At 42.0% G+C, this 107713-nt stretch overlaps 2 protein-coding genes across 5 annotated transcripts; both read left to right on the top strand.

The window, feature by feature from the left end:
* The first annotated feature begins 3187 nt into the window (after positions 1 to 3187).
* znf609b (zinc finger protein 609b) lies at positions 3188 to 72344 on the top strand. 3 transcript variants are annotated; one of them, XM_076078761.1, is made up of 9 exons: positions 3188 to 3624; positions 25116 to 26002; positions 51095 to 51320; positions 60917 to 61004; positions 62987 to 65459; positions 65593 to 65959; positions 67077 to 67445; positions 67664 to 67742; positions 68905 to 72344. In XM_076078761.1, exons 2-8 carry the CDS (start codon positions 25244 to 25246, stop codon positions 67735 to 67737), a joined length of 4356 nt encoding a protein of 1451 aa, XP_075934876.1. In that variant the 5' UTR covers positions 3188 to 3624; positions 25116 to 25243; the 3' UTR covers positions 67738 to 67742; positions 68905 to 72344. The 3 variants fall into 3 exon arrangements, with proteins under 3 accessions (XP_075934876.1, XP_075934877.1, XP_075934875.1); XM_076078760.1 differs by having other exon boundaries at positions 3189 to 3624; positions 65590 to 65959; XM_076078762.1 differs by lacking the exon at positions 67664 to 67742 and having other exon boundaries at positions 65590 to 65959.
* Positions 72345 to 74323: 1979 nt separating this feature from the next.
* On the top strand, positions 74324 to 101550 carry gramd2aa (GRAM domain containing 2Aa). Of its 2 annotated transcripts, XM_076078833.1 has the most exons (12): positions 77641 to 77832; positions 83609 to 83704; positions 89967 to 90024; positions 91630 to 91702; positions 92826 to 92929; positions 93565 to 93663; positions 95776 to 95847; positions 95938 to 95994; positions 97226 to 97403; positions 98972 to 99065; positions 99856 to 99960; positions 100444 to 101550. In XM_076078833.1, exons 2-12 carry the CDS (start codon positions 83619 to 83621, stop codon positions 100445 to 100447), a joined length of 930 nt encoding a protein of 309 aa, XP_075934948.1. In that variant the 5' UTR covers positions 77641 to 77832; positions 83609 to 83618; the 3' UTR covers positions 100448 to 101550. The 2 variants fall into 2 exon arrangements, with proteins under 2 accessions (XP_075934947.1, XP_075934948.1); XM_076078832.1 differs by lacking the exons at positions 77641 to 77832; positions 100444 to 101550 and adding an exon at positions 74324 to 74626 and having other exon boundaries at positions 99856 to 99964.
* The last annotated feature ends 6163 nt before the right edge of the window (positions 101551 to 107713 follow it).

Here is a 107713-nt window from a genome sequence, read left to right as displayed (position 1 = left end):
TAAATGTATCCATTATTACTTTATTGGCTTTACTGTTCATTGTTGATTAATTCTCTCCCCTTGGTCGATCTCATGTTCACGAAGAATTATTCCTGCTAAGCGTAATGCGTGTGGTTGTCTGCATGACTCCCATCCATTAAGCACTAATGGTAGAAGACCTTCGCTGCTGTTTGCATGGCTGTAACCATACAATAAAAACCCCACAGGGGAGAGAAACAAACATACGACTCCTCTCCCTCTCCATCTGAATATCCTGTAACGAGACTGTGGCTGTCGTTCACTCGTTCACTTATTCTCTTCCAATATAAAAGACACTCATGGATTACTTTTTTCTTGCAATGGTGAAATTTAAATACGGACACTCAAATAAAATGTTGGAGGATCCCTGATGTTATTAAGGGACAATGTTTACCATGTTTACCATCTTAAGTTAGCACTTTAGCATGCTAACATTTGATAATTAGCAGTAAACACAAAGTACAGCTGAATCCGATGGGAATGTTATTTGTTTTACAGGTATTTTATCATAAATCTAAGTATTGAACAAATAAAGAAAATGGACCTGATGGTGACGCTAGATGTAAAGATAAGTTAATACGATTTACTCTGAGGAGGGCATCAATGTTTGCACCAAATTTCATGGCCATCCATCCAATAGTTGATATATTTCACACACAAAAAAAAAAAAATGAAACAAACAAGTCAACATAATGGTGGTGCAGAGGAAAAGTCTGGGGATCACCAAAGTAATTGAGGTTCATCCACTGGGGATAATGATTGGCTGCACCAAATGTCATGGTAAACAATTTAATAATTGTTGAGATGATTCACTCAAAATCAAAAATGTGAACCTTGGTGCTAGAGGGCAAGTCAGTGGATCAGGAATTATCCTCTGGGGACCATGCACGTCTGTACACAATAATGGGACATTTCAGTCTGGACCAAAGTGGTGGACCGATCGACCGACTCATCATCGGACTGATGGACGGCCGTCCCTAAAGACATGCCTCTAGAAAACACAAGCAGATGTAATGCAGAAGAAAAATCTAATGCTCTGTGCCATATCAGTCTGGAGAATGGAAATGTATTGGGTCATGGTAAAAACATATTTTTTTTTATCTGTGAAATCTATTAATACTGCTTCAGTACTACATCATATTCTATGATTTGTCCTCGAATTAGTTTATTTGATATAGTATCACTTTATTCTACTGTATATGTTACTGGCGTTCATGAATGTGACACAGATCTTTAATCCAAACATGTGCCAAAGAGCAAGTCTCTCTCACATGGGTTTCAGGGCTTTACAGCTTCTTTTATAGAGTAATGGAAAGATGATCACACGAATCAAGCCAGCCCCTCTGTGATTCCACATGGCTGGCTGATTAGCCCCTTTTTTTTTTCACTGATGGAAAACACATGGCGTCCACACAGCTTGTACATTTCAGCTTGTACATTTCTTTTTTTTTTAAGTTGGTGCGACGCTCAGCAACGAGAGCACTTGGGTTTTTGGAGCCTCGGCATTGAAGGGCAGTCATCATCAGAAATCTGTCCCCCCTCCAGTCCCCCACTTGCCTCTGACTGTTATTTAGCTCTCCAATGGAGGCCGGCTGTTCCCTGGGGGAAGGCATGAGTGTGCCTGCCAGCAGGAATGCATTGGAGGCAATAGAGGAAGATGGAGGATGGTGAGTAGCTGCTGCTGCTGCTTTTCCCCCTCTGTGTGAAAATGAGTCCATTAATTCAGCCCCCCCCCCCCCCCCCCCCCCACCCACCCACCACCACCACCACCACCCCTCCCCCTCCAGCCCTCCCTGTGCCTGTTGTCTCTGTTTGCTAGCGAGATGATTCCTTCTGTCATGTCAAAGGCAACATTATCATATTCTTGTTGCCTGGGAAACCGGCGCTGAGAGAGACAACGACTTAAAGCCTTCGTGGTGTTTGAAGCTCGTGAACATGAAAGGTTATCCGTGGAGCGGCGAGAGTCGGAATCCTAACATAAATGAAAGGGTCTGGTTGTTGGAAGCTTTTTATTTTTATTTTTTCCGGCTCACTGTTCTCAGAGATATTCCCTCTCAGTTCAGGGAAATTAGAACACGGCTTATATAGTCGCAGAGCTAACATGTTCAATTTGCCCTGAAGTGTGAAGATCAAGTTTTAACCTAGAAGCATTGTTTTCTTTTTGTGGAATCAAGAGTTTTAAAAGTGTTGACATTCAACAAGATGCACATTTGATGCGGTTGGAAGGAAGCGAAACCAGCAATTATTTACAGATGATATCAACAAAGAATGTTTCCTTCAGTGTGTTCGTGATTACATTCAGTCTCTAAACAAAATGCATTTACAGCGTGTAACAGATTATGTTTCATTAAGTGTTTACCACTTTCTAATAACACACCATTCATACATGGTTTCTACTGTAAACACCTTTATTAATGTTTATTAATGATCTATTAGGGGCTTTTTTTGATCGGTTACATTAAGGCCGAATAATAAGAACAATGTTTGGGTTGCCAGGTTTTGACCTTTGGCTGGTGTTTATCATCCTTGCCTTCATTGAGTATCTTTTACTTGATTACTTTATAAGTGCCATTTTCAATGCAGGACTTTTATTTGTAACATAGTATTTTTTCCAGTGTGGTATTAGTACTTTTACTAAGTAAGTAAAAGATCAGGAATTCAACATTGTTTGTACTAATGTAATTCATTGTATTTACTCAAATACTTTACATATATTTGGGCATACTTTACTTGAGTATTCCTGTGTTATGCTGCTTTCTACTCCACTTCATTTATTTGACATTTATAGTTACTTGATCTTGATCGTACACACATACGTTAGTTTTAGAAACAGAATAATATAATATTCTATAATAACATAACACGGTGCATAACGAGTAGGGGTACTTTTGATACGTTAAGTACATTTTCCTGAAAATACTTTTGTAGGCTACTTTATACTTAAGTGGCATTTTAAATAAAATACTTTTTTTTACTTGAAATGGAGTATTTTTACTTATTCCACTACTGCAGTTGGACTAGCTGGTGGATATTCCTCTCTGACAACAGACAAATTAAATCACAGTCCACTCAGAGTGGGTGATCCAGTTCCACGTCTTAACCCCCGGTGCTCTGTGGAGTGTGGTGACAGTTCAATCCGACTGGAGCTGCTCCTCCTCCTGGGTTTCCTCCCCGCTCCCACTGCCGCTGGTTGGCTACATTGTATCAGTTCCCACACGAAGAACCACCACGACACTCATCCACAAAACGGTGAATACGGAGGAATTAACCTGGATGGTAAACCGTTCGCTGTGGGATTAATATCCAAGAAGGTCGCGGGAGGAGACTGGACTTGAGACGGAACCGATAAAAAAATAAAATGCCCTCCGGACTGTGGTTGTTTTCGATGAGGACGGTATCGCGAAGTGTGATGGCAGAAGTCCAGTGAATTGCTGGCCTCCTCTCTTGTGTTGGATGTCTTGGGGAGTGCGCTGCCACTGGTTTCTAGTGCTTAAGGTTTCTCTAGAGGTTTTATTCAAATTTACACTCTGATTTGTTCATTTTTTTATGGAGTGCACGCCACCATGGGCAGACCAGGGTTTGGAATAGGAGTGGCTAGCTAAGTCGGTAAGTTACTACATTTCTCTCTCTCTCTCTCTCTCTCTCTCTCTCTCATTGTTGATAGTGCTACGATTCGTTAGCCACTTAACGTTAGCCTTGCGTGCAAAGCGAGCTGACTAGCTTTACACCATGTAGCCTACACACAGCATGCAGCAGCAGCAAAGCTAGCCAAGCCTCACTCTGAGCTCATTGTTTCACTCTGCCAGCTAGCGCACTAGTCAGATTAGCTCGTTACACTAAGCTAAGTTAGCCTCGTTAGCGTGTCTGAAGTTCAACTAACGTTTAATCATGTAAAACTGCTAGCTAAGTAACGCCAAAGCACCTACGAGCTATAGCTAATGCAGTTTAACTCGCGTGAGTGACGTTAGTAACGGTCAGCTAGAGGGGAGTAACGTTAGTAGCGGTCAGCTCGAGGAGAGTAACGTTAGTAATTGTCAGCTCAAGGGGAGTAACGTTAGTAACGGTCAGCTCGAGGGGAGTAACGTTTAGTAACTGTCAGCTCGAGGGGAGTAACGTTAGTAACGGTCAGCTCGAGGGGAGTAACGTTTAGTAACTGTCAGCTCGAGGGGAGTAACGTTAGTAACGGTCAGCTCGAGGGGAGTAACGTCTATTAGTTGTTAGAAAACACGTGCCTGCCTGCATTTAACGGCTATAATTTTCGCGGAAAAAGTTGAATGTTAGGCAGCCAACATCTGAGGAAACATTAGTTGGACAGAGTTAAAGCTGCGGATTCCACCAGTGTAGTGTCTCAATGTTTCCCAAGCTGGGGCACCGGGGACCCCTGGTCATCCGTTAGGGGCGGGGGTTGATCTCAAGATAAACACACAATTAAACGGGTTTGTTTCACTCTTTCCGTTCTAACACAATGTGAGAATATGTGTGAAACTAATTATTTGATCCTCCCATTTCATCTCCGCTACAGTTTGTTACACTTAATGACACAAGTTCGTATTTTCCAAGGTGACAAGATCTCATTAAAATGGTGGATTGTGGTTTTAGTAAATTTGGAAAGCCTTCTCTCCAGATTATTTTTGTTGGCTCGTGTTATTGGGGCTGTCCCATCTCCATGAAGTGAGTCATTCAATTAAAGAGCAATTATCTTTTTTTACAAGACCACTAAGGGCTAACCCAGTGGTCTCCATAGAGTATGACAGTACAACATTAAAGTATGGCAATGTGGTCTGCAGCACAATATTCTCATCAAATGGCTCCAACCTGCAGGATTTTTACAATTGCTCTCAATGGTTCTAACTACAAAACAGGAAGGAGACGTTTCTTCAAAACGGTTGCCTTTTTAATCAAAGCGGTATTTATCTCAAGTTAATTAGCCGTATTTACATATGCAAAAAACCAGGTTTGTGGTGAACAAAGCTGAGATTTGGTTTTAATTGCAAGTTAGCTCTCTCATTCTTCCCATTGCGCCAGTGCCAAAAGCTAATCAAATAGGACTGGTTGTTCCCGTACGTTATTTATGTTTAAAGCGCACCTTAATAACCTATCCCAGTGTTGCTAATTCTTCTCCGATGAAAGTAGCTAGCAGCACTAGCTCCCAAAAGTCACAAAATCTGGCGTGAAAGTTGCCTAGTTGGCAGGCTGTACCTCCAAAGCCACTCCCACTAAATTATCATTATGATTGTAAACTACGAAAATTGCCATTATTAGTACTCACAGCTGTCAAGCTAGCAGCTTGTGGAAGATTTGGGCCAAATGAAATGATTGGACAGTTCTGCGATAGCTGGAATACAGTATTCTTAAAGTCCTCAATCTAGACTAAATATATGGACATCTAGTCTAAGGGAGTGTTTACCATTACCTCACAGGGACATATTTGAGAGAGGCTCAGTAGTGTCTGTAAATAAATACATTTGCCAGCCCAATCTCGGCCGATACATCGGTCAATAGTTTATTGGAGATATCTCGGTTTCGGTGAATATGTTGGCCGATAAGTAACAAGAAGTTGCAGTACAGAAATGCCACATTAGTTTTAAGCTTCACCACAGAGCCCTGACAATTTTATATTTAAACCTTCTCACAAGTCTTAAAAATAAAAAAATTGCTGTCTGTTATGTGTTAATGTAAAAAAAAAAAACTATCACAACCTCAAAAATCCAGTATTAGTCGGGTGTACCATCCAACTAACGATTAGCAAATTTAGTCCACAATCGAAGGTGAGAGCTGCCATGATATGTGGTCTCAATGTAATCGGTGGTTTGTTTGTTCAATAAGTGGGTTGCGGAAATGTTGAGTCGCCTGCTTTCAGTGCTGTTTGTTGATAAATGATCTTGACAAATGATAGTTGAAAGGAAACTTTGAGTATTTTGGCAGTGAAACATTTGAACTTGTTCCTAAAGGGCCTTGAAACATTTCTGGCTAATGCTGCGGTTAATGTTAAACACCAGTTTGGCAGCTTAGTTGTCAGGGTGTGGTAATATCTCCGAGCTGGTGGCACTGATAAAGGAAAGCCTTAACATACTGTAAATATGAGATAGTAACCCTCCTAAACACAACCGTAGTAATAACTGTACCGTTAATCCCCTTTGTCATGCAATAAACACTGCTGAGTCAGTATTTTGAATAATCTTAGTGTAGTTTGTTAATACTTAACGCTTTATCTCAGAGGTCGGTTGGTTACACGTATAGCTTTGTTATGCTGTAGCAGCCATTGTTTCCAGACCTGGTAGTTATTAATGATTTCAGGCGTCTTACAGGAAGTAATGTCAACACGGTAGACAAAATGATCACACAGAACCTCAACAACACTAAATTAACTGTGTGGGTCTCTCACAATAATAAAGTGTTTCAGTATTTGGGACATTTCACCATTTTACTCCACCAGCCACAAAAGGCTGTTTTGTTCCAGGGACCATAGAGACAATCACCTTTACTAGAGCTACTGTAATAGGTCAGCTGTGCCCATAAATGATTCAAGGCTTTCACTTAGCCTGTAAGGGTGTTTGGTCAGTGCTGATTCATTACTGACTCTTTTTCTATTGATTTTATACATTTTGAGGGTGTTTTTTACGTTGAGGCTTATAATTACGTATCCTTATTGTGTACTCGTCACAAGGAAATCAATATAAGCAATAGTAATAAAAGACTGTCAAGTCCAGATCATTTTTTACCTAAAACTGAAATTGTGTAGCCGGTAAAATATCAATTGGCACACTGGTGTTCCTGTTCATAATCACAGCACTTCTTCAGAGCAAACATTTGTATTTTTCTATCTTTTCTTCCATAGCAGCTCACTGTGAAGACAGAGCTGTTCCCTTTCCAGTCGACTACCTTTTCAAAAGCGGTTCTTCTCTATTCGATCGCCTATTTTTTCTAGCAGTAATTTGTTTTAATCATTGTAACGGGTGTTAAGAGCCTTGAACATGAGAGCAACGCCACTTGAGGAAACTACTATTTCCTCATTCACCAGTTAGATTTTTGTGATAACTGAGCTGCTTGTGTTTACTGGAAGGAAGTGTTGAGTCTCATGGATCTGCAGAAATGGTGATTCAGTGAAGTTCAGTGTTAATTTTGACCAGCCTTTCACCCTTTTTGAAAAATCTGTTCCACATCAGGATGGATATCAAAGAAACGGCGTGGAAGAAGAGAATTTAACAGTGTTTGTTTAGAGGTCCAGGGCATCAGATTAGTCCAGGACAAGGGGATTATGTTGGCTTTGTAAGGCCCCCATCATCTCATGGCCTCACACCAGCTGATGGCAAAGTAAAACAGGATTTAGCCCATATCCTTACTACATAGCTAGTATCCTTACATAGCTGGTATTTTGAAGGCTTTCAGACACGTCAAAAGCACCTGAGTGAAGCCATTTACTTTGGGTGAATGTATACCCCCATATGCACTTATATCGCACGCTAAATGAGAAGCGAATGCATTCCTTAATACCCTTTAGTGCAGCGGTGAGTCCATATTAAGCCTCATAATGTAGTTGGTGTCATTAGGTACTGGAGCACCTTTTCTAGGTTAAATCATTATACAGCGTTTCCCCCAAGGTTGGGATTTATTTGAAGACGCTCTCCCTAAGTGACGGGGGTTGGGCTGGTTTGAGTGCTGGTCGGTAGCTCTGCAGAAGAACATCGTCACATGACCTGACTTCCAGATGGTAGTCATTGATTGTAAATGTCTTATCAATGCAATTTTACATGGCAGACTTTTTTTTTTACTGCATTCAACATAAGGCCATTCAAAAGAAGAATTAATGCACAAAACATGTTTTTTAAAAATGTTTAGCCTTTAGAGCGTGTCAATACGCAGTAGAGCTGCAACGATTCGTCAACTAGTCGCTCAACATAATTGATAATCTATACTTTTTTGTGTAAAACAAATCCAATGTGAAAATGTGCTACCTTTATGACGGTAGCCATTAATAGAGAATCCAATGCAATATTAAAAATGTCCTACATTTGCATTTGACACACTTGGCCTAAAGTAGGCTTGCATTACAATCTGTTAAGCATTGTAGATGTACGTTTTAACAGTTGAATCGATTTGCCTCAAAGCTTTCCTGTCACGGGTTAAGTGTTTCGTATTGTGCTCCATAGTGTTTGGTGTAAAACCAGTTGTGAGAAGTGAAGCGAAGCGAAGCGTGTGGTTTACTTGAGAGTGCGATGGGTGAGAGTGAACCTAGTATCTGAAATGGATCTGTGTTTCTATAGTCAATATTGATCCACCCATTGTGTGAACTGTCGTGTTATGTGAGAACCTAGCCTCCTTTTTTCTTTTTTTCTTTTTCTTCTTGCTCGGTGCTACTATTTGTAAAGTCGACTAAATGTGACATTTGTCATTTGAACTGTAATGTCGTATCACGGGTCAAAGAATATGCAACTCCGCTTTAGTTTTTATAGCACTGAGTGGATTTCTCATTCGGAATTGCCAATTACAGCCGAAAAGAGCACACACTGAATGCTTGTTGCACAGTGGCTGCTCTGCCAAAGACTGGTGATCCATCTTTTCCTGGGACGCGAGCCCAGGTTACACTCAACTCTCTCCCCCCCCCCCCACACACACAAGCTATAAAGATATTGTCAGCTTTTGTGGCGCAGCACGGTCTTGAGTGCTGCAGAAATGCCGTCTCATTTGCCTTCGGTTTGAAGCATCGTCCTCGGTGTTCTTAGAGAGAAAAGCCAGAGAAACACAACGAGTCAATCCGAGCTCATTTCGACGGGTTTGATTCTATTGTCGCGCTGTTGTAACAACCGAGCCCTGTCAAATTGCATTAGTATGTTCAACACACAGTTGCTTTCAGCACGGTTTTCATTCATCCACTCATAAGCAACATGACCTCATTAATCACTCTCGCCTCACTTGTTCCCGACACTCGTGATCTTTTCACTTGAAGTTGCAATTTTCCATCTTACAATGGCTGATTTATACACCAGACACTAGACACTGATGTGAAACTGTTGATATTTTCCATTCTACACTTGAAGACCTAATGTGTTGACAGAAAAGCAGTTACGTCTGGCGTCCTCCCTGCTGCGTTGAGCTCGATATTAGCTGTCCTTTTTATGAAGATACCATTTCGAGTTCATCTTATTGTAGAGCAAGAAAGGTCTGTGAAGACGTTATGTGTGGGAATTCCTCAGATCAATACTCGAGCGCGGTGGCAGTGGGTGGTTCTGACAATCCGTCGCCTCTCTCGGCTGACACGCCGGTACATCCCTCGTGCTTTCGACGAGTAGATGAGGGAACATCCACGAAGGACAAAATTGGGGCGGTCTAAACAGATGATCAAGTGGAACTTGGATACAAATATACTTTGTGAAAAAAGCAGTAATTATTTTTGTTATCGCTAACGGAGTTCTACTATCCTGTTTCACCTCACTGCCCGAGCACACACACTGTAACGGACACGTTATACCCGTTTTAGTTGGAAACACATTCCCACCAAAGCAGCTTCGGTTTATAGAGCTCTGAAGTGTTGTAATCTCTGGCCCACAGTGATCATGTCCACTCTCCTTTTTTACTGAGCATGGATAAGAAATTCACTGGCATTACAGGCGTCGGTTGTTTGATTCTCCAGAACATATAAATATCATGGGCATAGTTTATGAGGCCATATACTTTCAGTTGTTCAATAGTAAAAACACTACGAATGAAACTAGTACTGGTTCTGTTTTCTGCTTTAAATTTTTATTGATCGACTTCAAAACTGGTCCGAGTCTGCGTTACCACTTTAAAGAATTCCCCATTAAATCCACTCATTTTGAGCGAAACCCTTAGTTTTGGCGTGCAGTCACATGAGGGCCCTCAAGGTTTGACAGTCACAGTTGGCCGGTTGCCCTCGGCAACCACATTTGGACCAGTGTCAACCATTTTGTGTCGTCTGGTTTCTGTTTTTAGTAACGAACACACTGGTTCCTCTGTCCTTGGCATGAAATCCTTTCAGAGTGCCGCTGTTGTGCTTTGTTGGAAATGTCTAAAAACACAAACCCAGAAGATATTTTCTGACTTTGAGAGAGTTAAACCCAAACAAAATGAAAGAGGAGTTGAAACGATTAGTCAATCAAATCAGACCCAGGATACAAACTACAGATCCGATCAGTCATTGTCTGCAGCTCTTCATTTTTCAATTAATCTGACACGGTCATGGTACCGGACTCCCCTATTTTTTGACACAAAATGTGTCGTCCTCTGAAGGAAAATCAATAGATAGATCACACGTAAACATGTCAATCTAAAGAGTAGAGATCCTAAAACAGCCAGTGCACAGCTATGGATCCTCACACACCGAGTGGTCGAGTTGAATCCTCCGGTCAGACTGCTTTTCCGCTCTTTGTATGTGTTTTGAAGTATTCTGAAACATATTTTTGCGCGTCCATGACACAGTGTGCTAACTGGCCGCATGCGACTGGCACACGCCGCTTTGAGCCTTCGCCGGCCATGTTTTTTCTATTCATTCCTGTCGCTACTCGATGGATAAGGAACGGCTGATTTGTGAGGTTTTGAACACTAAAAACCTGGAGGGGGGATCGCCGGGAGATCACCGTAACGTTTCTTTTCCGGTAGATACCACACGGTTATTGTGGGGACAAAATGAGCCGTACAGACGCTACAGAGTGAGTTTAAGTAAATGCGAGAAAGCAGGTAAATGAGTAGTGAAAACGTTTCAATTCAGAATCAATACCTCGTCTGATCGGCCTTTTATAGAGACCACCAATTACACTATTTTAAGAACGGTCGGTAGTCGATTGATCGGTAGATCGGTTGATCGGTAGACTTACTGTTTATCCGCAGGCGGTTGACATTGTTTTCTTCTGGTTTCCGTGCCACGATGCTTTGTTTGCAGTGTGGACATTTGTCTAAACAGTCAGAGAAGCAATCTTGTGGCTTCAGCGTAAGTGGATTGGACCGTCCTGACTGGTTTGGAAAAATATTGGTGGCAAACGTTTCACTCAACAGCTTAAGGCAGATTTCTGCCTCCGTGTTGAGATGTTGTGGCAACACAGGCTTCATGACGACCACATGAATTGTAATTAGACCGCTTTGTCTGCTTCGTGTTTCCATTGCTAGTATTTGTTCATAGGGGAAGACAACATGGAGCAGGCTCAACAAAAACTAAACCGCTCGATAATCCTCTTCAGCAATGTTGGACTAATGTGTGTTTTGTGATCTTGGACGGCCATTTTTCCAGAAGGCCTCTTCTAATCACGACCGGCTCTTTCTTTAACTAAGGGAATAAATGAAGGTAAACTCCAATTACTTTGAGTGTGTAATAAATGAACAACACATCTATCTAGTGAGGTGGCGGTGTCACGACAATCAACGGGTTCCATCTCGCGCCAAACTATAAATCAGTTCCCACACCGAAGGAATCTACTGCAGGAGCAGTGAAACAAGTCGACAGAGAAGCATAAATTCACTTTTAGTGTTATTAGTAGTAAAGAGAAATATTGAGATCCTCCGAGCTGCGAATATATCAGACTTAATATGGATATGCACTGCTGAGGAAGAGCACTTGTGCTGTTGTGAATGCCTGTCTTGGGTTTTTACTTGTCGCGTACTGTTGTCTGCCAAAGAACATAGATTACACAGCAACATAAAAGGGAGAATATGAGGTCTGCCGGTCTACTTGTTTGCTTTGCATTTTAATTCGGCAGACGCTATAAAAGAAGATTGACGACGTCGGAGAGAAGGAAAGCAGACATGTGGAAGAGGAGAGGTAGATGGATAACTGAAGGAAGTGGAGATTATTTACAATCTGAGGAAAAGGCAAGCAAGCGTGTGCTCTTTTTTTTTTTTTTTTTCTTCTTTTTTTTTAGTTTTCAGGTTGACTGAGCTTTGACCTAGCTGACTTGCATTTTTGGAGGTGGATACACATGTGACCTCGTCGTTAAACAGGTGACCCATGAACGGATCGTGGTGGCAGCAAATATGTAAACGTGGCCGTCAGACGTCTGAATAAGGCAAACGTATTTAAACGGAACATTAGGTGGTGTTGTTTTTAGCATGATTACGTTGTCTTTCTCTCCACAAAACCCCATTTTGCTATTTTGCGGCATGGAATCTATGGATGTTTACAACAGCAGTGGAGTTCCAGGAGTTTAAATCCAGTTTGCTCTGTGTCTAAAAAAAGCCGAAAAGAGGTTAAGCAAACATCCTGCTCCAACAAGCAATTATACATTAAAGGAAAGCATCATAATACACAAGTCTGGTTTTATCTCCATACTGGGTGCAACCACTGATATCAGTGACAATGCAACATGCCGCTCCTCCCCTGCCTTGCAAACCGTTTCCAGCATTTTGATAAGCCGCCCGTGATTGAGTGTGTTCACTCACTGTCAGATGTTACTGCCCACTTTTGTGGTTTTATGAGCCAGACGTCGGCTGCGAGATGAAGCTGCACGAGGCCGAAGGAAGAAGGCCCATTTAATGCGATGCTATGTGCATAAAAAAGCTAAGCTGCAGCGATTGACTCTACACTGTCAAAAACCTCCACAGCAATTCTGATCAATCGTGAATCAGGAGCTCATTCCTGATACCCGTCAATGTTTTGAATGTGACGCTCTCGGGGACATATCGCTGTTTCATTGATTCTGGAAAGCTTCCACGTGAGAGTGACGCCGCTGTCCGAAGCTGTTAAGCAGCTGCTGCAGGAGAGGCAGGCCGTTATGGGAGGTTAATGGTTGCCCATGCCCTCTGTAGTTAGACATTCACATGGCAGCAACTGTCCACGGCACAAACAGTCGTGCAGTATATGAGTCACTCAGCAGTGGCCTGTTGTCCTCTCACAGTGAGGCCGGTGTTCCCCGCGGTGCTAGTTTTGCTGCTTTATTACAGATTTCTGCAGATCAGTCAGGAGGTAAGTGGAGGATTCAGTTTGGATTAAACTAGTTTAACAAGTCGTACGTAGATACTAGTGGTGTGACGGACCACGGTGGATCCGTGATCCGTACGGGTGGCCCCTCATGGGATTAATTACACAGTTTAAGGTTAACTATCACAATGTGGAATCAAGTTTTACTGACGATCGTTATTCGCCAATATTCAGGACGTCGTTTATGCTTTTCTAGTCGCCAATCTCTGATAACGTTACACTGTAAACAACCAATCCGTGTTTAAATTGACAGGAGAACAAAGGTTCCCTTCAGTTACATTATGATGCGTTCAGGCTCTGTAAAAATGAGTATTGGGCAAAGGTAAATTCTAACGTTGTCATGATGTGTTCACATGTGATCTCGTAAAATGTAGTGTTGGTGAGAAACCAACAAACAAACCAGTTGTTTGGAGATGTTTTCACAACAACATATAAATAGATAATAGAGATGAATTATGAGCTGTTTACACTAAACAGACTATAATACATCATTAAAACTAGTAATGAAAAGAATAGTTTTAATCCATAAAAATACAATCTTTGATTTCCTTATCATTGGAATATGAAGAAAAAAACATTAGAAATTACTCTAACAAAGTAAAAGGATACCATTTAGAATTTTTTGATGGTTTACAGACTTCAGAGCGGTTGAAATGATTTTTGGGATGGTGGCAAGAAATATAAACAGTCTGGAGCCTTGTAGGCTAGCTGCTATAAGCAAACAACAATATGGATCAGCAGTGATCGGCAATTAGTATCGGCGCCAAAAAAGATCTGTGAGCCGAACCGTGAGTTTTATGACCCGTTGCTCCACTAGTAGATACCGTACATAAGGCGGAATGTCTTGTTTGCAGATGGTTATTTCAGCAATAACTTGCTGGAATCCGGCCTGGCAGGCTGCCTGTGCAGGAATGCATGTTATAAACAATACTTTATCTTATTCTATTACACACACACACCCATAAAGACACACACACGCCCCCAGCAGTGTTATACAAGGGACTGTCTGCTCTTTAGCCTCAGGGCTTGTCCTCTCACACCTCTTCCTTCTCTCTCTCATTTGTCAGTATTTCAGTAGAAAAACAAGCTTACTTTACCCAACACATTTATTCAACTCCTTCTGTGTTTACATTTTGTAATCAGGAGAAAAACCTCACTGTGACGTTGATGGACTGCTGGCACTTAAGATTGTAACAATGCACAGTTAGTACAGTCTGTAGTAGTGTCTGTCACCAGTACGTGCATGTCCTGGCTGAAGTTATCTGCTGCATCTTGAACGTTGGTTGTATCCACAATGAAATGAGGATTAAATCCGATTTTAGCTGCTTTCTTGCTAACACCCTTTCTTTCTTGTGCACCATCTTTGATTCTCTTTATACAAAGGTCCCGCCCACTATTTTCCAACCATAAAGCAAATGCTTGATTCATGTGTTGGGTGAAAGGAGAGACAGAGAGAGAAACATCACGCCTGCACTCACAAATAAACTACATTTGGTAATGTTGTAGCCTGTGTCTGTAACTGTCGGTAAATGGCGACGCTGTTATGGCATCGAGGTGTAAATTATGTTCAGTTCATGCGACCGCTTCAGACAACAAAATGTTTATAGCGGGTGTTTGGCATATGGCTGCACTGTAAATCGCCCGTTGTGACATTACATTACACGTTGATTTTCTCCTTGTTATGTGTAGACCTGAATTTAGCATCTCGGGAAGAAAATGTGATGCACAACACTCATCGTCCATCTTAAAATCAAGTGTTTGAGCCTTTTATTTTTCAAATGTTACTTGTGTGGTGGTATCTTTATCTTTAGTAGCTCCCCACTGCGGTCAAATTACCATGTAAGTTCCTTTTGTCAGATTTCTGTCAGAAATGGACCCTTTAATGAGGTGTTTTTTGTTAGTGATGCAAAATCTGGCACATAGTGACTTATTGCTGATTCAGGAGGAAGCGTGCGTCGTTGGTTAAGCTCTGCGCCGTCTTCGCATTAGTTAATAGTCCGGATTCGAAGCCTGACTTCAGTAGAGCTAACTGGAAGCAGTCGGGCGTTACCGTCACGCTGGTCATCCTCTAATGAGAAAGGGCTTGAGCCCGTCGAGCTGACCGATGACCTCAACTCCCAACATCGCCTCTGATTCCTGAGTCTGATTAAATCAAGTGTCCTTAACACTTAAAGCCAGATGAGCCAAAGTCTGGGTTGTTTATCTGGAACAGTTCAGTGAGGTGCGGAAGAGGAACTGCCCATTAAACAGAAATGATCATCATCATCATCATCGAGTGCATGAGTACGAGTGTAAATGAGAGGCTAAGTGTCTGTGGGGCTACTAGGAAATATAAAGTATGGACTAAACATATTGCTAAATGTGTGATTATAATATTTAAGTAGCGCTGTTGGTGATTTTTATCATTCGGCCCAACAGCCCTGTTGAGAAATCACTTTGATATTTCTGCAGAAGTGTTTCCAGTATTGAGTTCCTGGAGTAGTTGAGTATAAAGTTAATTATGTCCACTAATCACTGCTGTTCTTATTTACCAATTCTAAACCGTTAAAAGAAAAATCACAGATAAATGTAAGATGCAACAGCGTCCACACATAAACACCTCCAGAGAACATCACCTCTCCTACAGCTGCTAGTGAGCTCATCGTTTGTTCCTAAAGTAACTATTTAGTTTGATTAATTTCACTTGTGATCATGTTGTGCTTAACTTCCTGCTTATTTGCATATAATACAAAAGGTTGTTCCTGCCAGCTGGTGTATTTGGAGCAAGCAACCAGAAATTAATTGAATGAAACAGATCAAAAATAATAAAACCCTTTTTAATTGCTGTATTTATATTACAGTCACAGCAGACACTAAACAGTAAATCACTCAGAAAGTTCAGCCACTTCATGTTCGTTTACTACTGCTTTTGTTTTGGATTTGTCTACTTGGACTTTTAAAGCTTCTTGTCGTGCTGCTGCCAGATCTTTTGAGGTCTTTTGTAACAAGATGTCAGAATCTTGCCAGCTGGTCTTACCGTGTGGATATCTGCTCGTCACGTGTTAACACTATTTTTTTTCCCGGCAAAGTAAGATCTGTAGTCAAGACCCGTCGCTGAGGTTGAAACACCTTTTGCAGCGATGTGGGAACACACCCTGAGGTTGTATTCATACCGAATCAGAATATCTGTCTGTGGAGGGGGACGTAGTCGTCAACGCTGAAGTAAACACGCACAAAAAAAAAAGACTCAAATTGTGTGTACGCACAAAGACAGAAGTGTGCGTTCTTTTCGTCAGACTGATGAAGCTGATTTGGTTTTATGAATCGCAATCATTGTGGAACACCTCAAATAACACGCCTGCACGAATACATCGTCAACTGCGGGCTGTTGGGCTGAAGGTGGCCGGTTGGAAACATTTCTAACGTACAGATTTCCACCTAAAGTCTCTCCTCTGAGACGTTAAACATGCACTCAGCGATCCTACTTTACAGTTGATCATAAACAAGTGTGCCAAAGCAGATGCTTGCATGCTGTCATTATATCGACTGGCATGGAGACAGTGTCTCAATTATAGGATGAAGTGAGCGGAGATAATGAGACGTGTTTTGATAATCTTAGTGCCTTGCTTTCTGTAATTCAGAAATCATGGCGGAGTGCGATGGCTGAGCATGTTAATGGAGCTTCTCTTGTGTCTGCCGGAGGAAAAAAAATCAATCTGGCACCTTGTCAAGGTTTTTAAGATCTGGGTTTCCTTCCACTCTGGCCTCTGCATCAGCGGTGGCCACAGACGAGCCACAATTAGATTATTTATCTGTACTCAATTTAAACCGGTCACAACTGTTACGGCATGGCGAAAGGATAGCGTTGGAAGTGTCATATACTTGTCTATGTTTTCCTTCCTATAAAGATTGGGGAATTATGTTTACACCATGCTGGAATTGAGTTATTTCTGATAGTATTTCACAGAGAACGAACACTCGTGCGTCTTTACTTCATAGCTGGCATGAATGAGGATGAGGTCATTTACTGAGGCAAGCTTTTCAACCATCAAATGTCAATAGATGCACTTAATTAAGCGTTGAATCGTCTGAACCAAATGTTTGCTTACTTCTAAAACTGATGTTTAGCTCTATTTGATTGCAGTTCACACACAGCTGACTTCATCCGTCAGCTACTTTAAACCTTGAGAGCACGTCTTTGATCGTGATATCAAAAGATTAAACGACAGAACAAAGTGAGCGTAAGCCGTCGAGCTACAAACATCGCTGGGACTCGAGTTAAATGCTCATTTTGAAGGAAGTTTACCTCACAAATAAAAGATGCTAATAGTTAGTTAGCCTACTTATCTGTACTTATCTGGTGCTAGTCATTATCTAAAAAACATTTCTCCACTATTAGACATTTCACTTCAAGATGTCAGCTGTCTCCAGCCCACACCGTTTCTTCATTTATGCACTTGTCTGTCTGCATTATTATTTTTACACAACTACTAAGATTTGTATTTAATTTTTCTCTAGCGTGGAAACTGAACTATGAATTTCACTGATTCCCTTATGCAATAAGTCGCATGCATCCGTCCGTGAGTGAGTGTGAGTCCCTGATTCTGTCCACGGCTAATGTTGCGTTCTGCTGCAGCGAACTGCATAATATTTTGGGTGCCCAGTTATAGCTGCATGCTCAGGGATGCTTTCGTGGTTGCGGTGACTCACATTTCTTTCAAAAACACCTTTTATTGCCCGTTTTTACTGCCATCGACTGCTTGCTGACTCCTCACTCACTACTCTTAACCGGCCCCTGGCCAGTAGGGCCCGCTAGTGATAAAACAGCTGAGTGCATCCAAAGACACAGTAGGGGGGAAACTGTTGGCAAACAGCTACCAGAACTACCAGTGCACACATACTTCTATAATGTCTATAGTGTCTATAATTTCGCTTTTGGCAAGATTGTATGAAATGTCTTGGAGGACAACCCTGAGCCGATTGCCTGCATACATCGCTGCTTGTTTTTGAGTCTGAATGAAGTGTGTTTACAAAGCCTTAGAGGCCATTTGTGTCCAGCTGGGGGGGGGGGGGGGGGTTAGTCAATTGTGGTTGTTTTTATTCAATCGCACAGTACAGCAGCGGTCGTTGCAGACACACCTGGCAGAGATCTTCCTGGTTTATGGAGCTGTTACATTGCTGCTAGATTGCCCAGTTGGAAGGCAAACTGGTTTCATGACCGCAGTGAAAATGTTGTTTTTGAAAGGCGAAACTCCAACAAATGTGGATTGAAGCATAATGTTCGGTTAGATTTTTCCAATATATTTGGACTTTTTGCTGAGATAATTACAATGAGGTCAGCGTTTCTCGCTGTATGTGTACGAGAGGGAGAAGGTGCAATATTGCAGGCAATTCTTTCTGTAAGTTATCAATGATAATAATTAGAATATTTGGCCGTCTCTCTCTTCAGGTCATTTTGTATATTGTTTTTCTCAAAGCCAGTAGGGGAATTTCAATATTGCCCGTTGCTATTATGAAGCAATTTTCAATCAAATCCACCAAACGTTAGTCGGACTGGAAGTATTTGACAATAGATTAGCTTTCGTATGTTCGGTGTTGTATTGGATGCCCCAGCAGAAGGTCCCTTGAATTGTTTTTGAGATTGTAGTTTTCTTCCTTATCTTTCCATGTTAGTGCACAAATCAGGCTACATGTGTAGGAATTTAAACCATATCTCTGTTTTGCCCTTTTAGTTCACAGTGAGCCGTCGTCTTTCTATCTTGCTCTTTGTAAACTATGTAACATGCCTGCTCAGACATGGAGAGGAGTACGTTGGCAGTAATGTCAAGAAGAAGCCAGTTTTCTGATGCCTCTATCTCTCATCTGCGATCGCTCACTTTGAATGTCAGCATAGCTGATGCTTCGTGTAGCGCGTGCATTTAATGTCAGACGACACGGCAAACAGGTAGAATTTATGAGCTGTGTTTAGATCAAATGACCTGAAAACACAAGTCGCTTGAACATGTAAACTCTGATACGCTAATGTATCACCTCAGTGTGGATGTGGTCTTGATGTGACAGTGGAAGAAGCATGCAGGATACTGATAATAGCAGGGGATGAGTCACTTTATAATAAAAAGACAAAGAGATAAATCACTGTAGTTATGTTGCTCCACTAAAAACTACCGTGGGGAATGATGCACTTCTAGGCTGCGTGCTGTGAGAGTCTGGACTTTAAAGCATAATCAGCTGGAGAACAATCTGCATATTTTGCACTTGTTTGGTGACTGTGGATTTGAGTCATACAGCTGCAGTCCAATAGATGCAGAAAGCTGCTGCAGTCGGGGATAAAAAATAAAAATAAACCCCACCCTCTGGCAATAATACCGTTATAAATACCAACCAAAGTGACCTCATTTAAGTTCTAATTTAGGTTGAGTACAACAAAGTAGGGCTGCGCTATGTGGTCAAAATTGTCTATCGCTAGATCAGTAATTTCTTATCTCTAATAATATATATATATATATCACAATATAGCATGTTTTGTGGTAATACAATAAAATGATTTGTATATACTTCTGTGAATTAAATACATTAAATACAAATGAAAAGAGTAGTTTCTCATATATATATATTTATTTCTTATTTATATTGAATTATCGCCCCAACCTTCATCTAAAGATGAAAATACATGTTTTCATAAAACATGGGACCACAAACTAAATCATCTATGTGATGCCTTCAGATGGGCTTCAGTGAGGTCGCACTTCCTCTTGCTCTTCCTGTCGTTGACATGTTTACTGATAAAGATACCGGCTGACCCCACAGACTCCTGATTCCCATCACCTGGACTGGCTCGGTACATTTCTATTTTGGTAATCAGCTCAAGCACGCAATCCAATTACATGGAGGTCACTGCGGGGCTCTCTGGACCGGGGCCCTGCCTTTTTAAATGACCTGCAGAGTGAAGACTGTGTGCAATTCAAGTTTGTAACAACCCTTTGCCTTCTGTCCTCGTGACTTAAACAAAAACTAATCTACACATGTTTAATGTTGGCGAGTACGTACAGATCTCGTTATGGCTCTCACTGTTGTGACTGATTATGGCCAGTTTTGTAGTGCTAAATGAATCATTTAAAATGCATATTACCTTCCCTTTTAATAGGAAGTGAAGCAAAAATATCCGATCCTGTTCTCACAGAAAGAACCATCTTGATTGGGAATTTCTCAATAAGTCTACAGAGTTGGCATACTGGCTTGTTTGGATGTGGGTCGGACGCAACTAACTATTTTAATTAATAATCTATTGTTCAGTCTAAAGAAAAGATGTATTTCGAAAATAAGATAAAGAGCCCAACAATATGTCTTTAAAAGTGCTTATTTAAGCCAACAAACCCAAACACTCAATTTATGAAAGTGACATTAAATTAGGGCTGCACAATTAATCGAATTTTAATCGCGATCACGATTTTGGCTGCCACGATTAAATGAGCATGGTCGTCAGCGATATTGACGTTTAAAATGCGCGCTCTGCTACATATCAAATCAAGCGCACGAGATGGGAGGTGTCATGCGCGCACCCTGCAGACTCCGCTATTAGTAGAAGAGTAGAGACAGACAACAGAACAGAGAGCAGACGGTCACGGGTGTCGTGTGAAAGGTAAATCAAATGTCAGGAGCAGAAGGCGAGGAGCTAGCCCCTCGACAAGGATCATCATCCGTTGTCTGGAAGTTTTTTGGATTTAGGCCAAGTGATGTTAACCAAGAACAAATCATATGACAGAGTGCGTTAGAGTTGTGTCTGCGCCGCATAGCAATACAACTACCTTGTTCAGCCACCTGAAAAATCACCACAAACCACAGTACGACGAATGCATTCAGGCCAAAGCTAACGTTACCTCACTGAATCTCCGTCCATGTCCAACGTCAACCCAGAAACCCACAACAGCGACCCTGCACAGCGCAACAGCGTATCCATCCACCTCCCAAAGACACGCTGGAATAACGGATGCAATCGCATTTCATTTGGCCAAAGACATGTGTCCAATAAATACTGTGAGCAACACACGTATTTATTCTTAGTTAGCCCTTTATTTTGGGTAAAAATGTTATTGATATTTTGCTTCAGGTGAATAAGAACCGTATAAGTTTTATTTAGATGTAAAGACGTGTACATTAGGAATGTAGCACAACATGGAAGTGAAAGCAGTGCTCTGTTGATTTAATTTTGGGTAAAAAGTGTTGATACTATTTTATATATATTTTCCTTCTACGAGATGCACTGTGATAAGGACCAGTCTGATGCAAAGATTTGTACATTAGCCAGAATGTAGCACAACAATGGAAGTGGAAGCAGTGTTCTTGTTCATTTAAACGTGACAGTGCAATAAAAAGATGTTGTCCCTAAAATTAATGAAAAATCGTGATAAATAATCGTGATCGCAATATTGATCAAAAACAATCGCGATTATGATTTTGGCCATAATCGTGCAGCCCTACATTAAATACACAAACCGTTTGGTTTATTGTTTGTTAATGGCTGGGTGTCGGCCCAGCCTCAGAGCTCCTGTATATGCAGCTCACTGTTCAACCAGTCAGCGCATGTTTGATCCACAGAGCCACAGCTATGCGGGGCGTGTAGAGGAGGTTCAGGTGTTCAGGTGTTAAAACCGCCTTTGTGGTCTACGACAAACCCAGACTCTCCTCTGCTTCTCTGCAAGACAATCTAAAGCAACTTCGGAGAAGAATCTTTCAGCCCCTTAATGAGAGTTGGAGTATTGGGAGCGGAGATGAGACCATAATTATCATTACCGCATACTGAAAACATCATAGCATTGTGTGTTATGATTTTCAATTTTAGCAGGAACAACAGCGAACAAAGTCCTGGCTCCACTAACACACATTTATTGTGACGAAAGCATTGCTCACATCTCTATTTCCCCACAAAAAATTGTTTTAAAATGGAATAAAACTATCATTTCTGTCAGTACAGTAGCTACGTTTTAAAACGGATTTTCCTCTTACTTAATTATTGTGATGCGATCATGCACAGATAATTGTTCTGGCCCAGATAATCACACTGTGAAATCGTCATATCGACACAAGCCTAATTTGGGGCAACGTCTCAACCATGCCTGCGCTGAGAAGCTGCTTCTTTTTTTTTTATCTGTGTAATTTAAACTATAAATACCTGTTCTGCATTCTGACATACAGGACATGAAAAGTATGCAAGTTATTCTTGCTGTAGAAAAAAAAAAAAAGAAGGTTCCATGTCGGGTTTTATTTTTTTAGAATCGGCTGCACACAAACGCCGATGTTTTAGCATTTTTAAAAGATAGAAGAAAGTCACAGTAGGAGTCTCTTGTCATAGTCCCTCCTGCACTTGTTGTTTGCCACCTTTTCTTTGCAAACCCTCTAGATACACACCAGTCTGTCACATACAGTCAGCCAAATGTCTTGATATGTCCGGTGACAGACAAACATCATACTTTTAGTTTTTAGTGCAGACTCCATCACGCCAGGTCTGATTCACTGTGTGCTCCACAGCAAATCGACCAGGAATAAAATCACCTCTCTCCAGTCTTTTTCCTGCACTTCCACTGCAGCTTATGTGGCCCCTGTGATAGATTGCTGAATGAAACTGGATCTGTGAAAAAAAAAAAAAAAAAAAAGGACAAGCACTCTGGGAGTTGCATGCCTTTCGCTCAACAGGGCACTCACTGGGACATTTCCTCTGCGGGGCTTTTTCAAAAGGGCCTGCGCTGCAGTTCCAGCTAAGGGCAGTACAGTAGGTCAACCGCCGATAGAGTTACAACCTCTCTTTTGTGGAGGTGTTGGACAAATTAGACCTCGCGACTGTTTACCCAGTCAAACAGGGACAGCTGCGTCGCTCCACCCTCCGAAAACCTGCCACTGACTGTTGTTCCTCTGGGGAGCCATCTGTGAGGAATACGCAGAGAGCACGGTGTTCAAATGATTGTTCAAACAGTTTCACCTCCGTCACTGCTGGGGGGGGGTGATACGAATGGACCCGTAACCGAATCAACAGGAGCTGTGTGCGTTACGTTATCCAGCTGCCATTTTTGGCCTGTTGCTCTAATGAGAGCTGAGTAATGGTAGATGGTGCAAAATGACTGCTTTAGAGACTGCAACAGTCGGATCCAGTTGTTGTATTTCACGTCTCTTTATTTCCTGAGGAAGATGAAACTCGTCTCGTATGCAGTGTCAAAGCTGGACAGATGGGTGTATATAATATTTCGTCGAGCTCTTCCATAATAGAGAGCTTAATTTAATTGTACTTCCGACAGTAATGAAGCGTAAAATACGCTGATACCCCCCATACAATCTCTTTGGATGCGGTCATAGTTATCGGAGAAGCTTCAGGATTTGACTTGATAAGCTCATCAAGATGAGCTGTATTTAGTCCGGGCTAATAGTCTGAGGATGTGCAGTGAATTTGTCATAATTTCGCGGTTTAAATTCTGTGCAGGTCTGCTGTGTAACAAATAATGTGGGGTTTCAATAAGCAAGTGGAGCTCTCAATAATTTGAAGATTGTGCTCGTTTCTCATGTTTCATCAATTCCCCAGTTCACGTATTTAATTAAGAGAACACACTGAGGAGAAGTGTGAGGGAATGGCTATTATTTTGAAACCAGTTACATCTCAGCACGATTCAGTTCACCAATTAAACCCAGATATCCACTCTACTACACCAGAAATAAGAACACATGAACATCATTTCTTTACGATCCCTCCGCGGTGAGCTGTGAAGCTTTATATTCTACAAAGCACAAAGAGAACCATCAGAACCAATGCGTGTTTGAGGCCATATTGATCTCATCCCCCGTACCACCACTCCAGAGCCTTTTGTGCTCCTGCTTCCTCATCCGTCATGTTCTCGATCGCACGGGGAGATGACAACTGCAGAAGTGAGAGTTAATTATTTACCAACATGCAGTGAGCTCTCGGGAGGGGCTGTAAGCAAAGGATTTACAGACAAATAGACTCTTTCTGGTACCGGTATCAACACCATCAGCACTAGTGCAGTAACAGCTTCTCAGGGGTTAAACCATACGATGCAATCATACCTTTTTTTTCCAGAACATATTGGAGTATAAACGGTTGTATTTGTACAGGAAGCCATTTAAAAAAACATGTCATTATAGCACTTCTGGTGCACAACCAGCTATGGTTTGACATGTTACATTTTAAGAATCTCCTCATTTTTCCTCACAGAAGATTTGTGCTGTTCCAAATAGCATTGGTTGTAATTGTAGTATTTAAAATGGGCAAACTAATTGGCCGACGCTGAAGGCGAGTACTTAAGAGCAGTAATGGTCCTGGTGTAGCTGCCAAGGCCAACTGTATTGCTATAGCATGTGTTATTCACAAGGCAAACTCAACAGGCTTTACATTAGTAATCCTTTTCATAATTTCTGTGACTAAAACACATATTAAAGGTGTTAAGGAGATTTATTTTCACAGTCACTAACGATGAACAAACAAGTTGATGCTCACATTTTTCCTGTTCAACCCTTTTTAGTCAATCGCTGTCGTATTATACAAAGAACAGTTTGTAAATATTAAGATAAAAACAAAAAGGACCTACAGTCTTCTAAACCCTGAACCCCAATCTGAGAACAAATCCATGGAGATAACATTTTTAGATCCATGTTGATCAAAATTGTGATCTGACCTGGAAGCAATTTGCTGAATCACATGGAACACGGTGACCTTTTGGCTGTATTATGTAAGCAAATACAACAAACCGATGTTCTCCCGAGCCACACACTGGTTCATTCATGTTTTTAAGCTCCTCTGCTAACGCGAGATTAGCATTGTGTGCTCGGGCTGAAAAGGCACGGCTCCATAAACCATGTGTGAGGCCGGCTACTCCTTATTTATCAGCGGTGACACTATCAGCGGTGCCCTGTGAACAGAGAGCCAGTCACTCAGAACCGTGGGGCCACCTCGGCTGTCAAAGCAGGATTCGAGCTACATTTCCCACGGTTGCCATGGCGACTGTGGGGAGTGATTATGAGGAGAGGGTTTTTCGGGAGCAGTGCTGTCACACCAGTGGGTGTCACACCAGTGGGTATCGCCATCGTGGATTGTGCCGTCACATCAAAGACGATCAAGCGATTTTAGAGCAGTCGTACTGTTATTTCTATGTATTATCAGACTAATTCAAATCCTTTTCTCTCTGCTTTCTAGGGCAACATGTGGTTAAATGGAACAGGAACGAGTAGACCGTGAGGATTCTCCAACCATAGCCCCCGTGTCCCAACCGTCTGAGAGGGTGTCGGACCTCACTGAGGCAATCCTGGGCCGTTGGCACTAAAATGTCCCTAAGTGGTGGCACTGCAGGCGGGAAAGGTGTGGACTCTAATGCGGTGGACACTTACGATAGCGGGGATGAGTGGGATATCGGTGTTGGAAATCTGATTATTGACCTCGACGCTGATTTAGAGAAGGACAAACTCGAGATGTCTGGCACCAAAGACGGCATGGCGGCACCACCCAATGCAGTGGCGGCGTTGCCCGACAACATCCGGTTTGTTAGTCCAGTGTCCGGAGCTCAAGGCAAGGAGAGCAAATCCAAATACAAGCGCAGTAAGAACTCTAAAGACAATAGTAGCAAAGCTTCAGCCGGGGACGGCGGCAAAAAGGAAACGGCAGGGCGGACTCAAGGGGAGCCGGCGGGCACGGCGGCGAGTGCGGCAGCTGCCGGCAACAATTCCATCTCTGGGAAGAGTGTGGAAAAAGGGGGCAAGGCCTCCAGAAATGTGCTGAGTGGTAAAAAGGAGAAAGAAGGGGCCGGCGGGAAAAGCAAGAAGGACAAAACAGACGGAGCCGTGGTCGTGGCGATACCGGCTGCCGAGACGGACGTCGTGTCTCAAGCCCAGGTCGCTTTGGGGAATAGTCGCAATGCGTCCTTTGAGAACACACAATCCACAGACTTGGTGGAAGCCAATCAAATGGGGAATATTGCACTTGAACCGATAGGGATAGTACCAGCGTTGACGACAAAAACTGAACCAGAGGAGGTGGAAAACGGTAACGGTGAATGCAAGACGCTAAAGAAGGTGAAAAATGAAAAGGTAAGCCTTTATTCTTACTGTCTTCTGATGCTGCATGGATGTTTGGCACCGTGTTAGCGTATCAAGAAAGAAAATTACTCCAGTTATCAATCTCCTATATCAAAGGAACCTGCATACGAACATTCTTGTGGTTTCAAAAGTCGAGCTCTAGATGACGCCATGCTAGCTAGCCTGCTACCATAGTTTGGAGGTTGCTGTAAAAGTTCTATTGTGCCCTAAACTTAGTTATTGAAATGTGTTTGCAACAACTCGCTTGTCTTTTATCTTCCAGAAGCTGGCAATAATGTCTGTGGAGTTGTATTTGTCTGTGTATCGTTTGAACAGTACTGTCTTTCATCGGTTTAATTATCGCGCTATGAATGAATACAACAGGACTGAATGCTTGAGGGTTCTTGACGTTGTGCTTCGTGATAGCCTGTCGTTTACAGCAGGCTTGGAGAAGCTCTCCGTTCCCTGAAGCCGTCTGACATGTGATGCATAAAATACGACCTACTGCTGCTTTCTCTTTTGTTGCCGCCCCTTAACGAATATGATGCTCAGACCAGTTACAGGAAATGTTTTTATTCCCCTTCTTGACAGCAGAGGTTTGATTAAAAGGAAGTGCCTTCATGTTTTAGAAATGTCTCCTGTTAAATATGAATCCCAGCTTGTAATGTACTCTAACACGAGCCAGTAAAACAAATGTCAGACAGGAATATAACACATGTTGTCAGCCGTATACGTCACATCACGCCTGCGAAAGTGAAGTAAATGTCTCATCTCGTTCCACTTTTGTTTTCCTTCACACAATTTCTGCCCTGACATAATCTCACAAGAACACTATGAAGATCCGTGTAGCTCTTCACCCACACTTATCTTGTTCACTCATAGAGTTGATCTATCGCCACGTCTATTGTGTGCCTCATAGCGGCCTTTTCATGCTCCGAGAGAATAAAAGACGGCGGTGCGGGGAGGCGCTGAGGACTGTTTTTGTCTGTCATCGTGTTCCATTCGTAATCCCACAAGCCCCAGCAATGCCTGGTGGAGCGCTGTGTATGTGTGTGTGTGTGTGTGGGTGGGGGAGGTGCAAAGCACGCCTTCGTCATTCTTCCTGCTGCTCTGAAAGTGGCGTGGGGGGATGGGCTGCGAGGGAGCCTGTTTCGAGTCCTTGAATCCAGGACACCCAGTCATGAACGCAAGCTGCAGAGTCTCCTTGGGCTGACTGCTATGAAAGGGAAATTCAGGAAAGTCTTTGTAATCATAATGTATTTAGAATGAAAGGGCTTTAGAGGGAGAACCGCATGAATCGGGTTTTCAACACCGAATAAAGGACGGGGGTCGTAACTGCTTTTCAAATAGCTATCCGGTGAAAGGTATCCTTGAAAATGTGATGAAAGGATGTGATGATATTGCTGCTAACAGCCACTTTGGCTTCATGAGCAGCTTTAAGGTTGGCAACCCCGGTTAAAAAATGCATTTTTCAAAAAAACAAAAACGTATATATATTTATTCTGTGTCATTTGGGCTTTGTAAGTCAGTGAGTTTGTCATGTTAAACTCAACATGGAGAAGCTGGAATGTTTAATCGCATAAGGAAGAGGGAGGATGTGTGTGGGATGGATCCAAACCTAGTGACACCAATAAGGCTGTGATGCACATTTAAAAGACAACCACAGCCTTATAATCTTGCAACTGGTGAAAGCCAAAATTAAGGAAAAATTAGACGTTGTGAGAAAACTGAGCTGTGATGAATAGAGATCATCCTGGCTGTAGTAAAAGCTTTAAGGCTAATATACTGATATGACTCTTTGTGACTATTTAAATGTGTTTGGTCCAATGGCTCAATGATGATAATGCAAAGAGTAATATCAGAGTTTCTGTATTCGTTGTTTTCCAGCCATTTCTTTTGTTATGAATGTATAAGCGGAAAAAGTGCCGCTACATGAAAAAAAAACAATGCTTGTGAGATTTGACCGGTCCCTCGGTATGAGTGACAAGTGTTAACTAACGTTTGACATTTAGATTACAATTAGCTATCACACATGCTGTATTTCACATGCCCTCCGACCTGAAACAGCGCTAGCTCAATAATAGATGTTCCCTCAGGCAACAGTAACGGCAAACGCTGCTGCAATGACAGAAGAATTCGCAGCCATGTGGACGGACAAAACGGCACCGACCCCACCGAGACATCCATAATCTCCATGCCGAAAAGGAGCATTTCACATGACACTCTAGCCACAGCAACTAGTGTCCACAAGCTAGATCTTTTTTTATTTAGCAACTGTAAAGTTTATACTGGGTTGGGGGTGAAAACGGGAGAAAAACGACGACTGACCTGACTCACAACTTAGCTATATATGTAGTCGTAGATGTAATCTGCACATTGCAACGTGTCAGGTAATATGGATCCTACACCTGTCCTTTAAGTTGAATTGCTGTAGATATTGTGTATATTATGAATAGCTACATTATATAATACAACGCAGCATTATTTAAAGGTGTTGACCACGAAGCTGTGAGCATATCCGTTGACTCCACAAGGCTCTCAACATGGCGGCGGCCCGGCTTTGTAAACAAAGCACATAGTAGCTTGTATTACAACACGCAGAGGTAGAGCGACTCCATTCTCTGCTCAGGGAGACACTAGTCTCCACTATATCTTTACATAGCAGCTAGTCGTTTGCTGCTGTGTTAATGCTCTGCATGTTGAATCGAGGAGTATATTTGGGAGTTCGTCAGCCTCATTACATCTCGCCTGCTGATTTAAAGGAACTAGCTGTCCCACGTCCGGTGTAACCCGAGCGCTAATCAGTATGTGTCTCACTCGCTGTCTTGTTCTCCGTGGTTGGAGGGGTAATAGCCAGGCTGCATCGCCTGCGTCCTAAGTTAAAGCTCCCCGAAGCTTTGGCTCTCGGATGCCGAATGAATCATCTCCACTTCCCTTCGTACAAGAGCTAACCACCTCTGAGCGCGTCTCACTCTCCCACCTCTAATTATACAAATCTAGAGGAGCAAGGCATTCGTTAGCTGCCTCAATGTGCCACTGGCCTTGATAAATGGAGCAGCTCTCATGGAAAATCTCATTGGCGGTGTCACAGAGAAAGAGAAAGGAAAGAGCCACCGCTCTGCATTGCTGCTGATGTCCAGCTCTGGTAGTGGATCTCATGAGAGCTAGCTTCACTTTTATATTTTCTCTCTCTCTCTGTGTGTGCCCGGCTTACTGTTGCTTGTGTTACAGCTCATTCCTTTTTAAGTAGTGCCAGGGCTTTTAAAGGCTCTGCAAGAGAAGAGAGAGCGACTTATTTTAAGAAGGCGAGTAAATTACATCAAGAAGTTCACTACAAAGTCAGCCTGTTAGCTCACCTGTCTGTGCTCTTGTGAGGCAGATAAGCAGAGCTGTTTCTTTTATTAACAGACAGTACTGAAGCACTTGTTCAAATATTTTAGATCTCCTCGACATCTTGCGCAAACGTATCTTGAGCTTTTTAGATCTAATCTAAATTTCAGTGACATATTAAGCTGCCAGTTTTCGAATAGCTTCGGAAATCCCCTCACCACACACCTTTCTGATGTCAGATTAGGGACGGCTGTGTCTCTCCAGCTCTCTGAATAACTCAATTTGTTAGTTTTAATTATCAGCCTTCTTCAAATCCTGCATTTGGACAACAGAGTTTTAAACAAATACCCAATCGTATTTACCTGATCAATGTTAAATCACAGTGATGAATTATCTGCCAGCCCCAGCTTGATTGTGATTTCTGTGTTTTTGCCTCTTCCTGTAAGAAGCATCCCCCCCCCCCCCCCCCCCCCCCCGGGGAGTCCCTCACTACTACAGGAAGAAAACGTTTGACACTAATTGTTTTCCACGTCTGCCATTTGCAGCTGCCTTCACTATAACGGGGGAATGGTTTGAGCTCGTAGGCAAAAAAAAACAAACCCCAGACTACACATAAAGTATGAAAATAAAACAGAATCAAGGACGACGATAACAAACATGTTGAACATTTTGTTCTTGCTTTAATCACTAAACAGCTGCTGGAATGGACTTTTAGTAATGTTAGCATTTAATATTTTCATTTAATGTGAATGTGCATGTCCCAGGGACACTGCTTGTTTCTGCAGACTAAGACTCATACCATGCATACCGCACATGTTCCCGTTTACAGCGTCTTATCCCTCACTGACATGCCAGTAGAATCAGAGTAAATCACCATCGTTTGTGTAATCACATGATGGACAAGAATAAACTGCAGCATACAATATTTATCCTTCAAAACCCTCCATAAATATACAGTGGTAAAACAAACACCTACTTTATTATTTATTTATATATATATATAAAACCGAACCTAAATAGAATATTCTCTGACATGAAACCACAATTGCATCAGTGTGTTTCCCACCACATGTTTAGTATTTATGCTTATTGATGATGTATGTATGTAGGTTTCCGGGGCTTATCAGACGAACACAACCTCGCAGTGCTTAATTGGGGATTGATTCTGAGATGGGAATACATTTTTAATAATTCCATCTCAAGCTGCCACAGAACATACAAACAGCTTCCAAGATTAGTTGGCTCTCTCTCGTTATTTGGTGCGAACCCAAAAAGCTGCCGAAATTCAAGCAATTTCAGTGTTTTTACGTCCAACTTGTTTGCGCTTCATGTCTCTTTTTCCTTTTTATCAGAGATAATAAATAAGCAGTTGAGACACATTTTTCAATATATTATTTTTCCATATAAAGCTTCAGTCTTTACAGTTTGTACATTACTGGAGCTTGAAAGAGGACAAATGTAGACATCATTTAAGTGCATCTTATAACACAATGTGTTAGTGTTATCTTGCAGACCTCCTTGTAGTGATCTCAGTAGCGTATTACCATCACTAAGCGCACAGTCTACTATTTCTGCACCTTCACTCAGTCGCAGTCAAGAACCAGTTACATTTACAGTCATTGCTTTATAGCCCAGTCATCAACCGTAACCCCAGAAAACCAACCAGATCAACCAGATTCCTCACAGCCCACACGGCAGTCCACAGATTCAGATATTGAATTAGAAGAAGAATGCCGCCGGCCCACAAAGTTTATAGCCTCGTTGCTCAGGAAATCCCTGTCTAGGGGAACCACAGGCTTTCTGTTTGGAACTATTTAATACTGGAACCAGGTCTTTCCAGTCATAAACTCTGCCGCCTGTAGTCACCTCGACCTCGCTGGATGCGGAGCCTGATTTGTGTCCCATGATCTCACCGCTTCCTGAAGGCTTTTGGGATCTGTTGTCACTTTTGATATCGAGTGTAAAATAAGCTTTGCTGTTACCACAAGTTCAATCCGGAGCGATGAAGACGTTGAAGGAGAAGTCTTGGTTGCGTTTATTGCGACTTGGATCCAATTCTGCAACGAGAGCCTCACGGCCAGCTTTGCTTCAACATTGATGTTTTTAATGAACTTGTTTTGTGTTGAACGTTGTTTTCCATGATGCTCTTTGTCAACAGAATACTGTTTTTAAATCATACCTGAGGTGAATGCAATATTACTCCTTTATTTTATTAGGATAGCTTGGTTATTCAATGAGTAATAGAATTCAGAGTATTTTGATTTCATGAGGTTTTATTCATCATAGTCTGAAAGCTCTTTTTGTGTTTTGTAACATAAACATGTTGGATTTCTATTATCAGTATACTGCTCTGTGTACAGTGTTTTAATAGATTTTGATCTCTGAGACTTAATTGTTGATTGTTTTATTTCCCTTTGTTATTATTATTACGTGTCGTCTGTAAAAGCTTCTGGCATTCAGCCCCTTGACACTTTGGTAATAGTTTTATTTCAACATCAGTATCATTTAGAAACCTCTTCTTCAAACACATAATTAAGAATCGACGTGAGGGCTTCTTCTACAGTGACACAAAACAATGTTGGGCTACTTTTATGGGGGGGAAAAATCAATTCCTGGTCTGTGAAACAAAGCCTGTCACGCTTTGTTTCTCCCTCCCCGTCTTTCTCTCTCCCAAAGCTTTCCACGAGGTGTGTTAGCTGCGTCTGGATCAGCTACGAGAGGGGGGAAGGGAGAGCGAAGGCTTGTACCACTAATTCAGCTCATGAAAGACTTATGCAGCGAGAGCAGCTGTCTTCCATTGTCAGGCTGCACATTTCCAGTGTGCCTCATTGCGCCTCTCAATGCGTGAGTAGCACAGGAGAGAGCCAGGCAGGAAACAAACCAGAATAAAGAGGGAGAATATGGAGACTCTCCATGCAGGCCCGGTTGTGTTTTTTTTCTATTTAAAACCGTAGTGGGTGTGCGGTTGGACTGTCGCCTAATAATACACCATGAGCCTATTCAGACCCAGTGAGCAGTATGCAGATAGATGCTGTGGTGAGAGGGGACAGAGAGGGAGAGGGCATTTGAGGGGTAAGAGGAGGAGGAGGAGGAGGAGGAGGAGGAGGAGGAGGAGGAGGAGGCTAAAGAAGTGCCTGAGATTAGGAGAGGAGAGGAGACGAGGGAGGGAGGAAGAGTGTTATGAATGGATAGAGTCTTTAACCCCCCAACACTGAATAGTTTGTCACAGGCTGCTGCGGCTGTATGTGGAATGAGAGGAGCTGGCTGAGAGCTCTTGGATTCCTGAATCCTTGAGGCATGTGGTCTGATTAGCAGAACAAAACCCACACAGTGGGGAGGAGCAGACGAGCCCTCCCCCCCTCGACTGGAATTTTCTACCAGCGAGAGACCAACGAGGTGGCACAAAAGTTTGTACTGACTTGCTGCGGTTGTAGAAGAGTTTTCAAAGGATTTCTCTGTTTAACTGGGCCACAATGAACGTCCTCTTTGGTACCTCGACCCTTAAATTTACACGTTTTGTTCAAATAATTATCAATATGGAGACTTGTTTTGAATGCATGGAACACTGGATGAGGAGACATTTGCAGTCCAGGAGCTTAAAGCTTGTGAAAGGTTTTGAGTTTAACAAAGAGGAAGTTAACAGCAAAGCAGTGTTTGAGCAAGTGATTAAAGAGAGGATTACGTCTCTCCCCCCCCCCCCCACACCAATACTTTTCTATGGGGATTGTTTGCAGCCAGGTTGTTGTTAAATGGAACAAGTTTGTGAAATCACTCGCGCTTCAACTGTGAAATGTCCTCATTTCATTGCACCATTGCTGTTATCAAAGATACTTGGTGTCCTCTGAAGTATAAAGATTCCTAAAATGTGTTCAGTTCACTCTCCCGTGTTCTCTGGTTGCATCAAGTTAAAATATGAAATGCTTTATGGAATTTGCATTTAGCGGCGACATCTTGCGACTTGTCGTCTCTGGTCGATGAAACGTCACTTGTACAAATCAGCCACCGAGTTTTATCTGCCGTGGTCTTGTTTTGTTCTGCCATTTTAACCAAATCCCCAAAAATTTTTAATTTACTATAATGAGAGACCAACGTAAGATATTCAAGAACATAGAACCAATGAAAAATGACCTAAATAATGAATCGAGCATCCGACTACTTGTGGATTCCTTTTCTTTATTTAGCTAAATGGACTAAAGGTGCTAACGCTACAGTAGTTTGTTAGCTAGCATGTGGACGATTACTTACTATACTTTAGATGTGGTGGGAAATAATGAATGAGATCACACCTGAACCTAAACACACCCTTTGAGTTTATCGTTTGCTGCATCTTTTAATCTGCTCCTATGCACACATTTTTATGTTAACATCTAATCTAGATGGGACGATTCAGTCGGCCCGGGAAGTCTTGTTCTCTCTCTCTTTTTTTTTTTTTCCCCCACTGTGTGATTATCTATAATTGTCCTAAAAATACCACTTGACTGGTGGTATAGCCTGTTGGGAAAACAAGTATACACACATATGTGTGTGTGGCTTGTTTGGCTGTTTCAGGTTTCCTCTGAGATACCGCACCGGAGAAACTCTAATGACACAACGGTTGTCTACAGTTTTACAAACCCTATTATTAATATTGTTTAACTCAATGGAAATACATGTTCCTATGTTTTGGTGTTCTAAAACCATTGTTTCTCCCCTAGGAATATGAGATGTTTATGTTATCACAGCCACACGGTGTTTGAAGTGTCAGCTCCTGTTGCACACAGCCAGGCTTCTTGTCATTTTACCCTCCGTTAAACCCCCACAGAGGTAGACAACTGAGCAAACACACATAATGGCTAATCCGTTCTCTCATCTGTCACACGGCGTTGTTCGCTGCTGTTTGTCTGTCGTCTTTTTTCTGCCTTTCTCCGGTGTTATACCTCTCGTCTGCCAGAAATAGAGCAGCGGTCGGCGTTCCAGCCTGAGAAGTCGGAGAGAGGCCAGTCAAATCGTGTGCGTGCCCTGCGCCCCCGTCTGAGAGGTCAGCCTCGAGAGCAAAGCTTTTATACGAGCTTTTCTCTAATCTGGCGACTACCGTGCCCATTTCCAGCATAATTGAATAACATCTGTTTAAACATAAATAGCTGCTTCGTGTATATTAATAACATTTAACAGCATAGAGGTCTCCGGCTTTATTTTTAGCGAGCAGTTTTCTGAAGGTTTTCGGTGCGTCGCGTCCGTGCACGCATGCTCCCGAGCTTGGAAGTGCACTGATCTGAGATGAAAGGATTTTCTTTCCCATTCTAATCCACACAGACAGCCAGGCCCTTGTGATTATTCCCACCCCCTTCTCTCCACTCATCTCTTTGAATGCAGGGCCCGTCTAATTCACCCTAAAAAGGGTTTCAAAAGGGGATTATACCGCTGATAGAAATTAAAGGGAGAACACGTCCATCCTTCGGGAACAATGTCAAACATTCATGAGTCGATGGATGCTCGCGTCGTGCACAACATCGGGCTGAATTTGGAGCAGTTTGCATTTTGTAAGGCCCCCCCCCCACCAATACCAAACTGCTTATTTCATGATGTATAAATCATATTTGTAGAGGTTATTAATGCAAATACATACGAGTTGCTACTGGAAAAGAATCCCAACGATGAGTTCATCAACATGCAGACGGCAGCACGAGAGAATACGCTGACATGCAGTTTGTTGTTCCACAGAGTTCCCCCTCACATCGAGGAATAGTGTCTTCCTCTGAAACGTTTTTACTAGTGCTGGGCAACTTAACGCGTTATTATCGCGTTAATGCATTAATTAATTAACGCCGACAATTATATTATCGCGTGTTAACGCAGTTTTTTATTTATTTATTTATTATTAAGCACATTTTTAACACAAGAACCAGGCAGCAAGCAGTGAACAGCTGTGTTCGCGTGGCGTCACTTCCTTCTTCCCCCCGGGTCCAGAACACCTCCTACACTCCGTCACCGTCCTTCACTCTTGTCTCACAAACACACACAAACACACACACATGCGAGCGCGATCGTCTCGTTACAGATCAAATGTGACTGTTGCGAAGTGGAGCTTCTAGTGAGGACCAAGACACGTTCTTGTTTGAACGGAACACTTTACTGTCTGGGCTGCAGTATGTGACAGTGAACAGAACACGCTCTTGCACCCGACATGTGGTTTTCTACATATCAACATTGTTAGTGTCAAGAACACGTACCATTCTACTTCCTGTCTCTTCAAAGTAAAAGCACTTCCGTTTTCATGCTCTTCACAATAAAAGTAAATCATGCAATCAAACAATTTACAACAGTGACTATGTTAAAATACATATTGTCGAGTTTTTAAAGTGTTTTGTTTGTAATATGTATAATAAGCATCATTTAGTTATCACTACTGAGAATTTAACAAACATAAAAAAAAGAAGTAGATATGTTTGCAGTTTTCAAGGTGTATATTTAAATTGCATCTCTCACACACATGAAGATAAAGTTGTGAACACCGGCTGAATATCTATTATCAGAATCATTATAACTGTGTAAAGGGAATACTGCTGTTAAAAATAACCTTATTTGTTTAAAGTGTTTGCAAACCAAATGTTATTGCACTTTTGTTCATATAGCAGTACTTTCAAGATAAAAGTGCGCAATACACTACTTTTGAATTCATTATTGAACTTTGCCATAACAATGCGATTAATCGCAAAAAATCCATGCGATTAATCGCAATTAAATATTTTAATCGTTGCCCAGCACTAGTTTTTACGTTACAAATTATGCATGTCGATTTCTTTTTAAAACGTCATTGTTCTAATACTAAAAATTGTTTTTTTATTGATGTCTTTTAAGAGTGGAGCGTGGGAAGAAATGTTCCAGTGAATTTAGAAATGAATCCACATGACCATAAATCAGGATGTCGTTGGCGTACATCAGCAAGGCATTAACAAAACGTCATTACTGCGAGGGAGAGAGTATCTTTACTCGAGACTCATTCCTTTTGTTCAGCAGTGTTTGTCTTGGATGTACGTAATAACCGAGGCATGAGGAGTCTCATCAGAGTTTCACACTGAAGCCCTCCATGTTGAGAATGAGGTTGAAGCATCTTGTTGCCCGCTGACCTGGGCGTCGGTCCAACAACTTAACGCTTCATCACCACTGAATCCCTTAAATCCTCACCCCCAATCTAATGCTCTTAAAGAGACATAGATAAATAAATAAACCATATACGCACTAAGTGCACAGACACTGTACTGTTCTGCCGCCCTCACTGACGTTGTGCTTTGCTGCCAACTCCTTTCAAACCCGATGACATGGAACTATTTGACTTTGGCACGGAGGAGTCGGTCACTGTTTACATGGCCATTTTAAATTCATGCCGCTGGCAGAGGCTCTTCGACCAGGGCCAGACTTGGCCCATCAAGAGATGAGAGTATTAAAATAACAATATATATAAAGAGTTATGATGAAGTTATTGTCAGCAGAACGACCGTATACACCAGCTCTGAAGTTAATGCTTGGCTGAGTCATCTGCAGTGCAAAGTTCGTGTTGAGTTTGGGAAATATTTAATGCCAAACAAAAGTCATACTGGGCGGAGCCTAGCCTGTCCCACATCCAGTGTAAACTGTGTGTGTGAAGCTATTTATTGACTAAATGTTAGAAAATATTCAAATTGACATCTTATACCGTCATCCTTTTATTCCTCCTCTTTGTCCAGCAAATGAAGTCTTCGTAACACTGCAGACTTGTGATCCCCGTGTCTTATAGATGATCTGCACTCGCATGCTTTACTGCATTAAAAGCCTGAAAGTGATAAATGTAGGTCGTCCTCTGCACACAAAAAAACAACCTCTCCTCAAAAATTGGTTGAGTGCCAACGACGTCTCTAGTCTCCAGCGTGTGGAGGTTTGATTTCCTCCTGCTGCTTCCTCTCCTTAAACAAGAGTAGCACATGCATCAAAGTCACCCCCGCCACAGCACAGTCCTCTTATGAATGCTGATATGCTCAATGGAGACCGCATCGGTGTCCTTGAATACAGAAGCGCTGCATTATCTGTTGCAGGCAGAGGAAGAGTCCTCCTGTCAAAACAGTGTTCATCAAATATCGTGCTGGGACTTTTCCCTTCCCTCTTCCAGGCCCTTTTCGGTCAGCAGTCGTGTCTGTTTTTTTATTTTTTTTTTTTATATACACGGCAGTTTCGGCTGAGGTTGCAATGTGGGAACAGAGCTACTGGAAATAAATAAGAATAGAAAACCAGAAGAATCCTCGTGGATGTTAGTGCATCAGAATCTCCATCGGCCAACACCGTAGCAGCTATTATTCTTCCTCATTCATACCGACAGGCTTTTTATTTTCCCCAGTACACCCAAAAGGAATGACGTTGGACTGGGTGGAAACCAGAACCACCTGGAACCAACCCGTGCAAACACAGGGAGAGCACGCAAAGTCCACTCTCCTCTCCTCTCCACTCATTACTTCACATGCAGTGTTTCCCCCAGGGCTCTTGCTTTGGGGGGGCTGATTAACCACCAACCACACCAAATTCTGTTCTCCAATTTAACACTTTCAAGTTTCACTCAAGCTTCTCTAGATATTTGTCAGTTACTTTTTGAAATCCACATGAATAACTCTTCACATCGGCATAAATTAAATCCACGGAACTCAATTAAAAAAGAAAACACGTCACCTTTTGAAGCTGGTTCGCCAATAACTCGTGTTATTTCTTGCTTCCTAAAAACAGTTGAGTTTTTTATTAAAAATGATGACTGCATGCCACATTAATCAGACCACACAAGACCTCATTGCCTCCTGAGTCACCATGTGGCCGGTTGCCGACGAGCAATGTAGCATTCGAACGGCTATTCGGCGCAGCGCTAACTCCACATGAATCGGTTTTAACTGAACATTCTCTGGTCTAGCTAAAAGCACAGAATCTACCAGCAGGTTAGCGGTACCGACAGCGCTGTCTTCACTTCACCTGTAAGGTGATTGTTGGCCTCATAGTATTGTTAACCACTTGTGTAGCGTTTGCATCTGATAAGCCGTCAAACTCTTGGATGCATCAGTCTGCCTTTCCTGATCAATGTGCATCTATAGTGTTCAATAAGAACACAAAGACAAAGATTAATACAAAGATTTCATTGGTTCAGATTACGTTTTTTAGCCATGTAGGTAACCAGCTGTCGAATAAGCGTAACTGTCCAACAGCCACGCACCGTTTTTTGGACCGTTGCCGGCACCTTCGGATGTCCTTGTTGCAACTGTGAAATCATTCTGAATGATGAATAAATGAGCAGAGCGGTTACTGTGTTTGTTTCACAGTACTTCACTGGTGCACAGATGGGCTGAGGGCTTGATGGCACGTTCAGAATGGTTTCCCTCTGACTTGATGCTGGGCAAGCTTCCTGAATTAGTGATTCATGTAGTTGTTGATTTTCACAGTCCACCCAAACAAATGGACAGTTAACCAAGTATGCGCCGATAGTTAAATAGTCCTGCGTGCATTTCTTTCCCTCCATCTTTTCTACCCCCAAATCTCCCAGAAGGACTTGAGGGTGTTTGAGTCGGGGCGATGGGAGGAGGAGCATGTGTTGAGTGGATCAATGAAGGTGAAGCTGATATGGAAATGAGGCTCGTCTTTGTAGTGGAGGCCGGGGAGTTGTTTAGTCCTCGGTGATGGGCTGAGCTCGCACATTCAATTATGTTTGTTAAGTGGGGCTTCGCTGTCCATCTGGAAAAGTAAATTATACTTAATCACATCCATTAGGTTGATGTATCCCTTCAAGAGTGAGACGTTTTGCTGTTGAATCCATTCACTTAAGTCATATGTCACATTATTTGGGTGTATTTGTATTGTTAATAATATGGCTGAGGATATTGCTCTTGAGGTCCTGGCAATTTGGTTATTGCTGAATAATGTGACATTTAATATCCCTTAAAAAAATCGGAGGCTTTGTTTCTGTGCTGCTCGACCTTCAGACTAAGGGTTGTGTCCTGATCTAGTTACCTCAATGTTTCCACTTTATTGTTGCACACCGTACTCGTATATTGGTTCATCGTATTAGATGTGCTGCTGTTAGCTGCAGGGCTCGACTGTTAAGGTGAATTAGGGTTTATTGGCAATTATGTTATTCACATACATGAGATTTGCCTTGGTGTTTGCAGCATACAATAGAGATATTAACAATGTTAAAATACAGTCAAAGCACCGTTAAGAACATAAATACAGAAAAGAGAAATCACAATACAATATTAGAAAATTGCTCTATAAGAAATACTATAACACAACTGTATTTGGGAGTTCCGTTTTGTGCACAATGTGCAAAAATGTTGATCAGCCGATGTTCACAAGTTCACAGTCAAGTGTGAACTTGTGGAAGTCAATAAATAATTCAAATGCAAAGATGGATTCATCGTGACTTGACAACTGCGGTTTTTGTACGTTTAAAATAAATATCTACTGTAAGTTTAATTATTTCTTCTGCTCAAATCCAATGTTGGGGATAAATTATTAAGCCCTAAGAGCCAAGGTGTTGGGAGTAAATGTTCTTGGAAAAGTCTTAAAATAAAAGGCAAGTATAGCATGAAAAAATCTTTTTGCCCGATGTAAAAGACGAGACATGTTACATCTTGAACATTCTACCGATGTATATAGATATTTGAGTTTGATAGTCACGCCACATTAAAACAGCGTTTATCTTATTCCCTCTGGCTCTTAAGACTGTCAGTTTGACATAAAGTCCCCTGGATAAATGAAGACGGAGGTAACATCTGTGTTCATGGATCGCAGCAGGAGGAGTCACTACAATGACTGCACTGACTGTTTATTTTTATCAGGGCATTAGCAGATTAGGCACTCAAACTAACAAGGTCATCAAACTGTGATGGCTGAGAGCAGCAGAGCTCTGCTAAGCGGCTGACGGAGAACTGGAGAACGGGAGCTTTGGTGCGTTTATAGTGGGCTTCACTTCACTCCCTCGACATCCCCTCAGTCTGATTATATTATTATTAGTGCTTTTTAATGATCTCAAGGGCACCGAGATATCATTTCTTTAGCTTCCCGACGAGCGGCCGCATTGTGCTGACGCGTCGCTACACGTCCTCTGATTAAGCGAGCGTCTCAGGAACGTTTCAATCCGCTTTTGTTGTCATGCCAAAGTGCATCTACCGAGCAGTTTGGAGCAGCTTTTAGACTGATTTGATACTCGCTAACGGAGCTTTATTTCCAGGTCGACCTGTTTTGGCATGTTTCGCCGCTTCTCACTTAACTCCCTGGATTACACTCAAGTCAGCTCCAGACTATAATTATCGAAAAACAAGACGTGAATGTGCTGCACGGATCAGGAAATAAACTGCGGCGTTAACTCACCCTGCCGTGGGACTAATAAAGGATTATCTTATCTTCCAGTGACCCACCTTTCTCAACTATCTTTTCTCCTCCCGCCACTATTTGTCATAAAGGTGCGAGCTGTTTTAAGGTGTAAAAGACTACAGGGCTTTGAGGATGTAGTGCTCAGTAATGGTGCACATTAAGATAGACACGGTTCAATGGGAGCTCTGTGAAGACGGCCAGCAGCAGAGGTCGATCACAGTGTATCTACAGAACAGAGCGCAGTGCACTCCACACCCACCCACACACACACACACACAGCCACGGCCTTAACCTCTGCACCTTCATCACCTGCTTGTCCACGTGAGCAGCTGCAGACCTCCGCTGCTTTTCCTTTTCTAAGTTGCCTTGAATGGATTTTTGGAAGCTAATAACTTGACTCCTCCTGACTGTAATGCAAGGTGTATTTAGGCGTTTTATGAATTCATTATTTACTGTTTTGGCCCTGTTGCCAAAATCAACTTAATATATCATCCAATGTTTTTTTATGTTGCACAAGTTTACACACTCTGGCGCCCGCATTGAAAGTGACAAGTCTATGTCTGCTAAGTATAATATTCATTGTTTTCTGTTTATTTTTGTCAGCCCGTATAACACAAAACAATGGAAAATAATAAGGCATAATTCAGGTTGTGTTCCTTGATGTGTGGCTTTCGGATTGTTTTTCTAATGTTTGGGGGAAGGCACCACCCACACAACGAGCGTCAACACAAGGGACCCAGAGTAACGGAGAACATCTATTAATAGTTTGAGGTTCGGGGCTCTGGGGAAATCTCCCAGCCTCAATAACAACTTGTTTTCCTTGAATAATACGTGGGACTTGATAGATATCTTGTGTTTCTCAGATGATAAGGTTAGTGTGTCTAGGAACATTTATTTTAGCTCGACTGCTTCGGGCTTTTGAATTGAGGAAGGTGAGGTCTCGGTACCTGAAACTGGAGTTCTGGTCGCAGCTGTCAACATTCTGATGAACCGTTTGCCACACAGGGAACTAGATTTCTTTCCAGCCTGATCGCAAAGCCTCAGACTTGTAAGACGTCAAAGAATGAATCACTGGTATTTGAGTGGGAATCTAAGTGGCTGAGCTGTTTATGACAACGTCTGGGTTTGTTGTCAGGTTTCCCTTTGCCGTGAGACGAGGTTTACGACTATGGAGAAGAAATCCTTGTCGGCTCAGCTTTGTTTTATCTGGTTTTCTCGCTGGCGGCACAGTCTCTCTCTCTCTCTCTGTCTCTCTGTCTCTCTCTCTCTCTCTCTCTCTCTCTCTCTCTCTCTCTCCCTCTCGCTCTCTCTCTCTCTCCCTCCCAGTCAGATGCATGTGGGTGACCTTGACAAGAATGTGGTTTATTGTTGTAATAGATACTGTTGTTGTCAACTGACCTGTGGTCAGAGTGGGAAGATGAGGAATGGGAGAGGGGGGAAAAAAGGGAGAGAATCACCAAATGGAGCGAAGCAGAATCAGCATTCAGACAGGATTAAGTTCTCTACCCATCAACAGTGAAACCACAGGTTATGATGGATAATTCATTGGTAACTGTTTTCTTAATCAAACAATCATTTTAATACTTTTTTTTTGTCCTGCATGACATAAATAACTTTGTTTTTCGGACTGGTTGTCAGATAAAAAGACATTTGAAGACGGCACCTTGAGCCGTGGGGAATGATACCATCTCTCATTTTACAGACAATTAATTTCACAGGCAGATCAGTTGATCACGAAAATAATTGTCAGCTGCAGCCCATCTTGCCAGTATTCAATGTTGCACTACAACTATCTCGAGTTGCATTGTCATGTGTTGCTGAACATCCAGCCACTAACCACTAACTGTCAAAACCACAGACTATCTTCTGAACCAACCAGGCAAGAAGAACAGCTGTGTTCCTGTTCATAAAGTACAGCTACAGTACACGCAGACACTTCCTCAGGAAGGCTTTCAACACGTTTTATCAGCAGCGAGCACAAAGGGATGTTCGGGTTGCCCCGCGTCTACGTGGAGATCTTCTAGTCCCCGTAATACCTCCGCCCCAGTGCACTTCCAACCCAACCCCCACACCCTGACGTCTAACAAACAATACCAGGCGTGGGCTGAAGGCAGCCGGCTGTGAGAGAGAGAGAGAGAGAGAGAGAGAGAGAGAGAGAGAGAGAGAGAGAGAGAGAGAGAGAGAGAGAGAGAGAGAGAGAGAGAGAGAGAGAGAGAGAGAGAGAGAGAGAGAGAGAGAGAGAGAGAGAGAGAGAGAGAGAGAGAGAGAGAGAGAGAGAGAGAGAGAGAGAGAGAGAGAGAGAGAGAGAGAGAGAGGAATTAAGTTGACAAGGTCAAGCTAAACCAAGACAAGAGAACCAAACCACCTGCGGTGTGTGAGCCGGTCAACCAACGAGGCACCCAGCTCACCGACCAGATACTGAGATAAGCAGGTGCAAATGATGTCAACTTTTCTTAGTAAGAAATGTAGGTTATATTTCTAATTCCTTTTTGTTTTGAGGTCGCTGACTTTTCATTGGTCGTTGATATTTGTGGTTTTGAGTAAAACGTCTGGACAGCGATTGAATGAATTAATGTGAAATTTTGTACAAACATTCACGTCCCTCTTAGGATGGAAACAACAAAGTGCTAATTAGCAACTGTTAGCATGCCAACACACTGAAGTAGCGTTTTAATTGCGATGATGTTAGCATGTTAGCATTAAGCAACACTTTGCCGAAGTGCATCTTCACAGCGTTGCTAGCATGGCTGTAGCCATGTGTGAATATGTAAAGGGAATGTTGAAGCTAAAACGGGGTGTTAAGTTCCTCTTTAATACTTTTTATAATACCCTGGATTCATAGCTGCTGTTTTTTCACAACTTTTGTTTTAATTGCTGAAATCTGGCGACTTTGCCAACAGCACTACAGCGACTACGAACATTCAAACATGTTATTAATAAAACCCCTAATTTGACCAAATACTGAACCAGGTCCACTTTTGCAGTTTCATAGTCGTAGTAAAAGGAGAGGAGGTTGTTCTTTTTCCCTCAATGTGACTTTTCTTAAGCGGGCAAATTAGGCCACTGCTTCATAAGTGAGCAAATTGGTAAGCTCCACTTATCTTGGCTGAGTCCTCTCCCCTGCGGTCCCGTGTGCCTTCTGTCTTTTTATATCACTTTTCCTTCCCATCGTGTTGCTGGGAGCTGCAGGAGCCGTCTCTTGACTAATGTGTGTTGTCCTTTCACGAGGGAGTGTCTCCACAGGTAAAACCTGAAGAGGTTCCTCTCCGACGAGGCTTTGTGTGCCGCTTTCGCCTTCGGTATATAATCAACAGGCTTCCATTGAATAGCAGCTCTGATGAACGTGTCGCACTAAAAAGATATTAAATTTGATTACTGCTGAAATTTTACAGCAAATGTGGAAGCGTTAGCCGTCTTTCTAACCGTTAAGCTGTAATTCACAGCTGTTGCCAAAAGGCTGCGAGATGAAAGTTTACTCAGTGCGGCGTGCATGCAGACGTTTCTCATGTTTATGTCTCGACTTTCACGGCTCCATATCCTAACGCGGAGGCTCTGTTGCGTCATTAAAAACGAGCTGTAACGTTAAGTGCCAAAATGTGTCAGAATTTCCTGCAGCCATTTAGAAAATTACATTTTTTTTTCTTAGGCTTTTAAGTTAAATACAAATGTGTTTTACATTAATTCAGACTTCATTCTCACTCGCAGATCTGCAATATGAAGATGGTGTCATTTATACGCCTGTAATGTCAACAGTCATATGGCAAACAGTCGCCTTTTTCCAGCCAATAACTGTTTACAGGCTCACCCATTATGGCTCCAAAGAGATTGTGGGTCACGGGTGACCAACTTCATCACAGCTTAGTTTCCTCTGTATTATTTATGTGTCGCTATGCTTTCCTGAAAGCACAATTAGCCGCTAAGACTGAGAAGAGTCGCCTAGAAACCAGCTGGTGGTCTACAATAGATGTCAGGTGTTCTCCTGTTTTCTCTTTCACTTTCTGTGATTACTCTGAGCTTTCAAAGAGAGCGAGTGTGGTTTTGAGTGAAAGAATTAGGGCAGTGTGCAGCGTTTGAAAAGAACCGGGTAGGCTTTCACGACTTGAATTCAGACACTTTACCGCTCTTTTTTTTCTTTTCTTTTTTTTTTTTTTCTTCCACCTCACAGCTGATGTAAGTAGTCAAATTAAATGAGGCTTGTGCATTTGTTTTCAATTGTAGCTTAATGCTAATAACCATGATACTTCAATAACACGGCTCACTTGGAAAGCTGATTGTGTGCTGATCAGACGCTGCTGTCATCTGGGCTGGTTAGAATTTGAACGCTGCTTTCCTTAAATCCAGAGCGCCTGTAGCTTCTGCACTGTGACGTATTCCCCAGTGAAATGAGATATGCGAGCTTGTAACAAGAGGGATTTACATCAAATCCTTCGCATTTTATTGGACCGCCAAAAAGTGGGCGGACTTGGAATGTTGCGCTACACGGAGTTACAGAGGACACGCCTCACTTGATGCTAGAAGTTGCAGATTGATGGATGTCATACTATTATTGGTTGGTACTAGCTTAGGTTAGCACACTTCATATTTTGTTTAATGAAGAAAAAATGATTGGATTTTGGTTAGAAAAATACAAAGAAATAGATTTTTGGTAATGTCAAATAAAGGAGAAAGGTTTCTTAACTGGGTGTCATTTGGTGCTGAACGAGGCACCGACCGGAGCCGGCAAGAAGTGTAATCTCCACCGGCCTTTGACCTCAGTAACTCACCAAAGATGTCCGCAGGGTTTGCCCCAGGTGTCAAAAATAATTACATAATTGAAGCGGGAACACAGAACTCAGCCGACAAATAGCACTTCACCAAGGAGTCCTTTTTACTAAATAATGGCCCCTTGTGTCAGGAAGAATTACATTTTCTCTTTTCTAGACAGATGTTTTCTATCTTTTGATGTTGGAAATGGTGTTGAGCTCCCCGGGCTTTATCAGGCTGGAGAATCTATACTGTTCAATGGTTAAACAACCAACGGGGGACAATTTAGACCAATTATAGTCTTCTCAGACTCGGGTTGCTACAACTCCATCAAAACCTTTACCCATTTTCAGACCTTTTCTGTTTGACAACATTCAGAATAGCATAATAAGTCATGAGAAAAAGTCAGATTAATGGGCAACCGTTTACTTTCAACCCCCATTTAGCATTTATTACACTGTTTATAACACATCATAATATAAGCAGATATAAGTGTTTATTAACGTATTTGTCGACAATGTTATCTCATCCTGTGGACTCCCATACTTGGAGGCTGGTATACAAACAGATAATGCATGACAATATAGTAAAAGCCTCTCTTTTTTTACAGTGCATGCTCCTCAATAAAACGAGATTGACCCATAAAGAGCTATCTTATGATAAAGAGAGAGACTGAGATCTGCAGGTAATCCAAATTACCCAGTGTGCGCTATCTGACTTGACCTCAGGACCCTGTTTCCAACTCGGGTGAAGCGCCGCTCTCGATTCTGGTATGAAATGTTAAACACAGACTTCTATCAAGCACGGGTATCTCTCCTAATGTTAATGCCGTTCAAACTGCATTTCAATCGAGAAAGAAATCATGAGCGGGCGCACAGAATCGGCATGTAAAAGAGAAGCTGCTTATCGTGCTTATTTTATAGCAAGTAATGCAGAAAAGGCACCAGAAAGAAATGCGATTTAATGGTTTAGCGGCGATGTGTATTGAACTACTGTTGCAGACATAATTCTCTGTGACTTGAAACAGCAGTCGCACATGAAAGGGTAAACCGTGACCATGAACAGATTTATTATCCTGTGTCAAACATGAGCTTTGTGCATGAAAGGTCTCGTTGTTGAGAAACGATAATATCTGTATCAAACATCACAAGGTCACATGGTTTTAAATCCAGAGCCTTGATACTTTTAGCTGGCTCAACAAAACCAGTCCAGCGGTTTACTGTGGCTTTATTGATGGCAAATGATCCGTGATAACAGTCAGCTGTTGGCTCCCTTACATGTCCTTTTGTTTGTACAAAAGGACATGTACTTTTACAGTACTTTTACAGTATGTACAGTACGATTAACACGAACAAACTCGACCACACCACATGATATTACAAAAACAAATCATCCAGCTCATTTATTGTGACATTACCGGCCATTTTTCCACGTCTCCAAAAGTTTAATAGTGAGTAGAGTGGTAGAGAAATATCACGATAACGATATTACTTGTATTATATGCCATGAATAAACGGATATTAAGATGTATTCAGTTGAACAAACAAAAGCAAAGACGAAAGGGAATTATTTCCAATATTCTTTTATTGAACAAATTGAAAATTTAACTGAATACAAAAAGCACCAATGAAAAAGAAATCCCTGAGTGCAATATCAACCTTTCACAGTGTGTTTATCATGCAAGTTGACATTGCGATGACTATTTATTTATTAAAAACACAACTATAATTATGCAGCCCCACAATACATTATTTGGTCAACTGTCTTCTCGTCCGCACCGCCCAGTCGCCCAGAGTACAGCGTAGACAGGTGTCTCCGTATGCCAGCGCAGAGTAATCCTTTAGTAATCCTCGCCCGAGCTCAGTGCTCAGTTTCTTAATCCCAACTCTAATAAACAAGTTAAAGCCCAAGTTAATCTGTCCAGAAAAAGGGTGCAGCAAGTGTCTAGTCTGCCACGGGTGAGTTATTGTGTGATCGATGCAAATCCAGGCCGAGACTTTGTCAGCGCCGTGAGGTGTGCTTTCAGATTCACAGGATTGTTGTCTGTCAGTTCGACATTATTCTTGCCTGTTGTGGCTCTCTCCAGCAGTCGGCATGGGGTTTCAGTTAAGAAAAGGTTTGCGTGACACTGAGGCATTGTGTGGTTTTAAGGGGGAGATTTCAAAAATCCGTTTGTAAAGTCTCGCAAGGAGGGAAGGAATCATGGAATTTGGCATCGGCTGAGCATCGAGTTGAGCCTTGTGTAATTTGACAAGTTGTGTAGTTTGGTCCCATGTGGGTTTTTCAAGAAAAGAAAACTGGACAAGACGTCAGGCATGCAGCCTCAGAGTGAAAGTCCTTTTGTTCACTCCTCCATTGATCGAATTTGGAAATAGAGCGCCACTGTTCATGCACATTGTACACTGGTCCCATATCCGTTGTGGTCCTATTGTAATTAATTTACACCATTATATATTAGAGAATGGTTCTTTTATTGGGCAGTTAGACTTCATTCTTCTGTCTTTTTTTCGCTTGCTTGGTACCAGGATTTAAGTGGTAAAGATGAAGTCAAAGACCATCAAGGAAAGGTTGTACTCAATCTAAAAATGTAAGACATGGCTGTGAATTTCATCAAGATGATTTAATTCATAGAATATGTATCGACTTCTGGAATATTGGATGGGATTCTCCTGGGAATCGCCAGCGTTCAGTGTTTTTAAAACAAATCAATGGGAGAGTCAGAAGGCTTTTCTCTGCTTCGACACTTGACTTGTTCTTTTCTTTAATTCATCCAAATGTTATTGGCCTCCTGTCATTTAAATTTGGGGTTTATTACTGATCACCTGATCAGGCGTGAGCGTGAACTGCAGCAGTTAGTTGATTAATTGAGTCGTTGATGGACCGAAGTTTTGTGATCAATCATTTCAGTCACTTCTTTTAAGGAAAAATGCCAAAAATAGCTTTCAGCTTCTCTCTGTTTGGTCATTGTAAACTGAATATAGACCTTTTCACTACGGTTCTGTGCTACGGCAACAGCTTTGGTCCAAGTTTCCTTCCTGTCAGCTGTTGCTTTCGCAAATAATGCAACAGGAAATACAAAGGGGCTATTCAGAATGCTAATGTCGTCTGAAAAGGTCTTTCTAGTATTGGACTGTTGGTTGGACAAAACAAGACATTAGCCATTTTTCACTCTTTCCTAATCAAGTAAAGGGTATGCCGGCTACGGTTACTTTTTAGCTAATAGTGTGCATGTGTCGGAGAAAATACTAATGGCTAAAGGGAAGAAGTTGAAGGCTGGCTTGCGAGGGGTTCCAGTTGTCTCCAGATGAGTCGCCAACACAAACAGTATTAATAAAAGAAGCTCCTGTCCAAGTTTGGTTGTTTGCTGTGGAAGTCTAGAGGTCGTCGGTTTAACAATCTTTAGCAAAAGACAAGCAGGCGAACAGATGTCGGCTCTCACCCGACAGTAGATCAACTAAGTAAACAAACCTTGACATGAGTCCTTAATACGCCTGGGCCTCTGAGTCTATTGATGAGCACGGCCCACTAAAAGAAAGAAGGAAATTGACAATGTGAATCTCAATAATACGAGCTTACTACCCAACCTAACAATTTAATTAAGGAAAGGTTATTCCCAGGCCGTTATTAAGTCGCCTCAGTCGAGTCAATTTCGAGGACGCTCTGCGTGAACCTGTGTGCACCTTTCACCGATGGCTGTCACTGTGAAGGCGGGTTCATTGTGTGGTCATGTCTGCGGCTCTCTGTGTCTCCATAAGGGAACAGTGTGCGGTGACAGCTCGGGTGATTACCTGTCCCGTCTCATTCACTCAGCCGGCCTGCAGCTCGGCCACATCGTGCATCAGAGACTGACACGCGGTGATTACGATGTCGTTAGGGCCTCGCTCTCCGTCGCTCGCCTGCACACATTAATTTGCTCGTCCTCTGAGCACCGGGAGGAACGGGCCTATCCACGCTCATTTCTGTAAACCATGAAATATGGAGCTTCCGTGATGACAAGTCTTGAGCTAATATTAAATTTCATCAGGGACTAATGTTTTGGTTTTTCAAAGCACTCTGTTCATCGCGGATTCTGTTTCCTCATTCGGTGATTGATCTGAAATGTGTCACACGGCGTAATTCATGGCCGTATCGCTCTCAAATAATTAGATTTATAGATCACGATCAATCACATTCTCAATCTCAAATAATCAAGCTCATTCAAATTGACAGAAATGAATTCAGAATCATATGTTTTAAAAATACATCTTGAATGGAGACACAACATAATAATATTTAAATGCTAATCTTTCTCATCCGTCTTCCTGACACGGTTCATGCTTTTATTCGGTAGGTTATCATAGTAAGCTTTTGCTCTTGCATGATTGCAAGTCTAGTCTAAATGTAATAACAGAGCATCCTAGTGATGTTTGTATGCCACTCTAAAAGCACCAAATGCAGCTTTATACCAAGTACAGTGGAGACTAAATGTCAGTAGTTTTATAGGTTTTTTGGTCAATGGACTAATCGAAAGTAGGATTCATCATCTGGGAACCATGAATGAAAATTTGGTACTAGTCCATCTAGTAAATGCTGAGATTTTTCTTACGATTCATTAAATATTAGACCCGCTGGTGGCGCTAGAGGAAACATCAAGTGGGATCAGCAATCATTGGGATCTTCTGGGGACCATGACATTGTACCAACATTTTCATCCCCACATTGATCAGGATTGAGCAGTAACTTAGTTTGAGTTCTCCACATCATACTCCGTTAGGAACAGTAAGTAGATTAAAACTATTATTTAAAGGGCGCACAAGCTCATGAGCCAACGTGTCAATTATTATTTTTTGTCTTCTAAGTCTAATGGGATCCAGCATTGGCAGCGTATGCCCGAGCACTGAATGGGTTTATACCCAATTAATAAATGTGTGGTGTTGGCTGCGGCGGGGCATTCCTCCTGCAGTTCAGTGCTAATGATTTGGAGCGCTTTAATGTCGACTGCCTTGAACGAGGAGCACTAAGCCCGGTGTCACCGTGGCCCTTAAATCACCATTAGTCTTCCTCTCTCCAGCTCTTTTCCGCCTACACACTTCTCTTCCTCCAGTTGTCTCTGGCGTGCTCATCGACTCCCTCCCTTCCTGTTCCTTTTCATTTTCGTTTTTTTTTTCCATGTCGGCCCGCTGTCTCTTCGCTGCTGTCACAGTGTGTCAGAACAGGTGGAATCAATTACTGACCCTCAGCAGCCCACTCCCTCACCGCAACTGGCTCTTTAGTCGAGGGAACTAATGAGTGATCGGCCCGCAAGATGATTCGGTGTCACGGGTCTCGCTCGGTGGCGTGCGAGGGAGGGAAAGCTGGGGGAGGGGCTGTTTAACCAATCCTGCATCACTAATTCTGTTCTTCCACAGTAGTGAAAGCAGTTCACATGTCCCTCCAAGTCTCCCCTGCCTCCTAATCACCTCTAAGGTTGAGGAAAGACACAGAAGTATATTACAACACTAAGTGCTGCATCACTCTTGCTCTGGTTTAAGATTGCTAGCCAGCAGCATACTCGCATGACTTCCATGCAGATGCCTTCAGTGTGGCGTCCGCTGGCTGCACCTTCACACATGTGTGCATACAGTGGTTCTGAAGTGTCTCATGTGCTTCCTTCTCTCTCTCTTTCTCTCAAACCCCCTACTTCCCTCTCCACAGATGGAATCTCCTGTCTCCACGCCAGCTCCTCCCCCCCTCCACCTCCTGGCCACAGTAGGCAACAGTGAGATTTCCTCGCCGTGTGAGCAGATAATGGTGCGCACACGCTCGGTGGCCGTGAACACATCCGACGTGGCCCTGGCTACCGAACCCGAGTGCTTGGGGCCCTGCGAGCCCGGTACGAGTGTCAATCTCGAAGGCATCGTGTGGCAGGAAACTGAAGACGGTAAGTGGAGCGGTTTAACATGCTGTTTAGTGGAACAAATGAGTCCTGGATTGTAAAAGGGGGGAGAAAAAAAAGCTGCAAATATGTGGGTAAGTTTTTATTTACATAGCCAGTGTGGTTGTACGAAGACGTCAAAGAGGTATTGGTTTTTCAAGGCTTTAGTGAAGCCTCTGTCGTCTAAAGAAATAATCATCTTGCTGTCATTATGGTACATATTTCGACTGCTTAAATGTAATTGGATATGCCCTGACTGCCTCAGGAGCTGGTGGTACTAATGCGTGCTTTAACAGCCCACATGCTGCATAGTATTGCCAACAAGAATAGTAGTTGGCAGGCAGTTCTTAGGTGGCCTTGATTTGTTTTTTTGCTTGGGAGTACGCAGACGTGAGTTTGTTGCACAGAGATATCTGCTCTCAGCAACAACATGCCTCATAACACAAAGCACTTATTTTTGCAAGGCTGCCATTTGGGACTATAGTTGGCTCCTTTTCCTGCAGTGCAGTCCGAGTGAAATCTCAAACTCGCAGCCCCCCCCCCCCCCCTTTTGATCCAAGCCACATTCAGCTTATTTCATTTTAAGATGCATCACTAGCACTATCAGGTTCTGCTCGGCCTGAAAACCCCCCCCCCTCCCCCCTCCTTTTTCTGTCACGCATGTGAAATAATGCAAACACCTAATCTTCAAAGCAGCTCGCGCTCGGTCTCTCTGCGGGCATGCTGAGTACAAATCGCCCACACATCCACAGAGCTGCTCGTTGGTTCACTTGGAGGAACCCAACAGGAAAAAAAAGGTCCTCATCAACATTCCCAAAGCACAGTCCCTGCTATTGAGTGGCTTTTTTCCCCTCTCTCTTTTTTTTTTTCCTGATTTTTGCTCCGGCCCTGGGTCCTGTTCTCTTCTCTATTGCAACCCTTTTTTTCTGTTACCAAGCATCCAGCCGGACCCCTTGACTCTGTTTCCAAGCAAACTGGGAGAGAAGGAGTGCAAGGCAGGGGGTTTGTGGGGGGAGGGGGAGACAGACAAGGCTACTTCTGTTAGTGACACAAACATGGCTCAGAGCCAACACCAGTACTATGTTTGTGCTCCCTCGTTCTCTGCCTCCCACAGAGTGATTGACCCTCCCCTCCCCCCCCTTGCCCTGCCCCCCCTTGCCCTGCCCCCTTTCCTTTCCCCGTCCAAGTCTGTCCTTTGCCTGCACTCACTCTCTCAAAGCTGCTATTTTGGCTGAAAGAGGTAGTGGTTTGGCCTGATGGGGCTGTGTTTTCTTCTGATTCTACTCTATCCGGCTCAGTGGGGTGGAGGCTGGTGGGAGCTTTTGAGTGGTTTTAAAGTGGTATGGTGGAGAGGAGGGGGGGGGGGGGGGGGGCACTCTGCAGGTGTAGCGCACAGGTTGTTACGGCCATCAGAGTTGTTGAGACGAGTGAAGCTAACCCACTTCCCTCTCTTTGAAGTTTTTTTTTTTTTTTTTTTTTTTCTCAGACAAAATAAAAACCCTCTATCATGTGATAAAGGATGAAGAGATATATTTCAGACCTGGAAGTGTGAAGCGTCCCCTCAGTTGTCTGGTATGTGTTTTGCCGCGTCGACATGCACAACGTTTGAAGACACAAAATCAGCTTCAGCTTTTTTTCCAGAACTCTGTTGTAGCTGAAACGTGTGCTGTTCCTGAATCCGTACCAGATATGTAATTGTCCGTTTTAGCCGTCAGTGTAGTCAGTGCTCCTAAAATACAAGATTGAATCTGTAGTTTCCAAGGAGGCATTTCTCAATAGCCTCCGTCGTATTACGTTTCGCACACTACATTGAACGACACAGAGATGTGTGTGCGCTCGACGTCGTTTTAATGGTACGAGCCCCAAACATCCCACTGGCTACTTCTCAAATGGCCCAGATGCTGCTGACTTCAAACTGCGCTGCCACTCTGCCGTTTTCTCCCTGAGAGACCCGTGAAAGCAGACTTCTCTTATTGTGGTGCAACTGAGCAAATGAGAACCAAATGAGGAAATCAAGCAAATCAGAGTACCAGGGAAGAGCAACAAACAGAGGGCCCCAAAGAAACAGCAGAGGCATCCTGATTAGCAGTGAGGCTGAGCAGTCCCCCCACTTCTCTGCATGACAAGTCTCACACAGAGCTGTTTAGGCATGCACTGTGTGTGTGTGTGTGTGTGTGTATGTGTGTGCTTGTTTCATTTAGCATGCCAACCAACAGCTGCTTCATCACCTCCGCCTCTCGGCCTTGTGGGAGTAAATGAACAACAGGCTCCCAGTAATTGTCTGTGCCTCACCCCGGCTCACCGAGTGCCAGAGAGAGAGAAACTGATGAGGAGGAAGCAGGCGACAGCTAACAAAATGCAATCACAGAAGCCGCACCTTTGGTCAGAGCTGACAAGAATCTCGTCTGATGAGGCCCGATACATTTAGTAATTCTAGCACAGATGTAGCCTTTCAGCTGAATCTGGATGATGGCTGGACTGAATGAGGACTGCAAAATGAAACTTAATAATCACAAAACATTACAAGTTGATGTGTTTAGTGCCGTGCAGGAGAATAAATGGATATTATGAGGTGAGGGAAAGTGAATTTGTGTCATTCAAGTCAGTCTGGGGGCGAGTGAAGCGTAGACAGGAGGAAAGGGGGGCGTGGTATTTTAAGGCCCCGGCATTGACACAAATCCCCTCGGCGCAGACGAGCCAGTGGCAGCTCCCAGGGTCGCGTCGGCAGAGCGATGGGCCGACCCCTCCCAGGCTTAGCATGCTGATACCTCCAAATGTCATCTCTAAAATGCTGGGGAAGTTTATTGCTCTTGAAACGCATCCCAGAACGCCTTGGCTCCTGCTCCAGGGCAGAGGGAGCACAGAGGGGGCCCCTTTGGCCTCACACTGCAGCTAACACTGCTCACTACTGAGCTCCATGCCAGTAACCCTCCCCCAAACACACACACACACCCAGACCCTCCAGTACACAGCAGGCTTCTCCCCAAGCTGGTCCCACAGCTTCTTAAGCTCCCTAATAGAAAAATAAAACAGGCTGTTTGTGATAAATGTTTGTCTCGTGGATTATTTATGCAACACACATTACATCATTATAACATTGCAAGCATTGGCTTTAGAAAGAGCGGTTTGGCATCTGATTGGAACAGAGGTCAGTCTGAAACGGATATTCCTCTACAAACATTTGAGAGATGTGTGTGCTTTTTTAATGCTATATTTCTTCAACCCTGTCAGGGAAGTTAAGAAAAGGAATATTGTATGAAAGGAGCACTTGGCTCTGTAGCTCACTCGCCAGCTATGCCTCCTTGCTCTTTTGAAGACCACCTGTCAGTGGCCTCATTGAAATGTCTTTACAAAGGCGAGCGGTGGCTGCTCTGTGTGAACTCGCTATAGAAACAGTCCTTGAAATAAGAGGGAGCATTCCCAGGAAGCCTGTAGCCCTCGGCCCGGCCAATGAGCGAGAAGAAGTAACAAAGTTCTGTTAGCGGCATAGGACATATTGAGAAGTAAAGAACAAAAAGTGATACGCCCCTCCTTTCTCTATCCCACCCTGTCGACTTTTATTCACCGTGTTTACTTTCCTACCAAGACAATCTTTACCCTCATCAGCGTTCACTAGGCAAGAGTGGAAGTGGCCAATTTCCAGGGGAACACTCCCATGCTGTAAAGAATTCACCAGTGTTCCCAAATATGTGGTTGAAATACTCTGCAAGGAACGGAAGATATAGAGGACTATTCTTTGAGGGGAGGAGACCTGTCTTGTTAGTCACAAATTTAGTCCCGGGTGGTGTTACCAAGATGGCGCCTCGGTGAACCCAAATCTCTGAAGAGAGACTCGGTTTCCTATTCATGTTGGCCGACAACTGCATATTTTCAAGCACTTAAATGGTCTTGAAACGTAAATCATATGCCTCGAGGAACTGTAGTATTTGCCAGCGGTTGTCATGAGATATCATGTTTGCTATATACACGTCAACGAGGGCTTGAGTAATGCGCCATTGGCAGACCTGTCTCTTAATCTGAGCACCATCTCCTATAAGGAGAAAACACCAGCGGGTTTGTTTTGACAGAGAGGATTATGGATTTACCCAGATGGCATTTAAGGAAACTGCTCTTTGTCCCGTCTACAAATTATGTACAGTAATAAATGCATGTAAAGTTGGTGGCGTTGTTACATGCGTGGCTGCCGTTTTGTGGTCTACTCCCATAGTAAGAGTAAACATGTACTGATTTGTTTTTTGTGGAGGGAGAGTTGCTGCATGAGGCTGATAATGCTGCGGCGATGTGGGCAGCATACTAATGCTCCCTTCCTTTGCCTCTCAGTGGTTTGAGAGAATTGACCTTCTCACAGGCTGTTATTCTTGTCAGTGAGAGTGACTTTGCACTTTTACCTCTCATGAACCGGAATGCAGCCTGAACTTTACAGATGAGGCTCACTTCAACGCTCTAAAATTCAAAATAAAAGCGTCTGTGGTAAACCTATACTTACTAAGATGTCTTTTTGTTATTTGTGTGTTTATCAGTATTTTATTTTTCTTTGTAATACTTTTTCTCTAAAAAGTTTAGTAGGGCTACAGCTGACAAAAATATATTATATATTACCTATTCATCTGACACTTATTAATTCATTGATTAATCATCTGTCAGAAGATAGTTGAAAACTGCAATCGCAATTTCACTTTTTTCCTTCACTATGTGCAGCAAGCTAAACACTCTGTTGGCCTTTCTTTACTGAAGGCAGTTGTGAAACTGTAAAAACAGCAGATTCATGACGGAGATTACGAAGCAGAAAAAGATTAAATACCATGACCTAGTGATGAACCGCCATGGAAGCCTGAGCCTAGTCCAAAACCCAAATACAGCAAATCATTTGGCAGCTTTGAGAAGCTGGGATTAGCAGCGCTTTGTGCATTTCTACCTGAAAAATGACTTCAAAGGATAATTTAATCAAAATAGTTGCCGATCTTATTCATCTTAATTTTATTTACGTCAACTAATCGGCTAATCGACCAATCATTTATGTTACTTTAACACACACACATTCCCTTGTATCACCAGCACCTCCAGTGCTGACCGTGACTCTTGTAGATAATGCTAAACTCCTGTGTGCCGAGGATTTAAGATAAGGTCAGTTTCAGGACTAAGTATTCTGACTCTGACATAACCGGACAAGCTCGGCTTCACTTTATGCGCCACGCGTGCAGTGGCTCTCTTAAAATGGACTGTTAGAAACACGCTCAGACAGTTGAACGCTCAAACGCTTCATTTATCAACGTTATAGTTATTGCTCGTGGCAGCACCCGGCTATCTTTTATCTCCTCTCTGTAATGAACACTGACACTGTTTTTTTTCCCCCCTCATTGTTCTCACTTTCTTGTCAACATGCAACTTTAATAATAGTGGTGCTTTTAGTGCCGAGAAGATGGGGGATAAGAAAAGAGCTGTTTTCTCGGAGGATACGAACTAACAATCTGTCAATAATCACTGACTGCTGGTGATTGTTCACATAAGTGTGATCAAGACTTTCCTTGTTTTCATTTGATATTCCCGAGAACAGTCGGATAATGTCATGCCCGATCATTACACAGAAGTGGGCTACCATTTTGAAAGACAACAAAGGCATTTTGATGAGGTCAGTCAGTGAAAATGCCGTTAACCCCGCTGAGTTCCTGTTGAGCTGAAGCCGAGCAGAGGTCAGCCAGTGAACCACGTGGCCATCGGCAGCAGCAGAGGGCCCGATATCCTGGCCCCAATGCAACCTAATGAAATGTGTTAAAGAGGGGGGAGGGAGGGAGGGAGCAGTCACCCATGCGGCAGACAAACCTACTCCTGACTTCATTTGTCCCCCAACATTGCCCTCTTGTTCAAGTAATCCCACACAAGTACGCAGCGGAGTTCGGTGCGATGTGTTGTTCGGCGGCATTGAAAGGAGATGAGCCGGCCGGTTCCTTCGCAGTAATGTGGGATTCACTCATCTGTCATGAGTGACCCTAATAAGGCTCACACAAAGGAGGTGTGGGTGAGGGGAACCGGGGGTTTTCGCTCCAAATCAGTCGTTTCTCTCCTCGGAAACAAACGTAGTGAGTGAAGAGGGAGATCGTGGCTCGCACAAACACGGATATGTAACTTCCCCGCGTGCAAACAAGTGATCGTTCACGGAAAGTCATTTCAGTTTCTTGTGTAATTTGCTTTCTGCCACAGGGACATTCTGTTTGGGTTGTTTTGTCGAGGGGCTTTCCATGTTTAGACACACTTGGCGTTTACATCTTTGTCCCGACAGCTTGGAAATTATTCCTCGGATGAAAGTGAGCAGATATTGAAATGGCTTTCAGCATTGAAACCTAATCTCGATCTTTGTGCATACCCTTTTATGATATCGCCAAGAAAGTCTATGAATTCACAACTGATATTATTAAGTGTCCATTAAAAACAATGTGTTGTTAATTATGTGAAACTAGAACCATTATGAATTATTATTTAAAAAGGGTTCCTTGTCTAAAAGCATCCCAATTTTTAACCACTACCTCCCGTTTTCTTCTCCAACCAATGGATGTTCAATCAACACATCAATTCATTGTTTGATAAGTCGGAATCAACAATTGAAGGATTGTTTGTTAATTAATAAAAAGATTGTTTTTGATAATCAATCAATCAATCAGAATCAGGGTCCAGATAAGACCCTACGACTACAAACGACTCCGTTTGTATGCAAGGTGGCACTGATCCAGGCTGTGTTTACCTCCAGACTTTTCAGAGTTAAGTAATGGGGCTTTGAAAATGAGTGCGAGTGGTGAAAACCCTTTTAACTTGTCCCTGCGATGAGGAATATGAAACGATAACTCGGTCTGACGTTTTTAGTTTCAGTGAGCTATACGCTCTGGAAGCAGACATTTAGCTTTTCTTCTTAAAACATCTTAATTAAACATGAAGCGCTGCTACATTTTGAGTCGGTAAGCATTTCTTGTTGTGTTTTTTTAGGTCCATTCTCATTTGAGTTAAGACGCGTCGCCATTTATTTGAATGTCCTTGAGATGTCCCACATAACGTTCAAGGAACTACTTTATTAGCATTCACAGAAAGTATTGCCGAGGCAGAGATCTGAGGTGACCCAGAAGCCAAGGACCCCTCTGACTGGATTACAGAGCTCCTCGGCTTCAACATGGGAGGGTGGCCAGAAGAGCACCAGTCTTAGGGGGGAAAACACATGCACAGAGTCTACAAGAGGCACGACAAAGATCCAGTTTGAAGTAAAGAAATTGATGAAGTTGAAATTGAGCTATCAGCCTGTAGTGTTTTACAGGGTTTTTTGTAGCTTATTTGTTAGTGAGTGATTTGTTAGTTAGTTATTCAGAGATATATATATAATATATATATATATAATATATATATATATTAAAAAAAACAACTACACTGTGGGCTACTTTTCTCCGGTAGACTCCTAAATTAGTTGTAGGTGAGGGGGACTTCCTCAGGGGAACCCGATACAAAGATTCATGTTGCAACAGGACAGTGATCCGTATCAAGCAGCCAAATACACCAGCGGATTCCTTCAGAACAACACTGAAAGTCCTTGATATCTGAACCAAAGGTCAGACCTGAGACATGTAAAAGAAAACCTTTGCAGTCTTTGAGATACTCCTCATTCAGCTTCACTGAGCGTGAGGAAATCTGTGAGTGGATAACAAAAAAGCCTGGCGCTCTGCAAAGGTAGACAAATAAAACGGGGTGGTTAAAATGTCTTCATTCTTCAAAAAAAAAGTATATTTTTACTTCTAGTACTGGCAACAGAAACAATGCTCGTCCGCTGTCACAGTCTGATGCTAATTAAAAAATCATTAAAGCCCTTTAAGAACTCCTGGTAGAATTTCTAAACCCCCCCAAGCCAGAGAAAGCAGGGAGGACTCTATGCTGCGCATCATGAAAGACTACTCATTCATTTGCCCTGCCTTGATTTACATCCTGCCACAACCAGCTGCCAGAGCCATTTTGTGCTGGAGTGTTTGGAGAGCTTAGGGGGGGCGGGCTGTTGAAGGCGTTTTAGAAAAGGCCTGTGTTCTTTTAATGTGACAGAAAGCTGAGCTCGAGAACCTCTCCTCAACGACATTTGCAGTTGGATCCAGCCTCGACCCGGCGCTCATGTTTTCAGGCCATAGAGTGAAGGAAGAGACGCGTGGCCAAGTGTCAGCAGGTTCCTGTAAACATATATAACCGCCCCATGCACCCGCCGCTTTATGCCGGAGGCAGCAGGAGAAAAATGAGGTCTGAACTGTGACTTGTGTGTAGGAGGGGGAAAGATTGTAAGCGGCGGATGGCTATACCGTTGAAAAGAGGAAATGAGGAAGTGAGAGTGAAGGAGAGAGGGAAAATGGGGTGAGCGAGAGAGGTTTCCTAAGCTAATAAAATGCTCCGAGGGACGGAAGCTGCCAGCCAGCATTCCTGTGCCATTAGATAAGTTAGCTCACTGCAGCCTCCAGTTTCTCTGCAGTGCTGAAGTGGCAAGCTGAGGTCACCACCGGGGGAGTGAATGGGGGGATGGTGGGGGCAATAAATTCAGAATGTTTTTGTGCACGGTCGTTGCGCCTAATCCTCTGAAGCTGTTTGGTTGGTGATTTAGTTTTGAATTTGCGTGCAAAAGCTGCAAATTACCATTCATCTGCCTCTAGCCTGCCGTCCACTCTGTGCTATGAGTTTTATTTATTTTTTTCACATTTACATGAATTGTGTTTACTGCAGGGTTTCACTTGTGTGATTTTGTACAAATATGCATACTTAATATGACATTTTAATGACAAGCTGAGGAAAAGTATTTGGTGTCTTAAGGAGAAACATACATAGTCGTGTGGTCTCCTGGAACTAATTTTAGATTTTTAAATGCGAGGTCGGGTATCGCACTCAAGCGCAGGTCGGATAGTGTAGCTCACACCGAGCGCCACCAACTTCACACTCGCCAAATGGCAACACAGAAGCGTCTAAGTGTGACAGATCGCAGCAATACCGGTGAAGTCGAGGAGCTTCTCTCGCACACTCGGTCGCAGTCTGTCAAACTGAACCATTCACGTTGAATTGGTTTAACCCAGGAGCTTGTTTGTTTGTTTTTTTAGAAGCCGTAGTAGTAGATTCCTATTCTCCCCAAGGTAGTCAATTTCTGGGCTGCAAAGTGAGATAGAGGACTGCAAAAAAATATATATATTTGCCTCCAAATAATTCTCCTTCAGGGAAATCTCCTGGACTGTGAGACGGCTTATTTAAATGGAAAGGGTGTTGAGCGAATATTCCCCGGTAACCCCGTTGTGATCATTCTTAGTGAGACCTTCCACCAGTATCTTAAACAGGTTATAAAGGACCGACTGCAGTCGAGTCTGTTCAAAGTAATTTAGAAGATATCAGTCAGTCTTGCCCCTGCGGCTTTACTGTGTGAAGAAGATTAAAAAGGGATCTTTGACTTGTCTAACTGTCTGGCATGTGACACCCTTTAGCAAAGATCACCGCATTGATGCAGCAGCCACAATGCACTTTTTACTTCCTGTAAAACATTCTTTCTTGTGTTATTTTTCTATTGTCAGTTAACACAAAATAAATGGCCTCTTTGTTCCCTCGTCTCACAGGCATGCTGGTGGTCAATGTCACTTGGAGAAACAAGACGTATGTGGGCACCCTGTTGGACTGCACACGGCATGACTGGGCCCCCCCCAGGTAAGCAGCATTCCTCTGTTTGGTTCTTATTTCAACCGGAGAAAGCAGAGTGACGTAGCAATATCTAAATATGCATCATCTAATCTGCACATGTTCTGTTAATGGTACATCGCCTGTGTGGTGTTGTTCACACTAAAGCTACACTCACCGGTTTTTCAAGGTATTTGCACTTTTACAAAGAATTTACTGTCACACATGGTAGTTGTAAATGTCAAGGTAGAGGAAAAAGAAAAGTCAGGATATCAATGAATCATTGATGCAGTCTCTCTATCCAAGCTGCACTTGGTCTCTTAACCTTTTCACATTCTGTGTGATATGAATCTGCTCTAGTACCATCAGCTCAAGGATATACGGCCTAATGCACAAAGTTGCTCGTGTGCAGCTGGACCTTTCAAGTACATGTGAGCCTCTATCTGGAGTGTGGGGAAACGGGATTCATTGGCAATCGGCTGGTATCCCAGGAGGAAGTAGTGGAAATAGAAAGCTACTCTAACAAGCCAGATTGCAGAATCCAATTATTGGACTAATAGCTTTTCCTCAACACTGTATAACATTCTTTATCACCAAGGCTGCAATTTCTTAGATCAGTGTTATGTGGGCAGTTGCTTACGGTGTTTATCATTTCTGGGTATTTCCCTTTGTTATGCAAAATACACATACAGTCGTGTGAAATACATTGCCAAGCACTTGCTTTGATTTAGGGCACCTGCACTGAATCTAAATATAAATATAAATCTATATTTGAAATGCATGGTTAAGTGCAATAGGAAAAAAAAATCAAGATTAAAGCCTGACTAATGGAAAACAAGGAGAGGCTGCATCACACTAATGTATCACAGTATATCACAATAATGTTCAGTAAGTGAGGTTTGCACAGTAAGTGAGGTTTGCTGGGCTGTATTTGGACCAAGATAGTCTTACAGTTTGCAGTACGACTACATTAGGGACACACCATGAATAATTCAGGAAGCTTTCAGCAGACTGAATATAAACTTGGGCTTGTAATGAGTCTAAATTCTTCTACCACTGCCAGACTATGGATGTATTCACATCCCCTGCTGGGGTTGAAGTTGTTTGGAGAGACTTGTAGAGGAAGCTGTGAGTCATACCAGCCCGGTGTCGCTCGTTGACACAGATTCCTAACCTTCACTGCTGTGCAGAAAGATAATTACATTACTGTTATGGAGAGATAAGGCCAAACTGCTATTCTAAGTATTTCAGTGACGCGTAGTTTTGATTACAAAGCCGCTAGACCGTTCACTGCTGTCTTATCAAATGATGTTTACCTGCCTTTGAGTTGTCATGTGGCTTTGTAAAAAGTACTTACTCACTTACACTGCACAAAATATCCGATTGGTATGTTATGAGAGGACAGGGACAAAACAATGGCATACATACATATTTTGCTATAATTGCCATTGTTTATTAGGGGTTCTGGATTCAGAAAGAATTAAACCCCAGAGTATTGTCATCATTGGTATTACTATTATGACTTACTTTCTTAATTTCCTGAGAGACGATGTGTAATTGTGGCATGTAATTTGGCATGGCAGTGCAGTAAGTGACAGCGTATGGGAGACTCCCAATCAAAATATAACAAACTTTAGAAAGGTCAAGCAGAGAAGTAGCATCTTGTACAAACGTCTTGAACAGTGATGAACAATAATAGCATAGGTTTAAAGGCCTTTAGAGAGCATAACTATTGCCAAAACCTTTTTCCCCCGTTACCATAAGAATCAAATGTTTTAGTTCTGTGTGGGGTACCTAGCAGATAATGAGAGTAGCAGGGGTTTACACAGTACCTGTGAAACACATCTGGACCTTCCAGATACAAGTGTATTTTACAAAAGATCACTTGTCACATCTTGATTACACACAGGAGTAGCTGTTTTTCCATTGTATCATCTAAGAAGCTAAACTAAAGCGCTGAACGAAAATCAACCATCACTAATTCTTCTACGTGATTTTTGCCACTCCTGCAGATTTTGTGAATCCCCAACAAGCGATCTGGAGATGAGGAATGGCCGTGGTCGAGGTAAGCGGATGAGACCGAATAGCAACACCCCTATCAATGAGAACAGCAACTCATCAGACAACAAGGGCACCACCAACAACAAGACGCGCGCTGCCTCTAACAGCAAGGGCCGGAGGGGCAGCCAGACGCCATCAGAGCGCCGCACCCCACCCAACAGCAACACTGAGGACATCAAGGCCAGTCCCTCCTCAGCTGGAAAACGTAAGATCAAACCAGCCTCGGATATGGAACCCAATTCCAGCTCAGAGGACACCAAAGGCAACAAACGTATGCGGACAAACTCCAACAGTGGTGTGGGACCAACAGGTCTCCCTATTCCTTCTATTAAGACGGAGCCACTACCACCTCCTCTCGATCGCAGCTGCCCCTCTCCAGTTCTTATTGACTGCCCACATCCTAACTGCAACAAGAAGTACAAGCACATCAATGGTCTCAAGTACCACCAAGCCCGTGCCCACAATGATGATGACATAAAGTTGGAAATAGATGGAGACAGTGAATATGGAGAGGACTCGACTCTCCACCCTGAACCAGGGAACTGTAATGGAGCATCTATCTCTCAGAAAGGATGTTTGTCTCCGGCACGTTCAGTTACTCCAAAAGGCAGGAACTTTGATGCTCAAAGTCCTTCCCCATCTCCTGGCAAGTTTGGTTCAAAGCAGAGTAAAAAGAAACTTGCTGAGACAGATCCAGAAATGGGAGGTATCCCGACGGACGGGTGTGAGGATGGGCCATGCCTCACTGATGAGGCCAGTAATGATGGTATAGATGATAAGAGAGTATCAGACAAGTCTAAAAAGGCTGGCACAAAGGCTGATAAAATGGCTCAGAAAAACATGAAGTCACCACGGCCAGTTGGCCCTGGCTCGACAGCATCCCAGCAGATGTACCCTTTTCCTCCAGGAAACCCAAATTCTTCCCCAGGGCTTACCCCAATGATACAAGGGATTCCCAAGAGTCCCCAAATGAAGGGCACACAGCCTAAACCCCCTGCCATTGGAGAGCCTCCCTCAAGTAGCTCCAAAGACAAGAAGAAGAAAGACAAGAAGAAAAAAGATGGTGGGAAGGAGGCTGACAGCCCCAAGCCGCCGGGAAAGGGAGGGAAACTGGAGGAAGGGAAGCTTCCATACCCTGAAACTTCCGATCAAGGAAATAAGGGGGAAGGACTCCTCAATGGTTCCTCAGATCCTCACCAGAGTCGCTTGGCCAGTATCAAGGCTGAGGCTGACAAAATTTACAGTTTTTCTGACAATGCCCCTAGCCCATCCATTGGTGTAGCCAGTCGGATAGATGGCAGTGGGATGCCACAGCCTCTCACGCCACTTCACGCAGCGAACCAGAATGGTGCTGACAACTCCTCAGTCAAAACCAATAGCCCAGCATATTCAGACATTTCAGATGCTGGTGAGGATGGTGAAGGAAAATCTGATGGTGCCAAAGTCAGAACAGAGGACCAAGCTGTCAGGGAAAGTGTCAAAAAAGCGCTCTTTCCAAACCCGACACCCAGCAAAGATTCCCCGTACTATCCCAGCTATGACACTTATTACTCACCCAATTACGTAAACCCCAGTCCTGGTGGGCCCAATCCAGGCACACTGGGGGCTGAAGGTCCAATTAAGATCAAAAGGGAAGAGGACCAGGACCAAGTTGAGGAAAAAGTCAAAGTTGAGGTTCATGAAGACCGCAAACCTGACATCATTGCTCTTAACCAGCAGCAACAGCAGCAACAGCAACAACAGCAGCAACAACAGCAGCAACAACAGCAGCAGCAACAGCAGCAGCAACAGCAGCAGCAGCAGCAACAGCAGCAACAACAACAACAGCAGCAGCAACAGCAACAACAACAGCAGCAGCAGCAGCAGCAACAACAACAACAGCAACAACAACAACAGCAGCATCAACCCTCAGTCATCCAACAGCGATCTAACATGTACATGCAACCTCTTTACTACAACCAGTATGCTTATGTCCCTCCATATGCATATCACCCCGATCAAGCCTACCATAACCACTTGATTAACACCAACCCAGCCTACCGGCAACAGTGTGAAGAACGGCAGCGACAGATGGCTGAACAGCATCGTGCTGAGAAGAAGTCAGACGTAGCTTTAAAAGAACGAGAAGCCTCCATGAAGGAGGAGTGGAAACAAAAGAGCCCAATGCCGCCAAGCCTCTCCAAAGCCCCAAGTCAGTCGGACCTTGGAAAGACATCGCAGCCCCCAAGCAAATCCAGGGACTCGCCCTCTGAGCCCTCCTCCAAATCCCTCGGAAGCATAAAGGGGGACGACCCAAAGTCCCAGCAAGCTGAGGGGCTAAAGATGAAGCTGACTGAAGGGGGCCACCACGGAAAGGAAGACTCCAAGCAAGCGCTGGAGTCCAGGGGTCAGGCAGGGATGGAGCAAGCCATGTGGTACAGACAGGTAAACACCAATCTAGTATAACAGTGTTAGAATATATGCTTGTGAACCTGTTGTTGTGAGAATGTTTTAGAATTATTTCAATATGTAGATGCTGATTTGTGCTGACTTGGACCTTCTTTACCGCCTTCAGCAGTACCCCGAGAGCCAGAAGCCCCAAGCAGAAGACGAACACCAGCAACAACAACCTCGATGGAAAGATGAAAGGGACAGAGAGCGGGAACGCGACCGGAAAATAAAGGATGACCGGCCCAGGCCCAAGGACAGTCAAAGTGGGCTAAAGGAGGACGGCAAAGAGGGCAGTGATCCCAGAATCACTTCTGAGGACCATCGGGTCATGAGCAAAGACTCTCGTTCTAATCCCCACATGCAGTTCTCATCACCACTTGCACAGCACCAAGGCTACATGCCCTACATGCATGGTTACCCCTATGGACAAGGCTATGACCCCAACCACCCCGGATACAGGGGCATGCCCTCGGTCATGATGCAGAACTACCCAGGTATGACGTTAGACGAACAATATTTAATACACTCTTAGTAAGAAAGCACATGCAGTATGAATAAATAGTTATCTTTCAACCTTTTTTAATTAGTTTGAGCTGGTGGCATTAGCCAGCTAACGTCATCTAGTTTGTAATATTCTTTTGGCTAATGACTTTAATCATTCATTTGGTGCAAGTCATCAGTGGTTTCTTGGTCAAATACATGCCAGACTAATATGAGCATTGATTTACAATGGTGATAAAGCTGTTGACCCTATCTCCATTTAAAGGAATATGAAGGAAAGGCAACATAGTCCACATAGCTTCAAGACTTAAATGTCTCTTACATTTTGCATCCATTGGCTCTAAGGATTTATTATTCTGTATCTTATAACTGTATGTGCTCGTCTCAGCAGGATGTTTTTTGTGATCATTTCAATTTTCTTCATAAAACTCGGATGTAATTTGCAGAAATGTTAGTGTTGTTTTACTTGAAATTGCAGTTGCGTTTGAAAACGGTAAAGCAGCATGAAATAACTGATGATGATGACGATAATTTGGTGGAGCTTAATGGGGCCAAAACACAGCATGGGAGTAATCTGCAAGGAAGTTGGATAGGTCAAGTCAATAAAGGATTGATTTTGTGGTTCTGAACAGGATTAGTAGATATGGAAAATGGCATATACTTGAAAAGGTTTTCTTCCAGAAATAGTGAGGGGGTTGGCAAAATCCTCCTGATATATGTTGCCCAAAGAATATAGTATACGTGTATCCACCACCAGACCAGGTATGGCAACCATCATGTTGATAGTTTGCACAGAGAAAAATGCTTCTCCACTTTCCGCTTGTTAAATGAAATGAAAACGCCAAATTCTGCAGTTGTTGTCAACTTTTTCATTTCCAAGATCAAAATGATCCCATGTAGATAAAATAAGCTGGTACTAGACTGTTTAACTGTCGGTACCTGGATATTAGGCAGATGTGACATTGAGTCCAGCAGTCAAAATGGACTGGTGACCTGAAATCAATTGTGATAACTATTCAGCTTGATTGATGTGAACATTAATGAATTATAGTCAATTTGTATTCCACATAAACCTAATTTTAAACCCTCAATATTCCTCATCACTCTTAGGTTCGTACCTTCCTGGAGGCTATCCGTTTTCTCCATATGGCACCAAAATAGCCGGAGGTGAAGAAGGCGGAGACAAATCTCGCGCCAGCCCCACTGTCACCAAAACGGCATCGGACTCCAAAGCGCTGGATATCCTGCATCAGCACGCCAGCCAATACAAGAGCAAATCCCCCACAGTAGGTGACAAGCCACCCCACGAGAGGGAGAGGGAGCAGGACCGAGGAGCCGGGGGAGACAGAGATCGGGAGAGGGAGCGAGAGAGAGACGTGGACCGACCACGCTCCTCGCCCTCGCAGCGCATCATGCCCTCTCACCACCACCTGGGATACCCGCTGCTCTCGGGCCAATACGACCTGTCCTACGCCACAGGTCAGTCAGTCCTCAGCCGGCCCATCGCTTCACTAAATGTTATAAACATGCTTAATAAGGCACTATATATGCAAAGTAGATTAATGCCAGTTAGGTTAATACCAAAAAAAGGCCCACAGTCAGAATATTTACTGTAAGTAGATGCAGACTGTTTTGGCAGATGACCAATCAGCAATCTAAATTCAGAACCTAAATAGGAATTTTCCAACTCGCCATAGGTCTCTCCTCGTCAGCTATTGTTGCCAGCCAACAAGCAGCAACCCCCTCTCTCTACCCACCACCGCGGAGGTGAGAACGGTAAGACCCCTTTAGAAGACGGTGAAACACAAGCCCACTGAGACACAAACTGACAGCGGTGTTTGCAAACGCAGGTGGCAGACATCGTGCTTCACATGCAACTGTAGTTAGAAATATTAAGGTTAGGAGTGCTGGCACAGATTACTGTTCCTTTGTCCTGGCTTTATTTGATCTGAAGTGAAAAGAACACCCTGCTCTCGTTGCAGACTCGGAGGCAGCAACCTGCAAAGAAAACAAATCCTGGCCAAACAAAGCCCTCACTGCTCTGCTGCAATCTAGCATAATATGCAGTGCAGCATTTAGCCCCTCAGCTCATCCATCCTAAGTAGGTCCTCTGAGGACAAGTGGATCATAGTGTTGATAATAGAGATGTGGAATGAGCCCGCCAGGACTCTAAACCGGAGCAGCCTGCACTGACATCTAGTGGCAGCTCTTTGAAATGACAACTGAGTCATTTGATGAATAAATATGTGGTGGTGATTCACCTTTATAGAGCAATACAGATAAATTACTTCCTCCAAAATAATCAGAAAGTTGAATCGAGCTGGACATTATAACCTTCATGAAAGTGCAGTTTATTGCAGGACAATTGTGTTGGAATACAGTCTTAGCGAGGCGTACCCAATAACCTACCAGCTGAGTGTAGGCTGCAGGTCTAGAAACGTACAATTATCAACGCCCAGCAGTGGAAGGAGTATTCAAATGCTTTACTTAGAAATACCACAGAAATATACTGCATTTCAAGTAAAAGTACAGTAGTATTATCAGGAAAATTTCCTTTAAAATCACAAGTAAAAGTACTCCAACATTCCCTTCCAGAGCACTCCAGTATCCTATATATATATATATTATATTATTATTGGGTATGCATTAATGTGTAAACAGTGTTTTAATGTTGTGGTTGGTCAGAGATGTTTTGTTAGTAAAATCTTAATCTATAAAGTAACTATTAAACATAGTTCCTAAATACAGGTGATGGAGATAAAAGTACATATTCCCTCTGAAGTAGAAGTATTAAGTTCAAAGTACAAATACTGCGCTGCCTGCCTTTGTGTACATCCACGTATATAAAGCTTTTATTAAACATCACACCGTTGTTTCTGTATTTAATGTAAATGATGAGGTGATCCGGTCGTAAAGACGTCTCCTTTGTGTTCCACAGGGAAACCTGACCGTCACACCTCAACCCTGCAAAGATTCATGTGACTGGCTCACATGAGACGGAGATCTCCCGGGAGTTACCTTTTAGACATCAGTTGAATGGTGTTTCTATACTTTTAGTTCTTCTGCCCCGAGGCTAGGCAGACTGTCTCTTTTTTTTTTGTTTTTGTCCTACCCTCGTAAATGAGCCCAAATTTCCCCAAACCTTGGACTGAAACAGGACTGATAGTAACCCAGGTTCAAAGCCATCACTCTGCTGCACCACGCAGAGGAAACACCAACCCGCTGATTATCTAGTCTTTGCACTGTCAACAAATACAATGCAAAAAGAGACGATTGGACTGCCAGAACAGCTTTTTGTTGTTGTTGTTTTTATTTCTTTCTTTCTCTGACTGCATTGTTTTTTTTTGTCAAACGCAGAAGGAAATTGGCAGCGGACTTTGATGAGTTGGGTGGCTGACGGGAAAGGGGAGTCAAACTAAATAAAAGACTGAAAAGAAAAAGAGAATCATATTGAAATGATTTCAACTCTGTCTTTGGCTTATTGTATGCCGTGAAACAACAGTATATCCTTAACTTGACACATGTTTGGCTATATTTCGGGGGGGAGGGGGAATATGGCGACAGCTGCTTTCTTCAGAGACTTGAGAGCCTGAGACTGAAGTTTTTCATTTTCCATCATCATTGTCAGTCCCCATCCTCTTTGAACCCTCAGTTCTTGTTTCAGGGATGATGTCGTCATGTTTTTTTTTTTTTTGCAAAGGGGACCGCACACACCTCAATGGAGAATAAACACTATTCATGTTTTCTTTTCTCGGTAATGCTCCACCTCTACTCCATATCATTGTGCTCATCCTTGAATGTGTCTGATGCTGGTATGAGTCCTGTTTTCCCCTCACAATGAACGGGTCACATCCGTCGTTACACTCAAACGGTGAAGCCACATCAGCAAGCGATGAATTCACGTGTTGTTTTTCTCTCTGAATGATTGTGCTTCATTCAGCTCGTCTCTTTCAGTTGTTTTCTGTAAACAGTGTGAAACTTCATTCAACTCATGTATTTCTCTGCTGTAATATAGACTTTTAGCCTACTTTTCTGTGCATAAATGTTTATATTTATCCCGGCACGCAACTGCTTCAGAACTGCCACTGTTAAATAGCTTTCGGCCTTCACAGCGTTTCACAATATGTGCTCAGATCGTTGTTTCCTGGACGTCTGGCTGTGCTTCTTCTTTGCTTGTCTTGCTGCACTTTTTGATTTTTCATTCTTTTGGCTTCTACAACGCATCACAAGCTTGCGCCGCACCTCACAATCATCCCAACACGCTGTCCACATCTTTTTCAGTGATTCAAACAAAAACAAACAAAAAAAAGTCAAAAGGGCGAAGATTTCTCTTGGTGCTTCACTTGCTCATGTGGCTTCACCATAAACACACATTCACCTCGGACGGTTAGCATGGGTTTCTTACAAGCGGCTAGCTTGAGGATCAGCTGGGCTAATGACACCTCAGACGATCAGCTTTCTTTGTTCAGTTGCTGTCTGTGCCGTTACATCAACACACTGGCACACGAAAGCATGAAATGACCTCAATGTTGAATGAAAGTGAAACGTCACACGAAACCAATGCGACGCAGACTATGAACTTAAAAGGACAAGTGTGTAGGATTCAGTGGCATCTATCGCAACCAACTGAATACCCCCGCCCTCTCCAAGCGCGTGGAAGAACCTACGGTGGCCTTCAGGTGCATTCGCGCCACCAAATTCAAGCTTCCACAGCGTAAAAAAAAAACCCCAGGAAAGGCCCTTTTCTAGAGCCTGTGTTTGGTTTGTCCGTTCTGGGCTACTGTACAAACATGGCTCCCTATGAAGACATGAAGGGCTCGCTCTAAGCTAACAAAAACACAATGGCTCTTAGTTTAGCATACTAACGAGTATTATTGCTGCTAAGATCCCCCTCAATCATATGCACTGGTCCTTTTAAGCAAGTGAAAGGTGACCCTGATCCCGCACACATGGCAGAAGAAAGGAGGCTCAGAGTTCAGCTGAGAAGAAGCTCGAGGCTTTCCTTTTGGATCTCGAACTGGCGGCGCCACTCTGTAAATTCACTTTAAATCGACAGGAAAAAAAAGAAGAAAAAAAAAGCCCCGGTCGACCAGAGGACCCTCTTGGCTTTGAATTACAGTCCTCTTGTATCTCAGGGGTTGTAAGTGAAATTCTATCCAGATGCCATTTGCATTGATTTGAGAGGGCTTCTGTTTATGGGTGTGAAGGATGTGCTGCTGTGGTGGTTTTCATTCATGACAGATTGGCTCAGCACAGGGACTCGCTAAAGGTTTCACTCGCACCACGCTGTTGTGGGCTGTGAACGGTCTGCATGTTCCTCTGACGCGTCGTAATGAGAGTAGAATATTGACCGTGTTGGCATTAAATTAAATTTGATTGATTTTGGTTTTTACACTTGTAATGTTCCCATTGTTGTAGTTTTTTTGTTTTTGTTTTGTTCTCATTAAATACTGTATGTGATCAAGTCCATAAGCCACCAGTTAACCTGACGCTTAACACCCTCTGAAGTTGGGTGTTAGCTGTTTGAGACTCAGTACTCATGGTTATGAAACTGCAGCGGCTCATTTCGAGGTTCTCGGACATTCCCAGTCAATAAGTTGCAGTTTCACGTCCCACGGAAGTTCGCAAGGTGGTTTATCTTTTGACTATTTGTGTATTTTAAAAGGAGGAATGGCTGACATGAGAAGGCTGAATGTGGTGGTGTTTGACTTGTACTTAATCTGTGAGGGTGATCTTGGCAGCTGTGATGTTGTCATTAAAGTCGGTGGGTTTTAGTACCAGCAGACTGCATACAGTACATATAGTTTTATCGGACAATGGTTGTGACAAGTGCATTTGTTCTCTCTCTCTCTCTCTGACTGAGAGTAGTAATGTTATCTCAGTAGTAAGCAAAGCCCAGTGAAAATCATATATACTGAAGTGTATGAAAAAGCCAGAAAAAGTCATGTTTTGCTATCAACATATTGGAAAGTGCTTGGCTCTTGTATTTTGCAGGACTGTATTTGTATCATGGTGAAGAGTATATTTATTGGCCAGCAGTTGTCTCAATTGGTGCCTAGTTGAACATTCTTCTGTGAAAACACACAGACACTTGCTCGTTTGTCCTTTTCCCCCCAACCCACCTGCTGTCTCACCACCCACACCCCCCCCCCCCCCCCACCCCCAAAAGTACCCGTTCTGGTGCTTGCAAGGATGTTTACAATGTCTTCATTTTCTGTCTGTGTGAGCTATTCAGAACTCTTCACCCTTCTCCTCCTTTCTCCCTCCCTTCAGGAGTTTGTGTAAAGTGTACATTGCCATGGTTCTTTTTTATACAATACTCTGTAACTTGCCTTTGTAAATTTGGGCTGGAAAAAAATAAATCTTTTTATGAGACAATCTGTCCTGGGAACTGCTCAATGGCTTCTGCTCCGAGGATGCTGGGGGATTAAGATAGTAAAACTGTTCAATTATCCGAATGTCCTCAGATTGTTCAACTACTAGTAATCACTCCAGTATGTTTGTTCAGGTGGAATCTTCAAAATTATATTTGTACGCTTGAAAGTCGAGAAAACAAAGTTTTCATGGAACAATTATTTCACTTTAGAGACTATTTTAGTTATTTAATGAAGGGTTTTAATAAAGAAAATAGTTTGCCACACAGGTTGATCTTTGAGTCGTTTACATTAAATTTGTTTAAAGATTCTTTTGTCTAAAATCACCAGAATGTAAGTTTCCAACATTGCTTATTAATTAATATTCCTTTCCTGAGAGAAGTTGAAGTTGAAGATGCTAGAAAAGCTCATTAGAAAATGGAAACTGCAGTGTTGCACTTGACCACAGGAGAGCAGTGTCTCTAAAGACGCCACACAGTCGATCTCAGCTGGGTCAAAAGTCAGATTGAGTCTGTTTTTAGGGAGTTTCACTGCTGACTAACTTCCTTGGTTTAACACAATATAAATGCCATTTATTTCAATATACATGCTGTTTAGGACACTTTTTTTTGCATCTATGTGACACAGTAAGATGTTCGTACGGTTTCAGTTTGAGCATGTAGTAAACAAAAGAAAGTGACACATCCGATCAATTCATCTTGTAAAGATGCAAGATTGGGAGCATTTTAGTTGCCTCTCAACGGCTCTCAACATGGCGAAGACGAGCCGGCGGCTCACAGCTACCGGCGCAATCAACGGCGCAGGGAGATGCTCGGATAACAACAGGAGAGTGACTTCATTCTCTGCTCAGGTAGACATCACTCCACTTCATCTTGACACTAAACGGTGTCTGTTGCTATAGTAATGCTCTGGATGTTAAATACAGCTCCCTTAAAGTCCCCCTTTAGTCTGTTTTCACAATCATCTGCTGAAGGAGGAAAGTTTCTCTGTTTCTCACCAAAAACTCGTTTGTATCCTCGAGCTCCAGCAAACGCGGTCGAGTCTGTTTAAATCCTCGTAAAACATTTGCAAAGTACATTTTTCTTAATTCGCCATTGTTGACATGCTTGTGTACCAGCCTGCAGTCTGCTTCATCCCCGCCTTTGCTGGTGCATTGCAGCACATCCTGGCGTGTTACCGCCACCTGTTGATGAGTGAAATGGTGAAATAGCAAACAACACACACACACAACAGCACAGCTGGAGGTTAGAAACACCACAGGGAACCATTAAATCCCAGTGTAACACGTGTTTGTACCAGCAGGAGTCTGTGCCAGTTGTCCTTCATATTAGGGAGAAGCAGTAGATGTGAATTTTAAGAGTTTGTAAGTAGTTTAGTTCTTTACAGAGTGTCTCTATATGTCTTTAAACATGACTGTGGGGGATGTTTCAGTCAATAATCATGCAAAAATGCTGCAAATCTGCTGTCTCAAATGTGAGGCTTTGTTTATAATTTGAAGTTGAATATCTTTGGGTTTTGGACTACTGATCAGACAAATTAAGCAATTTCTAGATAACCTTAAACTCTGTAAAACTGTGGAGAGCATTTTCACAGATCAATGGCAATTAATAGACTTAATAAATAAATAAATAAATGAATCGTTCATTAGTTGCATCAACCCTAGGAGTGCCAACTGTCAATCAGTCCACTCTCTTCACTGCACCGCTTTAACTTACTTACTGTTACATTATTTATATACTTCATCTGCGTCTGCTGTGGCATTCACTGCCATCAGTCAATTTAAGGGTATTTTTAACTGCCCCTAATGCTCGTGAACTGAGAGTGCATTAGCATAATGCAACATCAGTGACAGGCAGCGATTACGCTGGGGATGATTTTGTTGAGTGTAAATGTGAAATCTGATTATGCTCGGCAGAGGGAGGAGGAGGGCTAGAGAGAGAGAGGGAGAGAGAGAGAGAGAGGTTGGCTGGAGGAGAGATTCAGAGGGAAGGAGGGGTTAAGATAGCAAAGTGCTGAGCCAATGGCTTTCTGCACAGAGCAGCTGGCTGGCATCAGGACAGGACAGGCCGCTCGGAGGAAGGATACCTTGAGGACGGCTCTTCTCTGCTCGCTGTAGGACGCTGAGGGAGACGTCCAGGAGGTGTTCATGGGATGCACTATCTACGCAGCCAGCCCTAAGGCCCTGCCTGCCGACGAGGCCCCAGGCCAGGACAGATACTACCAGCTCCCCCACTACCGCCTCCCTCATGGTAACTGCAGTCAGAGGATAGCAGCCGGCAGAGCCAGGTCAGTCAGCACCACACAGGAAGTGCGCTGAATGTTTGGCATGCTTTGTCTTGAGTTGCACTGACGAGGGGGGAATCCGGGTAGAAGCAAGTTATTCAGTCAGTGGTCCTCGTTCCATCTCGACCAATCACAGAGGAGATGTGGAGAATGAGAGGAATGCACAGAAACGCGAACATCAGGAAGACGTCCCTTGTGATTTGTCGTTTTACATTCAGGGTATACATTTAGAAAAACGACTAACTGTACAAAATAAGATTTAAATATATGAATTAAAATGTACATAATGAAGACAGAAATGCACAAGGAGCTATTTAAGTCTGAAGTCTGCTAAATGGTTGTAATGTTACTCTGAAGTGAAGTCATCAGAAAGTGGGTCGTTTGGGGCGAACATGCCAGCCAGCTGCATCTGTGCGTGACATAACCTCTTTGTCAGCAGTTTAGGATATTCAGACTTCTTCTCTTCTGCACATAAAACATATTTTGGCAGTTTATTTACACCTGCAGTTTGGGTTCGCTCATTATTGTAACTCTGTTTAAAAACCACAAAGAACTGTGAGCTTATTTGATGCCATCGGGCTACCTCTCATTCAATATCGGGAGAAAACAACAAAAAGAGACAAATACTATTTACAGATTTGTTTTGTCAGCATAATGTAGGATCCTTGTGTTTTGTTTTTTGGGGGCCTTCTTTTCTTCTACTGTGTTAGGATAATGGTGTCTGCATTAGTTTTGTGTATTCACTAATTATCTTTATATTGCAGTTGTACCTTCACCAATAATACTTCATTCGTATATTCAGTAATTTATGCATGCTGACTCCACTCTCATTAATAACGTTTTAACAAACAAATTAACAAACAACAAACACAAAGAATCAGAGTCGGCTTTATTGGCCAGTAACAAGGACATCAAAGATGAACAAGGTAATCATCAACATTTGACTACTATGTACAGATTAAAATATTTAAAAAGTATCTATATATATAAAAAGTATCTATATATATATATATATATATATAAAATACAAAATGAAATGTGTAAACAATAGGACAATATCGCGAATGTGCAGAATGCAAAGGGTGCTGGAATAAATATGAAAGGATTAATGTAACGGGTTTATATTAGTGATGGCGAGATGAAGCTTCATGAAGCATTGAAGCTTTCCATCCAATTGGTTCACACATGGGCCGAAGCTTCATGGTGCTTCATTTGCTCTACTGCGCCATCAAGTGGACAATAAATGTAAAACAGGCAGAGTGATGATAATGACACCATGGCTTTGGCGTGTGAAGCTTTGGATTGAATAAATGAATGAATGTTGTTTGTGACGCTCGAATAGATTGCAATAAAGTCCCAAGTCCACAAAAGGGGGGGATCCATTGCATTTCGCTGCCCCTTATATTTCGAATCGCACGCCAAACCCGCGAACCATTTCCTGAATCATGAACGGTTAGTTAGAGTCCTGATGGGCAGGTGGCACCTTGCATGGTAGCACCTGCCATCAGTGGATGAATGGGTGAATGATGACATGTAGTGTTAAAGCGCTTTGAGCGGTCGGAAGACTAGAAAAGCTCTATACAAGGACAAGACTATTTACCATTTACGACACATGGAGGGAGAGCAACCTTTTTGTGTGTATATAATGGAGAATGTCGCCACAGGTACCCAATTAGTAATTCTGCAAATATATAAATATTGCAATACTTTCATCAGTGGGCCATAGACTCAATCACCATGGTGGTACCTCCTTCAGCGATAGACTGTGTCCCAACAATTGATCTAAATTAAAATGTTCAAGATTGCCACATTAAACTGTAAAATGTGCAGAACGTGCATACAGCCAGTTGCAGTTTGCTCTGCTCATTCAAAGGGAAGCAACTGTCAAGTAAACCAATTGCCCCTGAGGATCAATAAAGTATTTCTGATTCGGATCTGATCTAATCTACAGGTAATAATAATAATAATAATAATACATTTTATTTGTATAGTGCGTACTCAAAGGCACTTTACATGGTAAAAACGGAAACAATGAAAGCAATAACAACATAAACAAGGCAGAGAGATGACTTTATAACAGTAATAAACAAAACAAAAACATACATAACTAGCATCACAGGTTAAAAGCAGATTTAAATAGGTGAGTTTTAAGTGCAGTTTTGAGTGGATGTTAATGGTACAGTTCAAAGTTTGTCCTTTATAGCAGATAGATGCTGATAATTGTTGTAGCGGTGTTTCAATTGTAATTAAGTCTCCCAGCAGGTAATCCTAATTAAAGGGGTTTTAACCGTACTGAAACTCTGCAAAGTGCTCTTTTAACCCGAGAGACTGAACTCTCTTTAACATGACTGGTTAGAAAGTGGCTCCACTTATTTATGAAGGTTTGAATGTTTACTGAGTAAACTACCCGGCAGTATATAAAGTAAATGAAATTAACCCCATCGTTACACATTAATACATCAATAATTATAATCCAATGATATGATTTAAATCATTCTGAGATGGGGTACTTTGCATAATGAGTACCTTTTGATACTTTAAGTATATTTATATGGTAATACTCAGAGGTGGAATGCAAGTACTGAAGTACAATTTTGACACACTTGTACTTTGAGTATTTTCATTTTGTGCTACTTTATACTTTTATTTCAGAGGGAAATGTACTTTTTGCTCCACTATATTTGTTTGAAAACTTTGGAGAAACATATACTATGCTTAGATGATATGATTCAGCACTATACTAAGATAATAAAGGAGCTACTCTGCATCATAATAGCTTTTACTTGTAAGGGGAGTATTTGTATGCTATGGTATTTCTACTTTTACTTTGCTCTCCACCACTTTTAATAAAAAGCTCCATGACTTCACTATTTTAAAAACATCAAGCCCACAGAAGCAGTCAGTGGGAGCCTGTGGGGAGAAAATAGCCCGCGTGTAATCCCCCGGCAGTGTGTAAACAGCCCTCACTGGGCTGTAGGTAAGCTCAGCCCTCCTCACACAAGGACACACTTCTGAGGAGGTCACTGCTCGTCAACACCGCTCTCTCCTTCACAGCTCCCAGCGGAGTGTTTGTGCTTAAAACTGGACTTTATTTGTCCGCTTCTCGTGGATAAAAGAACATGAAATGAAGCACAGAGCGGACGAGTTTCGTGGAGATACGAGGCGACGACACGGCGGAAGAAAACTAGAGGTGACTCGTGAAGCTACAGGTAGGAGCCGTTAGGGTCGATGGTTGAAGCTCGCGAGCGGAAAAAGAGCGGGGGCTGCTGGGGGACGATTTCAAAATAAAAGCACCGGTGACCAACTAGCAATGGGATCTCAGAATACTAGGCATGAAAATAACATTTTAACTAATATGTAGTGATTTCTTTTAATGTATTCAAACCAATTGTTGTTGGTCATAAATACAGCGAGTGCTGGAGATTATTTGTCAGTAATTTATTTATTTAATACCTAAACATTTCAATTTTTCCCGTGAATCATTTGATTATGATATGTGAATAAAGATTCATAATTATTCATGATGTATTGCCACGTATGTAGACTATATTTACTGCAAAAGTTAATAATTTGTTTTTGCTTTTATTTTGAAGAATTTCCGGATCTTAACTTGTCTTCTGACAAGCTTGACAATCGTTTTTGCTTTTCATAACAATAGGCTGTTTATTTAAAAAAAAAACAAAGTGGTGTAGATACATATACATTCCAGGAATAAAATGTGTCTACAGTCATATTTAAATTAGTTATTCAGTACAATGTCCAGTAATTATTTTTGTTATAAGACATAAGCATCCTCATCCTATTGCTTCATTAGTCTGCAATGTTACTGAAACTACAAGTGTTATGGGTACCTGCTGCTTCCCAATAGAAGTGTTGTTATTATTATATTTAAACATTGGACAGATTACTTCATGTTTGGTCCCTTAATGAGACGACACAAACGTTTGTGTTTTTGCAAAACTGCTCCTCCATGAAATCCCTTTTTGAATGTCTTACTAAAGATGAATTATTGTGCGCCATATAGTCTTCAGTAAAGAAGAACCTTTGGAGCCTTGTGCCGTCTTAAAAACACACTTCTGTCATCAAAGGTTGTTTTGAGGTGCTTGCACAATGGGGAGGTTATTTCAGGAGGTCTCAAGCAGTGCGGAGTCCAAAGGCTGTGCCTCTGTCTGTGAAATACCAGAAGACCAAATTAAGTTACAACAATAAGACAACTGGCACTGCAGGGGAAGAAGAAAATCATAACGATGATAAATAATGCGACAAAGCTCTGGCAAAAAGTTTTTAAAAAGTGGCATCGTCATGTTTTCCCTTTTTGTATTTATTTCTGATTAGTTTATTTTTCATTAACACACTCATTTGTATGTCTTAACCCACACACATGAGAGAAACCTCCCATGTGGGCGGCTCCTACGACTGCAGACAACTTTAATTTTCTCTAATAATAAGGCAAACTTGCTTTTCAGACAATTCAACCTTTGTGACGACACACCCACTGTAAACAAAGCAGACCACATTGCTTACAAAGCCGTGTGCCTGCTGTATTGTTGAGGACTCTAAGTGCATTATAATAATAAACTTTATTTATAGCACCTTTTCAACACAATGTTTACAAGGTGCTTTAAAGGGTGGAAACAACAACAGAATCATAAAAGTATTCAAGCATAGCGCCATGATACATAGTAAAGACATGATGATTACACTAGATTAAAACAAATGGTGTGGGAAGGTACAATAGAAACATCACAGGAGGGCGAGGCTATAAAAGTGTGTCTTAAGAAGAGTCGAGGTAGATTTAGCCGTCCTAATCTCCTCTGGATGATTGTTTCAAAGTCAGGTGGCTCCGATGTCAAACGCTCTGTCGCCTTAAGGTGTACAGACGTTACACTCCGGTACATAATAAAAAATAACTTCCACATTGATTAGTGTTTTTTAACTCATTTTTGTGTCATGGTACTTTGCAAATGTTGCAGACGACAACGTAGATGCTCAGGGCAACAGGGAAATGAGCGACCGGAGGCAGAGAGGGCAGTGAGTCCTAAGCAGTGGCTAGAAACTCTAACAAGATTACGGTTTATTGGATTGGAGGATGTCTTGTGACGGAACAAAATGTTTGTCTCCTGAGACAAGAAGAAGGACACAGAGGAGGAGAGGTGAAGGCCTTTCAGTTGACACTCATGTTTGAAAAAAAACAAAACAAAGGTTTGAAAGGCCATGAAGGCAGTTAGTTTGTAGTTGAACATGTACCTCCCTCTCTGATTACTTGTTTGCTTTAGAAAACGGTGACGGTGCTGCCATGGTGTGTCATATACACATGTGTGTATTGTCTCTGGTAAAATGCAGTTTTGGTGTAACGCAAATGTGTAACCTTAGTCCACCGGGCATTAGGACTGTTTAGATGATGGGCTGGTCCTGCTGCTGCTGACAGATGAACTAACATTCTTGTTCCTTTAGATAGACTAAGGCTCTACGTGTTCCACATCACTGCACTCCTCCTGCTACACTGGCTCCCTGTTTGTGTTCCAGTCGACAGGGTAGTGAAGGGAATGCTCCTTAACCCTAACCCAGTTAAAGTCAAACCAGCATAGCCATCGGCCGCCCCTCAAGGCTGTATCACCAACATGCAAAATGGCTGACCTCAGGGCCCTCAAAGACCCCGGGGTCATTATGTGGCAATTTGCTTCATTATGACTGTGTCTAGAAATGTGCACCACTAAACATTATATCAACTGACATGAGAAGGGCCTGAAGGTGACTTCGGAGGAGACCAGCAGCTTTGAGAAAAGCCTCTGCAACTTGTTTTGTCCGGGGAGTCTGCTGCTTAGATATTGTAGAAAGAAAGACTTTTAAAATGATTGGCACCGAGGTTTGCAGGGTCTGATGATGGGGTTGGATCTGAGCTCTAAACTCAGAGAACCACGGTCACATTTGTAACTTTAGGTAGGACGCAGTGTTTCGTGCTTAACAATTTTCTAAGTGAATGATTCTGTATGAAATAGGATCGACCTGCAGATGAGATTGTTCGTCCATGAATACCTCGAGGACCCTCATCAGGATGCCTTCTGATGTATTCTTCTGCAGCAGCACGGCTTCAAGCATAATGCACCAATTTACCGTAGAAACTGGTCAGTCTGGTATATTCTGAGAGGGAAATCACACGTTCTGGTGTAACAGAGGCATTTATCGTATCTTTTTGATCATTTGTTTAATTCCACTTCCCAGAAGCCTTCACAGACTAACTAAGACCAAAGATTGAAACATCTTCATGGCTAAAAAAAAAAAGTGTTCCCCCTCACAGTGAATGTTTATCCCGGGGCTACTTGTGTCAAGAACTGTGTGACCACCGTTATGTGTTTCAGAAGGTTTTTAGACTAAGCAAACAATTTTGTGAATGAGGTCACCAAAGAGCCATCCAAAGTCTGTTTCCTGTGCCGTCAAACACGGCGGACACAGTTTGGAGTCAAAACAATTCCCAGCGTTCAGGTAAACGGTCATTAAGTTGTCCAGCTTGTTTATTCTCATAGAAATGTACCATTAGCCGTCTGGAGGGCAGGAAGATAAGCTCAAAACAGCTTTTTTATTTATGTTGAAATTATATTCCTGAGTTTAAATCAGAACTGTTTTGTGCAATTTAATTGAGTTCTGCCATGACACCTTTAATAACTTTTCAACGACCATTGCGTATTTAAAAAAATATACTGTATATTTGATTTGCAGTTTTATACAGAATTCGTCAGTTAAAATATGTAAGAATGCATCTAAATGATTTTGTGGAAATCAGTTTCTTAGAGAAATCTTCCTTGCAGAGAAAAGCTGAATGCAACTACAAGCAGCTCCTTTGAACATAGTTTCTAAGCACAACAAGGCTCTGTTTTGCCCTGAGGCTCACATCTGGGATCAGATACCTCTCCTCAATCCCTTAACCTCAGGCTTAAGGTGAAAGGACCCCACAATCCTTTTCCTTCTCTAACAACTGGCCCCTCACCTCCTATTCAACCCTCTGTGATCACACATGACCAGTCAGATGTAAAACCTCTCAGAGGCCCTTGTTGTTTGAACAGGTCAGTGGCTGACGTGAAGCTTCTGGCCAATTAGAGATAATACACTGGAAACTGCATGCAGGAGCCTATTACCATCAACACCTGTAATTGTACCAGGGCAGGTGGGAATGACTCCCGCTCTCCCAGAGGAAAAGATGGCTCAGGGCAGGTGGCTGTTGATGTGCAGATGAGAGGAAGAAACGTAGATTGGTGAAAGGTGGCAAGTATTTTATGACAACACTGCAACGCATTTAAAGGGTAAAACCAGCGTTTATCTTCCCAAAGGGGTGTGTGTAGGCCCACTGCAGGGCTGAGGGGGAACTACCTGAAAGATCGGGGACAATTCAGATAATTTGAGTAAAATAAAAACTGGTGTATTTGTATTGAGGGAGAAAATAAATAGCCAAATAGGATTACACATGGCTGATCTTGGTATATTTACAATAACTAAGCTACCAGCTATGTTAGGCTGACTGCACGGTACACACACATACACAACCTCAGACAGTCGTAACACATAAACACCACGTGTAATGGAGAGTGCATAACAAATGATTATCAAGCAAACAGAGAAGTTTAAACAATTAACTAAAAGATATAGACAAATGACTAGCTAAAAGTAAAGAAGCCAAAAGTAATGCAGGTTAGTAACAGTTTGCTAAATAATGGATAAATGGATGAAATCGCTAGTTAATCGTAACTGTCTATGGTTGAAATAAACATTTAAATGTACTGGATATATACAAGCAGTTTAAAGTAAACAGAGGACATAGTTAGCTAAACAATGTTTGAAGAGATGAGCAGTTAGCTACAAGTAATAAATAGTCAAAATACTTAGCTTCGAGTTAAAAGTAGTCTATTGGATAAACAGTTAAAATATAGGGAGTTAAAAGTAATGGATGAATAGATAAAAGAAATGGACTAATCGTGGAAGTAGTGAGCAAACATTCGTTAAACATAACATAGTTAACGTTAGCTAAAAGTAATGAATAAACAATGGAAATAGTTGGATAAAAGTAATGGATTACTGTAGTTAGCTAACAGCAATGATTAGTAAGTAAGTAATTTGCTTAAAGTCACTGATAAACAGTCAAAATAGTTAGCTAAAGGGATATAAGTATTGTTGAAATGAGTAGCAGTAATGAACAGCGACTTAGACTTTGTCCATTCAATTGCATGAAAGTAATATTGTGACAACATAACATTTGAAAGACGATGGGCGGTCCGATGGGACTGTTGGGATACGTCAGACAGCGACGGTTATCTGGTCGAGTGATCATTGCTTTAGTGGTCTCATTGTAGATGTAGAAGTATGCAAAACAACTTAAACAAGCCCTGAACACGACCTGAGCCACATAATCCATCAAAATAAACATGAAGCTGTGATTAGTTCCCTCAGAGTTTCAGTTGAATTGTTCCTTTTAATGTTAGTGGGAGTATCGCACTTACTGCCAATCACCACCAAACATCTCACATTAATACGATTTATGGTCATTTCCTTGGTTTCTCCTTGTTCGTTGGTGTAATAGCTCATTTAAAGAGACGTCTGGTGCTGAAAAGTTTCAGAGTGTGTTTGTAAAAATATATTTGAGTCAGCTCGCAGCAGCACATCAGGTCAGCCATCTGCACAACCTCTGAGGTTCTCTATATGTTTGTAGACGTCTGTGAGAGGAGACGCTGACCCCGTTTACACAATCACAAGAACACAGCTTTATTTTGCTGAGTGGAGGTTATTAATGTAGCGTAAACCAGCAGAATCACACTTTGACATCCAGTCCACTTGGTTGCCCCATCAACTTTATTTTGGGGGTAAGAGCTCTCTTTGAAACCAAACCTGGAGACGAAAACAAACATAATTTTTTTGTGTTTTAGAAGTGTACAGTACACGCCGGCCCAGCGGAGAGGTGCCTGCTGTTAACGTAGCGCTGTGTGTTTGTGTTTTTAGGGCCAGGAGCATGACTGAGCAGCCGGAGCAGAGCGAAGAAACAGGCCTGCTCTCAACACAGGACCTGGACCACTGCAAGGACGACGGCCACTTCAGGCAAAGCTCACACGCACACACACACACACACACTCTCTGCAACACTTGCTGTCTTTTTTTACCCCACACCATCTGTATCCTGTGCATGGTCATGGGTTACAGCCACAGGAGATCTATTTTCACAGCCCTTATTTTGTGCTGTATTTGATGTCAAACAATGGTAAAACGTGCACATACACAAAGAGACAACAAACAAAGTATTCATATGCACAATGTGTGTGTGTGTGTGTGTGTGTGTGTGTGTGTGTGTGTGTGTGTGTGTGTGTGTGTGTGTGTGTGTGTGTGTGTGTGTGTGTGTGTGTGTGTGTGTGTGTGTGTGTGTGTGTGTGTGTGTGTGTGTGTGTGTGTGTGTGTGTGTGTGCAGACCGAAAGGGTGTGTTATATAAGAAGGATCCGAGGCAGGAGCAGTGTAATCCTGGGGAATCTGTTCGCTGAAGCATGTTGGTCGATTCAGAGAATGGGAGGGACTTAATGCACTTGTCAGTCTTTAACTTGCGTCACTCAATAATCCATGTGTGTATCTTTATTTCTATCCCCTCCCAGCGCGTAACTCACCGCAACACTCCTCTGTTCCTGCGTGCAAATATTTCAGGTTGTAAATATTTGTTTACATAAAGTATTTAACGTTGCATTCATAGATCAAAACAAGCTGACGAATACACAACCACCACATATCACAGGTTCATAAAGTTGTTATGGCAAAATAAAAAAACAACAACATCCAGGACACACAAAGCAACATAAATATTAGTTTTGAAACTTTCATTTTTAGCTCTGTTTTGGTCACCACCAACTTGCATGTAGCATCAGGTCTGATGCTCCACTGTGTTCAGGAGCTTGTCGCTTGGTGCGCTTGGTGCACCAGAATCTTCCATAATTTCCTCCCTGACAATGTTTGGGTTGATTTATTCTTTACATATTGCCAATAAGAAAATTACCAGATATGTGGAAGTCACTACTGAGCTTTCAGTTACACCGTGTCCTAATATTTGACTACAAAACACTCAAGATAATGCTCTGATAAGATACCAAGATAAACATGTTATGCTTTCTCTAGATATGAAGCTGATTATAAACATGATTTCCTTAGAGACTAACAGGTGCTCATTCAGTGTGTGTTGGTTCACTGTACGAACAAAATATCAGCTGACGTGGTGAAGATGTACCTAATTTTCACATCAGTGTGAACTGTTTCTTCATAATAATAATAATAATAATAAAAAAAATCTTGTTTCAAATGAGAACTCTGATCTATGAATCCGATCCTTTGATTTTAAACTCGGGAGACATTTTGAAAGTTCCTCGTCTTCTCTCATCATGCCGATCTTTTCCCAAAGTGAGACTCACTTCTTCTCAGTGCCAAATCCGTCTCCTCCAGCTAAATTATTGACTGGGAGTCCACTCCTACACCATCCACCGATGGGAGGTGTTCGCTTTCTAATTTAGAATTCAATTTAGGATTCTTTGAGCTTGTAATTAGTTTCACTACTCGGCCTCACTGCCAAGGGCACTGAGATACACCGGCAAAGGCGCATGCGTGTACACACACACACACACACACACACACAACACACACACATGCAGAAGCAACATTTAGCTTTAGCTCACAGTGACACACAGGTTTAGTTTTATTTCCAAACCACAGCTTTTGAAATGATAGTACATTTTTGGGTTATTACACTTTGTTATATCTTATGTGCTGGACTCAGGAAGGTTCACTATGTGTACACACTCTGAGTCTCCAGGTAGCTGGAAAATACCAACTTATTTTGCTGCTGCTGTGTGGAAACCTTACAAGATCCTGATTTTGATGTTTTTACTTCTGCTGGAAAACGTGATGGTTCCTCCTGGGGCTGGGAATTGATTTCAAACCCTCTGAATAATAACTGAAATAAACCTTTTTGTGACATTCTGGTGAAGCTTTTTATCTTGAACTGTCCATCATTTTCGCACACATGTCATCCCAGCGTGACCTTGTTTATACCCTTTGTAAAAAAGAAGCTCTACCTCTACACACCTCAGCTCTCCTACATATCGCCCGTGATGGGGATTGTCTGTAGCGGTTTTCTTCTGACACTCACCCAGCATCTAGGTGTACCAGCAGTATTGATTAAGACCTGGATCTTGTGTAAGAGCTAGAGACAGATGGAGAGCGAGAGCGAGGACTGGAGAGCCGGTTAGTCCCCACAGAGCTGCCTGTGTTTTTAATAATCACTCTCTTCTCTCCACCTGGGTGTGCAGAGCCACTGTGGAGCCTATTTATAGGCAGCAACCAGCAGGCAGGAGGAGCAGCACACATGCACTATTGTTCATAACATGGTCACAAGATAATGGGATGTCCTCTCTAGGGTTAGGGTACATTTGATGAGGAAAACCATGAATTTGCACATCTAGGACAAGCTGCTTAAAATAATTAAATGTTGGAATGAACGTGGCTTAGTTTGGTTATGGATTACTTATTAGATATTCTGTTTTCTAAATTAATTTAAATATATACCTCACAATATATTTACCTCACAATTATGTTCTAGTGGATGAACAAAAGGAAACAAATGTGAACCAGTTAAAGTAACATAAAGAATATCTTCACTTACAGCAGGAAAGAGACTACTTAGCCTTGTTGGAGCTCGTGGATGGGTGCATGGTGGATTTTCTTTCTGCTGTTTTGAAGTTAATAATTAAGTGATGTAAAGTGACTGATGCGTCACATTAAGTGTCTGTAAGGCATCCAGCTGGAGAGCAGTGCAAGGCTGTCACAGCTGTACTGCTCTGCTGTAAACAAGCCTCATCCTGCTCTTAAACAAGCACACACACACACACACACGCGCACACACACACACAGCTTAGCATCTGTCAACCCCCTCAGCTCTCTGACACTTTAACCCTACTTGGGTCTTTTTCCAGCCTGAGTTGTGGATCATTCAGTTCACTTCAATCCATTCACAGTCGCTTTATTGCCATGAAAGTAAAAACTAAATAAAACAATGTTGCCAAAGCATCACATTCCCTCTCTGATTCTTTAAATGAAGAAGAAGATGATAGAGTATCAATAGAGACATAAAGATTAATGACCTACATATACATACAGAGTCAAGTAGCCTATTTAGTTCTTAGGGGCTTTTAATCATGTCTCACATGACTCCAACTGCTGATGAAGACCCCGTCATACAGTTTAAAGCTGTATGTAGTTGTAGACTTCATATGTTGTGTCTAATGTTTGCTTGTGTCATATTATGCCTTTATTTTTAATTTGATAAACACAACTGTGTGAATATAAAGTCCTTAAATTAGATTAGCAACATGTTTTGTGGCAGCAGAAGACAATGCAAGCATTCATTATCTTGTCTCCACTCCACATGGTGCTTATCGCTTTACTGTTTGTGTGTTGTTGGTGTTTTTTGCATTCTTTTGCAAACATATTTCTGTCCTTGATATGTATGCCCACACCATTTCTCCCAACTACTGATCTCACCCTCATCTTACCACTTTTTAAAAGTCTCACTCTCTCCCACAGACTGTATATAAGAAGCTCTCTCCCTCTCTTTAAGTTAGAATCTGTTGCCCTCTCAGCGTAAATACTACACAATAAAGTCGTATGATTGGAATAATATGATAATAATGCAAAGTTAGTTTGTGTCCGTTAATGCAAAAAGACACAACAAAATAAAACCTAAAACAAATCTGATAATATTATTTAATAATAACTTAATAATAATAATTCTTCCATACAGTACAACGTGAGTTCCTCAGCAGACACAGATTGATATCATGCGACTGTGGCTAAGTGGAGAGCAGGGCCGTCCTTCAATCAGAGGTTCGGCGGTTCGATCCCCGGCTCCGGCTCGTCGCATGTCGACGTGTCCTTGAGCAAGACACTTGAGCTGTGCCTACGGTGTATGTGACAGAATCTGAACTAAATGACTGAAATGTAATCATATTGTTGTTTTTTAAATTGGCATGAAGAGTTCGCCACAAGTCTCCACTCCAAAATAATATAATTTCTGCTGTTGATTAAGTGTTTAGTAAAATACTTAATGTATATTTTACTATGCTCTGAGGCATAGAAATCAGTGTTTCTCTGACATAATTATCATGGTCACCCTGACGGGGCAGAGTTTACCTCTGTCATCTCCGCTGTGCTCCACCATGAGAGGAACAATAACATGGACGGAGGCAGCAGAGTCGGGGGGGGGGGGGGGGGTTGTTCAGGGATAGAGGTCATGCTATCTTCTTACCCAGAGGAAAGTCTCATCAGAGCCGGAACACGGACAGTCCTATTAAGGCAACAGCGATGGGCATTTTAACATAATGGCTCCTTGCCGTACAACACAGTGAAGGACTCTGTTCAAGGAGAATGCAAATGTGGAGTTGGTCCAGTAAGATGTTATAAAGTCCCTGAATCACAGGGCAGCCGTGTAGAGAAATACATTTTCATGAAATATTCCTTTTTATAAAGGAGAATTTTGTAAATAAACCTTCAGAAGACATAGAGATTAAGAAAAAGCATTGCTATTGTATTGAATATAGCTATTTAGCATTATAAGCATTATAAGCAGTGGTGGAAGAAGTAACTAATTTTATACTTTGCACAATTAAAGTAGCAATACCACAATGAAAGAAATACTAAGTGCAAGTTCTGCATTAATAATCTTAGAATACTTGAGTAAAGGTACATTAGTAATGGCAAGTGGCAACTAAATGCGCTGGAAGTAAATTAAAAGGTGAAAGTATGCATTATGCACAAAGGCACCTTTCTTCATTGTTATATAGCGTTATCATATCCACTCACATGTATGTAAGCAGGACTTTAATGTCAGGGTAGAGCTGACCTGAACAGCTTTATATACTGCATAGTTTGTAAACTGATAGTATTGTGTTTTATGAATAAATCTTAATGTGAAAGGTAATTATTACTGATAAATGTAGTGGAGTAAAAAGTCCAATGTTACCTCAAAATTGTCTTTTCAGTGCAGTACCGAAGAAAGTAATATTACTTAGCTACAGTCCACCTGTGATTATAGGTACAATACGAACAGAACAAGTCAAAAGGCTCTGAGTATGAGGACTAACCAATGTGTTATGCAAATGTCGTCCTTCGTTCGTCACATTATTCCCGTTGGACTCTGGAGGGTTGAAGATATAAAGGCCCACTTTCCTCCCTTCATTTGATGCCTTTCTCTGTTGCACCGTATGAAAATGACTTCCACAGAGTGAGATAATCCATCACAGTAAACATGAAGCTGCAATTTGGTTTTGGCCAGAGCTTCCGCTTTATCAGTAACTCCTCGAGCAGGAGTGTTTTCATATCAGCGCTGCGTCGTGCTCTGCTCGCTGTCAATCACCTAGCACTCACAGAAAGATACAGGAAGAAAGGGAAGTCAGAAAATAATCCCTCAAAAACATCTGGCATTTCAGAATGTATTGTTGCATATACATGTCCTCTATTTTAAAGCGCCTTAACTGGGACAGCAGTTCATTACAATGACATTTTCCTTAGAGGGCTGATTATACTATATTTGATCTGCTGGGTGGTTCTGTCTGCATTAGTAATATATATGAGTATCATGCTGTGACATCTGCTGCACTGTTCTGACTGCTCCTCCTGAGGCGAGCTTGATGCTGTGTGTGTGTGTGTGTGTGTGTGTGTGTGTGTGTGTGTGTGTGTGTGTGTGTGTGTGTGTGTGTGTGTGTGTGTGTGTGTGTGTGTGTGTGTGTGTGTGTGTGTGTGTGTGTGTGTGTGTGTGTGCGCGCGCGTGTGTGTGTGTGTGTTCATGCATTCTGACTATAAAAAGAGCAACATGGATAATCTCCTGGCATGGTCACTATTTGTGTTTGAACAACTCTATTTGTCTTTGATGATGTTGTTTCGTGACAGCCTCCGTCTCCCTGCAGTTATGCACTCACTGATGATTAACTCGTCATGTGGAAGCTTTGACCCAGCTGGGATTTTCACGCAATGTACACACACACACACACACACACACAAATAAACACTTACTGTCACATGCACATAACCTATAAACCATTTGGCACGCTGTCTTCAGGTCAGATGAGGGCATCAATGTGCAATATATATATAGATATATATATATATCTATATATATATATATATATAGATAGATATATAGTACATTGAGAGAGAAGAATGTTTTTGTTGATGTTTAGTATATTTTGAATGTAGGATAGTTATTATTAATGGAATGTAAACATGTATATGAAGAAGTATTATTTTCATTCTAAGTGTGTTTTTCTTGTGTTACAGGTTTCAGTTGATTGAAGACCTGTCCTATGAAGATGTGAAGAAATGTTACCGGGGCTCGGTGAGTCTGGTCTGTCTCTTGATCCTAATCGTTACTAAATCTGTGATTGGAGCAAGTCCAACCAGTTGTGTTAACTTTCACCTAAATGTTTAATCTGTACTGAAAGCGGCATTCTGATTCATTTAGTAATTCCTGGACTTAAAGGCATTTCTCTCACTTTTATACCGCAGTGTTGAAACATGTTTGTCAGATCTGTGTCATGAAAATTGGATAAAAAAAGGCTTCAACTAATATGACGCAATCTAATGCATAATATATGTATTTATTTATCTTTTCTGAATGATGATGACATACTAACAACATGATGCTATTATACATTTGTGAGAAATGACCCCAACTATTGTGAGATTTCTTATTAAACGATTTTAGACTCGACATCTAAAACTAAACGGCAAACAAATGCTCATGTGGTTATTGACAGGCTCAGCAGTACTATATAATCCTAAATTACTATCACGTAGACCTGCTGCCATTCTGGCCAGTGCCCCCCGGACAAACAGCATCATCATCAAGTGGAAATAATACAACCACCTCACAGACTAATCATCTAATACTATTTGACCTATGCATTCAGTCAGCAAATTATTACACATTAACAGTTTACATTACCTCCGAGCCCTCTGCGTCACTGTAATTTACTGTAAGCGGCATATTCCCGAGGACAGGAGCTGCTCTAGTGTGAGCTATTAATAGAAAGACAAAAACAGGAGCAGCAGACAACTGAGATAAACTGAGCCGATACGAGCCGAAGGAAAAATAGACGAGATATACGGGACGGGACAGGAAAATAGGTGGCAGGAGCTGGAGCTGGAGGGGAGCTTGAGCTGCGAGGGAGGCGAGCGGGGAATGAATGAGACCTCTTGTGTGTTCAGATGGAAGGAAAAAAAGTATGATTTTCTCTGTGAAGTGTGGACGTTTAGGTGTCACAGACGGCCACTGCAGACAGGCTGACACATAGAAGGAAGGAACGGAGAAAGAAGGGGCTTCAACTAAGAGAGTAGTGAGGAGTACCTGTGTGTGTGTTGTTTTTTTCAGCTCAGAATGATGAAGGGCAAAGTGTGTGTGTGTGTGTGTGTGTGTGTGTGTGAAGGAAGGAGGCAGAAGGAGAGGGAGGGTGTCAGCTGGGTGCTTTAAAGTGTGGAGTCACTGGAGGTGTATTTGAAACAGAGAGCCTTTCAGTTTTGGAGAAAGAGCTCTGTGGCTGTAAACTGAGGCGTTGCTGCTGTAACTCTGTAGTAGTGTATGTGTGTCTGTAGGTGTACACATTAGAGCCCGGTGTGTGTTTTGTAGGTTTCATGTAGATTAGAGGTAGACAGTCCTCCATTCTCGGGGGCCCCGCACTGACCGGCGACAGGGGCACAGTGTGTGTCTTGCAGCGACTTGCTCCAGGCCTTGGATGTGCGCGAGTGTGTGTGTGTGTACGGTGCCAACGTGCTGAGCCTGGTGCAGAGTTCGCGTCCTTTGAGGGAGAGAGTGGTGTCTGCGGCGAGCGGAGCCAAAGTGGCCGGTGGTGGTGGTGGTGGTGGTGGAGTGGCCGGTGGTGCTGTGCAGGCAGGCCGGTCCGCCAAGGAGCTGCTCATGTCTCTGCCCTGTCCCTCTGCACAGACTGTCAGCAAGTACAACTCGCAGTACCACAAACTGTTCCAGTGTGTGCCCAAGGACGAGATCCTCATGAAAGGTAATGTCCTCTTCACCGCGAGGAAAACTTTAAGGAGTCTTTTTCTGTACTGCAACAGCTTGTTTTATTAATCAACTTGTTAATATTCTAGTGTTCTTGTTATGCTTCAGCTTCACTATGATTTTCCTGTTATGCATTTGTACTTGTATTTGTTCTGTATTTAGCTTTTCTTGCAAGCTACTAATGCACAATAACAATATGAGACCGATATTAGCCTTTTATCAAATACCAAATACTGGCTATAGAGCTGACATGATTATTTAATTCATCAATCACAATTAGTCAATCGAGCCACCGCTTTTGATAATTGATTGATCATCTAGTAATTTATCGAGCTATAACCATAAAAAATGCTGAACTTCCCATGTTGCTGCTTTTCTGTTTTATACCTGTGTTATGTATTTAATATATCGTTGGGTTTTGGGCTGTAGATAATGTAAAGGCTAAATAAATAGGCTTATTATAACTTTTTAGTCAGAAATATAATCAATAACGAGTCATTAGTTGCAGCACAAATGTGAGCCAATGTTGAGATGATGGAAGCGACATAAAAGACGAGGTTTTTAGTAACATGAAGGTAAATGAAGCTGTCATGTCTCTGCTTTAAGTGTCCTGTGGTGGTCTAAAGTCTGTTTGATTACGCTTTTCACCCGTACGATAGTCAAATTGTGGTGAAGACATGCTAGGTTGCACGTTAAATTATTTTCAGTATCTGTACAAAATACTAGCATCTTCAACAGCAGCATTTGTAATTGCACACCAAAAGCCTTAAAGAACAAACACTGGTAACAATTGCTCTGTAAAATCAATATTTATTTTTATTCTTTCTTTTCTTGGCACTGTGTCCAACTTTAATCTGTCTTGCTTCAGTGTTTCTGCTATTTGTTTAACGTCAGACACACTTCCAGGACGAACTGTTCTGTTAGTTCAACCTGGTTTACCATAAACCTCAATGCTATCTATCAAAATGTAACCAATGATATGAAACTTCAGAGATTGTTTTTTTTTATCAAAATGCTGGTGAGACAGTCGTAGGGTTCAGAGACATCGTGTTTTTCTTTATCAGCTTAACAATTGTAGAACGAGTTGGATTTAATACAGATTCTTTCTCCTCTGTTCTCAGTGTACTCCTGTGCTCTTCTCAGAGATATTCTTCTACAAGGCCGGCTCTACATTTCCAGAAACTGGCTGTGTTTCTATGCCAACCTATTCGGCAAGGACATCAAGGTACGACAGACTGACGGACAGCTTGATGAAGTCAAACTGTCTGACAAACAGGAACCCAGTGTCTCACAGTCACAAGCTGACAGGCTGACGATACAAGTTGACAAATTATTTGACTGAAAGTCATTCAGGATTATGGCCTGACTTTCAGTGTCACAGTGCTGTCTCTCTCTCTCTCTCTCTCTCTCTCTCTCTCTCTCTCTCTCTCTCTCTCTCTCTCTCTCTCTCTCTCTCTCTCTCTCTCTCTGCACTGTGGAATAATGTATAAGAACAGGTAGACTTACTGAATGAACCTTTAACCTTAACCAGCTATGCGATTTTCTCTCTGATGTTGTGCACTGTTCTGTTTCCTTCATTTCCTTGAAACCAAACCTCTCCTGACATCTGAGTGACAATGAGCTACTTATTCAGACTGCATTCCTCACATTCTGACTGAAATAAGACACGTTTCATGTCCACGGCGGATTTTCTCTAGGGGCTTTTCCTAAGTGTAATTCAGTGTCTGCTTTCCCAAATCACACTGGTGGTGTGTTTTTTTTTTTTAAATCTTACCTATAATTTTCTCATCATTTTGCTTTTAAGTTTGCCTCCTCAAATCCGAGTCTCTCCTGATAAACGTTATGATCCGTCTTCTTTAGGTGGCTATCCCTGTCGTTTCTGTGAGGCTGGTGAAGAAGCACAAAACAGCGGGCCTTGTGCCCAATGGCTTGGCTATCACCACAGACACCGGCCAGAAGGTGAACACTTCCATCCCAGTCGCTGTCAATGAAAATACTTATGCTGATTAGCGCAGCATGGCTGGGTTTTCCAGGAGACGGTGTGGTGGAAAAAACAACACCACGCTATAGATAGAAGCAGAGTGGAGTCCCAGCAATGGAGCGCGGGAGAGTCGAGGGTTTTTTTCCACCATTACGGCAACGTTCAGAGGGGCTTCTTAACTTTCACACATCAGACTCAACCTGTCATCAAGCGTACTTTTCACTTTCTGTTTGTGCCCCAACACCCCATCAATAATGACAAGCAAGAGCACTTTCGCAGTGGCAACACAGGTTTTGTGTCTTCAAGGACATGTCAGTATTGTAAATAAAAACAACAACAACAAATACATGAATTTCTAGATCGCACTCAACAAGAGAGGAAAGTAAACAAATTAAGAAATTGAAATGCAAGATTGGTAATTTAAGGGCACAAATGACCAAACTGAGGAAATAAAATCAGTTTATTGAGTGCACAAGTGAGTAATTTAGGCCAGTGATTTATCCAAAACCGTTTTCAGCCATGTTTGTGGCTCTGACGCTGTACCCAGATTTTCTTTCACTGAATTTGACAAAAGAAGAGTATTGAATTAGAATCGCTCTCTTGTCCCTCTGTGTGACGCGGTTTAAACAAATTAGCTCCTGAGCTAAATTTAAGGACAAATATTAAATTCGATTTTCTAGTCAGCGAAGTTTGTCAAGTTGTTTTTGCTTTCCCCATTGATCTTTTTGCTTAATACAGTGAAATAGATCACAGAATAGTCTGCATGTTTCTAGTGGTAGCACACACACACATCATGCAGACTGTTGCCAAAGCACACACACAGGAGAGCCAGCTACTCACAGATATGGCAGTCGTCACAAAGTTCAGAAATAGCTCATGTTTTTAAGTGCTCCGCAGACATTCATACACTCCACTATACACTCATACACTCATACATACACCATGTGTACTGTACCCGGTTCATCATTTATTCATAACACAAAACATTCATTATTAATAGTTAATTAATTGGGCAGATTCTTTTGCACAGCAGCTCAGATTAAAGCAACGACCTTTCTCAAACCATGAGAGATACGTAGCGTCGTGCGTCTCTCACTGTACAAGGGCAAATATCCTTTGCCATATATGTCTGCGTGATTGTGTAATATGCGTTACATGACCACGTGCACATACACGGCTCTGTACAGTACAGGACTTTACTGCAGAAGAGGACCGAGGTTGGGTCTTGTGTTTATGAGGTAAAAAGTTCACAGCTCGTGTCTGTAACAACAAAGTCCGGGCTTGTTTGTAATTTTTCAGCTCGTTCACCAACACGACTGTGTCAGGAATGATACAACAGGACACGTAATAACACAGTGTTTGAAATGCTCATGGATACATTCAAAAGTGCATTTTAGACAGCAGTGATGTCTATCCAGGTCAGAGGGATATTTGGGTAAGCTGTCACTGACCTGTCATTCTTATTTTCTCATGAAAGAATAGACCGGAGCAAAAATGTGATGAGAGAAATATCCTCTTTGTGGCCCAGATTATGAATCCCTGAAGTGTTGTTTGCCCCAAATTATTTCCAGAAAATATGGACTCTTTCCCAGTAATGTTCCTGTATTATTAAATGCTTCGTATGGCTGCAAACACAAATATTCAAACATCGTTCTACAGGCCTTAATGCACTGATTGTATACTTACAACACGAGCAGCAGCAAGTTTGATTTCGTGCAGCTGATATTTTAGATAAAGTGACCACGACTACGACGTGTTCAAAGGCAGGCTGAGACGTGAAATAGAAAATCTATTTCTCTTTTCAGTTTCCCCCTCAGGGCTCGTCAAAGTTTAATATCATGTCTCATCTAACCTAATTTTAGTATATAGTTTACCCATGTTGTTCAGTAGACCTTTTTTTTCCTACTGTATCAATATACATTTGAGATAACCGCTCTGTTTAAATGAGCTCTAATTGTCCACTATAATCATTTTTATGTGTTTGGATAAATTCAGAATATTTTCAAGGGACTATTATATTTTTAAGCAGCATTATAAGCAGAACATCAACAGGATTTTAACAACACTGTTTCTCTTTTTTATTTCCTCAGTATGTCTTTGTATCTCTGCTATCAAGAGACAGTGTATATGACGTCCTCCGCAGGATCTGCACACACCTTCAGGTCAGAGGACTTGGATACTATTATTTTAGTCCATGTATTGTGTGGTGTGTGCGTGCCAGTTAACGAGGTTATTTCCTTTCCCCTCTTCAGGTCAATGGAAAGAGTCTGAGCTTGAAGCAGTTCATGGAGGAGCCGATCTTATCGCTGGTCAGTCTTTCATAAGCCGTCATAAAATGATAAAGATCCAAGTGGGTGAAACGTCAACGCCTCTCAATCCCCAGGCGTTAAAGTAACTTAAATGACTCCTAGTTGTGTTTCCTGTTGGTCTAAAGGCCTCCGACAACTCTCCCTTACCACTGCCCCTGACCTGAAGGCTGGCTTGCATTCTTACACACACAGCACCAATAGATCATTCTGTTGCTGCTGCAGTCTTGCAGTAAATTATCCCTCGAGTCGGCAAGATTCTATCAAAGAGCTCCGTGAAGTCACCTTGTGTGTGTGTGTGTGTGTGTGTGTGTGTGTGTGTGTGTATAGGCCACTGCGCCACAGAACAGCTTTTGTATTAATTTATAATTAAGTTCTGTTAACATGCTCGTCCTTGATCACACTGTAATCTGAACCGAAGGTATTCAAAGAAAAGAAGGGTGTTTGTTCACGGTGCCGGCATCGGCCATGGAAGCTTTCGCAGAGCTTTGCTACTCTCTAACACAGAAAAGGTTAAGATGCCTGATTCGTAGTTACAGTTCGTAATCAGAAGTATTATATCGTATAAGTAGGAGAAATATTCCAATGTCAAGGATATTTGCTGACCTTGCTGAATATCTCTTTTCACTGTTGCTTCTTTAAGATTTAAGAGATAGACCTTTAACCTTTTAAAGTGAATAGATAGCAGTAACACCATTTATCCATTATTGATTTAAGTCATTAACTGAAGCAACATTTGGGCTGAAAGGTTGTGTAAAAGCCCCGTGATGTGTTGGATTGTACCCAGCGCAGAATGTGTTCATTAACTTATTAACATTCATAACTGCAGTTATTCATGGATTACCATTTACAATTGCTTTATTACCGAATAGCAAGGATGAACACCAATCAAAGAGAGCTCAATAGTTGATCTCATGAATGCTTATAACGGATTTATTGCATTACTTTCTTGGTGTTGAAATAACTCAGTGGGTTTCAGTCTCATGTAGGGGGTCACAATATCAAAATATGATTGAAGTCTAGAAATAAAAAATGGTCGCTAATGGTTTGTAATCAGTCAATTCCTCAGGTTTTTCTAACCAAGCAAGACCTTTAAATACATGTTAAGAAAGAAGAGTGAATCATACGGTGATTTGTTTAGCGTCTCAGGTTTAGATGATGAAGTGTGCTGACTCCTTTAGATAACTTCCTGTTGCAGTTGAATGACCTTCTACCTCTTTCCTCTGTGCCACAGGAGGAGTTCCCAGTTACAGACGAGTTCCCGGCGGTTGACGAATTCCCATCAGTGTTAAAGTGGAGAAGGAAACCCTCCGTGGTGTCTGTGTCGTCCTCCCTTCCTAACCTCCTGGGGAACTCCACCAGCAGCCTGAGCGCCGCAGACACACCCTTTAAATCAGAACAACCGCTGGAAGGTGATAAAGCGATCCATGTTGGCACGGCTTATGAGTGTCTATTGCAGGGAAATATCAACAGTACTTGTTCCTACTGTCTAAGGCTAGTCAGGTAAACCACACATTGTGTGATAAGAAAACCCGACTGTGAAATATTTTAGCATTAAATCAGTTATTTCTTGATACTTTCAGGTTTCAACTCGTCCTGCAGGACTTTAATCAATAACTAGTTTAGAGAGAAATCCACCTGTGCCTCTGGGCATTTTAGTTCTTGTCCACCAAAATGTAATGAAGTTGCTTTGCCAGCAACAGATTGGCTATTAATCTTACAGAGAGCCTGGATTATGTAGTTAATGTGTACAGGGGGAATAAGAAATTCTGTCAACTTAATGATGTGCGCATCCGTGAAGAGTTTAATATGTAATAAGTAGAAGTTTGTAGTCTGACTCAGATGACATAGTGAGTCAGTGAGGTTACATCTTTAAAATGTCACTTCCTTTAAAGGATAACAGTGTTGAAACCCTGGATGCAGATGTCTTTGTCTGTGTGTGTGTGTGTGCACGTGTGTGTGTGTGTCCTTTAGCTTTCTTTTGAATTTATTGTGCCTGTGTGTGAGAGAGCGAAAGAAAGAGTAATTGCTTTTGGATGGCAACATCTCTCTTACGCAACGACACGTAAAGCTCCAAATGGAGATTAAATGGTGCGGGGGGGGGGTTGTATTAAAAAGCTTTGGGCGGTTCAGATTAAGGAGAGATTATCACAAACAATGTCTGCTGTCAACGTTGTCTGATGGCTGTATGCTGACAGATAATTTCTCAACACCGACCTACATTAATGTTCTCTATTACATGTTTACACGACATTTGATCAGCGTGAGTTTTTGTGTACATTTTCATGTTGGCTCACATGCCGAGTGAAAAGAGAAATCATGTAATTAAAAGATGTAGTCAACACCTGTACTGTAGTAGCTTTACATCACACACACACACACACACACACACACACACACATATAGGAGCTGTGCAAAATGAAGCAAAGCATACATAACGGCTAGCATACAATCATTGTAGAGACGTCGAGGTATGATGGTCAGCTCATGGTTTTATATGATTCAGACAATATCGGGTTCACTCTTTGCAATATTTTGAATCAACAATGAATATATATATATATATATGTGTATATAAATACATAAATACATACATAATTGGTTGGTCTAACATTCTTCAAACTCTTTACTTGTTTGACGACAAGGTTTATAACAGCTCACAGTGTTAACTTATAGAATTTAATTGCATTTCATATCTATGAACAAAAATTAGATTTACTTAATTTCGTATTTTATTTTCTAGCCCTAAAGTGCATATCGTCACACCATTACTCTAACAGGTGGGCCAGCACTATTGAAAGTGAAAGTCAAGCCAAGTACTGTTAATGGTTTTATGTTATAGTGTGTGTGTGTGTGTGTGTGTGTGTGTGTGTGTGTGTGTGTGTGTGTGTGTGTGTGTGTGTGTGTGTGTGTGTGTGTGTGTGTGTGTGTGTGTGTGTGTGTGTGTGTGTGTGTGTGTGTGTGTGTGTGTGTTTTACAGAGCGAGCTCTGCAAACAGACAGAGGTCTTTTATCAGAGCCACTGGCAGAACTGGGCCAGATGGAGTACCAGCTGCTCAAGTTCTTCACCCTGCTGTGAGTATACAGAGCGACACACACACAGACACCAACATCACCACCATCACCTCCTCCGTCAGCTGACTCACAGCTACACACACACACACACGCTGCGAGCATTATATAAATAGTGGGCGATTCACTCCGTCAACCTGAACACAAGGGGATCAGACCTCGTATGAGACGAAACTTAATTATGAATGATCGTGAAGCCTTAGTGTCCTTGAGAGAGCAGTGATTCCCTTTGTGCTCCTGAAGGTTTGTCATATTGCTGACGGTGACCTCTGACCCCCCCTGTTCACACTGGCATATCACAGATTACAATCCATATAAATTACAATGAAAACTCAGTATACATTTAGGCCTGACATGTAATACTCAATGCATGCATATTAAGTCACTCTTGAATGAATTAAAAGAAGAATAAATGTCACTCTTACATTATTTATGTTCATTGTTATGTTATCATTGTGTGGTAATACAGTGCAGGTTTATTTTAGATAACCCACACAACATTTTGAAATGTTCCATCGCTACTCAGTAAATGTTCAGCAGTAATATAAAGTGATTTGCAAAACGTGTAAAAATAAGATTAAAAAAAGAAGCACTGCTCTGGTGCTTTAAGACGGATTTAAACTGTTGTTCAAGGACAGTGAAGTGCTGTGATATGTTGAGAGAAAGTCAAACGTCGCCTCCCAGTGTTCATCAAAAGACATTACAGCTCTCTTCCTCCACATAACCAGAGGATCATCATCACTAAAACTTTTTACTTCTGTCCTAATCTGTGTGTCTCGTGTTCTTTGGTCAGTATTATTCTCCTCATCCTGTCGTCCTGCTACCTGGCCTTCCGTGTGTGCAGTCTGGAGCAGCAGCTGTCCTTCCTGAGTAACCCAAATCTGCCCCTGAGAGAGAGGTAACGCTGCAACAGCTGCTTCAGCAGACAATACGTGACAGATGATTTTTATTCAAAGAAAAACACAATATCAGAAATAAAGGACATTCAGTGTCCATGAAAGTTTAGATTTAGTCATAAGAGACAGAATAATCAAGATGTGTGAGACAAGAAGAGTTATGTTTAGTATGTTGTATTATTATATGATAGATTATATTTTATGACATTGTTATTTAACAGGAACAATACTAGTAAATACAATCACATCAAAATAAATAAACGTATAAGATGTTTCTAGATGTCCCTGTAGGGTGTTTAGATATGTTTAGGTAAAACAAATGAGGTTTGGGTCGAGGTAGTTAGATATTCTGTTGGTTTTCTCATGTACAGTATTGGTGTGTGTGCTGGGATGAAATAATAACAAAAAGAGCCGATCTAAGCGGTTGATTTACTCTCCATTTAATCCAGAGAGTCCACTAACCTGGCTGCTTTCTTCTCATCCAGGTAACCACCACTCTTAGCTGTGACACATCGGATTGCCGGCTTTTTTCTCCTCTCATGCTTTGAGCTGACGATGCCCTCGTGCACAGATCCAGCACCGGCATTAGAGCCCAGAAGAGATCAACCAACACGTACCGACATGAAAGGAGCAACATCAGCCCGAGCCCAGGCGTCTGACAGACCTTCCCCTCCGTCAAATGACTTCCTATCTAGTGATCACTTCCAGACTATGCAAACAGACTATTTATTTCTGAATTTAAAGTAGGTTTTACTGTAGATTATGATTGTCTACCATTGCCTTTCCCTCTCACAGACATTTCATCTTTTACCACATGACCCTGCAGCGTAAATGTGTAAACATTGAAATAGCGAGCAGATTGCAGTTGAAGCTGCCGTTTGTGACAGTGAAGGCGTTTAGGAGCGGTGGTTGAGACGAGAGGCGAGGACAGAAAGGTAAGAGATAATTCAACACATTAATTACTTGAAAAGACGGTTAGAAAAGACATTTCAGGTGAGTTGTGGTGTTTATATCAAACATTTTCTGACGGACGAGTTGACTAAACCAAATGTTTGTTTGTCTTTCTGGTGAGGTCTTGCCATAGCCCTCAGTCGACGGCTAAAACAAACTACAACAAAATGCACTTTAAAAAAAAATATGTCCACATTATTTCAAATGTATGTAACAGTTTTAAGAGTTTAGATCTATGTTATTCTTGATAATAGGTACTCGGTTGTCATTTTTGAGGGTTCTTATGGAAGGAAGTCATGTTATGAGCACAGATACTTGACTGATTGAAGTTACCTGTCATTTAGCACCACTTGTTGGTGTTATCTATAATGTGAATGAGATGGTTCGGCGACATGCATCATTTCTGTTTTAGTTGTAATAATCTGCTGTATGAAAGGAGTTCCCAGGATGTTTTAATTTAATTTTATACATTTCAATCGAAGTCACCAACGACTTAAAATGGACAGAGTGAGGTTCATGTGATTATATCTTTGTCTAAAGGTATATTCAATGATTTTGCAGACATGGGGGGAATGTTGTCCTGGACTAGTTTGTGAAATCCTTAAGAATTAAATTGGCAAGAAAATGTAGACAAAGAAAAAGTGTTTGCGACTTTTATTTCTTCGGACATTTTAGGTGTCAAGATTTAACCCTTCAACCTCCCATCCTGTCAGATCAGCACCACACACAGGACCACCATGAACAGCTGTGACTCCGACAGCACAGTAACATTCAGTAACCTCTTCAACTCAGCCTGAATTATTACGCTGGAACGCAATGTTGGCAGAAGCACTTCTTAATACGTGACATATGGAGCGTTGGCTGTTCACCAGCGGCATTGGTTTATTTCCAAGTTTCTGACTAAATTGAATAACTTTATACACTGTTTTCGTGGATTAAATGTGTATATTTTGAAATGCATGAAAACAGATAAGTGTTTGACGTCTGACTGATGGAAAAAGACTTCATAAACTCAAGAAGCTGGAGAGTTTTCTAAACCCACAGAGAAACCATGTGACCCCTAAACCGATACGAAGGCAGCTGGAGTTAAACGTTTTCACGAGACAGCAGTGACATTGAGTTATATCTCATTCTGTAAAAGTATGATGTGCAGTGTTTTTACCAATAAGCTAAGAAAGGAGTGCATCTGAGTAAGATTTTGATAAATGACGACAGTTGACCCCGAGGTCAGATCATAGAAATAGAATGAAAGTAGAATGGACATTCCCATTCTAATCAACGTAGCAGGATGGTCAGAGCGGCGGACATTTTTTTGTGTACCGTTGCCACTGCAAAGAACTTGTAGCCGGCTAACTCGCTCTATTTCTACGGTCAATGTACGGTCAGTGCTGAGCGCCATTTTCTTCAAATAATCACTGCAGAGAGTCGAATGTCCGTTCCACTCTCATGCTAGTTGGACACTGTCCCGTTTTATTCTGTACCATTCTCACTTTCAGAATCACAAATGCAATGTGAATTTAAAAGGACGTCTGCAGCTCAGATCGATTAAATGACAAACAAAGTTAGTTCACACTGTTTCCGCACTATAACGTAATCATACAGCCGTGCTTTTGAACAGAGCAACTCTTCAAGTACAGATGAATAATAAGGAGCTAAGGAACAGTTTTCCACTTTTATTTACCCTTAAAGTTAAAATCTACAAGATCTGTTTCCTTCTCTTTGGCAATAAGCGGGTGTGTTTTTGAATCTCTCCTCCCTTCTGTGTGCCGCTTGTCAGTTTTCCCAGTAATGTCGCCACAGACGTTTGTAAAATTGCAAACGCAAGGGCTTTCATGCCTGCTTGCCCGGGGGTCAAGTTAAACGCCATGTCGAAGGAGTAAATCACTGACAGCGTATTTACTCTGGATCGGCTTATTCCAGCTGTTTGTTGAAGCTATGTGATATTTAATCTGAGTTAATATTCAAACCCAAGACTCGTTTTATGGCTCTGCCACAAAATAGTCCGACATCTTTGACAACTCTGGGATCTCCTCTACAATTTCCCATAAAGTTCTGGTTAAAGGATAATAATGTTGTGTTGCACAGTGTAAGTAGTGTTGTAGAGTTGTCTTTCATAATTTTGTATACTCAATACAATAAAATTCATCATCTCACTTGCTCAATAGTTCGGTCTTTGCAACTTCAAAGGCCGGCCCACCTGAATACCATGACAACCTGAGTGATTGACAGGAGGCGTAGTTCCCACAGTGAGCGGGGTGGGGGCAGACAGGAAGACACCGGGTTCAGAGGGTCACTGTCTGAGGAATATGCCAGGAATCCGGCACAACCGATCCTGAACAAACCTGCTGACGATCAAAACCTGAACTCAACAATGTTTCATCATTTTAGGACTTTTAAGAACAGCTTGAAACCCTGCTGCAAGATCTAACAATAATATTGGACATATTCTTCAGTCACAATATTTGCAGAATACACAATTTAGTTTGATGTTCTGGAAGATGATTGTTTCTAAATCTAGAATGAATCGTAAATGTATCTGACACCTAAACATTTTGTACATTTAGTGTATATTTAGTTTGAACGTTTCACATTTTTCCTAAGACACACTGGGAGTTTCAAGAAGTTTTATTTAAAGTAAATACCGAGTAGTAAAATAAAGTGGTTACAAACGCTGCAAGGCTCACTGGGAGAACTCTTGGTGAACGGCCATTTGCAAACCAGGAATTCCCTACATCAGCATTTGAAGAGGCATATTTCTGACGGACAAAATACACATTTTCTGCAGTTCTCATGCACAACTCCACTTCAAGATCAAAATTGATAGAAGAAGCAGCTAAAGAAAGGAAAGTGAAATTAAGTGGATACAAAACCCTCAAGGATTTGGTTCATTACATTACAGTGTTCCTTCAGAGGTCCAAAAAAAGATTGTGATTATTTGGTCACCTTAACACCAAAGAAACTACTTTTAAAAATGTCCTCAATAAGTGCCCAGTGTTTAAAGTCCATTATTCTAATGGAGATTTTATCTCTGGGGGATGTTTTAAAGAATCACACTTCAGGTTTGTTATGAGAAAGTCCGATTTAAAACCATTTGGAAAAGACTCTTGAAATCTGTGACTGTTGATACATCACAGCTGTTCGCTCTTATTGATTCAGAATTGTTTCATCTTCAATTGGCAGACAAAACTCTTTTCAAACTTTTAAACAATTTAGCCGAACAAATGCATTCATCAATCAGTAAAAAAGCTTATTTAAGATATACGTAGATCTCCTCAGTCCGTTTTTATTCTTCATTCCTGTTTAGCTGTTTTATATAAATAGACGTGTCATGCTGTGCTGTAACGGATATATTTACCAGTAATACATAATACAAGTGCTACACTTAAGTACTGAGGTACTTGTAATCCCCCTTAAAAGCTGCTTCAAGACCTTTTTTTAGTTTAGCATTATTGTTACAGTATTTGTATCCTATTACTGCTCATCAGTGGTGAAATGTAAAAAATAAGACATTTGCTCGTTTGATGTAAAGCCCAGGTGACGACAGAACTAAGCTGTCGTTTTACTCTAATCCATGTTTGGTTTGTTTCTTATTTTTTTTGTACTGGTACTTTTATTTTGACACTTTTCAGGTACTTTAGTGTTTTTATGTATTTTGTTATGCTACTTTATACTTCAACATTTTATTGGGAAATATTGCCGCTTTTACTCCACTACAACAGCTGTAATTACTTCACAGATTTATATTTCACATACAAAACTTGATCAGATTATAAAATATGATACATTTTTCACCCAACTTTATATACGTACTTTTAATTAATTGAATGTACACTATTCTGATAAAACTTCCAGACTTCTACTTGAATTACATTTTAAAGGCAGGAAGTTTACTTATAATGGGGTATTTTTTGGTGGTATTTTTACTTTTACTTCCATAATTGATGCATGCTTACTTTGCATGCAATAAATGTGCTCTAGAAACAAGTTCATTCTAATTATTAGCTCATGCTGCACCTAGTTTATCGGTCTCAGCTGAATAGCAAGTCTTCTGGAGACCTTAAGAAGCACAAAGGGCTGGGGCCGACCATCGTAACTCTTTGTGTGTGTGTGAGTCAGTTTTAGCTGTGGGGTAATGACGGCAGGTCGAAGCAGATGGTCAGACAAGCTGCAGCCTCATCCATACCTCCGGGGAGTCGTATTGTCTGTTGTGGAATGCTCTCCCGGTGACCTTTCACCTCTGGTGTGAAGGAGAATGCTGACTGTAACTTCACGGTTATGGGCTGAATCCCACACGGTGAAATCGTCACACACAAGCCGCATTACTGGAGGTTTTCCTGGAACACATTACCACAGCGGTGCATTTAATGTGTCCGCGTCTGCTGGGAGCACAATCCAAGTGCATTACAGTTAATCAATGCATGAAGTGAGAGGTGCCGTGTGTCACTGCAGTAGTGCACTGTGCAAATATTTATTCCCATCCGAGGCGGGTTTAGAACCAAAGATCCAGAGAGAATACAACTACAAATGCCGTTCATCTTATAGAAGATATTCTACACTAAGGTAATAAAATGATAGCTTTTCTTTTTACTTTTTCTTTTAAAAAGTTATGGAAATGCACTTTGTGAAATTACATTAAACAAGATTGAAAAACTGATAATTTAATGTAAAATTATGCACATTGGTTTATACTTTCACAAGGCAAGCCATAATGAATTGTATTGGAGAACAATCTATCTTTAATAGAGTGCTGCAGGGATGATGTATTTTTGTAGGCCAGCATCTCACTGGTTCCCTTGGATTATTGAAAATAAGCTCTGTGGCTAACACAAGTTTATAATACTTACATGTTTTGTTCAGCAAGATAATCTTCACAAATGAACACCACTTTTATGATTTTGAAGCAAAAAGCTAACGTTGAACTATAAATGAACTACACCACGGTTGCATTAGCGCAAGTACACAAGAAAAACCCACACAGTCTCACTTAGCCACTTGCTAAGATTAAAGATTCACCAGAGGGGTATTTACTGACGTATTTAATTTGGTAGAAACACACTTTTAAATCTCTTAAGCTTGTGTTAACCACAGACCTTACTTCAGGTATCCAACTGCCAAGCCACATTTGTGAGGGGAAAGAAACAGTAAATAGGGATGTATTTCTATTATCTCCACGTAAACCAGCCAACAAGAAGGCATGCCATCATCCCAGGCGGCTGCAATTGAGTTTGATTGTACAAAAACATAGTCAGCTCATTCAAAGTTTCAATGGTAAAACGTTTAATTTATTCCCTGCAGTCGACCCAAAAGTTAAACTGTGTTTTTCATTATCGGAGGTACAACACACACACACGCCCCAGTATTCACAAACAAGTGGGATAGTTTCACTACATTTATGCGTCCATGTGCTCATCATTGACTGTGAGCGTCAAGTTCACACCCATTTTCTGGAGAGCTGTTGAAATGCATTCTGGGAGTTATGGGAAACCAGTCAGATTAGGCCAAAACAATATATTAATATTAGTATGTAAGGGAGAATTTATTCTTTTAAGTAATAGACATTGTTGATGTAAAAGATATTTAGTTGGAAATTTGCTAACATGCATTCTTGCTGTGAATTAGATTATAAGATTGATACTCTCTTATATGGTAAATGGAAGTTTACAGTAAGCAGCCGGTTAGCTTAGCATAGAACACATTCTGGAGCTAGACTTGCTCTGTCAAATGGCCGCAAAATCCGGCTACCAGCACCTCTAAACCTCAGAGGTTCAACACATTATATCTTGTAATCTGCAAGACGTACAAGAACTGCAGTGTAAACATTAAAAGCCATGGTTTAGAGGTGCTGGAAAGCAGATTTCTTTTACCATTGGATAGAGCTAGGCCAGTTTTCTTCCCTCCTTCCAGTATATATGCTAAGCTAAGCTAACCAGCTGCTCGCTGTAGCCTTACCATACAGACATGAAAGTCTCTGCAAGAAAGCATATTAGCGCATTTCTCAAAATGTCAAGCTTTTGTCATAAATATCTGTCAGAGTTTAATAGGTTTAATATTCACTGGTGACGCCACTATTTATTTCCCTGATGCTAATCCTATCAAAATGGGATTTATGGGATTATTTATAGGCAATTCACGCAGCACTTTAGAAGAGATATTGCTCCAATTCCCTGGCTGCCACTAGAGGTTGATAAAAGTCAAGCATTACTTACATCTTATTAACTGTTCACAGATTTCCCCAAATGTGTTTTTATAGTCTTGTTCTGCTGCTTCACATCAGATTTTAGTAAAATATTTTACATGTTGAGGATTTGGCCTCTAGTTTCTTATTTTGGATTTAAGATGAGCAAATTCCCATCAGTTTTCTACAGGGACAGAAGTTCTCATACAATGACTGACCTACATAATTCCAGTTTGCCATCTGATCCAAGGACAAGGACAAGCCTGTCTGGCACGTCTTCATTTCACCGGGTACAGTGTGTGAACATGGAGCACAATGGTGACGCCTTATCTCGGGGGAATCATGCTGCACATGCGGCGGAGCATCTAATTCTTGCCCTCTCCTTTCCATTCCTGATGTGATGTTGTGATACGGACCTGACCTACTTCCTCCTGAACAACACGTGTTGCACACCTGGAAACAGTGCCGTCCAGGATGTGAGTGTGTCGGGTTTGGGCCTCTTGAAAGGATGTTGCTTGTTTTAATCAAACTGATTCTCACGCATGCTGTTGTAAATGAAGCTGAAATGGTTCCAACGTTGTGGCTGGTTGCAGATGTGTTGTGACAGGACATGATGTAATGTAGAATCA

Source organism: Anarhichas minor, unplaced genomic scaffold (assembly GCF_050575085.1).
Source record: "Anarhichas minor isolate MPS153535 unplaced genomic scaffold, ASM5057508v1 ptg000067l, whole genome shotgun sequence".
In the NCBI taxonomy this organism is placed as follows: Eukaryota; Metazoa; Chordata; class Actinopteri; order Perciformes; family Anarhichadidae; genus Anarhichas; species Anarhichas minor.
This window is presented reverse-complemented; position numbering and strand designations above follow the sequence as displayed.

Bases quoted from the DNA above. Each gene is read 5' to 3' on its own strand.
- znf609b (XM_076078760.1), top strand. From the start codon at position 25,244: ATGTCCCTAAGTGGTGGCACTGCAGGCGGGAAAGGTGTGGACTCTAAT. The intron at 51,321-60,916 runs GTAAGTGGAGCG...CTCGTCTCACAG, and splicing joins GTGGCAGGAAACTGAAGACG to GCATGCTGGTGGTCAATGTC. The intron at 65,460-65,589 runs GTAAACACCAAT...TACCGCCTTCAG, and splicing joins AAGCCATGTGGTACAGACAG to CAGTACCCCGAGAGCCAGAA.
- gramd2aa (XM_076078832.1), top strand. From the start codon at position 74,487: ATGGGATGCACTATCTACGCAGCCAGCCCTAAGGCCCTGCCTGCCGAC. The intron at 93,664-95,775 runs GTGAACACTTCC...TTATTTCCTCAG, and splicing joins CCACAGACACCGGCCAGAAG to TATGTCTTTGTATCTCTGCT. The intron at 95,848-95,937 runs GTCAGAGGACTT...TCCCCTCTTCAG, and splicing joins GGATCTGCACACACCTTCAG to GTCAATGGAAAGAGTCTGAG.